Raw genomic sequence first — 139966 nt, 5'->3', positions numbered from 1 at the left:
CAGAAACATGAAAGCAAGAAATAAATTATTTACAGGCCGATAGTACATTGAAATTGGAAGGGAAGCCCATCCAACCTTCTGTCCAACAGAATGCACAATGCTGAGTTGTCAACCACTCTTCTCAGTGTTTCTAGGTGAACTCATTGAAATGATACATCACTTGGTGTAAGGTCCATACATTTTCCTGTTGCACCATGTTTTATGAATGTGATGCATTATCTGGCATTTTGAAATAAACTGGACAGTTTACAGGTTTATATGGATGACCACCCAATGTAAGTCATTGTGCTTTTCTATCTTCTCTTTTTTACTGCTCTTTGACTACCTGGCACAGTTACCTGGGCTATTGGTTTTTCTTTCTCTGCCCCAATATCCTTCTTAATCTTTTCTATGATATTATAATAATAACTAAGATTTATTTCATACAAGCTTTTAGTATGTACCATCTCATTTCTCCCAACAATCCAATGAGGCAAGTACTATGATTATCCCCATACTCCTGAGGAAACTGAGGCACAGAGAAGTTAGATAATTTACCCACAGCTAGTGAAGAGCAGACCTACGACTTGAACACATTTTTTTTTCTGACTCCAGGGCCTCAGTTCGTGTGTGTGTGTGTGTGTGTGTGTGTGTGTGTGTGTGTGTGTGTGTAGGTCAACCTGTTGTGTAGCCTAACAGTTTATGTTTTTTTCAGGGCCTCAGTTCTTAACCACTATATTCTGAAAAAGAGAAAAGATGTCCCTGATACCGAATAGCTGGTCTGGTGCTATCAGCTGGGCCTTGGTGTTGCTGGGAGCTGGCCTGGCACAGCTAGGCCTCCGTGCCTCCTATTGAACATAAACAGTTTCTGAGAACGTCAGCACCAGAAAAGGTCACTCCATGACCGTGATGGATCAGGACAAAAATAAGAGTCCTCTATAATCATGTCCGAACACAGACAAAAACATGTGCCTTATTGCAGCCTCCAAATGGGATACACAAACTGAAAATAGCAAACTAATATGAGCGGCCGTTACTTTACTTCTTTACCAGATACAGCTTTAGTCTCACTCTAGTCTTCCCTCTTTCTACATAAGATTTATTAAGCTACCCAGTCATAGAATTACCCCTGCTTCTGACAGCATCTAGTTTTAGAGCAAAGTTCCCCAAATCATATAACACAAACCCAAATCTTAATATAAGTCCCTTGTAACACCCTCTTGCTAAGATGCCTCTCGGTTCCTCATAGTGTGCATGCTCCCTGGCTGCAGTGAGCAGTGTGCTCAGCTTGCTCAGCCACAGGTGCGTTCCTGGTGCCCTTTGGCTGAGCATTGACAGCTGGACTGTCCTACACTGTACTGTGAGGTGAAAAGCATACTGCTTAGGCATTTCTTGCTAGTCAGAGAAATGGAACTGCCCTCCTATCTCCAGCCATAGGATTGTCACCCCAGAGCTGGCAGGTTTCCTTTCCTTTTCTAGATTCTATATAGAGTTTGCTAAAAGCAACCTAATCAAAAGATTGTGAAAAGAAACAAATGCTGGAATAATTACATCATTTTGCAAGAAAAAAGAACTTCAAACTGTCAACCCATCCCTTGTGCCACATGCAGAACTACTCAAAATGGATCATAAATCTAAATGTAAAATTATAAAGCTTTTAGAAGAATTCATAGGAGAAAATCTTTGTAATCACATTCCTTAGATCCAATACCTAAAGCACTATCCATAAAAGAAAATATTTATTAAAAACACTCTTTGGATGACACTTAAGAAAATGAAAGGATAAGCAATAGGCTAGGAGAAGATATTGGCAAAATACATATCTGATGAATACATATTCTGTGTTTAAAAGATACAAAGAACTACAACTCAACAAGACAAACCCAATTTTTTAAAACATTGACATAAGAACAATAATCAGACTATATGGATGGCACAAGAAATGATGGTCAGCATCATTAGTCTTTAGGGAAATACATATCAAAACCACAATGCTGTATCAATACTTGGTTAAAATAGAAATAATTGAAAGTGCTGTTGAGGTTGTGGAGCAACGAGAACTCCCAAACATTGTTGATGGAGATGCAGAATGGTGGAAACACTTGAGAAAACAGTTTGGCAGCTTCTTATAAAATTAGACATGCACTTACTACATGACCCAGCAACCCTACTTCTAGATAGTTACCCAAGAAAAATGAAAACCTACACACAAAAACCTGGGCACACATTTTATAATAGCCCGAAACTGGAGACAATCTAAGTGCCCTTTAATGGGTGAATGGACAACAAATAAGTTTGTTTTTGTTTTACAAAGAAGAACTACTTGGTTCATAATGGAGTAACTTAAAACTGAAGTTGAAAGTCACTGCTCACTGCTGATCAGCCACAGATGAAGATGAAGCATCTCCGGAGCTATCGGAACTATGGGGAAATATAGTAGGATTTCAAACACTGATTTACAGGTTTTCAGGGCCATGTTCGTTGCACAAATGTGGTTCCTGACCCTGTACTGCAAAGGTAAGGATCATCTGAAAACAGAAAGCCAACAGTGCTCAAGTGTGGTGAGCAATTAGGCAAAAACATAAAAGCAAGTTGAGTATCTTCAAACTCCAGTTGGGTTGCTGAGACTACCATGAAGTGCTGACCTTCAGGAGCAGGAGTGGCTGCTCTCGGTTAGACTTAGGGAGGGGCATGAACTAGAATGATTCTTTAATCCTCACCTGAGGATATTTTTTCCATTTCGTTTCAGAGAGAGTGGAAGGGGCAGAGAGAGAGAAACATCGATGTGAGAGAGAAACAGCAATGTGAGAGAGAGACATCGATTGGTTGCCTCCTGCACGCGCCCCAGCTGGGGCCGGGGATCGAGCCTGCAGCTGAGAGGTACGTGCCCTTGGTGGGAATCAAACCCGGGACTCTTCAGTCCTCGGGCCGACTTTCTGACCACTGAGCCAAAACAGCTAAGGCTAAACTAGAATGATTTAAAATGTGCAGATGCATTTTGTAACCTCATGTTTAGAGATCTAGCAGAGATACAGTTGCATTAATTTGAGATTAATTTCACAGTTCATGCTACTAGTTCTGCTATTAGAAGTCACCAGGAATCTCTGCCACAGTGAACAAAGTTCTCTCTGGCCTGGAAACAAACATCCACCCTGGGCCTCACCCCCAGTGCTCAGAAGGCCTGCTTTTGGTGGGCTTCCCGATTTCCCTTTTCTCAGGTGGCAGAGGAGGCCAGAGTCTTCATTCCGCTCGCACGCTCCAGGCTCCTTGTAAGAAGCCCTTGGAGAAGACTGCGTGGGACCCAGAAACCTTCCAGTTTCACAGAATTCAGTCTCGTAGTTCCCTGGTTGAGCATAAAACTTGGCCAGACTGCCGCAGAGCTGTTCTCAAGGGTCTCGATGAGCCGGCTTTACCTACCAACTCTCCCAGTGTCGGTAGCTACTGTTGTCGTGGTTTTCCTGGGGTTTCTTGACGTTGAGACTCTTCCAAGGTAACTTCCTAAGGGAGTAAAACTTCTGGGTCAGGCGTTTCGTATCTGGCATGTCTTTGGAGTCAGCCAGTTGCACTTTCAGATCTTTCCTAGAATCGTCTTTGCTCTGTGTATACCTAGTCAGGGGCTGCCTCTCACCAGCCTCCCCCAGCATCTCTTCCTCCTGCTCAGCCACAGTGAATTGAAAAGAAGGGACCCCATCTAGCTTACCCCCATTTTTTAGTTCAAGTTCCTCTTTGGCATTGGTTCTGTTTTCATCTCTGAATTCTCTCTAAGTTTCCTACCCTGGACCTGGGACACAGAGTCAGCAATTGATGATTCTTATTGTTTCTGTCAATTGCTAAATTTGCTCCCCTCTTTTTTTCAGCCATTGATTTACCTGACTTATTTCTCCCTGTGACTTAGAATTTTCTCATGTGCACACTGGAGGTGATGTTCTCTCTTTCCAATAGTTTCAAAAAGGAGGGACTTCGATTATGAAAGGTAAACCATTAACCAATTTTAATAAAATTTGTGGTTGGGTTGAAATAATGTGGGTGCTTTAATAGACTGCCGCTGTATTGTGATCTTAGTGAAGAACCGTTTTATAGTAGGAAATTGGTTTACTGAAAGGGATCATTTTCTCGTAAGAAAGAGAAACCCACTTGAGCTATAGTCAAAAAGGAGGTGGAATTGAAAAGATGGTTATATAGACATCTCGTGGAAGGCAAGGGCACTGAGTGCAGCCAGAGCTCATGAGGAGCTATAGCCGTGAACTGGTGGACTCCCTGGCCAAAGAACTACACTCTGCTTTTCTCACTCTCACCCCCTAGCTTCTCTTCTGAGAACTTCCTTAGTCCCACTTTCATTATCTTCCCACATCCCTTACCAGACCAGCCTCAAACCAGCTTTCTTACCACAACCATTAGTACCCAAGGCTATATGCCTGGGGGGAAACAATAGAAGCACCCCAGTTTGAATCTGCTCTCTACCCCTGGTTCTACCCTGCAGAGTGAGAACACTGAATATCCTGTAGTCTGATTCTCTACACGCCCTGCTCTTCCTGTGGGCTATTTGGCTTTGCCTAGTTCCTCTCAATAGTCTTCCTCATTGCTTGCGGTTCCTATAGCCTTTGTTTCTTGTAGTCAGGAGAATCTAACCAAAACGTCGGGCATTTGTTATACACCAGCCATATGTTTAGCACTAGAAGATAACATAAGGAGTCTCCACTCTTGATAAGAACAAGACGTATGCACAGTAAGTGTTTATAAATCATTAAATGATAACACAAACAAATGCCAGAATGAGTGGCCAGAAGAAGAGGAGTGAGTGAGTGAGTGAGTGAGTGCAGAAAAGAAAGATATGGGTGTGGACTGCAGAGAGCTCCTAGGACAGAGAGGTAGGACGTTATCTTTTAATGAGCACTAAGTGCCTGCCTTTATAAGGGCTTGTGCTGGATACTTATAAACAGGCAGAGCAGAATGATTACTATTTTCCACCACATCCAGGTTAGATGTTAGACCCATGCAGGGGACTAGGAATAAACCTAAACTGCTTTCCCTTGGGGCAAAGCACCCAAAAAGGTGGAGCTTTACAAAATTAGAGCAGAGCAGCCGGAAGTTGCACCACAGGGTCTTTATCGTCACTACAGTAGTTGACTGAGCATGTTTACCATGAGATGGGAGACTCACTGAGTTAACGTTTCCCACGCGACCCCAGAACACAATATGGTTTGTCTGGGATTTGTGTGGACTCCAGAAAGAGAGCCTCTCAGTTTGGCTGGTGTTGGGAACAACGGGCCCGCCCGAGGGGTATGGCCCCTCCTGTATACGTGAAGGAAAAGTGTGAGGGCATCTGGCACCCCGAATCAAGTCCTCAGTAACCAGGGTAACCAAGTGAAACATATCAAACCATATGAAAAGGCGCCTGAGTTCAGGGAGGGGACAGCTGTTTTAGGCCACTTTTTGATACTGTCCTTTGCACTCACTGTGAAGGAGAGGGCAATAGCCACAAATCCTTCACCAAAGTGTGAAGGAGCCACATGCATCTCTCCTAGATCTAAATCTGGTTACCAGACTGCTGACCTACTTTCCTTCCTTGCTTTGAGGCCACATCCTTCCATGGGGTCTAATCATTCATTGGCCAAGAGATTAATTAGCTTTTCAGAGCCTCCTGTGCTAGTTAATAGTCCCAAAATAGACCACTAGTCCCACTGCCCATTGCTCCTTAGGAGGACAGATTACAGGAGTGACAAACTTTGAGCGAGATGTATTTGTCAGTGTCTTTATGCTTCCAGAAGATGTGACCCCAACCTCCTGGACTCAGTTGGTCTCTGGCAGGTTGCCTTATCCAGGCCCCTCCCCTCCTTCCCTCAAGACTCCTGGAGCCTTGAGTGGGTTGAACCTGAGCGTCAGGCTGGTGTGACGGGGAAGGATGACGTGGTGAGTCAAAGTCCAGGTGCTGTAACCAGACGTGGATTTTAATCAGGACTCGACGGCTTTGGTCTTCTTGTCTGGGCTGCTTTTCTCTGATCTCTAAAATGTGGACTAATAATAGCCCTCACCTCCTAAGACTGTGGTGATGATCTAGTTACATAACGTGTGAAACTGCTCACCCACAGACTAAGTGCTCAGTACATGGTAGCTGTCTGCATGCGATAGACCATTAAGGGCACAACACCCCCTCCCCTTAAGCTGTTGAAACCTGGGAGTGAACTGGATCTGTTGGAACTGCCAGCTCCACAGGGGCTGAGGACCATGGATGTCTTTCATCAAATTGTTGATCAATGTAAAATCTGAAATTTGCCCACGATGTCCAAACGTGTAAAACAGCGCTCTGTTTTCTACAGCTTGCCTTGATGCTCCCATTCCCTTCGGTGGCAGGGGAAAATCACAGGGTTGCCAGTTATTAATGAAAACTCAGTCTCTTTCCATCAAAAAGCCTTTTTAGATTCAATTTAGCCTCTTTAGGGATAAATGCTTAGTCTTCAGGGTGGTCTTCCCCGCCTTTCCCTCCCCAAGAGGCTGCTCGTTGGCACGGCCTCCTGGCTGTGCAGAGAGGCGGCTGCTGTGAGAGGCCCTGGGGCTCTGCCCAGGGTCCTCCCTGGTGTTTCAGGCTCTGTCCCAATCTCGTTTCTGGTGCCTTCTCACCCATCTAAACATTGAGTCCCATGGCTCGTGCTTCAGAAATCTTAATTGAAAGTGACTCCCTAGATTAACTTCAATCACTCGTCTAGCTCTAGTATAACGGCTTACAACATTATATATGTGCTGGTTACTCCTAAATTTGTCTCTCTAGTCCAGACCTCTTCCTGGAGCTCAAAAAGGGAAACAAAATTCCCCTGAGGACAAAGAAACCCAACAGAAAAATGACCCAAAGCAAAAGAAAAGGGTCACCCAACATCCCAGTGCAAACTTTTATAAACTCGGTGCTTCAGTTGAGTCCAAGAAGGAAAAACACACAGCAGAAGTAAAAGAGCTCAGGAAAGACCTGCCGCAGCACTGATGACTGCGTGATGGGAGGCGAGAGGCCAAGCGGGGAGAAAGAAAACCATTTCAGAAAATAATGATGACGTTAGAGGAAGGACCGGGAAGACTGACCATGACTGAAGCACAGTCCTGGGCGGAGATTAGAACTGAGGAGAGAAAAAGTGAAACAGGGTAACAGAAAGATATAAAAAGGATTATAGAGAAAATAGCAAATAGTGGGAGACAGGCAAAATAATTCAGTCTGCTAAGAAGAAAAGCAAAACAGTGGGACATACAAATATTGGTAAGCAAGAATTTTAATTTATGTTTTTCCTGAAAAAAAGTTAAAAGCCTACATTTGGAATGTTACATCATAATCTAGGGGAAATTTGCTCAATAATGGTCAACACAATATCCTACTAAAATAATTGGGCTGTAAAAGATAAAGAATATAACTTCAAGAAGAAAACATAGGAGAAAATCTTCATGACTTTGGGTTAGACAAAATATCCTTAGATAAAACACCAAAAGCACATTCCAGAAGGGATAAAATTGATAAACTAGACTTAATCAAAATTTAAAACATTTGCACCTCATAAAAACCACCAATAAAATGAAAAGACAAACCACAGACAGAAAATATTTGCAAGTCATGTATCTGATCAAGGACTTCTTCAGAATATAGAAAAGACAATAAGAAGACAACCCCATTTAAAAATGAACAAATTAATAAACATTTCACCATAGAAGCTATAGGAATGACTAATAAACCCCTGAAAAGATGCTCAAAACTAGTAGTCATTAGGGAAACGTAAATCAAAGGTCACAATGAGATACCCCTTCATATCCACTAGAATGCCATAATTAAAATAGGCCATCACAAGTGCTGGTGAAGATGTGGGGAAAACAGGACCCTCGGACACTGCTGGTGGGGGTGGGAAACGGTGCAGCCACTTTGGAAAACAGTTTGGCAGTTTCTTAAAAAGGTGAACATACACTGACCAGAGGACCCAGCAATTCCACTCCTAGGTATCTGCCCGAGAGAAATGAAGGCGCATATCTATACGAAGACTCGTATGCAAACGCTCATAATAGCCTAACTGTAGAAACAGCCAAAATGTTCATCAACTGGTACACAACATATAGCACGCTCAACTCTCACTCTTCATGGATTCTGCATTTGCAGGTTTGCCTGCTTGCTAAAGCTTATTTGTAGCCTCAGAATCAAGACAAGGATTTACTGGTCATCCTCAGACATGCGTACGTGCAGAGTGGCAGAAAGGTGAGTCATCCACAAACGTGTTCCCAGCAGAGGTCAAACAAGGCCACGCTTTGTCTTCTTATTTCAGCTCTCTTACTGTACTCAAGTGTCCTTTTGCAGTCTAGTGCCATGTTTTTCACATTTTGTGCTTTATGTTGGTAATTTTCTTTAAACTAGCATCCAGGCCTAGGGCTGAAATGCTGTCCAGTGTTGCTGACTAAGCATGAGGAGGTAATGAGCCCCCTGGAGAAAACGCCCGTGTTAGATAAGCTTCATTCCGGCACTCATTACGGTGCTGTTGGACAGGAGCTCAGTGTTAATGAATCAACAATACATATTAAATAAGATGAAATGAAACAACCACACAATGGGAAAATGGGCAAAGTACAAGCACAGAGCTCCCAGAGAAAGGGAGAAAGAAAGGAAGGAGGCAGATGCCTCTTAAACGTGAGACGATGCTGACCTTCACTCGCACTGGTGAGAAGCGCAGGCGTAAACTATACCGAGATAAACTATACCTTCTCCTCTGTCAGCCTGGCAAAGCTCCTGTGCTCAGCAGCACCTTCTCTTGGAGAGGCTTGTGGAAATAGACGCTGTCTTGCCCTGTGCTGATGGAATGCCAAGTGACAAACTCTTCCGAAGGGCAATTTGGCAACTTCTAGCATAGTTACAAGCACATTTACCCTTTGACTCAGCAATCCCACTCTGGGGAATTTATCCTAATTTGACCCACTTGTAAACGGATGAAATGATGAATGTAGGTTATTCATCACAGCATTATTTCAATAGGGAAGTGACTTAACAACTTATGGTCCATCCACACAACGGAATACTATGCACTTGTTAACAATGCACAAACTCTATGGATCCATTTGGAAAGATCTCCAAGATACATTGTTGGGATTTTTATTGTTTTGTTTCATTAGATTTAATGTTGACTTTGGACTTACACAGAGTTTATCATTTATATATAATTTAAACTTTCTTTTGAGTTCTTTTTAAAAATATATATATTTTTATTGATTTTTAGAGAGAGAGAAAGAGAAACATCAGTTGGCTGCTTCCTGCATTCCCCCTACTGGGGATGGAGCCCGAACCCCAGGCCTGTGCCCTGACCAGGTATCGAACCTCAATCTCCTGGATCATAGGTCGATGCTCAAGCGCTGAGCCACACTGGCCAGGCAAAATTTCTACAAAGATATTAAGTTTTTCTAATCTGAAGCAAGGAAAGCAAGGTAGAATATACCTGCTGGGGCCCTGGGCTCAGAAAGGACTGGCCCTGAGTTTTGCCTCTGCTACTTACCACCTGTGTGACCTGGAGCAAGTTATTACCTCACTATCAGTTTCCTCACCTGTTAAATGAGGCTAGTTAAGGAACCTCAGCACGAGGTGACGGAGAGGATTGAAGTGGGAGGGTACAGGTGGCACCCAGTACCGATGCTTCGGCTATTATTATTACTTTGCGGGGAAATGCCACTTTCTCTTGACACTGTAATGAGTTTCTACTGAAAATGTGTGTATAAATTCATCAGGTTGTAGTTAATATTTAAATGCTAAACTTAGCTTTGCTTAAAATTTAAAATAATATAATGAATCACCAACAGGTGGCAGCATATCACAGTTTCTTCACAACATTAGCCGGGCCCCAGTGTCCTCGCTGGGCAACTTGTTAGAATGTTTTCAAAGGAAGGAAGAAACTTTAGAGTTTATCTAATTTGATTCCTTCTATTTACATGTATGGAAACCTGGAGATTAAGTAAAAACAAAGAGCACAATCTGTTTTCCAAGAAGTGGGGAGAGCCCTCTCTGTGTACATCACACTGAATTCGGGTTGTTTCCACAGGATCCCTTTTAGCTAGTCAAGTAAACTGAGACTATGTGGCAGAAAACAGGTCCTAGTTCTCAAATGGAAATATCAGCTTGGAGAATAAAGAATAAATTTCTTATTCATACAAAGTAAATGGTTGATGAACCTCAAGATATGGAGATTCCCCTCCCTCACCGTTTTTAAAATTTTTTTTTTTTACTATTTTCCAGTTGATGGAGGCATCACCCTTTGTTCTATCACTAGATCCCCACAGCCAGGAGCAATGCTGTCATTTCTACTTACAGACTGGGAAATGGAGGCTCAGAGAAGAAAGTACCCTATGGGCAGGGAAAGCAACTTCAAATCCGGGCCACTTGTTCATTCTTTTGTTCATTCATTGAACACCAGCATTTATTAAGTTCCCAGTATGTGCCAGTCTACGCCGGCTGCTGGGGATGCCTAGGATAATGGGAACACAGCTCCCTCAGGCCTTGGTGTCTGTTCTTGCAGGGCTAGTGTCTGAACTGCATGGCACCAAGTTCCTGCCTCTTTTCCCCACGCAGGCCCTGCACACACAGTGGGTACCCAGCAAGTATCTGTTACATTGAGCACATCCCCAAAGGCCCGAGGCCACTGAATTGCAAGAAGGGTTTTTACTATCAGTCAAATGTCAAAGGCTCAGAACTACTTTATTAAATAGCTAAGGATTTTGTTGACATATTTATACTCTCTCCTGCTTCAGAAAGCAGTTAGGGGCTGCAGGATGTTTGCGAATCCAATGAAGTCTTTGTGTTTTGATTTATACCTCCCAGACCTCTTTCCAAATACCCAGGAAAAGCTGGATCCGCACGGCCCCCGCTGCACTGCTAGATGGCAGTAGCGGCACATGCTGTTCCCAGACTTGGGCCCGTCTCACATGTAGAGGGGACGGGCCTTCAGGGGTAGCTGGTCCATCCCTCCCCATGTTACAGACCCGGAAGGAGGTCCCCCAAAGGGAAAGACACCCAAGGCCAGGTAGCTTAGTTGGCCAAACAATCTAAATGGGCAGAATTGTGTACAGGTTGCTGGCTTCGGTGATTTAATTGTTACAGGAAATTTTCCTGATGGATTTATTGAAAAATTATTTTAAATGTTTGGTGTAAATCCCCTCCCCGCCAAAGCAGCAGTACAAAAGAACGGGAATGAGGTTAAAAGTAAATCTGCCTCCTACCCCGACCCCTTATTTCCTCCACCAGGTGTCCTCCCCCGCTGTCCTCCCCAGATATCCTCCCCAGATGTCCTCCCCAGATATCCTCCCCAGATGTCCTCCCCCCAGATGTCCTCCCCAGATGTCCTCCCCCCAGATGTCCTCCCCCCAGATGTCCTCCCCAGGTGTCCTCCCCAGGTGTCTTCCCCCAGGTGTCCTCCCCACGTGTCCTCCCCAGAAGTCCCACTGCTACCGAGCTCTTCATTAATTATCCGGAGATCTACTTAATTAAACACATACATAGATGAGTTAGGATATTATTAATGCACCACAGCCCTGTGTGTGTGTGTGTGTGTGTGTGTGATCAGATGGATATAATGTGTGCACAGAGAATAAAATAATACGAACAAAAGTAGCAAAGCAGCGGACCTTAGGAAAAGGTCTCCTTCATTCTCCCAACCTCCCCTCTGGGGGGAAAAAAGTCCATGAAGTGGTTTCCAAACTCTGGAGTGGCTTTATTTTTACCACTTCTCTGTTGATTTAACAGATTAAAACTCTGCCAGCGGCACCTAGAGTGTCAATCTGGGTAAATCCTGCCTTCTGAAGCTCTCCCTGCTGTAATTAAATTACTGTAAATACAATTAGAAGGCCCCTCTAGGTGGTCTGTGTGACACCAGCCCCTGAGGAATTGTCTTAAGATATTTGAACCAAAAGTAAAGAGCAAAGTGGCGGAATCCCCTTAATCTCTGGGGGCTGATCCTTTGAGGATTTCTGGCCATGAAATAACAGGCAGTGGGTTTTAGCACAAGCGGCACTTTCAGGAGATTTTTCCCTCAACTATCACTGGCCTTTGGGGTCAGCATGGGGGCCCCTCCACCCAACCCTTTCCCAGCCTCCACCAGTGATTCGCGAACTCTGCTTCCCATCTGGAAGAGGGGAGCCTGCGGAGTTGGTACTTTGCATCCAGCACCTTTTGCATAGTGTGGGGAGCTGTTGCTATGTGGTCCACGTGTGTTGCTCAACAAGCTTAAACTTTGCATAGCCCGTGCTAAACTAATTTGCGTCAATTTGTCTACATCATGCCAACAATCGTTGTGAGAGTCTTGAATAGAGCGGACACGGCGCTGATAAAGGCCCGCGCGCAGATGCCGCCAGCCGCCCGGCCTCGCCACCCTCGTTCCTCGCCATGGTTTCTTCATATCCTAGTGACAATGTTAGTTTTTCCACCCTGGGGCTAAAACTTTTTTTTTTTGCTTAAACAATGGGCAGCCCTATACAACTGGCACTCCAACAGACTTTTTTTTTTTTTTTTTTTAAGACATGGCTGTGGCTGAATTCTAGCCCCAGTGTTTCCTAACCACTTTTTTTTTTGGCACGTTTTAGAGAAAGCAAGTGGAATTAAGATTTTTTAGGAAGAATTTGTGCAGCTCTGACCAGGTGCTTTCCTTCTTATCTGTCATTGTGTTGAACTAAAATATTAAGCTTAAAAAGTGATCAATTTTTAGGGAAAGATATATTTTTGGTAAATAAGAAAATACCATTTAGGACTAAAAACGGGAGAAGCAATACAAGACAACCATTTGTGCTATAAGAACTATAGGAAGTAGTCTTACATTTAGAAGAAACTTCCGTCTTTTTACAAAGCCAGATCTGGAAGCATACAGATCTGGTCAGTTCGGGGAATGCACCAGAGACCCCAGGGGAGCTCAGTGAGTCTCCCACTTAGTCCATGGTTTGTCATTTTGTCATGCTTCTCCCTGCATCACCCCGTTAATGATCTAAAAACTACCCTGAGGAAATGGGTAAATGTCCAAATGTTTGCAGGTAAGTACTGTGAGCACATGTCTGGGGAGGAAGAACTGACAATGATTTATTCAACAAGTGATTGCTGAGTGCCTGTTTTGTGCCAGGCTCCTTCTAGGCACCAGGTACAAGGACACAGTCCTTGCCATTGTGGCCCCTAGGAGACAGACACCAAACAACAGACCAGCAATTATGTATCATAACAGGCAATGGGAATGCCAGGTAGTGGGAGGTGCTGAGAAGAAAAATTAAGGGGAGAAGGTAGTCAGAGCTACTTTAGATGCAAAGAAAAGAGAAATGTCACTGAGGAAATGACATTTGAACAGGAACTTAAAGGAGGGAAGGAACAAGCCTAAGAATGTCAGGGTCCAGGCAGAGGGAACAGAGGGAGCCAAGTCCCTGAGGTAGGAATGGCTTTGGGTGTTCATGGCTAGTGCAGCTAGAGAATGGAGGCCTCGGGGGACAAATGGAGGCCCACCGACCATGTCTAAATAGTTAAAACTTAGAACATATTTAACTGATTTATATCTTGACAAGCATACCTTCTGGACAACCTGGAAGGCAGCCTTTGAACGTAGAATTCTTGGATTCCCCAGAACGTAGAGGAGTCAGCTCCTAGCCCGCAGCCTGTCCCTCTGTCCTCCCACTCTGGCCTCCAGCCTGCACGTGTGTGGACACCCAATCTGCATGTCAAACTCCAATCATACTCCCATCCCTCAATTTTTTTTTTTAAAGGCCTAAGGAAGAGGCCTGCACAGGCCCTATAGGTGAATTTGAAATATGCTGAAGTCCAGAGTACCCAGGTGAGCATGTCTCCTTGACCCTGTGGACTCTGCCCATGATGTGTGACACAGTCAGAGTGGAGCCCTCTAAGGAGAGGGGACAGAGCATAAGCACCCCCTGCCTGGGTATAAAGATGAAATTTTGGAAAGCCAGGTGAAGCGGGGCCTTGGAGACCCTGCTAAGGAATGTAGGTAGACCTGATTTCCTAAGCAGTAGGAAAGCTTGTTGGGTGTAAAGCAGAGCTTTATAGTAATAAAACAAGACATGGCAGGAGTAGGACCATTTTGAGACAAAGGTCAAATTGCCCAAAATTCTAAAAGATATCACTTACTAGCTATGGAGCCTTGAGTGATTCTATGCAATCTCTCTGCACCTCAGTTTCCCCACCTGTCAAACAGGTGGATTAAACAAGATTAACAATCTCAATAGTCTCTTCTGCCAGGACACCAGTTTTTCTTGTCTCTAAAGTAAGTGGGTTGGACAGGATCAGGGATTCTCAACATGGGCTCCAATGCGGGGTCTTGCCCCCTCCCCTGCCTCAGACCAGCTAAATCAGGGTCTCATTTTAAAAATTTCCTCCAGGTGATCCTAACTGTAGCCAGGGTTGAGACTCCCTGCACCTGATGGTACTCTCCAGGGTCCCTCCCCCACCGCCACCCAAATTCTTCCATCTACGTAAAGAGCACTTTGGGCAGTATCATCAGTCTCCCGGCTTCTCATTGCTGGGACTCCGGACCTCCCTGAGACTCGGCGGTTCAAACAAGCAGGGTTTTGTCAGAAGAGGACCTGGCTCCGAGGGAGGTGCTGGCCATGGGGTCACCTGCATTTGTACAGAGTGGCCGGCGGAAGCTGAGGTTTGAAGCCGGGGCAGGTAGGTGCTGCTCCTGAGAACTGGGCCCCCGCGGAGCGGCCGAGGGTGGGACTTCACATAGGGGAGGCCACTTCCCAAGCAGCGAGCATGTTCTGACGTTTCCGGGCATCTCTTTGGCCCTGCGGGGCACCTGTGGCCTTGGGCTTCTTGGCAGGTGGGGAGGAGCGCAGAGAATGGGGCTTTTCTCGAGCTGTTCCCCAGAACAACATCTCTTGACATCTCGGCCTGTGAAAGCCTTGCTGGGGAGGCAGGAAAGGGAGTTTGTGTTCAAGTGCCACTTTGCAGCCCTACGTCCGGAGCTTAGCATGTTCTGGGCGCTGTGAATGAGACTGGCTGACGCTTTGTATCAAATGTAAAGTGGCCTCTTTTCACGCGGCTGGCACTGGAAGCCGATGACCACTCGGGCAGGATCCAGAGCTCTCCGGGAGCTTGGCAGGGCCGAGCAGGGGCCCTGAATTGCGGCTCTGTGGGCAGCAGGGACAATGCCGCCTGCACTGAGAAGTTGTCACTGCAGAGCTGGATTCTCAAGCTGGGGAGGGAGGAAGCTCTGTTAGGGACGTGAGCTGCCTTTGCCACCTGCCACCCCTCCTGGAGCCCAGGTCTCAAGGGCAAGGAACACAGATTCCACACCAGACTCTGGCACATGCGGTCCCAGTTCTGGAGATTGGATACCAAAGTCCAGAATGTCCAGGACAGTCCCAAGATTTACAGGAACAGCAGGAGAGAAGACTGAGGCAAGGACAGCCCTTGAAATCTGAGGTTCAAAGTAATAAGGGCCACTTTTTTTGATGAATGAAGCAGAAGTTTTATTTCCCAGCTCTTCAAAGATTCTTACAAACAAAGTATCCTTGTAAAAGTGTCCCAAATTAAATCAGAGGCATGTCATCAAAATAAGACATTTGTGGCTATAAGAATTCTTTTAGGTTGTAACATTTTCACATTTTGTTTTTAACAAATAGCATTGGGAGCATTGCAGACTCCTGAAATGGCTCCCTGCACTCCAATGTTCTATCGTTCACATTTTAAACATTTTCTAAAGGTCTGAAATAATATATTTTTTAAAAGTACAACCACAATAGCCCTGGCTGGGTGGCTCATTTGGTTGGAGCATTGTCCATTGTCCCATACAACAAAAGGTTGCAGGTTTGATTCCCAGTCAGGGCACATATCCAGGTTGCCGGTTCGACTCTCTGTCCAGCCTTCTTCACCTAAATTTCCTCTCCCTCTGGCCTAGGGGTTCTCACCTGGAGCGCGGGAGCCATTTCAGGAGCCTGCAACGCCCCCGATGCTGTTTGTCAAATCCTGTGCACGTGCGCCTTTTCCTGGGGAGTGGCTCCTATGTCCTCTTAGGATTCCGATTGTGATCTGTGGCCCAGAAAAGGCTAGAAGCCACTGGACTGGCTTAAACAAACAGTGGACAGCCGCACCCCAGGTCTTGGACAAGGTCCTGGAAAGTGCAGGGTTGCGGCGGCAATCCACTGAACCCGTACAATACAGAGTTCGCTCGTTTGTGTTTAGTTCCTCAGGCAATTTTCATCACGTACATGGACAGAACCCTGGGAGGAGACGCCTGCCTCAGCCACCACCTCACAAGCCCCGCCCTCTCGCCTAAGGGCCCGCCCACCTGCCACCGGGCCCCGCCCTCTTTTTATCAGGCCCCGCCCCTCGCTCAAAGCCCCGCCCACGCCCGCTCCTCAGCCAGGCTGGACGCACCTCACTAGGCCCGTCCGCCACCTTGGAGGGTTTCTGGACAGCAGAGCCCCGGGGCGTAAGGAAGCCTGAGCTCCGTCGTCCAAGGGCGGTCAACAGGTAGGCGCTGTCCGGCCCCTGCTGTTTGACGGGTCCTTTCGCGAGGGAACGGCCTGGGCGACTGCCTGCCCGTCGCCTTTCATGGGCCGGGATTCAGTCACGCTCTCCGCCCTGCAGGGGTTGAACCCGGGGCAGTAACGCGGGGTCAGAGGTTTCGTGGGGAGACACATTCCCGGCGGTCCCGGACCCCCAGACCTTCCCAGACTACTTGCGCCGAGCCGGGCCTTCCCCGGGCCGAGGGTGGCCGAGGGGGCCAGGCCCGAGGCGGGGAGGGCGGCGCTGTGTGCTCCGGGGCCCGCGGGCACGTGTCCTCCGCCGCAAGCTGGGGGCGGGGCCTGGCGGGAGGGGGCGGGGCTGTGCGGAGGGGCGGGGCCTCGTGGCCGGCAGGCGGGGCTCCAGCGGAGGGGGCGGGGCCTGGGCCCAGGGCTCGTGGGCCCCCCAGGGAAGCTGTGGGGCAGAACCTTGCCGAACCGAACCGACCTTCCCTGCGCCCTGGCCCTGAGAATTCTCTGGTGGGCAAAATGCTGACGGCCCAGCGTGGGAGACGGACAGTAATACACACTCACAAATGCACAATCGTGTAATTACAAGTTGTGGGAAGTGTTGTGAAAGGAGAATACAGGGGACTGTGTGAGTCTCCCGGGCGGACCGCCCTCCGGAAGCTTCCTGGTCAGATGTAGACCCGAATCCTGGCACTGCCACTTGGGAGCTGGGTGTCCTGAGCAAGGTGGGTGGGCAGGCTGGGTCAGGAATGAGGCTTGACCCAAGCCTTGTGCAGACTGGCTCTCCAGGACTTCCAAGGGTCGTGCAGAAAGACGGGAGCCTTGGCAGCTCCTTGGAATATGTGTTTATATTGTTTATACAGCTCCATTCTCTGCCCCCTCTGCTATGGCCTGAATGTTTGTGTTGCCCCAAATTCATATGTTGAAATCCTAATGTCCAACGTGATTGTATTCCAGGGAGGGCATGTGGGAGCTGATTAGGTCGCGAGGGCAGCAACACTCTCAAGAGGGTTAGCACTTTTATAGAAGAGGCCAGAGACAGCACCCTGTCCCTTCTGCCATGCGAGGGTACACCAAGGAGTCTGCAACCCCAAAAAGGGTCCTCACCCATCCACACTGGCACCCGATTCCCGGATATCCAGCCTCCAGAACTGTGAGAAATAAGTTTCTGTTGTTTATAAGCCACCCAGTCTATGGTATTTTGTTACAGCAGCCTGAACAGACTAAGACGCTCTCCTTGGAGGAACTTCTCTGACCTTGTCTAGAGCCTAAATTGGATTAAAATACTGGCGGAATGATCCCACAGCACCCTGTGCTTCATTACAAAGTACACGTTGCACAGCCTTGTGATTTCTCGCGGGCCTTTCTCAAGCTCCAGGCTTCTTGAATCATGGATTGTGTTTCAGTCATTTCTCTTTCTTTTTTATTTTCCCTTCTTATTGAATTCATTGGGGTGACACTGATTAACAAAATTATACAGGTTTCAGGTGCACAATACCACAACACGTCCTCTGTACTCTGTATCGTGTGTCCATCACCCCAAGTCAAGTTTCCTTCCATCACCATTTATCCCCCCCGCCTCCCGTCTCTCCCCTCACCCTCTGGCAATCACCACATTGTTGTCCGAGTCCATGAGTTTTTTCTCTCCTTTTTTTCTTTCTTGCTCAATCCCTCCACCCCCTCCCACTCAGCCCCTCCAACCCCCACCCCCACCCCAGCTGTCACCTGCTCTCTATGAGTCTGTCTGTATTTTGCTTATCAGTCATCAGTCATCTCTCTCTCTGACCTCCAGCAGCAGCAGCAGCGTCTTTATTATCGTCTTTATTATCGTCAGCATCGCCACCGCCGTCATCATAGCAAACCCTTAGGCAGGGCTCTCAGTGTGCTCTGCTCTATTCTGACTCCTTTACGTATAATCACTTAATTTCAGTCTTCATCCTGTGGCTCATTGTAGCAACTCAACAAAAGTGTTGACTGAATAACTGAGTAAGCGCAGTGGAAGGAGAAAGTCACTGATTTTTTTCTAGGATCTCTTGGGAAGCTTCGCAGGGGGAGGTGACTTTGAGGTGGATTTTGAAAGCTGAGTTCACCAAGCAGAGAAGTGAGGATTCATCATTCAGGAATAGCTTGGGCAGGTACAAAGGAACATCAGGGAAAGGGGATTAGGTGAGAGTGCCTGGGTATTGGGTGCAGGGGCCGAGGGCAGGGGTAGAGAAATAGGACTGGAGTAACGCTTACATGGATCTGAATAACTTTAGGCATACTTGTTACGAAAGAAGGGTTTTTTGTTTTGTTTTGTTTTGTTTTTTAATTTGCCATGAGCATCAGATGTCCAAAGCAGTGGCCTCTAAAGAAGGTCATCACTTGCGTGTCTTCCAGGTATGAGCTAAGTTACCTTCAGGAGGTGTGAGAGGAAAATACTGGAATTTCTGTTTTCATTTTTATCTCACCATTTAAACATTTCTAATTTGGTATAATGTTTAGAACAGTACTGTCCAGTAGAACTTTTGGGATGATGGAACTTTTTTATATCAATACTTGAAATGTAGCCAGTACAGCTGAGGGACTGTTTTTTTCTTAAATTTAAATTAAGTTTAAATAACCACATGTGGCTAGTGACCACACTATTGGATAACACAAGTTTAGACTGTCCACTTATACTGTAGTTTATGTATAGAAATGAATACACATATGAAAAATTATGTATATGCAGCTCAGGTTGTTACTGATGACATAGGCAATTAAAAATGTTTGCAGACCACTGGTCCACAGACCAAAATTCAAGTATAGAGCTGGAACAAAGTACTGAGAAATTGAAGAGGTGGGGTAGCCCTGGGGGATTGGTCAGAGATGTTTTAGAATTTTAAAAATCTCAAGATTGGAAGGGACCTTACAGGCCCTTAGTTTCCTTGAAGAAAGTAAGCTGTGGGTCGAGAGAGGAGAGACTGAACCTCACAGCCTAAGTCTTACTTCTGCAGACCAGCCTTTCTTTGCAACCTCCTACCCCTTACCGGTTATTGTCTCCCTAACACTTTCCCAATTTGTGATGACATGATTGTTTATTTTCAGGTGATTTGGGGCAAGTTCCCAAACCCCTCTGGACCTCAGTTCCATCATCTATAAAGTAAGGGGAGTGGACTTTCAGACTTCAACATCCTCTGGTCTCCTTTCATTTAATCAGTATTTGTTGAAAACTTGTGCCAGACACTAAACACTAGGAATAAATAGGGAACAGGCAATGGTGTCCTCTTTCTAGTAACCTCTGTAAACTACAACAGGGTTTTAGCAGCATTGTTGACTCATCGATTCCTAAAATGAGCCTCCCCTTCTGCATTTTTCTTCTCACTTCATCTTCTCAAACTTTTATTTTTGCATTGTCAAGATTGATACATTTAAGTTCTATTTAGTAATGATACTTAAGCCTTCCCGTACTTTGTCTTTTCATTGATTCTAAACATTGACAACCAATAGCTATTCTTCATCACAGAGTCAAGTTTTTGCCTTAGATTATTATTTTTTAAAAATCCTCACCTGAGGACATGCTTAGAGAAAGGAAGGGATAGAGAGAGAAAGAAACGTCAATATGAGAGAGAAACATCGATCGGCTGCCTTCCATATGTGTCCTGACCAGGGATTGAACCGGCAACCAAGGTATGTGCCCTGACCGGGAATTAAACCACAACCTTTCGGGGCACAGGACGGTGCTCAGCCAACTGAGCCACTCCAGCCAGGAAGGCTACTTTCTTTGGTGCTTTGCTTTTTACTTCGTACAGTTTCCAGTTGCTGTTCTTCTTTGTTGTTCCCCATGGCAGGCATGGCTGAATCCGGGGGCAGAACCCCTGTGCAGGTTATACGGGAGACGGGGTTTATTATACGGGCTACGCCACATTGCTATGTCTAGGTCCGTCCCCACCAGGTGTGAGAAAACCACCCCTCTCACCCCACATTTCCCTCAGATTCCTAGGCTCGTGCCTTCTCGAAGACTCAGAGCCTTGCCACTCAGTGTGGTGGGCAGACTGGCCTCCCAGGCCACCAGCCCCAGTGAGTCGGCATCTGCCTTTTCGCCAGGTTCCCAGGATGTCTTTTCAAGTTTGAGAAGCACTGGTCCGGGCCACCCTGCGGAGCCTGCTGTTTTCCTCCTGGCCTGTTTCAGCTCATTGCCAAGCAATCTCCTGTCACCAAAGCCCCTTAAATTGCTAACTTTACCCCCGAGGCCCTTCAGAACCAATACCCTCAATGCCTGAGGCGGCACTGTAGTTGTTAACAATAATATTGATAACAAGAATAGATACTGCTTATTGATCACTAACTATGTGCCTGCTATTCTGCTGAGCACTTTATATGCATTGTCTCATTTCATGCTCACAAGCCTCTGTTGCAGGAGTATTAAAAACCGAAGTTCAAGGAGAAGTCACTTGCCCAAAGCCACACTGCAAGTGGCTGATGCAGGGAGTCAAATCCAAGCTTGTAGACTCCAGAGTCTGTATTTTTAAGACCTGGAGAGAACATACATATGGGCAAGGGCACATCTCATTAATGTGGGTGCCCTGAGCCCTTCTCACCTCCCTACCGGGCTCTAACCTCCCGAGCGCCCTTTCTACCCTGCCTTCTCCCCGTACAGATCTGTTGCCTGTTCGTATTTCCTAAAAATGCAGTAAGATGACAGGATTGTTTCCTTTGTCATAGAGCTGCTGAGTCACCACCTTGGACTTCTGGCTTTTGTGAGATAATATATTTCCTTCTCTTGAAGCCAGATTGAGTGGAGGTTTCTGTTCCTGGCAAACTTGTGGATACAACTGTCTTTAAAGTTGGTGCCCACTGACATCTGAAGGGAGCATGTGGGCCAGAAAACTCAGCTCCTCCTGCCTGGAGGCTTCCCCCACGGTCTCCTGTGAAGGGGAGCTGTCTGTCCACTCACCCAGGCAAACCGAGGGGTGTGTAAGGAGTGTGTGCTGCAGAGAAGGCCGCTCCTGGAGGTGAATCCTGCCTCACCACCTCCTTGAACCTTAGGTTCTGTCTCTGTAATATGGGGGCCAAGCATCCCGCTTGCCTCCAGGGCCTTGGTGAGATTCAAATGAGATGAGGAAAGGGAAGTTTTCAGAAGCAGTCGGGGCGCAGAGGCTCCTCCTGAGAGCTGGTCAGGGCCAGAGCTGGGACTGCATCTGGTCTCAGCCCCTCAATGCAGTGTTTTCTCTGTCACAACACAGGCTCACACTGACTGGTCATCTTAGGCTCTTCTGCGTTTTCCCCAAATGCAGGGCCCAAGGGGCTGGAGGCAGCAGTGTGTCAGTTTCCTGGGCATTTCTGTCCACGGGACCGCCCCACCCCCTACCTGGCGGGGCTCCCTCCGGCCCAGCTTTGCCAGGCCTGGCCTGTGAGGCACATTGGCGGGGATGTGGCTTTGTTGTGTCTCTGGGCTGCACCCCCCCCCGCCCCCCGCCCCCCAGGGCCACTTTTGCTCATTTCTCTCGGGAGCTGCCTAGCTGCAGAGAAAGGCCTTTGGAACCCTCCTCTTTTCAGCCGGCCTTTATTGAATTCCACCTCCATTTCTTTCCCTTTCCAAATAGGAACATCATTTATCTTGGACTTGAAGTTGCGGAGGTCTCTAAGAGCTTTCTCCTTTCCCAGCTGCATTTGTTGACAGGCAGTCAATCTGTTTCTTGCCTCCACCCTGCTCCCCCCGCACCACCCCCCAAGCAGGCCATAAAGTGTCCACAGCTGTGCCCTTTATTACCCTTCCTTTTCTATGCCCACAAGGGGGACGAGCTGAAATATAGCACAGCCATTACCACTGACAAAAAGGGACAATTTTAAAACAGTTTTGCTTTTCATCAGAGAAGCCGATAACACAAAAGAAAGTGCATCATTTTATTGTAAATGCTTTTTAAATATGGGTCACTCGGCCATCGTCAGCTCCAAAGGACGGAAAAGTTCCAAGCGTGAAAACAGCCGTAGGGATATCTAGCTTTTCCCCTTGGCCTTTTAAATTATGCTAATTGACACCAAGGAGAACAGGGAGGGGTATCTCCCACCACCCCATCCCCTCCATGTCCAGCTCCCTCCTCTCCTGACAGTGAAGAGCATGTGAAATAAGTTGGCCAGGTCAGAACGGGGGCCTGCGGGCTGGTGGGGTCCTCTCCCTGTTGCTTCTGTTGCAGAAGTATTGAGACTAGGCGGCTTGTGGTCTGGTCTTTCAGAATGGGGTGATTTCCTCAACCCCGGGGGGGAGGAAACTCTTGCTGTGTTTGCAAGAGTTGGCCAGGGCTGCCTGAGGCTCCCTGTGTGCCCGGGTGGCTCGGCCTGACCAGATGCAGGGCGAGAGTGCAGAGGGCCCGAGGGGTGAGTGGAGGCAGGGATGGCCCAGGGGAGTGGTCAGTCTTTCAGGAGTGGAGCCCTCTCAGCATCTTAAAGGTACGATATTGAGGTGATAGTTGCTAGGGTGATGATAGAGTAGGAATGAAACCCACATGTTCAGGGAAGATGGCCCACAGAGATGATGTCCCCTTACTGCCCCCTTCTCTTGCGATCAGAACCTGGCTGGGGGGGGGCAGGTGAGGATTGAGCTTTCGTGTCCTGGCTTTGCCCAGTACTAGCTCTGTTAACACAGCCGTCTGAGCCACAGGGCCTGTCTGTGAACTGAGGGCAATGCTGGGAAAACTCCTACTGCAGCGCTGCTGGGATCAGGAAGAGCCCAGGGCAGGGTATGTGGGCTACACCAATGGCTAGTTTGCCCTGATATTCATACTCGAAACTGGACATGAAATGGTATCAGAGGGATGCTCAGAAAGGTCCCTGAGATGAGATGCAAAATAGCAGAGACATCTCGGTCAGGCTGCTGCGCCCAGGAAGGCTCCCTTTGGTGGGCGGAGGGTATGGCTGACGACCTGCCTCTGTGTCTGAGGCCAGCTGGACTGCTCACCAGGCAGCCTAACCATTAGGCTTCCACTGCCCATCTGTCAGTCAATCAGGAATAACAACAGTGGCCATGCCTTCCGGTGGCTGTGAGGATAGTGAGACTAATCATACAAAGCCCTTAGTGTCACAGAGTAAATACTTGCTACATTTAATTATTCGTATTATTCCTGAGAACTTGGAGGTGAGACATGGAGGCTGCTTGAGGATGACTTTCCTTCCCTCCCTTCCTTCTGGCCTGCTTGCCAGACGCTTGGGAGAGAGTCAGGGTTTAGCACAGGTTTCTTTTTCTTTTCTTTTTTTTTTTATTTTTTAAATTTATCTTTATTGTTGAGAGTATTACAGGTATCCCATTTCCCCCCCCGCAATTGACCCCCTCCACTTTGCTCCCACCCCCTTCCCAGGCCTTCACCCCGTTAACTGTGTCCATGGGTTATGCATATAACTTCTTTGGTTAATCTCTTCCCACCCTCCACCTCCTTCCCTCTTTCCTCTGAAATATGATCGTCTGTTGCATGCGTCAGTGTCTCTGGATCTATTTAGTTCATCAGATTCTTTTGTTCATTAGCTTCTTCTTAAAGAAGACCCTTCAACTTTTCCTGTAGTGCTGGTCTGGTGCTGATGAACTCCTTTAGCTTTTCCTTGTCTGAGAAGCTCTTTATCTGACCTTCAATTGTAAATGATAGCTTTGCTGGGTAGAGCAATCTTGGTTGTAGTTCCATGTTTTTCATCACTTTGAATATTTCTTGCCACTCCCTTCTGGCCTGCAAAGTTTCTGTTGAGAAATCAGCTGACAATCGTATGGGTGCTCCCTTGTAGGTAACTAATTGCTTTTCTCTTGCTGCTTTTAAGATTCTCTCTTTGTCTTTAACCTTTGGCATTTTAATTATGATGTGTCTTGCTGTGGGCCTCTTTGGGTTCCTCTTCTTTGGGACTCTCCATGGTTCCTGGACTTTTAAGTTGATTTCTTTCTCCAGGTAGGGGAAGTTTCCTGTAATTATTTTTCCAAATAGGTTTTCAATTCCTTGGTCTCTTTCTTCCCCTCCTGGCACCCCAATAATACAAATGTTGGGCCTCTTGAAGTTGTCCCAGAGGCTCCTTATACTATCTTCACACATTGTTTGCGGGTAGTTTTTATCGCGCGCTCTACCACCAGTCAATGTAAAACGTATAAATATGTTTCCAGCATACAATGTGTTCATATTTCTGGGTTCTTTTTTCTTTTTGCTCTTCTGGTTGGGTGTTTTTTGTTTCCTCATGTTCCAAATTGCTGATTTTATTGTCAGTGTCCTATCTCTACTGTTGATTCCATGTAAATTATTATTCATTTCAGTTCCTGTAGCCTTCATTTCAAATTGGTACTTTATTATGTTATCGATTTTCTCAGTTATTTCCCTAACAGTCTGCTTAAACATCCTTATAAACAAAATTCCGAACTCTCTGTTAGCTTGCTTGGATCTATTTCATTTAGTTCCTCTTCTAGAGATTTCTTCTGTTCTTTCCTTTGTGACATGTTTCTTTGCCTCCACATTTTGGTTGCTTCCTGGTGTTTGTTTCTATGTATTAGGTAGAGCTGCTATGTCTCCTGGAATTGGTAGATTGGCTTTGTGTAGTAGGTGTCCTGTAGGGTCCAGTGGCTCAGCCTCCCGTCACCTGAGCTGGGCCTTCTAGGTGCTCTCCTGTGTGGGCTGTGTGCACTGTCCTATTGTAGTTGAGCCTTGGTTGCTGTTGGCATCCCTGGGAGGAACTGACCCCCAGGCCAATCAGCTGTGAGGACCAGCTGCAACTACAGCCAAGAGCTGCTGTGCTGGAGACACCCCTATGGAGCAGAATTTACTTCAGCGGGGCTTTGGTGTTCACCAAGTGTGCCCCTTGAGTGTGTCACTCGTGGATGTGGTAGGGTTGTAATCCAGCGTGGTCGAATCTGAGCACCAGGTGCACTGTCTCTGGGGCCTCCCGGGAGGTGCAAAGTCAGCCTGTGCCAGTGCCTTGCCCAGGGCCCCCCAGCATGAGCTACACAGCAAACTGTAGTTGGCTGCACTTGTGCTGGGCTTGGAGGTGCCCAGGAGAGGCCAAGCTATGAGCCAATGCAGCTGCCGCTAGTGCCAGGCCTGGGGCCACTTATCAAGCCCTCTGGGGCCTGCTGCTGCTTGTTTGAGAGATTTTAGTAAAGTCCTAAGCATGAGGTTCCAGCGTCCCCTTGCACAGAAAAGCCCCTGGAAATGGCCTGGATGAGCTGCAGGTGGGGAGGGGCGGGGCCTCCGGGAATCACGGGGCGGGGCCAAAGGTGTGAGTCAGGTGCTGGCGATTCAAATATGGCGCCCGCCTGCCGGCTGTGTGTGGGGAGGACTCGCCAAAGGAGCCATGGCCTCCGCCAGCCCTTCTGCCTGGGAGGAAGCTGCCCTCCAGCTCTCGCCCCGACTCCAGGCAGGTCAGTTCCTCCCCGAGTGTCCCAGGTCCTTTCAGGCTGCTGCCCGGCGCTGGGCTCAGAGGGAGCGTCCGAGTGAGTCCGTGCCGGGCCCTTTAGAGGAGCTGCTGGGGCTCCCGCAGCCTCCGCGACCCTCAGGGACAGTCCCCGCTGGTTTCCTGGCTTTGGAGCCCTGGGCTGGGGGCCTGCTGTGGGGCTGGGACCCCTCACTCCTTCAGGAAACCTCCACCGCCGAGATTCCCTCCTGGGCGTCAATGGCGGCACCAGGGGTGAGCCCGCGGCACGTCTCCGATTCAGCCCCGATCCGCCCGCATCTGCGCCCCTCCTCCTGGTCTCGGTGCTTCTTCAGCTCCCTGGTTGTGGGGCGTCTGTGCAGCCAGATCTCAGGAGGTGCTGAGTGACGGTGGTTCTGTGTTTTAGTTGTGATTTTGATGTGGTTGCGGGAGGCGCGGGTGCCACTGTTCCCTGCACCGCCATCTTGTTTCTCGCCCCAATGTTCTAGCGCAGGTTTCTTAAGAACCGGCTGTAAATCATTCATTAGACAGTGTGGGGACGCAAAACATGACCTTGGGGCCGCGCAGACAGGCATGAAATTCCTCGTCTGCCGATCCCAGCTTTGTGACTGTGGACAAACTACTTCATCTTTCGGAGTCTCAATGTTCTCACCAGCCAAAGGCGTAAGAATCCTTACCTTTGGATGTGAGTATTGAGATGATGTCTGTGGTGGTTACATCTGTCTTCCTTCCTGTCTCGTGTTTTGCCCTGGAGAAAGCGACCACGCACAGTGAAATAGGCCCCCGGTCCGGCGACAGTCATGAGAAGGAAGGCCGGACTTCATTAAAACATACGGGAGGGTCTCTAGGGTTGGACTGGAAGATTCTCCAGGAGAGAGAGTTGTGGCCGAAGCCCTTACACCGCTGTCCTGAGTTTCACCATCACCTTTCGATCCCCCGTTACCGCTTTGCTTGATGATGATGATGGCGAGACCGAGCTGTGATACCGCTTTTTATAATAAATATGTACATTTCATCTTTGTCCCCACTTCTTGCACAGGGCTCCCCAAACCTGTGGGATTTCCTGAGTGATGAAAGTGAGGGTGTCTTCTGCTACGTTACTGAGCTTTTGTTTGAGCCAGTTCTGAGGAGGGAGCAGCCTTCCTCCTTCCCAGGGGAGGCCCATGCCCAGCTCAGGTGTCACTTGTGAACCCTCGTTATCCAGGCCTGAAGCCCTCCCGGCGTCCTGCACGTCGGAACGGGCTTTGGTTACCGACTCTCCCGCTGCGGGCGCTCTGTGGACAGGGACTCTTACTGGTGTGTGTGTCTCCAAGCATCTCGAACAGTGCCTGGTACATAGTAGATGCCTGATAAACGTTTCCTGGACATACTCACGTGGCTGGGGGTGCTCGTGAGTGTGGGCCCCTCTGAGGCTGGCTCCTGAGTGGGACTCTGTATTGCAGAGGTGGACATGGAGGGGGAGGAAATGAATTAAAAGTATTTTCCCAATTCTGTTGATCCCATTTCCATCCCTTCTGAATTTTTTTCTCCCAAATAAATGAAGACTATTACATTTTTCTCTGATTGTGAAAGCAACACATAGCATAGAATTTAAAGCAGGTTGGAGTTCAGATTCTGCTACCTACTGGCTTTGGGCCTTGCACATAGTACTTAACGTCTTGACATCTTAGGTTCCTCATCTGAAAAGTGGGGGTTATTATAATAAGATGGTTGTGAAGATAAATTCAGAAAGTGCCCGTACAGTGCTCAGCACATAAACAAGCACAGCTGTAACCGCTATGTTCAGTGCAGGAAAGGTAAGTGTCTGAGACCTGGATGCAGCCGGAGCCTGTGGCCCAGCGTCTCCGCTGTGCTCCACTGAGAGGGAAACAAGTCTGACTGCAGAAGCCTCGGAGGAGGGTTTGGCTTTTCTCTTCAGGACAGGCTTCTCCATCAGGGCTCACTGAACCAGAGCTCAGAAAATGACTGGAGTGACCCTTTGTCCTCTCCCCGGGAGATGCTACGTGACTGACACTTCTAGGTGCACAGGGAAGTTGATTCACTGTGTGCAGTGCATGGTTTGGGACACGGTTTTACTCTCCCCCCTGCCCCTTTTAAGAAAGGCTGCTCTGCTTCTTGAAGACTCTGTGTGGGCGCTCAGCTTAATACATCAAAGCCACACCCTCCCCTTCCCTCTCTGGAAGCCTCTTCCTTTCCGCGAATCTTCTCGCTTGCGGCCACTGTTAAAACCTCTCCCTCCCGCACCCAGGGTTTGCTCCTAGAGCACCATTCATTTGTTCCCTCTCCTCGCCACGTGCCCAATGTTCTGACAGGTGTCACCTTGCTGTTCTTGAAAGAGCAACCCAAGTCTCGCCATCCTTGTGCGCCGCCTTCCACCCCTGGAATTACAGCGAAGACAATCACTGCCCGTAACTAGACCACACAGCAGTAAACATGATCGATACCTTGTCTTTTTTTCACATGCAGACTTTTTCCAGTCACCTGGATCTCTTGCTATTTTCAATTGCCTCTCCTTGACAAAAACCACAGAATTATCCCAGCACTTAATCTGTCATGACTTGTGCTACGGAAGCTTCTGCAGACTGGCACTGTCTGGCAAAGCAAACCTCCTCCTGGTGCCATTCCTGTTTCCTGGTGCTCTGCGAGCTGCCAGGCTTCTGCTGCCTCCCAGGAAGATAGCAGGCACCTTTCTTGTTTTTTGGGGGGTGTGTGTCATGATGTCTTGTCAGTAAGGAAGCACACGAGTAGGCAATGCACAGTGTTTCCCGCAGTTCACATAATGGAATATCATATAGCCATTACTTTTGAAGAATATTTATTGACATGGGAAAATGCTCACAATATGTTAAGGAAGAAAGCAGGATACAAATCTGTAAATACAGCATGATCCCAATCTTGTAGTAAAATAAATTATAGATGCATAGAAAAAACACAGGACAGAAATACACTAAAACATTAACCGTGATTTATCTCAGGGTGGTGGGACTTGGGGTGAATAATTTTTTATTATTTTCTGCGTTTTTCAGACTTTCCACGATGAACATATATTACTTTTATAATCGGGGTTGGGGTAAGGAAGTCAATACAGGTAACACCCAGTACCGGGAGGTGGCAAGACTGACGTGGTAGTCAGGGGATACTCAGTACTTGTACCTTGCCAGCCGGTGTCCTTGTTTATAAAGAGGGATAGTCTGTCCTGCCTGCCTCCCAGGACCCCTGGCCGTGTAAAAGGGTCTCAAGCGTCTGCTGATTGTTACTCTAAAGCAGCAGCTCAAGTGCCTTGTTAGGACACATAGCTCCATACCCGTTCAAGGTCAGGGGGACATGGACATGGGCCTGTAGAGTGCAGCTGGCCATGTGTCCTGCTGTCCCCACCGTAGGCCAGTGGGGTGTCTGTGGAGCCTGCAGTCCCACTCTGACCTAGACTCCAGGTCCTTGCTGGCGATGCTCTAACTGAGCAAACCTCCCACTCACATCTCAACGCCAGGTCACCTCCCCACTGAAAGGCTCCTGACTCTGGTTCTGCTGAAATAGTTATTGCTTCAAGTGGCCTGAGAGTTCCAGCACTGAGCCGCAGGAGGCACGGTGTGGACCCGGGTGGGCAGGGTGGTGAAGGGCAGGGAGCGGGCCTTCTGGAGATGATCTCTGACATAGATGATGCCGTGAGGTTACACGACGTAACCTCCATAGAAGACCCAGCGTGTGGCAAGCATGCAGCAGGGGTCAGTTCTCTCCACGTGCGGGGTGAAGTCGCTCTCAACCTCCCCCCGCAAATTCTTTCTTCAAAGCCAAAGCTTAGCCCCCTTGCAGGGAACTGAAAACGAAACAGAACTCAGTGACCGCAGAAGAGCCGCTCCTTCAACCAGCTGTTCAAACCCTAACCCTGCGCAAGGCTGGCGGCCGCTCTCATCACACGCCTCCAGTTAGGAGCCCGGCCCCCATGCCAAAGCTACCAGATTGTAGAAATCACAAAAATACTTTCAAAATGCACTTGTAGAACAAAGTAACAAAAATACTTAAATTCTTCTTTTCTAAGCTTTTTTCACTTAAAATTATGAATTGCCAAGTTTCATTTTATTTCCTGTTGCTAAAACGAGTCACCAACAACTTCTACTCCCAAATAATTTGGATGAAAATCCTAAAATGTATTGCATTCTTCCTGTTGTTGTTTTTTTTATAGTGTTCTGGATTTTTTTTTTTTTAAAGGAACTCAGGGTCATCATTGTGAGAATTTGTCTATAGGCCAGACTGTCATATGGATACTTTCTAGGTCAACTAGAGCGTTGTTCAGGAAATCGACTCCTCAGATTTGTGACACCTCGAGTAGCTTTTCCACATTGCCGCCTCCCTGTCCAGCTCCCGGTCTGCCTGCACTGCTTTCAGTGGCCTGCCTTCCATCTAGCGCTCCTTCTCTATGACTTTTCTATGGGCCAAAATACCAGATAACTAAACATGTTAGAAATGTATGCAAATTTCAGTAAAGAGGCAAAAAGTGAGATTCCTGAGGCTCTCTCCTGTAAGCTGCAAGAAGTTTCTGACATCTCTTTTGGTGGCTCAAAGGCATTTAAAAGCTCAATTCCTGATTTGTTGTTTTGCCAGAGAAGTGAATTCTGGGTAACTGGCATTTTCATGTGCACCCCAGGTTCCTGCCAGTGGGAAGGCTACCATGGTGAGATAATAGATGCAAAAGCCTTTAGAGAAGCATGAACTGTGACACAGTACTGTTCATCCCGTGGAGCTGTAAAGAAACACACACAAATGGCTAAATTGAATCAACCCCAATGTTTTATTTAAAGTTTTAAAGGCAGTGGTTAAGCACATTACCTATGTGTATATATGTATGTATACAAACATACATACATACATACATATATAAAAGGAAACCAACCCCTTTTCAACTTTAGCCACTGATTAACTAGGCTCACTGATTCATTTTCTACTTCTTCATATGACCAATTTTTAAAGTAAAAATAAACAGCCTTGATCAGTTTAACAGTAACTATTTGTGTTTCTGTTTTTTTTTTTAAATAAATAAGGTTACCGTTAAACTGATCATATGGTAGAAAGGTAGGACACACACACACCAGCACACACACAACCCCCGATTTAAAATGTGTGACGTCTGAATGACCTATATGTACAAAAGGGTGCTGCTGACCCCCCAGCCCCAGCAGAGGCCACAGAAGAGCTCCATACCCAGGAGTCCCCATTCCCTCTGTGGGGCTGGAGGACCAGATTCCTGGCACCCCAAGTTAGACCTCAGAATGCATGCTCCCCATGCAAGGATACAGATGGGGGTTCAGTTCTATGGTACTAGTGTTCAGGTACGTGAGGGAATAAATAGGCATTTGTAGCTGCCTCAGAACTAAACCATCATTTATAACTCTTTATAGGGAGAGATGTATTCTGAAGTTCTAGGTAAGCGACATACAAACTTTTAGTGCAGTCAGTTTGCAAGTCCGGGGCTGTGTGTGTGTGTGTGTGTGCGCGCGCGCGCATTTCTATAGATTTATACAAAATTGAAACGAAGAGTGGGCTAGGGTTATGGAGCAGCTGCTTGGCTTCCATGTAGTCAGTCTGATCTAACAAGTCACTTGCCTCAGCCCTTATTTAGCAGCTCGTTCTGCTTCCCATGTGCCTGCGTCTGCTGGAGAGATTCAGGTGGGGCAGTTGCCCAAGTGAGAGGAAGGACGCGGCTAAATCTTCTGCTAGGAATCTTGGCAAACGGACCTGCCAGATTCAGCCAGGGCTGCGTTACAGAATGGAGTCCTTCAGTTCTGTCCCGATGAAATGGCGTTGCTTCCTGCTGCCAGCCCCTGCACCTTCATTTAACTGCAGCTCTGCACGGATGCCTCAGTATCGCAAAAACACAGGATCACCTCTTAGATACGCTGGATTCTCGATGAGTAAACCAGTTAATGTGTTTCTAGCCAAAGCAAGGGCATAAATGTTTGAGAGAAAAGATTCCCCTGGAGCTACAGAGAAAAGATGCCGATAAAAGCAATATTGAGTTCAGCAGGTGACGCTTTAGTCGGTGTCGGAGCTGGTCTCCTCGATGACAGAGTACTGGCTGAGCGCTTCCTCCAAAGGCGTTATTGTCCCATCGGGTTTCAGTCCCATTGGTTTAAGCAACTCCTCTCTGGAGAAAGAGATAAAAGAAAGAAAAAAAAAGTATTCACCAGCATCACATACACACCCTCCCTCCCACCCCAATCCACAGCCTTTTAAAAAGAAAAGACTTTAAAAACCAAAGTATTTTTCCTCAAGCTCTGTGGGTAACAGGAAAGAGGAAAGGGGCACGGAAGGAAAAAGAGGGAGACAAAAGGCTTCATTCACACAGGCCAAACCCACTAAGCCATGAACAGGATGCAGTGAAGTCTAAATGGCTCAGGACAAGGAGCCAGCCTCTTCTGTTTCTAATAATTAACTTTTTTTCCTTTTGTGGATTCGTTTAGTGAAGGTGAAGCTGTCAAAACTTCACCTGTCTCCGTGGGCCAGGCATACAATTAGATGGCTGGTTTGATGCACGTGGATTTCACTCGGTGAATAAGTTTGTCGACTTGGGTTTGCCTCTCCAGTGACAGAGGGACTCACCGATCCACTGCACCAGCCGCCTTCCCCAACTGTCTCCCTCCCTTTTCTTTCCTTCTCTCTCTCTCTCTCTCTCCTTTTGTGAAAACACCATTGCTTTTGTTTGTGGCAGGTTAATTATGGGACTGACGGCCTTTTTAATCTCTTCAAAGCTCCCCAACTGCCCCTTTCCAGCTAATCCAATTATATCTACTCTGCAAGTTGCAGCCTCACCTAAAGATGATTAATTATTGATTAAGCCAATCAAAAAGCATTAGGAAAGATTTATTTAATCTTCTCATAGGCTCTTATTTATGACATGGAGATTATGGCAAATGGACCTGTTGTGTTGCTGACTTTCCTCCTACCCCCAAGGCCAGCAGTGCACTTTGAGTGGAGCCTGGACTGGCACATGAGCTACTTAGAACGTGTTTCTCACGGAAACGGGCATCACCCCCTGAAACCATGTCGACAACCAGAGGCCACCTGGCAATAGCTGTCATGTTGGTGGGATCTGGAGTGAAGGCAAATAACAGAACCTCCTCTCCTGCCCCCTTGCTGTTGTCCCCTCAGGCCAGCACGAAGACTGGCTCCCTCCTGGGAGCCCTGGCCACATGACAGCTGATGGTGCTCTAGTGCAGTGAAACACCTTGGTGGGTGAGGACAGCTCAGTGGTCACTGGGAAGCCAACAGCAGCCTAATCAGGCAGCTCTGGCTAGCACTGGAAGGCTACTTCTGAGTCTGAAAATCAGTAATGTGGATGGCTGATGGGCTAAGCTGAGGCTCCTGAATATTATGAAGTAGGAAACATGTTTCCTGGTCCAAGAAGTGGGGTCAAAATCACAGAACTTAAAGTTGAAGGGGCCTTAGAGATCATTTAGTCCAACCCCTCCTTCAAGAAGAGACTGAGTGACTTGCCCAAGGTCACATATCTAGTGGCCAAGTTGGACCTGGGACACAGGACCCAGTTCAGTGCTCTCCGCAGCACACGCACCTGGGCTACCTGCTCTAACTGCACTGGAGGAGCACACAGCACTCAGCTGTTCAATAACTGTGCCAGGAACTACGCCACATACGGGGGAGACAGAAGACTGGGCTCAGCTGCTGCCCTTGAGGAGGTGAAATATACACATAAAAAGTAACTTAGAACATAACGGGGTAAAATGCTGTAAGAGAACCAGACAAGAGCTGTGGCGGCTCATGGAGCACACAGCCTATGCTGCCGGGGAGGTGGGGATGGCACCAAAGAGGTGTCTGTGCCCGGCAGCAGGGGTAAGAGTGTTTCAGGCGCAGCAGGCCGTGTTAAGGCTCCACATGGTCCCATCTACTTGTGTGATTTTGTAGAGCTTATTGAACGGTGTGAGGTTCTTTTCTGTCTGCTCTCTGCAGCTGTGAAAGGCTCCAGTGTTTGGGGAGTGGCGAGGGTCCCTGAAGGAGTGGCAGGAGGCGAGGCTGCAGGAGTAAGGCTGGAGGGTAGTTTGGGATCTAGCAGTCAAGTGTCCTAAGTGCAAAGTGAGGAGCTCGGGTTTTACTGTCAAAATGCCCAATCAGGCCTGTCTTGGGGGAGCTGTCTCTGCGGCAGTGCGGGGGACACACTGAGTAGGGAATACTGTGGCAGAGATAAGTCATCAGGATGTCACTGTGACCATGTGTGAGAGGACACAGGCTGTACTATGGCCATGCTGTGCGAAGAAAGGCTATGTTTCCGAGGTAGACCTGTGATCCATTGGAAAGGTGGGGGGCTGGCTGGTGAGGTAGTAAGGAGTTGAGTGTCCCCGTGCTTCCAGCTCAGCTGACCATGTGATGGTCACTCCATTCACTGTAGCAAGAACACAGTGGATGGAGGCCTGCTGGGGAGATGCTGACATCTTTACAACATGAAGAGCTTGAGGGCCTTGCATGACAACCAGGTACAAGTGTCTTGTGGGGTGCTAGAAATGCTTCGTTTCCATGAAAACGTCTCTCCAGCACAGACACACATTATGCATGTCTGTAGTTCTACAGCACAGTTTCCTAACCATGGGCTGGAGGACTCTGCTATTGCACACTACTGACTAGTAACTTACACAAAAGGAAAGGGGGACAATCTGCTGGGAATGAAACACTGAGGTGTAAGAAAGTTCAGAGGCCTGAGGAGGCTGGTGGACCTGAGGGTACAGAAAGGTGGGGTGGGGCAGGTGGAAGTAGGTGAGACTAGAGAAATTCTACTACGATAGCGATTAACTGCTGGTGGACACAACATCACCCCTAACACTGCTGATGCTATTGCGTTTCTATGCTGCTGGGCTGGCTCCCAGCTGGAGAGAGCCGCTGGCTTTCTCGTTCAGGTCCAGGAGGAACATGTTCTAGTCAAGTCCATTGGTTTCCTCCCTACTCCTTACCCGTTTACAACGGAAATAATGAAGAACAATTCACAAGTTTTATGGCCAATAATTCACCCACAGGACAAAGGGCCCCGCATTTTAATTCCCCTTGTGAACTAGTCTTCCAGGCATTCCTTTTCCAGGCCCTTTGTCTCACCCCTCCGCTAATATGGAAGCCTCTGAGGGTATGAATTACTCTCTTTTCCACATGGCTCCACGTGACGCTTGGACTTCCTGACACTTCTGTGGCAGAGGTGTCAGTGGTAACTGGCCACGTACTAATGCATTTGCACAAATGAATTACGGCAGCAACATGATGTAGCAGAACAAAAAGATCTGGCGCCAGGAGGTCTGTCTGAAGTCCTGGCTCTTCCACTTACCAGCTGTGTGATCGTGGGCAAGTCTCTGAGTCTGTTTCCCCATCTGCGAAATGGGAACGATGATGATACTACTCTAGCGACTTCCTAGTGGTGATGTGAGGAGTAGCAGTAATAGTACTAGTAGTGGTAGTGGCAATAATCACAACAATGCAGATGAAAGACTCCTATGAACTGTACAGGGGTCCTGAATGTTCGTTATTACTGTGGTGTAATGAAAGGCACATAGAAGTCTGAGTCAGAGAGCCCTAGGTTCTAATCCTGGATTTACCCTCACCAGCAGTAAGACCTTGAACTCCCTGAACTCTCACTTCCTTATGTGTAGAACTGGGACTGGAATACCCCCTCACTGAGCTGTCACAAGAGCAAAAGGTCATTATACATCTAAAGTGCGAAGTGCAATGGCTGGACTATCATTGGAACCCACAAGTTGCATTTCCTGTCACGTGCCTACGGAAGGTCTCCCCAAGCTCACTAGGGGACTCTGGGAATTAAGTGGGGGAAGAAATGCAGAAGCAAATAAAAGACATGGTCCCTGTCCTCAAGCTTTTAGTTCAGAAGATAAAACACACACACATTAAACAATAGTGAAGAATTACAGAACAGCAGCTCAACAAGCTCGAGAGGATTAACAGGCAGAGCCCTGCTTTCCCTAGAATGACATCCATGTACCCTACTGCAACTGGAATCTGCTCAGAGGAGACTTTTTGTCCTGTCTGCAAGCAGAAAGAGAGGTTCACTTACAGATATGTGACTGTTTTCTCTTATAGACCCCAGGCTGACTTTTCAAGTCTCCATCTTAATGTTTCTGAATTCTTTATCATACAACTAACAGCCCACAAATAGCAAAGTGAAATCTTTGCTATAGAGACTCACTCCTAAAATGTCTGATAAATGACCTGGTTATATTAGACTGTTTCACTTTGTCAACTCTGTTGTATCTAGATCAGCAAGATGTGGACAGAGAATGGGAGGCATTAATGAAGACCACAGAAATGTTGCTCCACCAGTCATATGTACGCGTGGGAGGGACACAGGAGACGGGAGGCTGCTCACAGGCTCCTTGCAGGAGATGGACGCAGGGCCAGACCATAATGGCAGTGATGCACATGGACTCATGGGGAGAAAGGCATCCCAAAGCAGAAGAATTAGTCAAGCAAAGGCACAGAAGCAAGAGTTAGTTGTGTGCAGGGACTGGCAAACAGGCTGGCTTGGCTGAAGTAAAGGAAAAAAAAAGCTCAAAACAGATATGGGGTGTGAAAGAGAATCTCAAAGGAGACTTCGAAATCCTAGGCTGGCAAGTCTGGACTACAGTACGGAGGTATTTTTGCCTTCTCATTCAAGGGCCCCACATTTAAGAATATTTTTATTGAAAATAATTCTCATTACAAAGTTTGGAAGCTATGAAACAGTATCACTGACATACTAAAAAGAAAGTGTTGCAGGCTTTAATTTTCACATCCCTAGTGTCTAGCACAGTGCCTTGCAGATAGCAGATCCTCAATAAGTGTTGATGAACTAACTTAGTTGCAGTTGGTATCATCTTTCATTTACACAGAAAGGAACAGTATGGTGTTCTATGGGCCTCCTAAAAAACAGAGCACGACCAAGAGAAAAGCTAGATCTTTGGGTAAAAGACTCACTTGCACCATCAAGATCCACAGAGCTAGGAGAGGCATTGTTAGCATCCTACAGGAAATTCTTTCCAGGGGTTTCTCGTTCTCTACTAGACTGGGAGCAACTTGAGGGCAGAGTCCATGTCTTACCTGGCTGTGACCTGAGTTTCTAGTGTAAGATGGAGAACACAGTTGGTGCTCAGTACACGTTTACTGAGAGAATATAATACATGGGTCATAGCATAAATGGAGAGTGGTAGAGAACCATTTGTCAGGCATCATTCTCATATTATTTTAACTGTAATTATTTCCCCGATGAGGCATTGTGACGTCCAGCAGAAGTCCAGCCCCCTTTGCACCGTACAGCCTGGAGCCCCCAACCACTAAATGGTGTAGGTTCAGCTTTTTCTATATGGGGCATTAGGGGGTCTAGATTCTAATTTCAGGTCTCCCACTAACTTGCTGGGTGTCCTTGGGCAAGTCATTTCCTTATCTGGGCTTAAGTCTCCCCATCTATAAAACGAAGGGGTTGGACAAGATGATCCCTAAGACTCTATTCTACTTCTAAGAGTCTAAAGTATTAGGCTACTAAATAATTTTGATCTACTTAAAAAATGGCTAGGTTTTTAATACTGCTAAGCCTTTGTTTTTAATTAATATAATCTAAGCCTAAGAGTCAAACACAGCATCCTACCTAATTGTCGCTGACATACACCAAGACCAGAAATCCTTTCTGCAAAACTTTCGCAGATGGTTAGAATGATTAACAAGTAAATCAAAGCAATGGCAAAGGTCACGTGGAAGGGTCTAAATTCAGTCATGGCCCCCAATAAATAGGCCATTTCATGAAGAGTTACTGGTCCTAAGTGATGAAGGTCCCATCTAAGGGTGTCAGATATATGTACATCATGGTTAAACAGAGATATTGTATATTGAAATGTGCATCAGGATTAAGATAGTCACATAGCAACAACTCCTTCATACTTACCTTCAATGCTATACACAGGCCTTAACACAAGTTAAGACTGCCCTCGTTATCATCAAAAAGTACAGTGATGTCTACTGGATAAAGAGCCCATTCTAGGCACTGTGACAGTATCATGGCGGGCTTCTCATCTGATCAGGCATCTGGCCAGGGAAGAGATAAGCCTCCAAGAATGTTCAACTGGAACGAAACATCATTTAGAAATTTGATCTTACTAAACGATAAGGAACCATAATCTATAAGGGTTTGGCCAGGCACGAGGACACAGACAAAGCACGTCCAAGAAAGGAAACCTTATTTTGCCCCAGCCTAGCCCTTGGGACTGCTCACGGAAACCAAAAAAATACTTTTTTCTTAAAGATTTAGGGGTGGGAGATTATGGGATTTACACCATATTTTAAATTTTCTGGTATGTTTCTTTTTTTCCAGATATATTTTAGCATTTTCCTGAGCCACCATTCCCTGCAAGTGTGGTCCTCTGGGATGCCTGGGCTTATATAACTTCTGAGAACCTTAGAGAAGGTTCCACTTTTCAGGGCTTCTGGTACCTATGTAACTCTTTCCCCCAGAAGTTACAGTGCAGTATTGGGGTTCAGGTGCTAATATACCCAATAGCACATTATAGAAGAGGCCAGATGTGTATGTGTATAAAACACCTTACTTGACCTGGAAGCAAAAGAATACTCTTGCCCACAGCACGTTGTTGTGCAATACAAACAAAGCATTCAATTCAAGTGTACTTGTTGAAAAACAGGACACAATCAAGCAGTTGGTAAAATGCATTCTTGTTTCCCACTTGCAGATCTCCCGAGAGTCCCTTCGAATTTACCTATACGAGTTTCAGCTTCCCGCTTGCCACTTAGCTTGGTAACGACTCAAAAATCATTCCCTTGTTTTCAAGGGCTCTTCTTTCTTGTCTGCTCTGTGTACTACAGGGCAGTATTGACACATGGAATTAATGACAGGGTCTGTAATGAAACAACAGTCATGCAAACACCGGTCTGCTCTTTTGATAAAACAGCACGTTAGAGACCTATTCACCTCCCTCTAATTGAGTACTGCATAATAGTTCCGATCCTTTTATGTAACATATTTTGTTCTATGATTAGAAAGGAAGAAAAGGGGGAACCTATGAGGCATTGCTTCCTTCAATCACCCCCTGATTAATTTTCTGTTTTTAATGAGGGTGGCTGTTATTTAGGCAGGTTCTGTTACATACTTGTTTTGTTGACTTCTGTACAATGTATAACAAAACCCAGGATGGGATAATTGGGAACCATTTCTTTGGCACAGGGATTCCTGCTCTTAATGCAAGGTTGGCTTGGAAAAAAGAACCCTGACATTTTAAATTAGCCATTTCATATTTAATTCCTTTTCACATTTGAAAGATAGGATGAGAAACTGGTATATAAATAAAGCCTTTTAATTAACACAGAGCTTTTCCAAAAATGCCTGCAAGAATGAAGCCTGTGATAGCCTGGAGAAAGTAGTTCTGTAATCTTTGCTCTAATTCCAAGTCTGAAAGTGCATCTTATTTCAAGATTTCAGCATCACTAGAATAGCCCATTATTCACTGAAGTACAATGGATTTTCCCAATAGTTGTGATATGCTCATAGTGATTTTTAACCCCTCTCCCCTTTTCTTCTCATAGAAATAACATTACCACCTTTGGCTCTGGTTAACATATTCAGTTACATGCTGTGAAAATGTCCTTTGGACCCTGATCCTTCACCTCCCCTTACGTCTTTCGTCTAATGGCTTCCTAGTACTGACTGGTTATACTGATTTCTCACTAAGTCACTAACCCAGTAGGTGGGAGGTATATGGTGGCTTTTCCACAGCAAATTCAGGCTGCCTCTTTCATGCTTTGGGATTGGGTACATTCGGGAAGGTTAAACATGTAGCATAAAAATACCATTCCCCAGACAAATGGATATGGCGTACTGTCCACCACGTCCTTCCATTTTGTGAAGGCAGTTGGGAGGGGCCTAAACAGTCACAAAGGGAAGCCTTTTTAAAGTTTAGTTTTCTTAATGTGATCATACTAAATAAAAGAATTTTTACAATACTTATAATCACTCTTTTCAAAACTCTGACTTTAACTTAAAAAAGAGGCCTTATAGTAGCATAGAATCACAGCAATTTTACTGGTTTCTTCTATATAAAGCTGTTTTTTTTGTGTCTTTTTAACATAGGCTATTTATTTAGCTCTGATCTGATATTTGAAAAGAGCTCAAACCAGTTATAGAATGAATGAAAGAGCAGCATACACGTCCTCCAGATCTTAATTCTCAGGTAAATATGCTTACTATCTGTCTTTATGCTTTGCACTTGTTTAAAATTTAGAATGTCTTATTAAAAATAATCAGACTGATAAATTTTGAAGAGGTGTTGGTAATTTTCAAAATAACATATGATCTGGAGTCTGAAGACTGAGAATTGAGTCCTGGCTGTGCATTAACGGGATGCCCGATCTTGGGTCAGTCATGTAATCACTGGTCCCATCTACTCTTCAGTAAAACACCTCTTTCCCTATCTAAGTCACAGGGCTGTTTTAATGACCAATGGAGATAATGTATAGGGAAGCACTTTTTAAAAACTTTAAAGCACTATAGAAATTATTAGTCTTTTATTATTGTTCTCAATACTGTTAGAAGATCACATGCAAAGCTTCTAGAAGTTTGCTACCCACCTCACATTAAACAGCAAGGTTAAAATACAGAGACCGAGGTTAGGGATATTGCTGGGGAATAAAATTCAGTTTTTTCCTTAAGTAAAGGTGTTCTTTATTATTTCCTGGTAATTTCTTTAAAGAATTTTTCTATCTTATTGTCCAAATTAGCGAAATAAATATTAATAAGAAGTCAGCATGACAACTGACACTGTTGACTAAAGCAGTAGAAAGAGAAGTTCTTACATGTCTTTCCCAGGTAGAAAGGCTGAAAAGTCAAACAAAGAAGGTAACTATGGGAGCAAACAGCCAGTGGGGGTTACTCTTATTTGATGTTTCTCTAATAGCCAGAAGCTATTTCAGCTAGTGCTTAAGAGTTAGAGGGCAATGACTACTGGCCAGCCATACAGAGGTAGCATGATACCTTCCTCAAGGGCTGTCTAGCCAAAGGGCAGTCCCTCTATAACCTAATAATATACAATATCAAGTTTCTCAAATTAATCCTCACCTGCCACTTTAAAGGTACATTAATTTAACTAGATCCAAGTTCCCTTAATTTAACTTCCATGCAGCCTTACAGTGTATGTTAATGATGTGAAATAGCGCTATCTAATGGAAATATAATGTAAGCTACAAAATGTAAGCCACATACGTAATCTTAAATGTTCTAGTAGCCACACTGAAAAAGTAAGAAAAGACAGGTAAGTTACTTTTAGTATATTTTGTTTAACCCAATGTATCAAAAATATTATTTCAATGTAAAATCTATATTAAACAGTTGAGATATTTTAATTCTTTTTGTACTGAGTCTTTGAAAGTCTGAGTACGTAACACTTAAAGGATATCCCACTTCAGACTAACCACTTCTCAAGTGCTCAATGGTCATATACGGCTGGTGGTTACCATATTGGACAGAGGAGAGCTAAAGGATTTTCTGATGTAAACAATTAAGATCTTTATACTTTAGTTCCTACAATGGCTCTCACAATGCTCCAAAGATTGGACCACATTTCTGAAATGTATCTGAAAAACATTTCCTTGACTAACTTCAAAAAGATGGGTGTAATCACAGTTGTTATTCTTGTAAGCAGAGCAAAGTAACTTATTTATAAGGAAAAAACTGTATATTACTTTTCAGTCATAAGTCACCTGTCTCAGCTTTAGTAAGTTTAAAAATAATCTTTGTATTAAAAGGAACTATTCCATATTTAATACCTGCATTTATTAAGAAAGCCATGTCCCAGAAACTACACAGTGACTGGCAATAAATAAATAAATGAGTGAATAAATGGATAAATAAGGAGTAGATAAGAGAAGGAAGAAATGGGAAAACTATTATTTATTTATATAAATAAATTTTAGAGGATTTTGATAGAATATATATGCAAAAAGGCAATGTACCTTGTTAAACAGTGATGGGGTATGGGTGGAGTATAAGATTAATAAGTACTGGTTCCAACTAAGGAACTAAAGGGGATTAGAAAAGTCAAAACAAACTTGAAATATTATTTCCCTTGGTTAGTTTAAGCTTAAGCCAATCAAGCCTCTCTCTCCTTTTCTGGAGGAGGCTGCATTATTATATACGAGTTGTGTGCTGTAACTAAGGTGAATGCAATTGTATTAGCCACACTGGACTTGCTTAACCACACACAATCCCCATTCTAATCTCCTGCTTAAATTGCAGGGGCTTATTTTTTTCCAGTTCAGAGAAAGATAGATGAGGTGGAGAGGCAGGCAAGTTTCATCCCCTTTTCCACCTCTGCTCCGACATTAAAACTGTCAAATGAAGCTTTTTATAATCTCATGCCTCAAGTCTTAATGCTTATGTTTCATAAATATTATAATTATCTTTCTATATTAAAGGAATTATGTACCCTGATATTTAAATTAGCCAGTCATGGGCCAAAGAACCTTTATGGAATTCTTTTCTAACCCTGAATTTTATGGCATTTGGCCAAGAAATGGAACTGCCAAAAGTATACTTAAAGTCTTAAACCATATAGGCTATTTTATAGAGCAGAAAACTGATCTTCAGATTTGGGGATCAGCTGTGTTATTTTCTCACACACTGGGGAAACCACAGGGTACAAGGCACTGTATAGCTAGACATGATGGGATTAATAGGGCTCAGATTATTCTCACACTCTTAAGACCTCCAGGTCCACTGCCAATCCCCTTACCTACATCTGTCACAAATAATCCTTATACTTAAAAACAAACAAACAAACCACTTGAAATACTACTAAGTCAGTTGGTATTTGATGGGAATAAAATGTTTGAGCACTAATCTCTCCAGTGTCCTTGGAAATCTAGGTGAGGTAAAGCTGCTAAGAGGTGAGCTCCTTGAGGCAGTGGCTACGTCCAGCATGGAGGCAAAACGAAAATGTAATTTAAGTTTCCGCATTGGTGGTCTTACAGTTGTGGTAGTGAGTGTCATTTGTGCCCTACACCAGGCTCAGTAATAGTATCTGGCATGACCAACCTTAGTCATCACTTTGGTAAGTGCATTGGCACGGGCCACTGTTGCTAACCACCATCCTGGTGCAGGTCCTTCACATCTGCTCTCCTATGGATGGAAAAAAGGAAGTGTCTAGTGTCCATTCATTGGCCACATCACCTCCAACCCTATCCTTTACTCAATGCCTTTCACTTCAGGCCCAGGAGAAAATGATTTCATTTCTGAGAAGGAAAGTTAATCAGACAAAGCTCGGGATACTTTTAGCGCGATAAAGACCTGGTGGGATGCAGGACATCCTTAGGGGACAGCTGAGGGGACTAACCAGCAGCACAACGCTGAAGAGGATGATCAGGAAGTGCTCTGGCGACACTGACTATCAGACAGACACAGCAGCACAGCAGACAGAGCAAAGGTCTTGAGTTCTGGAAAATGAAGTTCCTAATCTCACTTTATTATGGAGCTAGAAAGAGAATGTATGTGAAGTGTTTTGTAAACTGTTAAAGGAAGTGGATTATCACTAGACATTAGTTTGGAAATGTTTGGGGCAATTCTTTGGGCCTTGCTTCCCCCAATGATAAATCTGGTAATAAATTATTAATCAAATAATGATAAAACAACTTGAGCTCTTTAGAAGCTATAGTATGTGAATACCAAAGATTTATCTTAAGAAGAGTAAGTTTCCCTCCACCTGGAATGAATGGTCATTCCTCCATTTGTCTATTAAATAACCTCTTACACATCAAGGATGAGCACAAATGCTACCTTCCCTGTGAAACAGTCCCTGATTCATCCAGACAGAATGAACTGCTCCTTTTCCTGGGTGCTGATGGTTCAACACAGACCTTATTTTGTTGTTATTTTCTTTTACACCTTGTATTCTAGAATAGATAGATGACAGTCATTCCCTTCACTAGAATGTGAGTTTTCCAGAGGCAGAGACTGTCATGTTCACAATCTCCCTCAACCTTCTTAGCACAGTGCCTTGCACAGAGTAGCTGCTTAATTAATGTTCCCTGAATTGTACTGCATTCAGTCTATTTTGGCTTTATGGCTTCTTGTTTACCTCAAAAAAACCAAAACCAACAACAGTGAAAAGAGAGAAGAAACTTAAGACAGACATGTAAGACGCATAAAGAATGGCTTCATTCTTTGCATTCCTGCTTTGGAATGCTCACTGCTGATCTCCACGCAGCTTTGTCACTGATTGTTATTAGTGAGAGCAAATGTTAGAAAGCACACACAGGCAAACAATGTAAAAGACCCACCACACATCATGCAGAGTCGGTAACTTAGGACTATTCTCAAAGTTGCCTTTAGCTTCAACTTTCACAGCAAAATCAGTACCATCCAAGCCAACACAAGACATATTTGCTCTGCTTTATAGGTGCAAAAATCAGTGTCACCTTCAGGTTGAGGTGGCATCTACCTGGGTATCTTCTTTGAGGCAGAATTTAAATTAAGTAGAAGCTTGGTATTTCAGACCTGATGTTTGTGTATTTATTTGTTGGCAGCTTCTAGAAAACATGGATTTCCCTAAGATTACAAGGAGAAGGACCTGGCACTGTTGCTGTTACAGGGATGTCTCATGAAATGGTCTTGTCTCTTTCAGTAAGTGCCTGAATTATACTGTATTGTCTCAGGTAGTTCTATCCCTCATCTCCTACTTTCCTAGTTTGGAGTTTACTCATCCTGGATCTATCGCCCAGTTGACTAGCATCTGTGTTATATTTTAAGAACCTCATATTATTGAAATAATGTACGAAGATGGTATTTATGTGATTGACTGGTTTGCTGTCCTAACATACTAATATGCTCCACTCAGGTCTTGTTAACACTTCCTGCTCCAACCAGAGGGACTCTTGGCTCTCATTCTAACTGCTATATCACTGTGTTTCATCAGGTCCTTTTGGAAACAGCTAAGCACAAATCCTATTTTTATATATTCATTCTAAACTTGTTATTCTGCCTCTTACAGGTTTGCCATGTCAGTATCGTAGCTTTGACTGTGATTCCTTCAGGGAAGGAACATGTCCGTTCTATCAAAAGTATGGAGATTGTCATCTGCAAATAGATGACAATGTCTTTTGAAGTTGTGAGCACTGTCAGTTGGCTGTAAATTCTAACCCTGGGAAAGGATGAGAGTTTAAAAAGACTAGCTGGAAGTAACTAAGTTCTAGTCATGCTAGCTTTGTAGATGATGTAACCATGTACTTCTAAATAACTTCTACCACACTGCCAGCCTCATCTGAAAGAAGCTCAGACTCTGCAGTGTCTAAATATCCATCCACACTTGTCACACTGCCCATGTTTTCAAACATTTCCACTCTGAGCCTCCTGCTGTGCTCTTAGCCTCTGCTTTTTTCTTTATTTCACCTTTCCCTTTAATGGTTGGCTTTCCTATTCCAGTTGCTACTTCTCTTGACTGAGGGACACTAGCCTTTACATAGTTGTGAAAAAGGAGATGAACAGAAGAAATTCACCTTTAAGTGACAGCTGCCACCAACACACAGAAGCACTCACTCAAGATGGCTTAAAGGAGACAGTGACTCAATGTATGACTGGAAAATAGAGCAATTCAGACAAGTGTGAAAGGAATTAATATTTTCTAATAACTCCTCCAAGATGACTAGCTGCTGATTAGTATACATTTGATTTAATTATTTTCAAAACTATTTTTGGAGGGGAAGGAGGTGTGGAGCAAGAAGGGAAGGGGAGATTGTTTTTAGAAACCCTTGTTAACACAAGCACCTGCTTTTAGAAAAGCCTGCATCTGAGTTATTCCTTTTCACTTTTTCCTGTTGGGTGCATGACAGTTTAGAATTCTTGGTTTCAGCAGCAACCCAAAAAGACAGAATTGCAAACTTGCACATCAAAAAAGAAAAAAAAAAGCATCATGATTTGAAACAAAAACCAAAACAGACTAAAACAAAAAATACAAGAAGCAGCAAAATCACTGAACCTAACTCAGCATCCTTTTGAAGACAGGGAGGTTAGTTGGTTAAATGTCACAGTGACCTAGCAGTGACTGTCCCAGCTTTGAGAGACTGACTGTTTAGAGTGCACATCCAGAGCGGCACAAGTAGGAGACCGCAGGAGCTAACTGCTGCAGCCGGGGCCACCTTGTGCCAGTCAGCATGGATTTCCAGAGCTGCTGTTCTATGGTAACTCTCAGCGAGAGAGACAAAGAAATAGAACATTTGTAGAAACCAAGCAAAATATGGATGGGAATACAATACCTGGAAAGTTTATCAAGCATGTTGACAAGTTTCATGGCTTCATATTCTTTTTGTTCTTCTGTCATTTCATCTATAAGGTTTGGCATTGGTTCCTCTAAATGACCAGTGATAAGATTAATGCTACAAAAAGAAAAAAAAGTTATGCTGTATGTTTTAAAATTATGCTCTTTCTATACTTTGCTGGTCCAAGTTGTAAGTTATAATAAGAAAGAGTATAATTGCCAAAAAACTGGCAATAGTAGCAATTTTATGGTATAGAACTGCTATAGGGATTTAAAAAAATTTACTTTCCTAGTAATTTGCTTTGGGAAACAGGTATTAACTATTGTTTTTGAAAAAGCAAAACTAACTTGCCAACTTAAAAAAAAAAAAAGGCACAGCTGCTTTTTAAAATTATGAAATTTGATTGGTGGGGTTAGGGTAAATATCCCTGGATGCACAGCGTATTCATTAATTATAAGGGGACAAATGATTTCAGAGAGGAAGAAATTCATTTTGTGATACAGCATAAAACAAATATATAAAAAAAAAATTGGAAAAATGATGACAGAGAGGCTAGAATCTAAAAATGAAAGCATGCCAATTTATAATCTCAGGAAATTAGTCCATTAGTGAGACCACAGAAGGCAATGAGTGTTTAAATAATAAAAGATAAAGCAGAAGAACAATTTTAATTAGACCTGATCTGACCTAGATAAAAAAGGAATGAAATCTAGCCTACAAGAGACAGGTATACCATCTGACTTTCTGGAAATAGATTTAATAAAGTACTTAGAATGAATACATTCCATAAACTCTGTATGAAGTTCTAAAACCAAATAAGCTTTCCTCTTAGATAAAAGTCACACTTTTTTTTTTTTTTTTTTTACACAGTGAAATAGAAGATAATTCTTCCAATGCTGCTAAATATCTGTAAATTAAACGTGTTTCTGGAGAAAAGGGCAAGTAATTATAGCATTTTGTACCAGCTAAGTACAGATGGTCTGTGTTTAATGATCAAATGAAATATCCTCGCAAACAGCAAATTGCTAATAAATTGCTTTGTAGGGCCTACAAACACAAATGCATTCAGGCGCCAGGCCTTCAGGATAAGCAGGTGAGTGAACTGGTCAGTATAAACAATGTGGAGTGCTGGGACTGGAGTAAACTGGAGACTAGAATGCTAGTCTAAACAGAAAAACAAAATTACGTGGGCCAAAACAAAGACATTGTGATCAATTAGGTTCTCTGTTGGCGAGTTTTAGACTCTTATTTGGGCAAGTTTACTTTCTTTACTGACCTGGGCTTTTCTCATTTGGAGTAAGGGATAGGCCACTAGTTACTATTATCTATTACCAGAAGATTTCCTTTTCTTTTGCTGAATTTCTCGGAGGCTACCCGACATATAGATTCTTGTAAAAGGACTCAGCACTCACCATCCTCAAAAACATGATCTAACACATGTGTTTTGCAATTCCTACATAAGACCTATGTCTAGAGCCATGGTTAAAAAACCTTTTTTCTGTCATAGTAGTGGAAACTATCCCCTGCTTCTTATTTAACAAATGAAATCCTGTGTACAGGGCCGACATACAAAACATAAAAGTTGGAACTGCTCAGGCAGAAGGAACAGGAATGGCCAAGAGCTTCCTCCATTTGTCTGCACTCTTAAGGTAGCCCCTAAGGCGCTTTCAGGAACTCTGGCACTCAGGGTAAGCAGTGTGAAACCCACAGGCTTGCCAATGATTTTTAGCATTGGCTGTACATGAGAAATCACTTGGGAAACTTTAAAGAAAAGGCATGGGCCTCACCTCAGACCAATATATACACACACACACATATATACGTGTGTGTGTGTGTGTGTATGTATATATATGTATAAAGTTTTCTAGGTAATTCTGATCCGCAGTGAGGTAGGAACCACTGGGCTAGAGTAGAGTGCCTACTTCAGACACTCATTGTGTGCTACTATTTCTTCTTTTTTCAGGTGCTCGTAAAAGAAGAGAGAAAGGCCTCTAGTTAGTGGCCATTAACAAGAACGCTGAATGGGGTCATCATATTTCCCAAAAGTGAAGAACAAAGAGGACCTAGACAAGGCTTCTGAGAATGACAGAGTTCTTAAGAGGTATCCAGATGCCACACTGAAAATGTAATTCCACCACCCATCTATTATTTGCTTAGGCACATAACAGTGAGACAAGTTTTCACTGGTTTCTCTACTGCTGCCTGCTAAATCAGAAAAACAACTAGTCTTATAAATAATAAGTAAAAATGTGTATTATAGGTACATACCACTTTCCAAGCAAACAGAGGAAGTCAGGTCTTTGAACAAAGTATAAGGGAAGGCAGTAGGTGTATTAACTATATATGCTCATTTTGTCTCGTAAGTGAAGGATTCTCTCCTACGGTCCGTGGAGGGTGATTTTAGCCTATGCTAATATTACACAGCCATCACGTGCCTCAGGGGAAGATGTGTCAGGAGAACGCGCTGGTAAGCTCTGTGGTACTGTGGGCACCACAGCACACAAATGCCAGGACATGTTTCTTTGGATCGGGGCACATTTGATGCTTTTCTTGGTTCTTTTAAGGGTTTAATGAAAATGATGTCTGTTTTCCATAAGCTGACCTCAAGTCCTCTGCTGCTAAAATAATTTAATGGCTTGCTCTGAAATTAGTACTGAAATCACAAAATCCTTGGCTCACTGAACATAAAAAAAGCAGTAGCCAGAAATTCCTTTTTTTGGAGTAGGAACTTACCATCCTTTACTCATGTAGTAAAACATTCCAACCCCCCAGTCACTCCAGGGATCCAGGTTTCAGTTTTTCCTTTACAAAAACAAGCTCCCCCCCATACTCAGAACAATGTAAACAATACCACAGAAAACACAAGCTGGGGCGCTGAACTATGCCACTCTTTTAAGGGGAAAATGCCAATGCTGGGGGAAGGAGGCAGACTGGGGCACTGTCTCCTCTCTTGCTCCCTACTTCAAACCAGTCACACGAAGTTTCCTTACCCAGGGAAGAAGAGAAAACAAATAAGAATCACCACAGCAATGATGTCAGTTTCCATAAAGTAGGTTATTTTCAGTTGAGTAAACACTTGCCACCTTTATAACCTCAAACAGCATAGTATAAGACTTAGCTTTCCAGGATTCAGTATCTTAACCCTATGAAATTCTGGGGTTAGTTTTATTTTGTTCCAAGATGCTGAGTTTTAAGACGCTTTAAGTACACTAACTGTGGTGGATGTTTTATTGGGTAATTTTATATTTATCATTATTTTCTCCACCTTGTTTCTATTCCCTTCCCAGCACTCCAGTCCTATGATTATATTTGTCTTTCAGTTAGATGACAAGAAGTATCTAAACTCTTATCTGTGGTATTTACTTGAGAATTTTGTATTATATAAGGCCATTATATGAACTGAGAACAGCTATGGGCCCGGAGACCAAAGGATTAGGACATACTAAAAAGGTATGAGCGAATGAACATATGCATAGAAGCTGAAATATATTTCAAGACTTCTGTTCTTTCTTCAAACTGTTGTTACATTTGGCCATCAGCACTAGGTCACCTAACAAAAAAGAGCCATTAAAAGTTCCCTGAACTATATGAAAGTTAACGGTGTGAAATCAAGGAAGCCTTTGCCTGGTATGAAGGGGACCACACCACTCAACTCCATCAGTCCGGTGCCATGTGAGAATGTTATCAGAACCATCACTTTCCTAAAAGGAGCTGAAAATCCAATTTTTCACATGAAATATCTGAATTCTAAATGCTGGAAAGTAATTATTTTAAGCAGTACTATGTAAAATAAAAAAATAAAACCCCAAAACCCAAATAATCAATGCAACATGGGGAAGTCAAGTAGAACCTACTTGTGGGCTAAATGTAACCTATGCGCTTACAATCTGCAACCTCTAGGAAAGAAATCAGGGTTTTAGGAAAAGGCATTTGTGAAACAGACTAGAAAAGAAGGGGATAGGTGGGGTGGGAAAGGAGACATTATCTGCAAATGAATCTAGAAAAGCCTTTCCAGGAAAAACTCCCCAGAATATTTGTTCCCCACAAAACAACAAAAGAGCAGAGTGGAACTTTACCATATCCTGATTTTCTTGAATTTCATTCCTTGCTCCCACTCCCCAACTACAAATTGATCTTGATGAGGACAGTAACCTCAATCATTTGGTATCCCAATGCTGAGAGAGGCTTACTCAGAAGATTTAGTCAACAACTCAAAACAATTAACAAAAATTTACTGAGTGCCTACTGTGTGCCAGGTACTACTCTGGGGACATCTCAATGAACAAAAACAGACCCCCTGCACCCCAAAGAAATCTCTTCTCTCCTGGTGCTTATCTTCCAATGGGGAAAACAGGCTTTATATGTAGATTGTATGGGTGTTATAAGTGCTATAACAAAAGAGCAATGTGAGGTAAGTGCAAAGTGGAGGGGTGATGGTAGGAGTGCTGCAGTTTTTAATAAGGGGACAGAACAGGCTTCACTAAGATGATGATATCTGAGTAAAAACTTGGAAAAGGTGAGACAGTAAGATAGTCAATGGTATGGTAGTTCTTCAAAAAATTAAACACAGAACTACCATCTGACCCAGCAATTCTGCTTCTGGATATACACTCAAAAAAAGTGAAAGCAGAGACTTGAACAGCACTATTTACAACAGCTGAAAGGCAGAAACCACTCAAGTGTCCATTGACGGAAGAACGGATAAACAAAATGTACATACAATGGAATGTCATTCAGCTTTAAGGAGGAAGGAAATCTGGCACATGCTACAACACGGATGAATCTTAAAAACATTATTCTAAGTAAAATTAGCCAGTCCACAAAAGGAGACAAATACTATCTATGATTTCACCTATATGTGGTTCTTAAAATGGTGAATTTTATATTATGTATACTTTACCTCCCAAATAAGAAGGCAAAGTGAAGAGCACATTAAAACTTGCTTTGCCTACCTCAAAAAACAACAAAACATAAGCTCTGGAGTCAGGCCACCTGACCCACTCATGAACTATGTGTCCCACACAAGTATTTGACATCACTGAGCTTTAGTATCCTCGTCTGTAAAATGAGGAGAACCCTATCCAAAAGGGTTGCTATGAAGATTAAATGAGATAATATCAGTACAGTTTTTAGAACAGTACCTGGCACATATTAGACACTCAATAAATACCAGCTATCATTATTAGCATAAGTGAGCCACTTGCTAAGGAATAAGCAAGCCAGAAGGCCTTGGATGATGCAGTGAGCTCACTCTATTCAGTTAAATTGTCACCCAGGAGTGGTCTGTACAATATTCATTAACTAAAGAAGCCATGCAACAATTAGATATTTTGAGCAGTTTCCTATAGATAAATTTAGATAGAAGATATGTGGAAGAGACATCAATAAATGGTGACTGAGGCTGAAAATGTCTCAAGTAGTTTCGGAATTACCATAAAAATGGAACAGTGATTCCACATTAAACAAGATGGTAAATTATGAAGCATCTTAATCCAAGTTTCTGCATTCCATTAGCAGTGCAAAGAACTAGGGTGTATGATGTCACTCTTTTACTTGTTTATCAATTATTTACTAAGTGTCTGTCGTGTAGCAACCATACAAATATACATACTGAATACATATACATATGTATATAAATACCATATTTCATCTAAGCAATTTTAAAAAACCCAAAATGTCTTTTTAAATTATATTGCTTTCTAAGTGTTTCCTATGTTGGGCTTTTTGGATTAAGACTGATATCCTTGATTACAAAGGATATAGAAACTATGGTCGTAAATCTATAGGAAATGAAACCTGGAGCAACACTGTACTTTATCTAACACACCTGACCTCTTGCTGGCCATTTACCCAAATTATAATACAAAAATAAAAATAGAGAACTCAATTTTGAAAGTACAAAACTGGTATAGTTGCAAATATCACAAAGGCTGGTAAACTTACGGAACCAGTGTACATGGCAGAAGTGGCAATTTTATTTTCAATTCTGACCTTTTAGAGATCTGAATTTAGATTGTTTCATGATGGCTTACAGTAAATAAATTCCAGTTCCTAGAAATGCCAGTTAAATCCTATCATACACAAACATAACATCACAGCCCAAACTAGGCAAAGGGAAAATCTTCAAGTCCTGGTTTCTGGCTCATTTACTTAAACACAAAGATCTTCCATTTGGATAGCTCCAATATATGGAGACAGTAATAATGGGACCTGACTTAAAGCAGCATAACAAACCTTGACAAATAAAAGAAAAAAAGTCTTTTGTCTTGTGCTAAAGAAACTATCAATACAGCTGCTGCCACAGCTACTGCTGAGAGAAATATAGTCAAGAAGGCAATACCCAAGTAGCTTAGTATAATGTTAAGCTTCTGAATGTGATTTGAACTAGTGGGGGGGTATTAAGGTTGTAATGATGTATCTTAAAGTTCTTCCCACTCTGGCCATCCCCTCCTTCTGCCCCTAAAGACACTTCTTTGGACCCCTAGGCTCCTAGATATCTAACCTGAAAGCCATTTGTCTAAAATGAGCCAAATGTCATTCAATACACATCTTTTGATTGATGTTTAGAATGATGTATACAACATATCAGTCAGTTATACTACATAAACAGTTCAGGGGCCTCTATGCTCAGAGGCACAAAAGAAACAGGTATAAAAATTAGAATTTAGAAATTTGATTTCTCTTTGCTACAATAGCAAAGTTTATCTGAAAACTTTTAACAAACATGGCTAGACATATACCAAAAACTTGTGTGGCATGTAACTTGATTCTATGAGTATATTCTATCTAAGTGTGCTAATTACAGAAAGTCATTTCCAGTCCATTAAATACATTTATTTTGACACAAAAAGGACTGTTGTGATATTAACTGTCTCCCATAGCCTGAATGTAAGCCCCATACAATTCTTGGTTTCAGATTCCACTAAAGGATTATAGGTTACCTTGGTGCATTAATCAAAATCCACTTACATTTTTTACAATGGGACAAGGGCCAACTGGAGGAAGGGTAATTTCTCTGCTTCTGCCAATAACTAGCAACTCTTGTGAATAAATGCATCATAAGAAACACTGACCCTGATCCTGGGAACACTGACCGGTAAAGGATAACCAGGGGGTAGGGGAGTAAGCAATCCTTTCAGACACTGATTTTATAAGCTCTGCTAGATTGGTAAAAAGTTTTTATAATAATTTTTAGGGAAAAGGTCCTTTGAGTTCTGTGGATCATTCCCTAGAGCACAAAGGATTGTCTTGCTTGCAAAGTACTTTATTCACCACTACTTCCTAAAGGACCATTTAAATAAGTATTTTGAGTTAATAAATTAAACATCCCACTACCCTGTTTCACCTGAAAGTAGGGAAGATATAAGAAAAAAATAACAGATGGGAAACATATTTATACTTGTGATGAGTAATGTTTCAGAAACACAAGGTTTCACAATGGTGACTATTCTGATCATAACTACACCATTCCTATAAACAGCATAGGCCAGGTCCAAAGGCTAAAAGGATTAGAAATCTAAGGCCCAAGTATAGAATCTTATGACAGAAAGCCAAGACAATAACAATATCAAACATCATGGTCCTTGATTTAAACAAATAGTGCTCTCCTGAAATCTAGCATGTCTCTTTCCCATACCGTTGGGACAGACCCAGTGTTCTTGTGTTTTCTCTGAGCTCTTTCTTGTTAGAAGAGCATTCTGGTGCTTGCTAGATACATGACCATTACCATTGCAGAAGTCATCTACCAAACAAAAGCAACAATACACATTGAGTTGCAGCAATATAGACCATCCTCAGGTAAGTACTCAAGAGCTGTCTAAGTTGATTGTGTCTATATCCCTGGGGCACAAAGGAAGCCTAATGCAATTTCTATGTTCATTTAATATGAGACTTCTCCCCTGTTATATTTTAAAGTCTCAAATGGAGAGATAAAATATTAAACTGATATGGAAATACAGTTTATGGAATGGAAAAAACAAGAGTGAGCAAGACTAATTTATAATTAAATTATATATAATTAGGGAAAGACTGAAATATTCCTCTATCTTGTCTACATATACTTGATAGCGATGCCCAGTTTATAACATCTAAATGGTGGCAGTCTTGAGAACTTACTACTTAGAGTCACTGCTAGCATTTTTCCCCCAAAGCCTTTTTTTCTGGGATATACTCTAAGATCTTGCTGAGACTGATAGCACTGGCGATGCTAAAAGTAATGCTACCTATTGAGACTTAATTTGCCAAGAATACAGGCAATTTAATTCCTATCTAATTAGGGAATGATCTTTTTTTTTTACCTTCTGACAACCCATTACTTTCATGCCAACAGGGCAGGATCTATATGAAAAAAAGGGGGGGCTAATTTTGCAGATAATGATTTTTCTATCTTTGATCAACTACTACATGACCCACATCACACTCCAGAAGATTATCAGTAGAAAACATAGCATGTCAACATCTTTGATGCCAAAAGGCAGTCGCTCTTTTAACATTCAGGAATGGAAACCATAAAACTGAGCTCAAACAACTCCTAATAAGTGGAAACTTAAGAAATTCACCTGGGATGGGGGTTGAGAGGCAGGTGAAGAGGATGGGAGGAGCAGAGGGAAGGAGCTGGTTTGGGACAGAAAGGAATGAGTGTCTGATTTGTAAGCACTGACTCAGGGAAGACTTGACAGTCTCGGGTTTGCCTATTCACTGCACTAATGCATCTGCTCAGAGGTAATTTCCTTAGTGTTTGAGTAAAATTTACTGTGCAGCCGAAGTTCTTTCCTTTTGCTAGTCATGTGCCTTGCTGCTTTGCTGACTCACAGAGGCTCTTCTGTAAGAGGAAAGAGCAGAATGCACGGAATCTACACTTAGCTTTCTCAGAAAGACTCAAACATCAAAGAGCCAACTGAGGTGCACGATCTTGGTTGTACCTTCCAAGATCTCAACCTATGGAAAGAAAAGCAAAAAGGAAACAACAATACTTTCAAAGTGTACGATGGTGCACACATAAAGCACCATCTCTCTTTAAGTCTTGGGACAGGATAATGAGCATTTTGTTTTCTTGCAATTGTTACCCTTCCTCAATCACTTGAAGTCACTCTAAGTCATGCGCTATGAAACCGCTTCTAAAAACACTATTAAATGGAAAGCTTCCAAATCCACAAAAGAAAAGAAATACTTGGAAAATGAGAGGCCAAGGACGCGAAGGGCGAGTAGGGCAGGGGGGCGCGGGCAGCGTGGGGGCAGCGGCACGGCACCTGGGCTTCGCGCTCCTGTACTCCTCGGTGTCCGTGTCTTCGTCCTCCGAGTACCAGGTGTCTCCTCTCCCGCCGGCCAAGAGGCCCCTGGCCGCCAGCAGCCCCGCGGCATTCCCGTAGCCAGTGTACTTCAGCAGGCTGTCCACTGCGAAAACAGAACAGGTTTTCAGACAGGAGCCCCTGGGTGCGCACCAGCATCGTGCCCCCTCGCCCGCACGGGGAAGCTGCGGGTACGGGCCGTGGCAGCAAGTCTCCAAGTGTGGCCGTGGGGATGCTGAACCACCTACCATTTCTCCTACATGCTCTGAGGACCAAGTCTTTTTCCAAGTTTCTGAAATTCAAACGGAGCTGATCTGAATATACTTTGTGGCAGGAGTGGGGCTTCTGTTACCACCAGGTCATTGGTAAGGGTGGTGTTTTAAGTGTGTGTTCACAAATCTTATTTCTTTATCCAGTTTTAGAGAAATGATGATTAGAAACTGGAGCTGATAAAGGCCAGATTGGGATTTTACCAATAGAGCACATCACATAAAAATTTTCTCATACACTTTGTAGGAATTGGAGGGAAAGAAAATAAGAAAACTTAAGGATATTAGCAAATAGAATGGGCTAAGTTACTGCTTTCTAAAAAAAGTCAGCAACAACATAAACGAAAGCACACGGAATCCACTGAGAAGCGGGGCTAGATTTCAATAATGAACACTTACTAGCTGGTTGACCCTGGGTACATTATTTTGCAGCTCTGTACTCCAATTTTCTAATCTGGACAATTGGAATATCATCTACCTCACAGGTCAATATAAGCAAAGTGCTTAAAAAAGTCTCTGGCACAAAACTTTTTCCTGGTCATATTAGGTAAAATGACCATTGATGATTTTTCAACGTACTTTAACACAAACACACAAATAAGCCAGCCCCAATAAAGCATCTGGTGCCAGTCCCCTGTAAGCATTACCTTGCTTGTCACCAGTGTAAGGTGATTACCTCTAAGAGAAGCAGACACATAAAATTTTTGTAGGGAAACCCTGAACTGTAGGAGTTTTTCTATGTGTGTATGATTTTTAAGTACCTTTAAGGAAGATACTAAGCAATCACTAGCAGCTTTATTTAGGAGCACTTTTTTTTCTTCAGGGTACAATTTGAAGGTGAACACTAAAATAGTCAATGAAAAGATAAAAATTGGCAAAATTTACTTAAAGCTTTCAATAAAATGGCCACCTAAAAACAACTGTAAACATAACACTAACTTTTTTGTTTATACTCGCCCGAGGATATTTTTCTTCCCATAGCTTTTCAGGGAGATGGGGGAGGGGGGAGAGAGAGAGAGAGAGAAACATCAATATGAAAGAGGCACACTGATTGGTTGCCTCCTGCATGTACCCCGACTGAGGCCAGGAAGAGCCTGCAACCGAGGTATGTGCCCTTGGCCCCAACTGAAGCCAGGGCCCGTCAGTCTGTGGGCCAGCACTCTAACCATTGAGCAACCATGCCAGGGCAAAACAACACTATTTTATCCACAAGTAAAGCCTTAGTAAAATCTACATCTGAAATACATTGTAATTCAGATACCTAGATCACTTACCTTGAAAAAAGACAAAGTAAAACTGGAGAAGATTTAGAGGAGGGCAATTAAAATGACTGGGAGCTAGAAAGGGACAGTGGACAGGGAACTAGGTGGGTAAGGATAGAGGACGAATGTGAGAAGGGTATGAAATTAGGAGGGCGTGGATAGGATGAACAGTCCAGGATGGAGTTGTGCACTATATTTTCAGATACTTCAACTACAGGGTACCTCCCTTGACAGTGAAAATAAAAGGAAGTCCTGCTTTCAAAGAATATAGCAAGCTGGTGAAATTTGTGCAAAAAGGAACATGGATTAATAATATAAGTAGATTAAATAAAGTTTGCACTCTTAAGTTTCCATTTGCTACCTTAAAACCTATAGATAAAACCCTTGGTAATAATTCTCAGTGGGTGCTCAAGAAAATCACATTAGAATTTAATGAGAGATGCTGGTGGTATAATTTGAAAGCCCTCTAATAAATCTGATACGCGCTCTCTTACATTCAGTACCTCCACAGGATGAAGTGGTTTAGATAAATTAATGAATTGTTAATGGAAAAGTGATTATCTAGTGTATACAGGTATTTTTAACATTCATGGAATCAGACATGACCTTAATGACACAAGTCACTGAGGCCAAAGGACCATAGATCTGAAGCCACATGGCACTGATACTCTCATTGTAAGCATTTTTGACAGGGCTTGCTTGCTTATTTATTTATTCATTCATTTATTTATTTTTAACAAATAAGGATGGTTAGTGGTCTAGAAAAGAAATATTCATTGAAATTGTGAAAGTCTAAGTTGAGATGACATGAATAAACGGTTTAAATGAATGCCCCTAAAAACAGTAACAATAAAAAGGACTCCAAACGTAAATAGCCACCTGCAATGGCTAAAGATTAAGAATTCAGTTTATCAAAGTCCAAAATAGGTTACAAAGAAGTCTACAGAACACTAAATAACCTGCTTTCTTATGTAGAATGTGCTTCTGAAAGCTAGTTAATAGGAAAACTCCCTAGCACGCTTATGAAAACACGACTTACTGCTCATTCACTGGAACAAACATCACGTGCCAACTCTGACAGCTTCAGCCACCGAGACCAGTTAAGATGCAGCTTGCCTTCAAGTAGATGAGGCTACAGCCAATAGTTTTAAAATCAAATGAACTTTTGTTGATAGCATAAAGTACTTGAAATGGGGGTTGGGGTTGGAAGACAGATTGACTACAAACTCCTCACAGTAAGAAGCATTTTCCTTGTGAAGTTCTGACTGACATTATGTATTTTCAGTCCTTGGTTGGGAATCTGCATGTGTGAAGGGCTGACTTAAGTTACACACTGATTTTCAACGGCATCAGTGGTCAGCACTCCTAACCCCCACGCTACTGAAGGGTCAACTATATTTGGTGGAGTGTTTCTAGCTGCTTTTTAGTCTATTTTCAAATATGCCGTAAGCATCCTATTTGATATTGGGAGAAGTAGTAAAAAGGAAAATGGGCTGAAGGCGGATGGTAAGGTGCACTGCTAAGGCAAAGAAAAGATATCCTGGTGGTCCTTAAAAGGAAAAGCAGCACATAGATATATGTGTTCTTTGTCATGGTAACCAAATAGCATTCAGTCAGAAAGTTGCAAGAAATGCTTCACCATTATTTCATCAGGATGCTAGAGGGCACTATGAACAGAGGAAAGCAAATCACAGTACACCACAAAGTCAGAACACACTGGTAGTCATGGTACACTGCTTACGCAAACGTGGGTTTATCACACTCCTTTCCTTTCCAATACTGCAGCTTCTAGAAACTCTGTACTTGCGGAACTCTAACCACTCTCCCTATTTCCAGTCTCCCATCCCTCCGTACAACTGCCTGCTGTATCTTCGTAAAGCAAAAATATGACATTACCACCTTCCTGGGTGAAACTTCTAATTTCTCCCCTAAAGGTGGAAGCTCAAGTTCTAAAGCAGGTCAAATGGGTTCTTCATTTTCTGGCCTCCGCTTTCACTTCCAAACTCGTCTCCTAACTACTCCTACACACTGTGGACCCCTCACACCCGATGTAGCTTCTTTTCTGGATGTATCAAGACGGTTTCCCATTTCTCTCTCCTCTTCATGAAGACTTTCTTTGACCTTCTCTGCGTCACCCAGCCATTCCCTCTTCCAGGGGAGGCCAAAGAATCCGCACACTCCTCATGCTGCTTACCACAGTGCCCTGAAACGATCCCTTTATGCGGAGAAATCCACAAGACAATGTACAGGGTGGGGTGAAAGTAGGTTTGTAGTTGTTCTTATGGAAAATAATACAATAATTAATAAGAATACAAGAATAAACTGTTTCACATACAACTGTAAATCTCCTTTTGCCCACCCTGTACTCTCCCCAGTAGATGCATAGAGAGCACAAACATTTGCTCTTTCTTTAAACCCTTATGGGGCACCTACTATTTGTAAGTCCTTTGTTAAATACTAGGGATCCAAAGATGAAGACGACACGATCTCTAACCTAAAGAAACTAATGTCTAGGATGAAAGTTCAACAAACAAAAAAGAGTTAAAACATTAGCAAATGCAGAAAGTATTAAAAACAGAGATAAGTGAAAATGATACAAGGCACAGAATGATTAACGCTGCCTTGGATGATCAGAGATGTCTTCACAGAGATGATGCTTAACCTGATCTTCAGGGATAAATAAAGCTCACCATGCTAACAAAGATGGGGAAAGGTATTCCATGCAAAAGGAACAGCATCTACTAAGTCATGAGGATATGGCAAGAATTGGTGCAATATAACCAGGCAAGAATAAAGAACTTGGTATGATTAAGAATAGTCTATGGAGGTAACATGGGAGGGAAAATTTGGATTTTACCATGCAGGTGACAAGGAGTCATTAAAACTTTTACAAGAGGGAATGAGAAAACTGTATTTGTATTTTTAGAACAATCCCTCTGTTAGCCATGTGAAAGACAAAATGAAGAAAACCTGACCGGACAGAGAGAGAGAGATGACTACTTTAATAGTTTATTAAGTGATACTTAGATTTGGAAATGCCCAGCAAATAGGTTGAAGCAGAAGTCAAGGGAGAGGATGCGATCACTCAGGGAGCAATGTAAAGTGAGACCAGGGGCCAGAAGAGAACTCTAAAGAACAGTGGCAATTAAATGTGGACAAAGATAGGAGTTAGCAAACAAGACTGAAAAGGAGACAGAGAGGTAGGTGAAGGAAATCCAGGTGTGTGGTAGCACGGAAACAGAGTGGTCAAATGTCAACTGTTATGAGAGATACAGTAAGACAAGGGCTGAATAATACCTACCGTATAATTTGTTAGTCAACTTGTGACCTGATCGAGAGCGTTTTCAATGAACTCGGGAGGTAGGGAATGGTAGTGCAAAGCCTGGCTGGCAGCAAGTTGAAGCCCGAGTGGGTAGTACAGTACTGATAAGAAAAGCAAGTTAATTTTTCAAGATGCTGAGATGTGAAGGACAGTGACATGAAGACACATATAGGTTGAGGAAAACATAGGCAGAGTTAAAAAACAAAATAGAGGGTAACAACTGATGGAGCAAGCCATCTGAGAAGACAGGAAGAGAAAAGATCATAGGGAAGGAGGACTGCTTGGCTCTGAGATAGACACCTATTCTTCTGAGAAAGGAGGCAAAAGTAAGTTTACAAAGGTGTGGGGTATGGGCTGAGGGATTTCAAGCTTTATTTATCTCTGCAATTCAGCCCCTACCACAATGCACATATTAGGAAGTAATGAATGTGTTAAAAGGGGGGAATACCCCACAAAGTCAGAAGTTTTAAAAATTATTTTCTTTTATTAAACCATATTAAGGCCTAACTTGAGGCCCCCCCTTAGAAAGTACACAATTTGCAGAGCAGGTAATAAAAGTTTAGTTTTGTCAGGGCTCCACAAAACAAGTTTGTAGCATGAGCATAAGCTAACTTGTGGGCCACTATCAGTTGGAGATACAGTTTAGCCTGGCACAGATGGGTATTGAAGACACTTGGATAGTTCTTTCTGTGCCAAGTCTTCCATAAAATTTGCCCTTTGTATCTCACCCCATTTCAATTCTCTTTCTTAATCTAGTCTGTGTTCCTAACCCAATTTGACAGCTGCCTGTTGTCTCTACTTAGTTGTCTGACTTTTGAGCCTTGATCATGGTACCCTCACTTTCAAACAGCTTTGAATATCCTTAAAAGGGAAGTTCAGTCACTTATATAAGTTATTTGAAATTTATTTCATTTTGATACAGTCTGCCTCCAAACCCAACCCCAATTCCAAAATCTGATAACTTTTTTAAGTTGAATGTGGAATACAAACTCTGTGCACCACCCCTCAAAGATTTTAAAATTAGAATTAGTTGACAGAATTTAAAAACTGGCAGATTTTATGTAAAAATCCAGATCCTGGCATCTCTTGGAAAATCTGTAAGATTTGGTAACACTGGCTACAAGTTTCTTCATGGTAATAATAAGTTGGAGCCCAACACAGCAGCAATGTCCTCTTTCCAGCCCCCCCCAGTCCCCTTGCTCCCCAGTCCCAATCTACTATCTCCCCAACAGTGAGCTAAAGTGTCAGTTTTCATTTGTCATCTTACATCCAGTCCATTTGACTTACTTTATTACCAGCCTGGTACTTGCAGACATTTGTGTTATAACCCTTGATAAGAAAGTAAATAATATGAAGGATGGCAGAGACCTTATTTTTCTTGCATACATACCTCTGTATTCCCAAGGTCTAGCTCAAAAAATATTTGTTAAATGAGTAAATTTTTATTTCAGAAGAATAAATCTACTTAACTTAAAATCAAATTGGAAGGAAAAGCAGATGAGTATATATGAGTTGTTAAAGGTCAAATGAAAAAGATAAAATTTTGCTAATATGGGTTGGCTTTGGGCTCAAAGTCAGGACCATATAGAAACACAAATGTTGGGTCCAAGGGGGAAAAAAGCAAATCATTTCAAATGAAAAACAATTAACAAACTCCTTTATAAATACATATACTATATTTGCTAAGCATAATTCACTAAGTCATTAGTAAGGTGACTGTAATTAGATATATAATGATAGAGGAAATAAACTTTATTTTCCCTCATTTAATAACTTTTTTAAAAGTAAAACAAAAAATGCATACTCATTGTAGGAAAAAATTTAGAGAACAGAAAATTTAAAAAAATGTTAATAGTCATCCTACTACTTAGAGGTAACAATGGATAATATTTTGGTGTATATTTTGATAAAGCTTTTTTAATGAATAGATACATATGTATGTGGTTTAGATTTATGCATGTTTCTATATATATAATTATACTTAAAAAAACCCCAGTTTCTTTCTGGTTTCAGAAAAATCATTTTAATTCAGCCAGTATTTGCAGAATATATGCAAGACACTATACCTGTCACCTAATTCCAACATGCGATTATCAATTTTTTTCAAAGTCATGAAAAAATTGAGCTGTTGAGAAGAGCAGATGTTAAATAGCTAGTCTATAACAGTTGAAGATAATTCTCGTGAGAGGAAATATGGCAGAACTGAGTGAGAGGACTCAAATGGGGGCTTCAGCCCTAAGCAACTACGTAACCTTGGACAAGTTACTGAAAGGCTTTCAAATGCCAGGGTGCCTCCTTTATGACACTGAAAAAATAATATTTATATTAGGGTGTCCTTATGAAAATTAAATGGGATTATGGCATAGAACATTCGGGACATGATACCTCTACACAGCTATGGTCATTGTTATGATACTGATCAAATTATGTTGCTAATATACCATCTTAATCGGAACTGAAGTGGTTGGGTCAATGGATACAACTCAATAGCAAAACACTGAATACAGTTGGCCCTTGAACAACATAGGTTTGAACTGTGCGTGTGTATGGGTCCATTTATATGCAGATATTTTTCAATACATACAGTACTATAAATATATTTTCTCTTTCTCATGATTTTCTTAATATTTTCTTTTCTTTAGTTTACTTTACTGTAGGAATATAGTACATATATGTACCACAAGATCTCACTTATATGTGGGATGTAATAAACAAAATAAACTGATAAACAAAATGGATCCAGAGACATAGAAGCATGGAACAGACTGAGGGATCTCAGAGGGAAGGTGGTGATGGGGGAGTGGGTAGGGAGAGATTAATCAAAGAACTTATATGTTTATAAGCATAACCCTGGACACAGAAATTGGTTTGGGGAAGGCCTGGGGGTGAGGTAGATGCGGGGTGGAGGGGATCAATGGGGGTAAAAAGGTGACATCTATAATATTTTCAACAATAAAAATAAAGAAACTTTAAAATAAATAAGTGCAAAAAAAGAGAATATAGTATATAATACATATACAAAATATATAAATATATGCTAATTGACTGCTTATGTTCCTGTCAACAGTAAGGTATTAGTAGTTAGGTTTTTGGGGAGTCAAGAGTTATATGTGGGTTTTCAACTGTGTGGAGGGTCGGAACCCCTAAACCCCCATGTTGTTCAGGGGGCAAAGGACCTGAATAGGCATTTTCCCACGGAAGACATAGAAATGGCCAATAGCACATGAAAAGGTGCTCAACATCTCTATCAGGGAAATGCGTATCAAAGCCACAACAAGAGATCACCTCACATCTGTTAGGATGGCTTTTATCAAAAAGACAAGAGTGTTGGCAAGGATGTGGCGAAAAGGGATGTGGTAGGAAAGTAAGTTGGTGCAGCCACTATGGAAGACAGCATGGAGGTTTCTCAAAAAAATAAAAACAGAATTATCATATGATCTAGCAATCTAATTACTGGGTATATTCCCAAAGGAAATGAAATCAGTATCCCCAAGAGATATCTGCATTCCCATGTTATTGCAGCATTATATGCAATAGCCAAGATATGGAATGAGCTAAGTGTCCACTGATAGATGAATGGATAAAGGAGATGTGGTAACTATATATATGTATAAAATGTAACATTATTCAGCTTTGAAAAAGAAGGAAATCCTGCTATTTGTTACAAAATGGATAAACCTAGAGAACATTATGTGAAGTAAATAAGCCAGATACCGTATGATCTCACTTATACGTGGAATCTTAAAAACCAAACAAACAAAAAACTCATAGAACCAGAGTACAATGGTGGTTACCAGGGGGTTGGTAGTGGGTATGGGAAATGGGGAGATGCTGGGTCAAAGAGTACAAGCCTTCAGTTATAACATGAGTAAGTTCTGGGAATTAATATACAGCATGGTGACTATAATTAAGACTGTAATGTACACTTGAAATGTGCTCAGAGAGTAAACCTTAACTGTTCTTACCACACACACAGACAGACACACATACAAACGCTAACTATGTGAGGTAGTGGATATATTAACCTGGCTGTGGTAGTAAATTCACAATGTATTTATGTATCAAGTCATCATGTTGTATACTTCAAATATATACAATTTTATTTTTGTTAATTATACCTTGATAAAGCTGGGGTAAAAAAAAAAAAATTTCCACTGACTTAAGATTTTGAGAGAAGTAAGTGAAGTTTTCTACCTCCAAATTCTCTATCTCACAAAACTGAGGTACTATACAGGAGTGGAATATAAAATCTGCTTAGATGTGACTTTTATACTAGTATATTTATGAACCAGGAGATGAAGAAACAGGTAAGGATATGAGAATAACAGTCAAAGTGCCCTGTTTGGAGAACTGCCTTCTGCGGAGGAAATACCCCATACAATTTTAGGAAACATAAAATTGTCAGATATATCTCAGAAGACAATCACTTTATATATACTTATAAAATAGTATTTATTACATTGTAGTATAGTTATTTTATGTAGTTGAGATTTTCAATCTTTTCATCTCATGGCACATATAAACTAATTACTAAAATTCTATGGCACACCAAAAACTACACTTCTTGCTGATCTGATTCATTCATACCAGATAGCCATTGTTGTGTTGGCTGTTGTAATTTTTTTATTTGACAATCTAAGGGAAAAGAAGTCAGTGCCCTGACTAAATAGTCAGGTCAGGGATTGTATGTTTTAAAAATTCTTGTGTGCCACGGCACACCAGTTGAAAATTGCTGATCTAGTATATTATATAGCTTACATTCCATAACAATTTATTGACTAATAACAGTGAAGAAGCCAAAGCTCCTATAGCTTTAATTCCAAAAGGAGTTAAAAAGGGGAACTAACTCAGGCCTTTGTCCGGTTATCAAAATTGTAGCACCTGAATTAGTTAAGCAGATTTTTCATAATGGATCTGGGCCCTGACTCATCAAGATTAAGAAGTCTGGTTTAAGGATATAGAAGGCAGAGTGTAAATGTGAGTGTGTTTGGTAGTGTATCTGCACTTCTCAATGAATTCAGAAGTATACAGAAAATGTTTTTAAATTATTACTTTTAATATCTCCTTAGGCCTCTAACAGAGCTGATGGAGAGTAACCTCTGCAAAGAGTAGAATTATATGGCTACTATTATCAGAAAGATTTCTCAAACTCCCTCAGAAAAATTAAAAAGTAGAGGGCAAGTAGAGTTTAACATACCTCTCTCCTTGCAAAGGACAAAAAGGAATTCAGCAGCAATTTGTTTGACTCCAAGGTCAACATGTGTCATGAGGCGCACCAGCTTATTTCTCACAGTTGAGCCAACTTCAGGTCGATTTGTCACATCCCTCAATGGTGGTAAAACCTAATGGTACAAATGCAAAAACCATCATCAATCATGGGTGCTAGAGCAAGCGAGAATGGCACCATGAAACTGGTCAGTCTTGTAATGTCTACTGAGCTCAGTTTTGTAAGCATAGAAAAAACATTTTAAAAATAAATAGGCTTGTTTCCAAATAAAATAAAACTAAACAATGACAACAACAAAAACAAACTTCAAGTTCATGCCTGTAATGAAATTTTGTTTGAAGAGAAACATCTCTTCACTGTACCAGCACGACGTATTCAAATCCATTTCTGAGTTTTACTCATCACAGCACCTGAAATGCCTCTGCTTGCCTGTATCAAAATTCATTTTAAAGTCTGGGTCAAGTTTCTCTTTCTTCCATGGAAGCTTCATTATTGCCCTGACTCATATTGATTTTTCCCTTCTTTTAATTCCTGCAGCATTTTCTATTTATAAAAAAAATCTGTACTCAATATTTTCTAGTTGTTTAAATTTATAATAAAAATGGTTCATAATTATAACTTCCTATGTGCTAGTTGCTATAATAGAGTCCTCCAGACTTTTATAGGCCTCTCAAATTTTGCAAGTCCTAAACATCTCTTTATGCTACCGGCAAAGCTGTTCCTTCTATAGTTTTCTATCTCACTAGCAAGTCCGTTCTTCCAACTGTTTAGTACAAAAACCTTGGGAATATCCTTGACTCCTCTCTTTCACACCCACATCAAATCCATCAGCAAATTATTTCAGCCCTACCTTCAAATATATCCACAATCCAACCACTTCTCACTCCCTTGTCTAGTATTATCAAATCTGAGCTATCAATACTTCTTGCCTGGACTATTGCCACAGCCTCCTAAGTGTCCCTGCTTCTATCCTGGTCCTTCTATGATTTATTCTCTACATAGCAGCCAGGATTCTTTGAAAGTCAGAATATGTCACTCTTCTTCTCAAAGTCCTCCAGTTCCCATGGCTTCTTGCCTCACTCCTAGTAAAAGACAAGGTCCTTACAACTCCTTTAGGTTTCACGTAATCCAGCTTCCCGTTCCTTTCCTGATTTTTTTCTACTACTTGCTTACACTGCTACAGCCACACAAACCTCCACGGAAGTCCTTAAACACACCAAGCACTTTCCTGCTCGTGGTCTTTGTATTGGCTCCTCCCTCTGTCCAGAAACTTTTTCTAGAAATCTGCATCATGGTTTATTCCACTTCCTCAGATCTCTGTTCAAATGTCACTTACAGGAAGATGTTTCTTGACCACCTACCTAACTAACCTTTAGCAATCTTTTTAACCCCTCCCTTTAATTTTCCTCATAGCATTTATCACCACCTGACACCGTATATATTTCTTTACTGCCTGTCTTTTCCCACAAGAGTAAGTGGGCATGAGAGCAGAAATTTCTTCCTGTTTTGCTTACTGTTCTCAGTGCCTGGCATATTTTATGCAATATTTCCTGATTGAAGAAAAAATAAATTAATTCAAATAACTTTAGGCACTATGTTAACAAATGAGGACAGACACAAAGTCAAGTAATAATTTACTGTGCAGGACCCTTCATGTGTATATTATTTTATTCAATCCATTCAATTTATTTTCTTCCTTCCCTCACTTTCTGTATTAAGTGCCTACCATGTATCAGGAGGTACATGAGGCAATGGAAATATAACTGTGAAGAAAAATGGAAACTAAGTCTCAGAAAATTGAGTAATTACTTAAAGGGCTTCCAGAATCCTTATTTTAACATCTCTGGAAGGGTACAACACAGTACTCTTTGTGCTCTATAGCCACAAAGTAATTGCACAATAAATTCTTACTATTTGATTCAGCCAACCATACTGAGTTTACCTCCTATCAGGAGAAGAATGAGATATGTAACCAGTGACTTCACATAGTGTGTGCCTATAGTTCCAGAGTACAGAATCTATTAACCAAGGTTATCATACAAAAATTGTGTTAGCTATATTTTGGGCTCCTTAAAGCAAGTTTTTTAAGTGAAATTTTGTTGTTTTTATCACTCCCAGACACACTGCATAGGTATATGGACCCTTTCTATTAGCTTCCAAATACTACCCTCCAACAATTTTTCTTTTTTTGGACAAATCTTGCGCAGCCTTTCTGTCAAACCCACAGCATCCTCATCATTTCTATAAGCGTCTCCCGACTAACCCAGCCTGGGTCAGTGATTTCTACCATCTGCTGCGGTCTTTCTACCTGCCCAAACACAGAATGCTTGAGACCAATTTCCTTTGGGTGTGCATGAGTAGGATTTAATCAGGTATTAACTATAGGGCATAACAATTAATTAGGCATGGCTCCATTTACACTATTATCAAAGCTAATCATCTGTTACTTTAAGTTCTGCCTTTCTTGACTACCACCCTCCTCAGAATGAAAGTGGATTTTTATATTGTGCCTTGTATCTTTAGTTATCTTTAACTTGTCATGGTTCATCTCTTTACGTAAACTGTAGTGTTTCTTTGAGAACAAGGAGTGGGTCTCATAATCTTTTGTATCTACATGTGTGACCCAAGGCCTTCATATAAAGAAGCTGTTTCACAAATAGATTTTTTTGGCTGTCTTGGTTAGAGATAGCAAAATCTAAAGTTTAGTTGTACCTGGATCTCCTATGTGAAAAAGCTACAATGTATGAAACTTAAAGCATTTTCATTTATTCTTCTTCAAGTCCTCCCTGTCATGGTAGAATGTCTTAACATAGACATGGTAGAACGTCTCAACTTGGAAATGACCTTACTTCATTAGGTAACTAGTTTATTTTGCTTAAATGATTATTTATGCTTTCATGATACCCCTCTCTTCCTCCAATAGACTGTAAATTCCTCAAAGACAGACTCCCTACTTTCTAATCTCTCCTCATCAGCAATATCTATTAATGTGCTCTACACAAAGTACAGTGCTTACTAAGTCTTGACTATAAACAGAGGGGGAAAATTAACCTGGTTCATTTATTAGGAGAAAGTCTATATGGCAATAAATGAACCAGGAAGTTAAGAGTGGTACCATGTACTGGAATGTGTAAAGAAAAAGAAGAAACATGGTGGAGGGGAAAGGAAATCAAGAGATTAGTTTGGGATATGTTAAACTTAAGGTACTAACTACCCATCCTATGAGAGGAGATGAGTAGGCAGTCCGGTATTTAAGTCTGGAGCTTAGGGGATAGGTTAGGGTTGGAGACAGAAATCTGAGAGTCATCAGTATTTAGAGGGTTTTTAAAACCATGACTGCTGAACGAGATCAAGGTGAGTAAAAAGACGACAGGGTGAGTATAGAAAACTCTGAGGAACGCTGCGTAAAGAAGAGCAGAGAAATGGGGAGGCAGCCTGAGAAGTGGGGTTAAGAGGGGTTTTTTTTCTTTTTCTTGTATAATGGAAGATGTGTTTAGGTGCAGACAGAAATGATTGAGTACATTAAAAAATATTAATGTAAGAAGAAAGAGAAGGAGCGAATGCAGGAGCAGTTCTTGGGAAGGTGAGAGGGAGAGGGACCCGGGATGAAAGCACAGAGGCTGGCCACAGGAGGAAGCAGGGTCAATCCAACCACTGTGATGGACGGACAGACAAAGATGTACAAACGCGGTGATGGCATGATGACTTCTTACCATGACCTCCCACTCCACCAGCCTACTTCAAACATTCATCAGTTCCCTCTGAGCTGGTCTCCTCACGTCTACCTACTTCTCTAGTCTATCCCACATACAGCAGTCAGTTATCTGTAAATATAATGAAGTCACCTTACTCCCTTACTCCAAATGGTCCAATGCTTTCCCATTTCACTTAAAAAGAACTAAAAGTCCTTTTAGGGGAAAAAAACCCGGGGGGAAAAAGAAAAGTCCTATACAATCTTGTGTTATTTAGTTCCTGCTTGCCTCTCTCACTTCGTGCACCACTCTCCCTTTGCACACTGTTATCTAGCCTCTTGCTTTTTCTTAAGCATCCCAAAGCATCCTCTCCTCTCAGGGGCTTTGAACTTCTTCTCTCTGGCACATTCCTCTTCCAGAATATTCTCAGGGATCCTTTTCTTACCCAGATGTCCTTTCCTCAGGGAGGCCCTCCCTTATTCCTCCCCTAAGTTTCCCCTTCCCTGCTGTACACATCCTATCTTCAGAACACTTACCACTACTTGCCATTATATATTTGTTTACTTTTTGTCCCCCCACTAGAAGGTAAACTCTACAAGGCCAATACTTCACCTGTATTTCAATGCTTAGAACAATGCTTAGAGCACAGCATATAGATTTCAATAAATATTTGTTGAATAAATGACAAAAAATACACAGGATCACTTATTTCTGGATGAGGAAGATTTCAAAGATTAAAACAAAACAAACTTTTCTGAGTTTCTGACTTTCTGGGAAAAAAACATTATGAAAGAATTTGACTCATTAATTCTATGCTTTAAAAAAAACATGGAAGATTAACTTTTAAGGTGTAATATGCATTAAACGGTTACCTGATCTTTGAGATATTTTCTGATGTTTCGATGGGCCCGGGAACATTCTGTTAATAAGCTGAGAACTGGAGTTAGGCCCTCTCTATAGCTGCTTCCCTATAAAGAAAACCATACATGCTATATTAGTTTAGTTTCTAACAGTATTACTTTCCTTCATATAACTGAGTATGTTAATACTCCTTTTTGAGGGGGGAACATTTTATGTTACCCAAGCATTAAAAGCTCTTTAAAAGAATTATTTTCCTAAAACTATTTTCATTTCATCAGTTATCTTCATGTTTACTAGGCTTACTTTTATCCTTCCTGAATTTTGCTACTTTTTGTAAGGTCCTCACTGGCTTAACCAATGGGCTTAAAAATAGGCAAAGGTTTTGATGACCCACCCAAATGTTGCCTTTCAGTATAGCTACCTGACAAAGCAAGTGACAGATGAGAGAAAATAAACAACTCACAACTAATGGAAAGTTGGTGATTTTTCTTTTAAAGATGTCTTTTAGATATTACGGAAAGCATTTATGATTAAATTTTCTGGGAGGGTGTGATTTTTATTTCTAGGATTTACAAAATACATACATAGAAAAGTAATTTTTCCTTTGTTTTCAGGCACTAGTCATAATTTTGGTATAGCAGCAACACAATTTTCAGTTTTAAACAAATTAAGTTCACTTGGTTTCAGCAATTTATCATGTATTATAATAAAGTGCTTCCCAGAATACAAATAATTATAATTATACAAGATGTCAACTATTTTAAAAGGCTTAGATTTAAAAATCCTGTTCTGTGATGTATGTATGGCACTTTTACATTCTTTATGAGCATTTTCCCAAGGCCTCAGTTTTATCAGCCTTACCTTGTCTATTCTCTTCTCCATAAAACTGAGTAAAACATGAATGGCCTCCATATTCATACCATTGTATACCATGGTATTGTTTTTCAAAACTGTTTCTTTCTCAGCTGTTTTATCACTGGGCAGTTCATCTAGAGTCGTTGCCTCTTGGGCTGTTTCTTCATGGGTTAATGGACAAATGAGAACATCCAAACAAGAGACTGGAACATTGCTTAAAAGGTTGACTGCATTGCTGAAAAGCAATTTAAAAATACAATATTTTAATTTGGTTGAATAGTCCTTTAAAATGCAAACATAATAAGAAGTTCAGAAGTGACTTTTAGGAGTCAATTAAAATTTTTCTTTTTCAAAATGAGTCTTTAATATTACTTGGCATTTACTGACTAAGAGATGGAAAATAAAGAGAACTATTTCAAAAACACATAAGACAAATTAGAAAGATGTTAAATGGACACACACAATCACATGATGTCATGTCACTTTCTGAAATGCTAAAATAGGAATTAGTAAGCTTTAACGCAAGCTCTTTTAATTTTATTACAACACAGTGCTAGCTTTGCATTTTTTCCTTGGGGTTTTAAATCCTTTTGTGGATCCACTGGTGTTTTATTATTTCTTAGAGTACAACATAAAGCATTTGAAAAGCACTGTATATAAGCAGCTTATCACAAAGGCAACAACATTAAAAGACAAATACTGTAAGATTAGGTTTTGTTCTTTCTAGATGTAAAAAATACAATTTTTAGATCATCCTGTTTTTTGTAAGACATTTGCAGAAAATGGGTAATGGTGCTTTTTCTTGCTCTGTCATCACCAGGTCTCTTTAAAAAAGGCCAATGCAGCAATTTTCGATCTCTATCCCACAGCCCTTTCTGCTGCATGTTAACGAATACGCAGCCTGGAATGCACACCAGCAGGGGGAACTCGAGCCTTATAGTTTTGGTATTCCCTAAAAATCCTGCACTGTAGCTCAGTGTATGAGATTCAAATGACACTAATGATTTAAAAAATTAGACATGTTCTCAATGAACATATTTTCCTTCATGCATGATTTCATGTTCTTTCATCTAAAAGGAGAATTGGTGTTCTGTCCTAACTGGATCTTACAAGCCTGTGCTTGAGCACTTCCTGATGAACAATGGAAAGACAGGCATTACATTTCCTAGTGACAGAAGCAGATCTAAAAATAACCACATCCTGACTAAAAATAAACTGTTGCAAATGCAATTTAAAAGTCTAACCACTTAGAAACCAAATTCAGAGCTGAATCTACCTGATGCTGTCTTAATTTAGACCACAGTAGTTCCTTTTAATTTAGACTATAGTGACACTCTCAAGAATAAAACAAAATAAACAACAAAATGGAAATAAAATATAAGTTCAGTCCTTTTTTTCTCTCCTTGACCCTGAAGTGTGGCTCCATTTCCCCCAAAATGAGTATTTCTTTTCTTTCTTTTTATATACGGAAAAATTCATAAAAAATCAAACTTTAAAAACTAGACAATACAGAGCAATGAGTGGTAATGTAAAGGTGTCAAAGAAATCTGAACCAAGAACAAAAATCATTTAACAAGTCCTATGAATGAGTGGTTCCCAGTAAAATACAAGTTATTTGGTGTCCCCACTAAAAATCTACAACTGCTGCTGCTATTACTACTGTTAAACATAAGTCTCTAATTTTGGTTATTTGTAAATAATCACAAGTGGTTGAAATAAAATGCTTTTCCCAAAAACTTAAAAATTTTTTTTGCAAACATCTGGAGTTCCTTAACTATAGTTAAAAATGTTTCGCTTCTGACTTAAACATTTGGAAACTGTTATTAAATATCATACATTCTCTCTAATTAAAATAAACAAAAGAACTATACTTTAGAATTACTTTCTAAAACTGTACAAGCCATTCTGAAATGTTAAGATTTTTTTTGACACATAAGGCAATAGGCTCCAGAGTCCATCAACAGTATAATTCGCTCAATCTACTGTAGAGACCACACTGAAAAGTTTAAGGTGATGCATGTCATTACAAAGGAACGTTTCCCTTTAAACTCATTTAAAATAAGCAGGTTCCAGGAATTCGGTAAATTTAAGAAACCAAATGTAGAGTCTGATTCAACAAATATTTGGAGGTTTTAGGCTTTTCAAGAAAAGTTCCCATTTTCTCATTTCTTATTAAACAACTGGGTTCCCAAACAACTACAAAATTAATTTTCTGGCTCACTGTGTTTGAGCTATTCTTTTTAAGTAAGGAAGGCCAGCTTTTTGAGCTCTGTCACTTCTCTGACAGTTTTATTTGTGGTGGAAGAGTGTATGAAATTCTCCAGCTACCAGGAAGTCAGTGACTATGCACAGATCCACACAATAGTGTTTGCATTCCTACTCCAGGGGGTAGAAATACTGTGTATATTACTCTCCCCTTTTCAGCTTCCTCGAGATCATTAATCACTGGGACATGACATCCTCCCCCTCGTGCTCCCAGCCCCCTCCTGATATGCAGATTTAAAAGCAAGGACTATTTAGAGCTCCTTAATGTCCTGATTAAAGCCTTGTTAGCTGTATGAGAGGGAAGGCAATCTAAAATCCAGTCCTGTATCAATTGCTGGAACCAAACATAATTTAATACTAAGTGATATTAAGGAGCATACTAACAGTACGTGTAGACTTACAGCTGTTACATCTTCCTGGTCAATTGTATCTTCTTTATGTTTGGGGCTCACATCTTTTTTCATGGCTGGAAAATCTACTTAAATGAACCTTAAGATTTCCCAAAGATTTTCAGGTGTAAATACCTAAGATTACTTTCATCTCACTCAGTTCAGTAATTATTTACTAATTACTTATGCTAGGCATTGCTTCAGGCAGGTATTATGAAGAAAACAGACACAAATCCCTGCTCTTATGGAACTCATTTTTCAGCATGGAGAGAACAGTTTATGAAAAGTAAACAAAATAGATATGTTAACTGAATAAAAGGTGATTAAGTGGTCTGGGAGGAAAATCCAGGAGGGTAAGACAGCCAAGACATATGGGTTATAATTTTGAGTAGGGTGGTTAGGGCAGACTTCACTGAGATGGTGTCATTTAAGCAAAGATTTAAAGGAAGTTAGGAAATCAGCCATGTGCCCTCTGGGAAAAGAGCTTTCCAGGAAGAAGAGCAAGAGCAGTGCATATCTCAATTGCAAAAAAGTTGGTGTGGTCAAACCACCATGCACAGGAAGAGGAGTAGTAGGGCAGAAGATCATACAGATAACAGAGGGGCCAGATTGGTCTTGCAGGCTTTTACAACTTTAGTTTTTATTCTGAGTGAAGTGGGGAACCACTACAGGGGTTTGCACAGTACTATAACATGTTAAAAGGGCCACTCTGGCTCCTGTGTTGAGAACAGGTGGAAGGACATCACAGCTGAGGAGTGTTACACAGTTAGGGTGTTACTGTAGTAATTCAGGTGAGTGAGCAGGGGAGTAACAGTGAAGTGGTTAGATCTGGATGCGTTCTGAAGGATTTCCTGACAGGCTAATGCAGAGTAAGAATCTGAGGTTCTAGCTTTAGGAAACAGAAAGCTGGAGTTACCATAAACTGAAACGGGAAACAGCATAGGAGAAGCAGCTTTTTAGGGGAGGGTTAAGAGTTTAAGTTCGAATATATTAAATTTGGGAGGTCTACTAGACTTCCTAGTGGAGATGTTGGTAGGAAGTTAGCTGTAAGAGCCTGGAGTTCAGGGAGAGAGATCTGGATTAGAGATATAGACTGAGGAATCATCAGCATGTAGATGGTATTTAAAGACAGAAGGTTGGATTGGATCAGTAAGGGAGTGAGTGTGAACTGAAAAACTATGAGGGCTGAACCTGGGGCACTCTATCATCTGAGGTAGGAGGAAAACCAAGATAGTATGGCATCCTGAAAAGAAGTAAGACTGGAGTCACATGTGACAAATAATGTAGACAGATTAAGATGACAACTGAGAAATGTCCACTGGATTTAGCAACAGAGAAGTCACTAGTGACCTCAGTAATAGCCATTCTCGTGCAATAGTGGAACTAAAGCCTGAGTAGACTGGATTCAAGAGAGGATAACAGAAGAATGAGCTGACACCTAGAGGAGTTTTATGCAAACGGCAAGAGAAGACTGGAACAGCGGCAGACAGAGAAGTGTCAAGAAAACTTGGATAAGTTATGGCTAGAAAGAGGCCCGAATGCTGCTCTCAGCAAAGCGTAACTTTGAGACCCATGCTGGCCTGGTGACTGCTCTCTTTTTCTGATTTCTCCTGTCTGGCACATTCTCATTCTTTAAGACTAGATCAAACCTCACTTCATTCTCAACAAATATTTACTATGCCTTGTGCTTGGTAATAAATATACAAAAATAAATAAAATATACTCCTTTTCCTAAGAGAAGGCAGCATAGCATAATTTGTAGAGTAATGGGCTGAATTCTAGGTTGCTCTTAGTAAAAGTGTGCTTTGCACAAATTACGAGGCCTCTTCTAGGCCTTGGCGTCCTTATCTCTAATGTAAAGAGAAATACATTTATCCAACCAGGTTGATGTGAGGATTAAATGAAAAAAGGCACGTAAAGCACTCTGCTTGGCACACAGTAAATGGCAACTATCAAGGAGCTTTTGAACAGAAGGCATACTGCACTATAGGAGGGAATAGCAAAATCTGGAAGAATGCGGGAATATGGTATCTGTGGGGAACTGAAAACAGGTCCCTATGTTTAAGGCAAAGGACAGGGCCTTAAATGAGGGACCTTAGTAGGCCATCAGAGCAGAAAAGCATGTATGTGAAGGGCGGGGAGATTACTAAGGGACTGCCATGTGAGATATGTTAGGCCACATGGGTTACTGAGGACATTACACCAGAGAGCTGTGCTGGCAAAGGAGCAGGTGCAAAAGCCAGGGAAACAGGCTTCCCAGATGAAACTGCAGATCAGTAATAAATGCAGTGACAAAAGAAATTGCTCTTCACTGTAAAGACAGAGGGGGGCCAAGAGAGGATTCTAAGCAGAGATTTGCTTTTTGAAAAACAACTCTGTGTAGTGAAGAGGAGGAGCCAAGCTGACAGGTTAGGCCGCACTTCCCACAGTGCTGGGCAGCCTGAGTCTAGAGGCGCAGAAAGAAGGTAGTCTGACAGATCTGGACTCAGCTGCTTGAAGGGCAGCAGGTTGAAACGATGAACCAATGCTTTAGAACAAATTGGGAAGGAGGTAAATCCATCCAGGAGCTACAGGAGAAAAAGGAATCCAGGGAACCAGAGGCCTGGGTGAGGAGGGACAGGTTCAGTGTGAACGGGGAAGAGTTCCCTCATCATGAGAGACCACAGTGAGTCTGTCCCTTGAATTCTATTAGCAATTACTAGTTGGATAATTAATTCACTGGGACGCTACTCAAAAATGATCTTGTGGTATCTCTTCTATCCTTGTCTTGAGCTGTTATTTAACTTTTCATAATATTTATGCCTTGTCTCCCCATTTAGACTGTATGTTCCTCCAGGGTATGCACTGTGGAATCCAGTCCTTCAAGGACCTAGTATGGTGCTCAGCTATAGTTCAGAAAAGATCTGTTCACCTAGATAACTGTTATTCGCAGTGAAAATCAGGTTAAAGAACTAAGAACTTTAATGCCAACAACAACAAAAATAAACCTCCTTTCCCTGATCTTTCCAAAGTAAACTCCTTTTTCTGTTCATGTCTGACACAACAATCATCAAAACAATTTCACTTTTAAAAAAAGTTTTTTAGAAAGAGAAATTGGCGCCCTCCTGCATGCACCTGGACTGGGAATCAAACCCACAACCTGGGTATATGCCCTGAACGGGAACAGAAACCGCCACCTTCTGGTGTACAGTACGATGCCCCAACCAACTGGGACACACTGGCCAGGGCATGCACTTATTTACTTATGAGCCTGTTTTACTCCCTAGTTGGGGAGCCCTGGAGAACACAGATTGTACTATATTCATCTTTGTTGCGCTGGACCTCAACATAGTGCCTAACATGTAGTAAGTGCTCAGTTAATAAATATAAGCCAAAATGAAATCATCTAGTTTTCAAACATTATTAAGTCTGTCACATGTAAGTTATTAAGCTTAGCTAATGCTATAGTGCTAATCATTTTGCAATATATAAGGATATCAAATCGACATGCTGTACACCTTAAACTTACACAATATTACATATCAACTGTATCTTAATAAAGCCAGGGGAAAAAGGCATTATGCTTACATTGTAATGAGGTATTATTAGGTACTAAATTGTTCCCTTCAATATATGAGATAAAATGAATTGGTCTAAAAGAAACAACAAAAACAGCTTTGTAGATGGAATTAGACTGAAATTAGAAATTAGATTGAGAGGCTAAATGATATTAAATCAGATCTGGTCCTTTCCCCTTTTTTTTTCTCCTCTCCAGTGTACAGGCCATCTCATCTCTCCAAAACAAAACCACAACCTCATCCACATGCAACTCTTTTTGGCTAAGTGTTAATACATAAGCTTATTGATTATGGACAAGAAGGCTAAGAATACTTTCAGGCAGATAGTAGAGATGAACTGAATTAGGCTGTCCTTTGATGTAGCAAAGATGGATCATACCAACAATTTACTTGTTACTGTAAGTATAGACAAAAGTAAATGAAATATAACATAGATTTTAAAAACTAAGATACTGATTAGTGGAAATAAAGGTCAAGTCAGCTGTCATTGTGAGCTAACTCATTTTATGTCCATGTTCATGTCCTCTTGATTTCTCTTGGGGGGAAAGAGCACTGTCTTACAGAGACAACATCAGAAAAAGCTGCTGCCAAGGCCATCTTCCTACTCACTTGTCTCCTGGAGCACCTTTATAGGCTCCTGATGTGCACTTATCATAGAACATGCACGGCTTCTCTACGCAATCCCACGATAAACAAAGAAACAGGTTCCAAACAAAATATCAAAATCAAGAATTTTAAAAGAAATTTAGGGGGGAGAAACAAGATGGCGGCGTAGGTAGTAGCTGCACCTGCCGCCTCCCGCAACCACATCAAAATTACAACTAAAATACAGAACCACCATCACTCAGAGCCTCCTGAGATCTGGCTGAACAGGAGCCCAACAACCAGGGAGCTGAAGAAGCACCAAGACCGGTAGGAGGGGCGGAGACGCGGGCGGATCGGGGCTGAATCATGTAGACACGGCCGCAGGCCGACATCTGGTGCCGCGGTTGAAACCCGGGAGGGCATCTCGGCGGCGGAGGTTTCCCGGAGGAGGGAGGGGTCCCAGCCCCACAGCAGGCCCCCAGCCCAGGGCTCCAGGGCCGGGAAGAGACGTCCCCACAACTCCGGGCTGTGAAACCAGCGGGGACTGTCCCTGAGGGTCGCGGAGGCTGCGGGAGCCCCAGCAGCTCCTCTTAAGGGCCCGGCGCGGACTCACTCGGACGCTCCCTCTGAGCCCAGCGCCGGGCAGCAGCCTGAAAGGACCCGGGACACTCGGGGAGGAACTGACCTGCCTGGAGTCGGGACGAGAGCTGGAGGGCGGCTTCCTCCCAGGCAGAAGGGCTGGCAGAGGCCTTTGCTCCTTTGGCAAGTCCTCAGGCACACAGCCGGCGGGCAGGTGCCATATTTGAATCGCCAGCACCTGACTCATATCTTTGGCCCCGCCCCATGATTCCCGGAGGCCCCGCCCTCCCCACCTGCAGCTCATCCAGGCCATTTCCAGGGGCTTTTCTGTGCAAGTGGCCTCTCGAGCCTCAGGCTTAGGACTTTCCTAAAATCTCTCAAACAAGCAGCAGCGGGCCCCATACCACTTGATAAGTAGCCCCAGGCCTGGCACTAGTGGCAACCTACATTGGCTCATAGCTTGGCCTCTCCTGGACACCTCCAAGCCCAGCACAAGGAGCAGCCAACTACGGTTTGCTGTGTAGCTCATGCTGGGTGGCCCTGAGCAAGGCACTGGCACAGGCTGACTTTGCACCTCCCGGGAGGCCCCAGAGACAGTGCACCTGGTGCTCAGACTCGACCACGCTGGATTACAACCCTACCACATCCACGAGTGACACTCAAGGGGCGCACTGGTGAACACCAAAGCCCCGCTGAAGTAAATCCTACCTGGGGAAAGAAATAGACTTACAAGTCCAGGAAGCACAGAGGGTCCCAAACAAAAGGAACCCAAAGGGGCCACAGCAAGACACATCATAATTAAAATGCCAAAGGTTAAAGACAAAGAGAGAATCTTAAAAGCAGCAAGAGAAAAGCAGTTAGTTACCTACAAGGGAGCCCCCATACGACTGTCAGCTGATTTCTCAACAGAAACCTTGCAGGCCAGAAGGGAGTGGCAAGAAATATTCAAAGTGATGAAAAACATGGAACTACAACCAAGATTGCTCTACCCAGCAAAGCTATCATTTACAATTGAAGGTCAGATAAAGAGCTTCTCAGACAAGGAAAAGCTAAAGGAGTTCATCACCACCAGACCAGCAATACAGGAAAAGTTGAAGGGTCTTCTTTAAGAAGCTAATGAACAAAAGAATCTGATGAACTAAATAGATCCAGAGACATTGACGCATGCAACAGACGATCATATTTCAGAGGAAAGAGGGAAGGGGGGTGGAGGGTGGGAAGAGATTAACCAAAGAAGTTATATGCATAACCCATGGACACAGTTAATAACGGGGTGAAGGCCTGGGAAGGGGGTGGGAGCGAAGTGTAGGGGATCAACTGGGGGGAAAAATGGGATACCTGTAATACTCTCAACAATAAAGATAAATTTAAGAAGTAAAATAAAATAAAATAAAAGATATTTAGAACTAAATATTGGATCTAAAAGCCAATGTGCTTATTATAATAATAGTAATAGAAGTAGCAGTGTCTTGGTGATGGGAGAAACAGCTCCCCCAGTAACTTAGAGCTTACTCAGTGCCAAGGACGAGTGCTTTATTAATTTCCCATGTAATCATTATTGTAACCCTTTGTGTGTGATCATAATGCATAACCATGCACTATACATACAGTCCAGGCTTACCTATTTCATTATATTTTTCCTTAAAACAAATCAGTATGTTAAAAAAAAAAACCCTTAGAAAAGAACTATAAAATTGAATGAGATGTTACTTTAAAACAGTCTGATTTTTTTTCTTAAACTTATGTCTTGTACACATACACATAAAATGTTTTCAGGGTCACTATAAATTAGTAGAATTTAGTAGATATTACAATTCTAGTAAGGTTCCTAAAAACAGCCATGAGGTTCATACAGTTTTCTCTTATTAACTGTATTAGCCTAGATTCATTACTGCTTGAATGATACTAATCACTTTAATTCTGATTAAGGGATATGGAGGGCTACTCCAGACAAATTGTCAAGTCAGCAGCAACCTCAATCTTCTAGGAAAGCCTCTGAGAATTCTATACTCGTAAATCCTGTCTTTGGCTCTGGGGCAGGGGTGGGGAACATCCAACCCTCTTGGGCAGGCGATGCACCACTCTCCTCCTACTCCCCCTCGAAATCATTTGGTCTGGCCTTGGCAAGGCAACTGCAGGCTGGACTTGAAATTCAATAAATCTAGGAGCTTTATTCATAGCTAATTTGTAAGTTGATAATTTTGTATGGCCCTCGAATGATGTTATAAATATCCAAATGGCCCCTTGGCAGAAAAAAGGTTCCCCACCCCTGCTCTAGGGAAAACCCTTTTTATTTGCAGTGTAGTAATAGTTTGTCAAAGCAACTTTTTAGATAAAAGCAAATTTGAAGAAAAATATCTTTAAAATTTATTTAAGAAAAGTAATATTTAAAGCAAATACCAGAAAGGAAAATAAAGAAATCTGATAATTTTTTTAAATCTGATTTTTAAAATCAATATAGTTTTGCTCTATTTTGATGGATACCAAGTGCTTTGTTAAAATATTAAAGTCATTCTTCAGAAAAATCCTTTAGCAATGTTTTTGTGACTAGTGTAACAATTACTTTAAATACACTTTGTATTGAATGTTCTCTAACTTGTGATATCTGATTTTAAAAAAAATAAAAATCAATTTACTCCTGGGCTTGGTATCTAGATTTCTAGTGGCTCTTGATTAGGAAAAAAATTATGGTAAAACAAAATGCTCAATAAAATCTTTTTAGAGGATATGATTTATTGCAGTCATCTGATTATTTTTTAAAGGCACAGTATCAAGAAAATTAAAGGTGCTTTTAATCTGCAGCTGCATAAAACTATTACACTTTTTAACTGTGACAAAAACACAATCTTCTGAAGACTTGCAGGGTAGAGTACATAAAGATAACCTACCAACAAACTCATTACAATATCAAATAATAAACTGCCAATCATACCAAAAATAATATGAATTTGTTTGAAAAATAACAAGAGTATGTTTAACTTTATATTCTGGTTGTGTTTCTATAGTTTTATTTAAACCATATTTTGGAAAACAGAATATTATAAGTGTTCAAAAGGCCATTTCTACTATTAAGAACACAACTTTTAAATTTATTTGTAAAGCAGAGGTAATGCCGTTACATTTTCGCAGATTTAATTTTTTTGAATTGTTTAAACTGCCACTTGTAGCCCGGCCAGGCAAGGCTCAGTGGTTGAGTGTCGACCTAGGATCCAGGCGATCAGGGTTCAATTCCCGGTCAGGGCACATGCCCGGGCTGCAGGCTTGATCCCCAGTTGGGGGCATGCAGGAGGCAGCCGACCAATGACTCTCTCATCACTGATGTTTCTCTCTCTCTCTCCCTCTCCTTTCCTCTCTCTGAAATCAATAAAGATATATTAAAAAAATTATTAAAAAAAGCCACTTGTATTATTATAAAGTACCATGAGAAGTTTTATGTTAATGTGAGAAGTCTTGTTACTGCAAATCTGATCTCAAATGGAAAGTAAGAAAACTAGAAAAATGCACTAATACTTACTCCGTTGTTCTCAGAGAATGATAAATTTTAACAGTAATCCATTAATATTCTAACAGGCAAGTCATAAAACATTCTTTATATTATATTAACTGTTATTTATATATTAATACTTGAGACTGCGATCCAATTCTTGTAAGTTTATAAAATTTAACACTGCTAAAGATATATTTTTTGGTAACTACAATGAAATTAGTGACCATATTAGTTAAGTGTAGTAATTAAAAGCAGGATTCAAATCCAAGCTCTTTCACTTATTAGGGCTATATATGATCTTGGGGAAATTGCTTGATCTTTTTATGTCTCAGTTTCACCATCTATTGAAAGGGGAAAATAGTAGTACCTACCTCATAAGGCTGGTGTGATGATTAAAAGGAGTTAATCTTTATTAAGAACTTAACATAATGCCACACACACTATTTAATAACTGTGTACTATTATTATAGTTGTTCTGGGTTTTCTTGTTGAATGCAACAAATTCCAAATTCTCTTCTCTTGTTGGGGCTTAATTTATAAGTCAAAGGGGACAGAATGAAAATTTCTCATCAGAGCATAATAATGATTTCTAACCTACCAGTTACCTGACTTACTAAGATATTTTCACTTTCTTGTGCTTATAACAATTAAAATTAGATGCATAAAAATAGTAAGAACTGAGAGGTTACCTACCTGTGCAGCTCTTCTGTTTTGTCTTCAGTTGGACCTGCGATTAGTAAACAATGGCGAAGGACAGCTGCCATGACACGGAACTGATGAGAATCACTCTATGGCAAATAAAAAAGAGCGGAGGAAAAATAGATTGAATGCCTTAATGAAGGAGTCTGCTACATCACTACATCCCTGGGAGTCATCTTATGGCCCACTGCCCTTCAAAACAGTCCTTCTTATCCCATACATGGAGAGGTCATAGTCACTGCCTCACATCTACAGCTACAGCCACTTCCAGAAATGGCTGAAACCAGAAGTTGCTGATTTAGCCGCTCCCTTAGGACATGTCAGGCAAAGACAGACATAATCAGCATCCATGTATTACCTGCTCTGTTTTACCTTAAGATAAATTCAACTAGGGATCTTTTCCATTTCTAGAAAGTCTAGATTCTTTCGTTTGATAGTATACTGTTCTGGTTTAGTAGTCACTGAAAAAGTTCATATAGATTGTAATGCTATCAGATATTTTAGGAATGGGCTGTACATCCTTACTAAAAATGTCTCATCTCTTAACTTTCAAAGTAATGGATTAAAACCTATAATTTGTCAACTTCATTTTAATGAATCTTGTTAATCTCCTAGTTCCTCCAAATCTTATATAATCTAACAAACAATAGGGCATACTTTCATTACTCATAATGCAGATGACAATATTTTAAACATAACACCATCATGGGTAGGTTTGAAAGAGATGAAGGCCTCAGTGGCATAATAGAAAAAGCACTGCACTTGGAGCACTGCACTTGCAGGTTGTGACCTTAAGACAAATTGCATAGATTCTCTGAGCCAAAGTTTCCCTATGTGCATCTCCACAAACAGGAGGTTGTTAGGGTTTAAATGAAAGAAGATGCTATACATGAAAGTGCTCAGTACTTTCTATGAAACATTTGAAGGTGAGGAGCAAGAATGAGGGAGAAAGGAAACAAAGAGTGAGACTGATGGAGCTGAAACACGTGATAATGAAATAACTGTGTGTTGGGGGAAGGGTAAAGGAGAAGAGGGGCCAGTGGGATGCCAGAGACAGAAGGCGGGCAGGGTTGGAATGAATGCTGTCCCTTTCACCATCCACCTTCAAATGCTTGAATGAAAATTCTCTAATATGTAAATATACTTATTTACCCCAAACTACACAAAGCACACTGAAATGCATGCAAAACTCATCCATTACTTAACTCTCAATCATATTTTCTTTGGTTTTGAAAATTAACTGGGAATGTACTTCCTTTTAAGCTAGATTTTCCTTTATTTTAGATATCATAATTCTCCTCTTCTCATTCTGATGTTGACAGGCCTCTTGAAAAATTATCCACTTTGGTCTTTCCATTATTTGCAATGGTGAACCCCAAATCCTACTTCCTTCTATTCCATTTCCTCCTGTCCCAATTTTCATAACACCAATTCCCAAGCTGTACCCTGTATTTGCAATGTCTTTTTTTTTTTTTTTTTAATCATAAATCCACTAAACCCTATTTCTCTTCTCAAAACAACTACTGAAACCCCTGACTGTTGCCTCCATGGCATAAGATTCCTTTTCACCCTCTGGGTCTAAGCTAAAATATCTTCTCAGAGAAGCCTCTTCTTTGACCACCTTATCTAAGGAGATCCTTTCCTTCATTATTATTCTCTACCACTACATCTTGTTAGGATTTCTGTCATGAAATCATGATTTGTTTATATACTTGCACATACATGGTCTTCTCCAGTAACCTATTACCTTCACAAGTTTAGAGGGCATGTATATAATAGGTGTTCAATTATTTTTAAAAATTTATTGATTTTTAGAGAGAGAGGGATGAGAAGAGACAGGGAGAGAAACATCGATTCAGTGTTCCACTTATTTATGCATTCATTGGCTGATTTTTGTAGGTGCCCTGACTAGAGATAAAAACCCACAACTTTGGTGTATGGGGTCGATGTTCTAACCAATGGAGCTACTCAGCCAGGGCTCAATCATTTTTAATGTAAATGGTAAAACAAACAAAATGTCCAAATTGTAAGTGTACAGCTAGATCAACTCTCACAAAATGAGCACATCCATATATAATAAGCACAAAAATGATGCAATGCCAAGATTAATAACCTCAGAATTCCCTCTTGGCCGCTTCTAAGGATATTCCCCCACTACTCATGGGTAATTCTAACCTCTAGTATCACAGGTCAGTAGTTTCTGTTGTCACTGAACTTTATATGAATGGAATCATAAAATATAGACTCCTTTTTATCTGATTGTGAAATTCATGCTGTTGTGTGTAGGTACAGTTTGTTCAGTTTCACTGCTTGAGAGCAGTGCTATTCGCAGTGCAGTTTGTGAACCACTGCTTGCCCACACCATTTGCCACTGATCTGCAATGCCACGAGTACAGAAGGTGCCCCATGCGAGCATTTAGAAACTGTCGAGCAGTTTGACATTGTGTGTAATATATTATACAAGAGTTTCATTCTGACAGCTAGTGGGGAAATCTGGTTCTTTACCAGTTAGGTTAAGAAAGCACTGCTGTATACAATGAATACATTACAATTTACCTCTCCATCCTACTCTTTTTTTGCTGTTGTAATCCTCACCCAAGGATATTTTTTCCATTGATTTTTAGAGAGAGTGGAAGGGAGGAAGAGGAGCTGAGAGAGACAGAAACATCTATATGAGAGAGAGACATCGATTGGTTGCCTCTCGCATGTGACCCGACAGGAGCCAGGGACTGAACCTGCAACCCAGGTATAGTGCCCTTGACTGGGAATCAAACCAGAGACCCTTAGGTTCTCAGGCCAGCACTCTAACTAGTGAGCTACACCAGCCACTAGCCTACTCTTGATGAACACTTGGATTATTTCCAGTTTTGGGTTATATTGAAGAGTGCTGCTATGCACATATTTCTTTACGTATCATTTGATATGCTGGGTCACAGGGCATATACGTATGTGAAGCTTTAGAAGGTACTGACTGCCAAACAGTATTTCAAAGTATTTAAACCAATTTATACTCCCACCAGTTTTTAACGGCTATGCCAATACTTGGTATTGTCAACCTGTTAAATTTTAGTCATTCTTGTGTGCAGTAGTCTCATGGTTTTATTATGCATTTTCCTGATGACTAATAAAGTTGAACACCTTTTCATATGTCTATTGGCCATCTAGATAGCTCTGTAGTAAAGGGCCAGTTCAACCCTTTTGCCTATTTTTTTTTTTTAAATATATCTTTATTGATTTCAGAGAGGAAGGGAGAGGGGGAGAGAGAGAGAGAAACATTAATGATGAGAGAGTCATTGATCGGCTTCAGCCTGCAACCCGGGCATGTGCCCTGACCGGGAATCGAACCCTGATTGCCTGGATCCTAGGTGGACACTCAACCGCTGAGTCACGCCCGGCTGGGCTGCCTATTTTTCTGTTGGGTTGACTGACTATTTGTATCGATTTGTAGGACTTTTTAATGTATTCTGGATAAAGTCCTTTATTGCATATATGTGTTGCAAATATCTTCTCCCACTTGGTGGCCTGCTTTTTTACTTTCTTCTCTTGATAAACTCATATTAATGAAGACCAATTTGTCAAATTTTCCTCTATGGTTTGATCTTTATTTTGTCCTGATCTAGAAATCTTTGCCTATTTAAGAAATACTTGACTTATTTAAGATACAGTCATGAAGATAATTTTCTGTTTTCTTCTTGGAGCTTTATTATTTTCCCTTTTATATTCAGTTCTCTTATCCATCTCAAATTAGTTTTTTTGTGTATGGTACAAGGTAGAAACTCAAATTTGTTTTTTTCCATATAGCCACACAATTGATCCACTGCAATTTTTAAAAAAGCCCACCTTTCCCCCACTGTACTTCAATGTTACCTATATCATAAACCAGTTGACTATATATGTGTAGGTTTATTTCTAGATTCTTTATTCTATTCCATTAGTCTAGGTCTCAACAAATATTTGTTGAGTTAGTGCTATTATTTAAGAAGTATTATTTAACAAAGGTTAGAGTGGACACTATTTCCTACTGTTGGCTATCTTGCTGTGTGATTTTCCATAAATAATTTAAACTCTCTGATCTTTAGTGTCCTCATTTCTCAAATGGGGTTAAGGCTATCTCATAAGGATGACAGAACGATTAAAAAGAATTACTCCTTATAAAACGCTGTACAACCCAGTTTATACAACTGTCATTTACTTGCTTCATGATCTTAGTTTTGATATCTTTAGGGCATCAATATTCTCTCCTCTGAAATCATACTATCTCCAAAGGCTGTGAAGGAAAAGAAGTCTCTAAGGAGAAAGGGAAGAGAAAGTAAGCAGGTTTGTTGTGATAGTGAATATGAAAATGAGATGACAAAACTCAGGAAATTCTTTGGGATCTCTTTATATAGCCTTTATTTCTTAATTACAGATTCTACTGTACTTTTCCTTTTTTTTTCCTCCAGTGCAAACTATAGATTTCACTTTTGTTTGGTAAAGGTATCAATTTCCTAACACCTTTTCATTCAAAGCTTTAACTGACCTAATCAATGCCTAAGAGAAAGTCTGAAGGGAGACTAGTTCATACCAATGAGTCCTAATCTGGTTTTGTTATCTCAGGGTAGTTCTAATTACTTTGATAAGATTTAGGAAACTTGTCCTATAGAAATTCAATTTCAAGTCTATAAAAAGTGAAACAGCCCAGGCCAGTTTGGCTCAGCGGTTAGAGGGTCGGCCCGAAGACCAAAGGCTCGAGGTCAAAGGCATGTATGTGGGTTGCAGGTTTGATCTGAGGCTCTGGTCCAGGCGCATGTGGGAGGCAATTGATCAATGTGTTTCTCTCAGATCAATGTCTGTCTGTCTGTCTGACTCTCCCCCTTCTTCCTCCCTTCCACTCTCTCTAAAAATCAATGGAAAAAATATCCTCAAATAAGGATTAACAAAAAAATAAAAATGAAAGTGAAACACACATACAGACACAGACATGTGGGTGCAAATGCATGTAAACATTCTTATCTGGAAATATTTCGGGTAGCTTTTCATCCTATGTTTTACCCTGGCCCTACTGCTTACTTCTATCATAATTATTTGTCTACTAAATTGTGTATGTTCAAAGATCTCTGTCTCCTTACAGGCAAAAATTACTTTACCTCTTTTGTATTTATCATGGTACTGGGCATAAAGTAATAAATGCTTTTTTGAATTAACTTACAAAAGGAAATATAAATGTTATAAAATAAAGAGCAGTAATTCCAAAAAGACTAGAAATCTGCTCGTATAAACAATGTCATTAAATTTTTTAGGCTTCTAGAAATTCTTTTACTAGCTTTAAACATTTAAAAGGTTTAATAAACTTTCCTCCCTTCCTGTCAACATCAGGCGATTTCTCATATACAGATATCAAACTATATCACATTTTATTTTTCATTAAGAAAACATTTACTGAACACTACTTTGTGCTAGGTATGATGCCTAGTGCAAAGGCTATGCCAGTGAGGTTAGACATACTCCCAAAGATCTAGAACATATGGCATTTGAAGCAACTGTGCATTGCTGAGGTGATTCTTTTTTATTTTCAAACCTATAGAAAATATAGAGAATAGTAAATAATGTAACAAATAGTTGTATATCCACCTATGTTATATGTCTGATTTTCCTATTAGACTGCTAATTTTGTGAGGGCACTGACGCTTTATCTTGCATCTTGTGTGTCTAACACAGAACCTGGCACATACTGGGCAATAAATGTTTGTTGAAAAAATGATTCAGCAAAAAACATGGCACAGCTTGAAGGTTTATTTTTACTTAATTAACATCATGTCCTTTTTCTTATATTTCCTTCAAATCCTCTAAAATAATCATGGAACTAAACTCTTCTGTTACAATGTGTGACAGTCCCAATTACCTTCTACGGATACTCACTGCTTTGTTTCACTCAAAAAGCATCCTTTGACTACTCAGTACTCGAACTACTTCTCTGTTTGCACTTGGTTATCTGGCTCTACTGTGGCTGTTGGTCCTTGTATTGTCTCACTGTATTGCACTGACACCTGGGAAGTACTATAGAAGGGAATGTGTGCTAAGTAAGTGATCTCTACAATAACATGCTTTCCTCCATCAACAGAGAAGTGTAACAAAGGGTTAAAGGAGAAGAAAGACAAGACCTTTTAAATTCACTTTTCTAGAACTGACTTCAGGTCCTGCTATGGAAATCGTCTGACCTTCTTAAACACATTACTTTTAGGAAGGGAGAGAAAAAGGGAGGGAGGGAGAAAAATAAGACTGACACCACATGTGGAAATGAGGCCAGCTACATTTCCTACTGAATGGAAAGAAATCCCCAAATTAATCTGTAGAAGGAATTTAACACTGAAGCATGAACCTAAAAATGAACAAATGGCACTAATTTGCTAAGCCTCAAGAAAAACCTAGTCATTAATTTTCTGTTTATGGTGAATTGTAAATGAACAGTCATAAAAATAACTACTAAAACGGTTAAAACCAAAACCAAACATCTGTATTTTCTGTAATGGTTGAACTGTAAAATAGGTAATTGTTTTAAAAAATGAAATGCCCGGGGTTTGGAATGATATAAACTTGCACTATTCTTCTGAAAGTCAATTTGGCAATGCATATTAATAAACCTTAAAGTTTTGAAAAACCCTTTGACCCAACAATTCTAGGAATTTATCTACAAAGTTTTTACAGTAAGAAATTCACTATATTACTATTTGAAATAGCAAACAATTGCAAATAGTTTAAATGCCTACACGTAGGGTATTCGCTAAAGGAGAATAAGGGGCTTAATAAGATCTTCATGAGGACTTATCAACCTATAACAAATAGGAGAAGAAAGCAGTTATACAAATTCTTTTTGGTTGCACAACTTTTTATCCAAGAAAGGAAATCTAGTTCCACGTAACAGCAAGAGCAATAGCAACAATCAAATGTGCTCTATTAAAAAAAAAAAAAAAGTTTTTATTGATTTTAGAGAGAGAGGAAGGAAGAGCGAGAGACAGAGAGAAACACTGACTGGATGCCTCCTGCATGGCCCCAACTGGGGACCAAGCCCAAAACCCAGGCACGTGCCCTGACTGGGAATCGAACTGGTGACCTTCTGGTGCATGGGATGAGGCTCAACCACTGAGCCATATAGGCCAGAGCTCAAATGTGCTCTTTTTAAAGTAAAGCTCAGGAACCTGGAGCACTGCTCACTCATCCCCAGGGGCTACTCCTAGGAACTTTATGGCTTCAAGGAACACATTTTGAAAAGCATTACTCTATGAGAACATTTGCTGTGAAAAAAAGATCAAGATTATAAAATCACTCTTTCTGTAAAAAAATGTATACATATGTTAATATTTATATATTATACAATGGAGAATGGTTAAAAACATATACATCAAAATGCAACTAGTGCTTATCTTTGAGTGGTAGGTAATGTGTATTTGCTTATTGCTTGTATGCCCTTTTCCCCATGGATCTTCTATAATTAGCATGTATTATTTTTGTAAAAAGAAAAATAATATTATTTTTAAAGTTATATTTTAAAGTTGGATTTCTTCCGTACAATAAGATTTCTATATCCCTTTACTTCAATTGGCATTTTAAAGTATTAACAATTCTTTAGATACTTGCTCAACTGGAGAAAGATGAGTTTCATTTGACAATCAAGGAGATACTAAAACTCAGGTAAATGGACTCTTACTGGCAAGTTTCTCTGCATCCTTATTATAGATTTTCTTTCTTTTTATTTTATTTTATAGATTTTCCCTATGTTGTGGGTGCCTCACTAAACAACATTCTATGCTGATTTCATCCCCCATTTAGCTGAATCATTCTGTCTTCAGATCTCAGGAGAGATTTTCAAGTGACTGTACTAAGTACTCTCAATCATTGCATTGTTTCTCTCCTACACAATTTAAATTATAATTTGTTTATTTATTTATTACTTGTTTCACCAAAACTGGAGTTTCATGAAGGCAGAGAGTACATCTGTGATTGCCAATGCATTACATAACACCCAGCATAAAACCTAGCAATTGTCCATAAATATTTGTTGATGGACTGAATGATTGACTGTGTTAAAATTTGAATCTGGAGATTCAAGTGGTTTAAAATAAACTTTCCCACACTCTTGCCTAAATGGGTTGGCAAGATACTATTTTCAATATTGTTTAAATTTCTGATAACTATATAATAGCCCAGAGTCACATTAACCGGGTACATTTTATAATGGCTGTATCATCTGATCCACAACTCACAGGAGGCACTAGGTCTGCTGAGATGGCCTGCTGTAGGGCTACTGATCCTCTCTCAGATACCTCTGGAGAATAAACATTCTATAACACAGAATGAGTATCTGCCCCTTCAACATTTTCTAAAGCTTCTTCCAGCCCCACTCATGAGGGCTAATTTCAACTTACTGATATATATTACATGTTGTCCATACATATATTGATATATAGCCATTGAATTATAAACCTTTTTGTCAAGAATCTGAACAGTGTAAGCTACTATTTTAGACACAATTTAAATAACAGGGGCTCCAACAATGGCAAACCAACAGTCTCAGAAGAGCTCTTGCAACTAAATGGAAAACTTAAAAACACCAAAACAAACAGTGTAAGAAAAATAACCATAGAAGGTACCAAATAAGCACAGAGACATAACATTTTAAATACTTCCAAATATTTGGTTTCAAAGCATAAATGGAGCATGTGGGCTTTCCACATCTTTTTCTGCCAAGTCCCAGGAAAAACTGACCATACTACGGTCATCTAAAATAGCTGTTAGGACTGATCTTCAAATATTTGGTTTCAAAATATAGACCTATTTGCACTTTAAAACTCAGATGCCTGCATACTCCCACTATAGCACTGCACTGAGATAATCCTTTCAAAGTAAGTTGCTCTCTAAAAAAGAGATCTCTATTCATGGTGAGAACTGCTTCAAATGGACACAGCAAAATGTTAACTTAAGTCCTAAAGTCAACTGTCAGAAAAGATCATTGACACCAAAATGCTATTCTTTCTTTTTTCTTTTTTTTTAAAGGCAGAGGCTTAATTTCACCAGTTATTTAAGGTTAAGTAGAGAAGGTAAATGTGAAATGTTAAGATTCTAGAAACAAGGAGTAAAAGTTTACATCCACTTCACTTAAAATTGTTGACTTCCTTAAACTAAGTTTCTTGTTTAGCATATTGTTCTTGTGGGTACTCAGATATAAACTATCAAATCTGCCTCACTTTGGGTTGCTGGACAGTCCAAGCCACAGAAAAGGATCTTAGTCTAGAAATAAGTCAAGTGGTTTAAAATAACCGTTCCCATACTCTCATGTAATTATGCTTGTTTTCTAGGATTGTACAAGCATGGGTATCTAGTTTTAGTCCTACACTTCTGTTATCTAACACTGTAAAGTGACACTCTAGGAGACTAGGATGATACTCGATACAGCATCTTTTATCTTCTGAGCAGACATTAATTCTGATTGATCAATTTCAACTGGTTTGATTTGTCTTAACTTTTAAGACAGCCACTGAAAATGCCTAAACCTTCATGAATCACACTGTTTTGTTTCCCTTAAATCTTATAATTTAAACCTTGTTCCTGAAAGAGGCACTCTACTCTTAAAAAGAAAAAAAAAAGACACGTGATAGTACAACTCAGAAAAGGAACTATATCTGGCATCTTACAAACAGTAGTCCATCTTTATCCTATTCTTCTGATAAGTGTTACACAAATGGAAAGAGTAAGACTTAAAATGGTTAAGAAATTAATCCTGAGTCATACAACTGTAATGGGGGAATTTGAAATTTTTCCATTTCCAGACTTAGCATTCCTCCCTTGCAGGCAGCTCTACGGATGCCCCAGACCAATTAAATTCCACAGTAAACAATACCCTTCTTAACCTTACCTCTTTATGCACCTTCCAACTGTCTACTGTCACATTGAAGAGAGCTTTGAGGGCCTCAATGGCACAGTCTGTCTCCTGAGGTGAGAGAGGAGGTCCATTATGGTCTATGGCCGACTCATACTCATCGGTCCACTTGATGCTAAAGGCACTTTCCAAGATCTGGGTTAGCAGCGGTAGTCCCTGGAGCTCGTAGCGCAATTGTGACCTGATGTCGGTGTGCAAAAGTGACAGGACAAAGAGCAAGCGCAAGTCAAAGCACTTAATGTCATTGATAAACTTTCGGTCCTTGCACTTTCTCAGGAGGTTACAGAGCTTTGCAGCAAGGTTAAGTTCCAGGCTGAGCTGCTGTGCCATCTGACTGTTGAACACTATGTTACACAGACATTTTAATGACTCCACAATAACTGGGAACTCTGACACCTTCTCCAAAGAATCATCTGACTCATTCAGCTTCGCTAGTCGCAGCAGTATCTGCATGTTTTCCTTGGTTGTTACAGGAACTAAAACCTTTTTGTCTCTGGAGAGAATGCGGAGAACTTCCAGGCAGGACACTTGACATGTTGTTGGGATGTCCTTTATAAGAACTTTAAATATGCCTTCACAGAGTTTCTGAAAAACAAGATTGAGAATGCAAAAATCATTATTTGGCTTAAAATAGAATGCTTTTCTACTAATATATTTAATAGCAGTTCAAGATCTGGCTAAAAAGATTATTATTTTTAAATCACAAAATGTTAGAACTGAGAGAGACCTTATTTTGGTACACTTCTTTCACTTTACAGATACGGAAATTAAGGACTAGAGAGGTTAAGTTGCTTGTACTGGGCCAGAGTGAATTAGTGGGGTAGTAAGAGCTAGAGTATGGGTTTCCTCACTTCCAGTCATTATTCTTGCTATAAAATCACTTATCCTCTTTTAAATGAACTAGTCTCAAATTTCCCAAGTAGCTTTGTTCTCAATGGATTTTTAACTTCAGACTGCACATAATATCAGGATGGAAGGCAATCAGTCTGAATCATAGCTGTTCTGTTTCCAGAAGTAAAGATTAATGTCTAGAGATTTGGTGCACAACTGCTCACAAGTTCTCATAAAAAGACTTTAAAAAGTATGCATTTCTGCCAAATTTTAGTGGTGATATTTCTTCTGAATTTATAGTTCTGTCAGTAGTTCCATGTTTTATGAACCTTAGAACTCTCTTTAGCTAACATGTAATAACATTTAATCATTGAGTGACACCCCAAAGGTGATCTTCTGCAGACAAAACTGCTAAAAATTATTCTAAGTTGGGGTCCAAAGAGGTCTTAGCTAGCATATGTGATGCCTTTGAACCAGTCACAAAAAGTTGCCCCTCTCCATGCCAAATAACTGCAAAAGAGTGTTCCTAGTTGGTGGACAAATTTTTTAAAAAGCCCCTTCCTCTAGCAGCCCTGTGCCAGCACACATGGCTCAGGAAGCTCAGAGTGTAGGAAAGGTCTTAGTTCTCTGTTCTCGGTGCAGAGCACAGATTACACACATATGCAGTAGGCCTGGTTCCAAATCTGCTACTACTATATCAGAAACAGTTCTTTTAAGATGAACCCAGAATGTACTCTCTCTTGAATTTTTTGAAAAATAGTTATTTCTATCATTGCCAAATTTAAGAACCACTGATTATTCTCCCAAAATTCAAAATATCCTCCATAAACCGCAGGTCTGGGTCTCTCGCTTATGCCTTATATATGTGGAGCAAGCAGGCATAACCATTCCACTACTAACCATTTCTGTACCTGTTACATTTTATAAAAACAACAGCAACAACAACTATGACCAATATAAGATTTTACAAAGTTTCTATTAACCTATTATTAGACTTTAACTCTTAAAAAAAGGCTCTCTGTGGGTCCAGAATTATGATTTTGGCAGGAATCCCAGGCTATGTGCACCTTCTCAGCAGATCTTAGTCATACAGCTATGGAAATGAAGCCAATTAGAAACGTTCTGTAAATGGAGGTAGGAAGGAAATTAACCTGACAAGCTAAAAAATTGTAACAATATCAACTCTATCCCTACCATACCTGATAACTAGAAGCGTCTTTCATTTAATGTTTTAATATCGTTAAATCATTTTAAAAAATGAATGCGGTTTTGGGGTAGGGTAAAGTATAATGTGCCCATTATTAAAAATATATAAAAAAGGAAAAATTTTCTCCCATCTTTCACATCCAAAAACCGCCCCCCCCCCCAATTCTCACACAACTTCTTATGTTATATTCCTGGGGGTGGGTTCTGATAACCTTTGCTCCTACATAATTTTACTCAAGAGGGAAATCATCTACATTCATATTTAAGAAATATAATATTATAAAATACTATATATGTGAATCTGGAGTTCTACATACCCTTCTTTCTAAACCAAAACAACAATCTAGAGGGAATATGGCTCCTTTCTTCCTCTGCCTTCAGACTCAAGAAAGAAAAGAAGCAAAGCATGAGTATAAACTGGAATAGCCACGGCTATAAACAAATGGACTGTGAAACTCTGGGACATAAGGCAGCTACAGGAAAGAGATTAGAGGTGCCTACAAAATTTATAGTTAAAAACTGCCTCATCTGTGGGCTTACAGCAAATTGACTAGCAACCAAAGGCAAGAATTCTAGTTTTAAAGCAGTTTTTAATCAATCTAGTTTTAAAGCAAAGTTTTCTTAAACATGTAACTTCTCATTACAGACTTGAGTCATGTGATGACTGTTAGGTAGCTTTTTGCTATAATGTCTCTTGAAAAGTAATACCACTTCTTGGACAATGACACTACCCCCATTTTTGGTATTACAACTTTTTTAAAAAAAACCACAGACATACTCAAAATATTTAATAGACATTCACTGCTTTATTCAGTACAACCATTTCTATTCAGAGAATATTATAAAGGACAAATTAATAAATCATGTACCACATTTGGATGAATCAGAAAAGCTGGCTTCGTATATGTACACCAAGCAAGAGGATTGAAGAGGTAGTATTTTTTACAATTGCTCCATCTGTTGAGTATGCACACTGCTTGTTTTAAAGGCTTCTGTATTTTGCCCTAACAGTATTTTTCTGCGCTATGACTATTTTTTTTCATTGATTTTACTCTCCTTAAAACATGCCTTGCTCTCTTGAAAAGCTTTCTATAGCTCATTGTTGCTCACAGAATTGAACTGTAATGAGCACAGCGTCTTCTTTCCTACTGCGGTCTGTCATAATCCCCAGCCCTTCCTTTTCCAGGTGCTTCAAACTGACTCCCAGTGCCCTAACCATATGTCCTGAGTTGTTTCCCCTGCTGTTCCTTCAGCATGGCATGCCCTGGCACCGTGTCTGCTGGTTAGAACCCCATTCTTTTTCTAAGGCTTAGTTTGAGGTCTGAGGGGTCTACAGACCTCCTCAGCCACTCCCTCCTTTGTTTTCCTTCTGTCTGTGCCTGCAACAGCACTTAGTTTTTGCCTTTTTATAGAATGAGCTGTTGGGGGCATCTCACTCCTTCTCAAGACCCCTTGAGAACAGAGGCTGTTTCATTGGCATCCCAGTGGCTGGTCCAGGTGTGCTATAACTATTTTTAAGTGCAAGAAAACCACAAACTCCCAAAGTTACCTGCCTTGAAGTTTACCACCTGACTCTCCAGCACTTTCCAAAGAATGACTTCTTTGTATTCCTCCTTCACCAGCCACCACTCACTATCAAGTCTTCTTTTGTTTGTAAGTACAACAGACCATCATTACATTTTAGGTAAAAACATTTTTATTTACTTTCGAAGTATTCATTTCTACAAACTTGTTTTCTTTGTTCAGTTGATATATTTTTAATCTAAAAATTATTTTGGTATTGCAGATAATCATGAAACATACTTTTTTCCATTAAAATAAATAAAAATATTTTCTGATATTGGTAACTTTTCACTTAGAGGTCAGGTTTTCAGGAATGAACTAAAGTCATAAACCAAAGGTTAGGTATGCTTACAAAGTATAATTACTAAAAAATCAAAGAGTCTGAGAAAGGCCCTTTAAAGATGCACATAAGCATAGTAAGCCATAGCTATTGCCATAAAGTTAGAGTGTAAGACCCATTAGCCTAGACTCAAGAGTAAGATCCCAAACTGTTCCTCAATGCTAATACCAGGTATAAAAAAGATTTAGCAGTTTGCTCCTGAACTGAATCTCTAGAGTATACTACAGCAGAGGTGGTCAAACTTCAGCATGCACCATAATCACCTAAAGGGATTGGTAAAACCCAGATTGTTGCAGCTCATCCCGTTTCTGATTCAGTAGATCTGGAGTGAGGCTCCAGAACTGGAATTTTTAACAAGTTCCCAGTTGATGCTGCTGCTGCAAGTTCAGGAGCCACACTCTGAGAACCACTGAACTACAGTTAACAATGGGCTGATGGAACTTGGCTGTTAGGGGGTTGTGGTAAACTGGGAGCAACTGACTGGATAAGCATAGGAAAGTGGGCAGAGTGGAAAGCAATTAGCACAAATACTTTAACTTCTCCTTGACTGTCCTGTGCTGAAGAGGTTCATGGGTGGCAGGAATAGAAATGAAATGTCACTGTGTGGTCACATTACCTTTCTTAAATGTTAAAAACTACTATAAGTATTATGCATATTACTTGTTTAAGGTCAGGGATCCTGGGCATGAAACTGGTTCAATTTACCATGGACTCTAGGACCAGAACAGTGTTGTAATTAAGAGCAGGGGTTCTGGATTTAAATAGCTTGTGTTCAAACCTTGGCTCTTCTATCATCTTCTAACAGTGTGACCTTGGCAAGTTGCTTAGCATCTCTGGGTCTCATTTACTGTACGAATTAAATGACATTACACATGTGTGGCACTTAGAATAGTGCCAGGCATGTGATAAGTACTGGTTATCTTTTATACATTACTGTAAGATAAAATCTCAACATCCTCATGCTAGCAATTAGGATCCTCCAACCTGCTTTTTGAGTCTTCTCTTTCATAGTATTCACCTATTAAACCCTTCTCTTTAGCTATATTCCTTTCCAAATTATCTTGTGCTCTTTTATTTTCTAACTGCCTCCCCTCTACATGCATCAGTCCTTCTCCCTCTTTGACTATTTAAGTTTTAACCATTCCCCAAAGCTAAGCTTAAAATTCATTTTTGATATCAAGTTTTCCCTAACCACTTCACTCCTCAACATTTTTTTCTCTCCAAGGAAAACCCAAACCACAATTTGTAGCAATCATTTGGTACTCAGCACATTCTTCCTGTTGGTTTTTTCTTTCTTTAAAAAAAAAAAAAAAAAGTCTTTATTGATTTCAGAGAGAGGAATTGGGGGGGGGAGAGAGAGAGAGAGAGAGAAACATCAATGATGAGAGAGTCACTGATCAGCTGCCTCCTGCATGCCCCCCACTGGGGATCAAGCCCAAAACCCGAGCATGTGCCTTGACAGGGAATTGAACCACAATCACCTGGATCATAGGTCGACGCTCAACTGCTGAGCCATGCCGGCTGAGCTCTTTTTCTTTCTTTTTTTTTTTTTTTAAATTCACATCCAAGGATATTTTTTCCATTGCTTTTTCAGAGAGAGTGGGGGGAGGGGGGGAGAGAGAGAGACACACACACAATAATGTGAGAGAGACACATCGATTGGTTGTCTCCTGCACGCGCCCCAACCAGGGCTGGGGATTGGGCCTTCAACCCAGGCTGGAATCAAACCTGGGACCCTTCAGTCTTCAGGCCAACGCTCTAACCACCGAGCCAAATTGGCTACAAAAATCTTTTATGTATGTTCCTCAATCTAAGAAATGTTTATTGAACACTTGCTACAGGATTCTTTAAATAATTGCCTGAAGACACTTAGCTAAGAAGCCAAGGACTCAATCCAGATCATCTGACTCCGGTGTGATTTCCACTGTAAGTTAATGATCATACCATAACTGTCTTTCACTTATTAACTGATCTCGAGCCTGTTGCTTTATTAGGCCTCTTTCTTCATCTACACCATGCATTAAGACTCCCTAGGGCGACTTTCCAGATCCAGAATGGTAGGCTTTTCACTATGAATCTTCACTAGGATTAGATTTGGTTTTGCTATGAAACAAACCAACCATAGTATGAAGCATATGTGAACATTCAAATGATCTATCATGACTTACATATGTACTGTTTTAAAAGGTGATTTACAAAAATATTAAAAATCAAAAGTTAAGTTTTATACATTTAAAAAAATGTCTTTGCTTAAAAGACAGCTATCACAGTCCACTACACTCTGGCAACCCAAAAGAAGTTAGAAAACACTTTTGAAACAAATGCCGCTCTAAATTTCTGCAAATTCATGCTAGTTCATGAACTGTCTGTTACTAGAGACAGGTACATGAGTTGAGGAAGGTATAAATAACCGAGAGTATACATTTAGAAACCTTTATAGTAATTTAACGTTGCTGTGACATCCAAGGATGTGATTATTATTTCTTTTAATAATTCCTTTTTATTGTATTTTTAAAAAGTACTGGTCTACTACAAATTAGGGGGAAATAAACAACAAAAAAGAAACAAAAACTTGGTCCTTTGTCACAAATAGTTTGAGAAGCACTGTTCTAGAGAATGCATTTGATCCTATATGTTTTCTTCGATTGTATAACCAAGGTAGTAAAACTAACTCAGATCTCAGAGTAATGAGAAAATAATATAAAACCTCATAAATATGCTTATCTAAGACTTAGTTTGTTAGGCATTGTGATGAAAACTGGTAGTTGTACCAAAATCCATTCTCTTCTTATATAGTATCAGAACTGCGACTGCCTAGCTACACCATGTTCCTCAGCTGTCCTCCATGGCCATGACTGAGTTCTTGCCAATCATATGTGTGTGGAAACATTGTATGTTGTTTTCAGGTTTGGGTCATCAAGACAGTAGGCATGTCTTCTCCACTTTCTTGTCTCCTTCTGCAGCCCAGAACTTGGAAATGGCAGCCCAATATAGGTTAGGACAATGCTCAGATGGTGAAGAAACTAGGCAACTGAATAAATTTATGAGGCAGAGCCACCTACCTGCTGGGTTGATCACCTCAGAAATGATACTTGAAAAAGTAATAAACACCTATATTCCTTAAATCCCTTCTATCCTGGGGTCCATTTGTTGCAACAACTTAGATATCAATTTAAATAGAATGCACCTTTGAAATACGGTGTCCCATCAATGCCCTCTACAGAACATCTTGTATCATCATTCCATAAGTTAAAAAAGTTATATTTCATCTGAATGACTAAGCAACCACTCTCTAAATCTAACACCAAGAGTAGATCAACTTGGCCTGGCTGGTTAGCATATTCATTTGTTCATCTAGTCACCTGTTCATTAAGAATTCAACAAGTGTCTATTTAATAAATCCAAGGCAGTGTCCTTGGTACTACAGAGACAATGGTGAACTTCCAAGGAACTTAAAATTGAGTGGGACAGAATTACAAAGAAACACAAGCTATGGATTAATGTGCTAAGTGCTCTGATAAATTTAAACCAGAGTCTCTCAGCCTCAGTACCACAGTACTGACATTCTGGACTAGCTAATTTTTTTTAAAATATATCTTTATTGATTTCAGAGAGAGGAAGGGAGAGGAAGAGAGAGAGCTAGAAACATCAATGATGAGAGTCCTCATTGATCGGCTGCCTCCTGCACGTCCCCGGCCTGGGGATCGAGCCCGCAACCCTGCATGTGCCCTGACCAGGAATCGAACCGTGATCTCTAGGATCCTAGGTCTATGCTGGACTAGATAATTTTTGTTTTAAGAGACTGTTCTGTGTACTATAGGATATTTACTAGCATCCCTGGTCTCTACCCACTAGATGCCAGTAACACCCTACCACCACCACCACCACCACCACCACCACCACCACCACCACCACCACCTAGTCATGGAAATCGATGTCTCCAGAAACTGTCAAATGTGTTCTGGGGAGAAAAATTGCCTCCAACTAGAACCACTGACTTATGCACTTAATCCAATCTTATGGAATAGAAATGGACCAATTTAGGGAAAAACTTCCTAAGGAAGTGACATCTAAGATGATACCAGAAACGTACGCTTAATTTCCATTTGACCATTTAACAAATACTTGTCTACTATATTCAATACATTGTGCTACATGACAGGTATACATCAGTGAACAAAATAGGTATGATTCTGTTGTGTTATAGGGGTGATAGTCTAATGGGGAAGACAGATAATAAACATAATTAAAATGTTATTAATGTTATGAGGGAAATGAACAGGATGCTATGATAGAAAATAACTGCAGAAAGGATCAACTTTAACTAGAGTGAAGCCAAGTTCTGATGGTGAGAAGCTGCTAGATGTGCAAAGAGTAGAAGAAACAGCAATACAAGCGGAGCCTGTTGTGTTTAAGGTCCTGAAAGCCAGTGTGAGTGATGTTAATGGCAGAGTTCTGTGAGATATAAGCTGGGGTCAGATCATGTAAAGTTTTACAGGTCATGATAAGGAGACTAGACTTTAAATGCTATGAAAAGTCACTAAAAAAGTTTAAGGAAAGGAAAAATACAACCCAATTAAAATTTTGAAAATTCACACTGGCTACTGTGTGCAAATGAATTGAGGGGAACAAAAGCAGCCTCGACATAGCAGAAGCAGTGGAGAGGGAAAGAGGTAGATGGACTTGATATGTAGTTTTGAGGAAAAATTGAAAGTACTTGCTATATGTCGGGGAGAGGGAGGTTTCTGGCTTAAGCAGTGTAGGGCCATTTATGGAGAAGAGGATGACTGGAGGAAGAACAGATTTTGGGGAAAATTCTGTATGACACATTAAGTTTGTGATGCCTAGAGAGGTGTCAAGTGGGAAGCTGAATGTATGTAGCTGGAGCCCCAAGTGGCCATCAGCACTATGCCTGGTGATATGTGAGCATAGGCATTCTGAGCTGTAAGGATGGATGAGATCACTTAGAGAAAAATATACAGAAGGAAGACTATGAGCCCTGAAAAATGCCACCATGTAGAGGCTGGGGGAGGAGAAGCTGATAAAGGAGATTAAGAGATATCAGCCAGAGAAGCAAGAGGAAATCTAGGAGTGCCATGTTTCCGAAGACAAGACAGGAAATGTATTTTATGGAGGGACTAGTAACTGTTTCAGAAGATCAAGTACCATAAGGATTTGGCAATGATAGATCACCAATGACCTTAGTAAAAGCAGTTTCCTAAGAGTATTAATTTGGGAGGTGACAAAGTGGAAAGAAAAATAAATACTTTTCAAGATATATGGCTATAATAGAAGCAGAGAAATAGGATGGTAACAAGAGGGAATGAGGTCAAGAAAGGTCTTTTTCTTTTTAAAGAGAAGATATACTAAGCCATGTCTATATGCTGAAGGGAATAAAGAGTCTGGAATTAATCCAGAGGGAAATAGGGACCTTACTGCAAAGTATAAAGCAGAGGAATGACATCAGACTTGCACTTTGGAAATATGGGAATATGGGGAATGGATAAGGGACAGAACAGAGACAGTTAAGAAGGTGAGAAGTGACAGACGTCGAAAATAAGGCAGAGAAGTGGCGAGAGAAGAGATTTTAAGGAAGTGGAACTGACTGGATGACTGGAGGAATGACTGGTGTCCAGGGTAGAGAAGAAAGGAGCAAGGAATCTCTCGAGCTGCTAACTCGGACAACTTGGTTGGTATCATTCATTCATTCATGAGAGGGGACTCATTTCCTAAAGTCGGCAGCAAAGAGAAAATGTTCTCGTCTGGCAGACATTTCTCTGTCTCACAGTGGACACCTCAAAAAAAATGCACCCAAACTCATTAACTAGGAAGGGGCCAGATTCCCCCATAACATGCTTCCAAAACTCACTCAACTACTTGTGTCACAATATCCTTGATCCAGGCAGAAAAACCTAACTCTCTACTACCTATGTGAACCTATGTGCTTTTCTCATGTTATTTCCTGTACTTAGAATATCTTCTCAAACCCCAACCTTCCCAAATCATTTCTATCTTCAAAGCAAATGTTATCTTCTTTGCCATCTCCCAGCAGGGAGATGACAGTACTAAATCCAGAGTACTTGATCTCTATCGCTTTTATAGCACTTAATACCTCTGGCCTGGAATTACACTTATGGAGACTTCTCAGCTCTCTCATCAGCTTTGGCAGGGGCAGGATTTGTCTAATATATTTCTTTTTCTTCCACAGGTACTAAGATGCAGTCAAATATGCTGAATAAATACTTACACACATACATACTAAGTGTGACATCTTTGAAGCACTGCATGCTAGAGTACTATGTCCTGACATTCATTAGGTGATTAAAGCCGAGTTTAATTCCCAGGCCCTACTTATTTAGTTGAAGGACTTTGAACAAACTGGTCAACTTCTTTAATTTCCTAATCTGTAAAATGGGTATCATAGTAACTACTTCACAGGGTTCTTGGGGGAATTAAATGAGATAATGTGTATGTGCTGCCCTAGAAGAATATAAATAATAAATGTTATTTAACATTATAACTACATTGCATGTGCCATATATACTATTATCATATACTTCAGTAAGAGGCTACATAGTATAATAGAGTACATGAGCTGCAGCCAGACAGACTTCATTTTGCTATTTTTTTACCTGTGAAATCTGGGCAAGTTACTTGGTTTTCCTGAGCTTTGCTTTCATTATATGTAAAATGGAGATAATATCTCTGTATTACAGTGTTTTATTAAATGAGATGATGATACACAGTAATAACTAAAATTATACATTTCTAAGAACAAGACCTATAATTATAGATCTCAGCCAATAGCAGTATCTTGAAGGAAGCTGTTTCTATGATGGAAAGAACAAGCCTATATATAGACTTGACATCTAGTTTTCTCTCCAACATCAGTGCTTATCAAAACAATTTAATGAGCTGAAGGTTTTCAACTATTTACTGTTAGTTGGTAAAATTCAGGTGAAGATTCACAGATTAATTTAGAAAAATGGGCCATTAACTGAGAAATCAAATCAAGTGAAACAGTGAACAGAGACAAGGACATTGCAAAAGACAAGGACTAATGTCTGTTTTATTCATAAGAAACAGGAAAATGCAATAACTTTCCAGTTCAAGCTGGAAGGAGGGGGAGGGTTCACAGAGCGCACAGGCACTGAGTTCAACTTGGCAGTAACCCCACTGTAACTACATGACAGAAAAGAGCTTAAGAGCCAAACAAAACGAGTATAATTTCCAGAATCAGGATGTTAAGAGTTAGCTGGGGCTACAGTGACTACTTAATATTAGTGAGCACTAGCAGTGCAAAAGGTTCTATGAAAGAACGGGGTTCATGGGAGAATAAGTCTGGGAAACTTATAAGGTTTATTAAAATATTAAAGATTCTTGGATATACTATGGAAAAAAAGATACCTAATAACATACTCAGGGGATATCTCTTTTATTTTACAGATATGAAAACTGACTGCCAGAGAGGCTAAGTGATCTGCTTAAGGTAGCACAGAAAGCTACAATGGGAAAGGGGACTCAGATTCTTATCTGACTCAGTCCTACTCTCTTTTCATTCTATTGGGATCTGGTGATATATAAGGAGTAAAGCAAAATGGGTGTTTCAACATTAAAAGCAATTCTGGGTTAAGCTAGGCCTGTGAAAGGAATTAATGAAAACTGATTTTTTTCCTTCTTAAGTACACAGACTAAAGTCATTACACATGCTTCTACTTACTTTTTTAAATGTTTCTGTTCTTCTATCGTAGCGGTAGTGAAATACTTATCCTTACAGTCTGCCAGTCTTTCCCTGTCCTTTTTTGCCCATTATGTCTACAATGTTAGCCACATTCTTGACTTAGGCTCTCATTCCATCGACAGTACTCCTATAGCGATGGGATGGGACTCCGATCTCAAAATAGACTGTGTATATTCAACTGGGAGATGTGGCATAGAGCCAGGGATGCTTAAAGTTCCAAGACAATCTGGGTGCATCTTCTTTAACCTCTATTTTACGAAAAGATTTATTGGGGGTGGGGTGGGGAAGAGTTTCTACATGAAAATAAACAAATGCATTGCAAATCACAATATAAAAAATCACATAAATTTTTAAGATAAAAAACCAGGTATCTAAGGAATTTTATAGTTAAAGCAGGATCCCTTGGATGATGCCTCCCTGGACTCTCAAGGTTATGCCTACACTGTCCTCTGATGGATGTCACTGGAAATATATTCCACAGGAATCTAATTTTAGTTCTTAACTGAAGCTGAAGGTCAGCCACCTACATCTGATAGTTCTAAACTTTTGCCCTCTGTATACAGCACACGTGAGTGCGTGAGTGTGTGTGTGTAAGCACAAAACGAAGACAGAGAGAGGGGTATTAAATTCTAAAATAAGCTTACTATAATTAACAGTTGGAACAATGTTGTCAGTCCCATAAGACCTATTTTAAAAATTGTATGTTACAAAAATATTAAATAGTTAATGACTTACTGCCAGAATTCTAAAATGTGCTTTTAATAAAAGAGAGAATTCTAGAGGTCAAACTTGGAATTTCTTTATAAAAAGTTAAAGAGATTTTCTAAATGAATACTCATGCAGCTCAGTTCAGTTATATTTAGTTTAATATTATATCTTATACTTCAGGGTTTTTCCTACTTGTAGTATGGCAGACAATGGTAATTCTCACTTTTTATTTAATGGATACTGTCCTTGTGAAAGAGGTTTTAGGTCATTTCCTAAATTTCATCTCTAGCTTCCCTTCTTGCACATGTACATCTTTCAGTAATACAGTCCTCCTGGCCATGTTCTCTATCATGGTGATCTTGCTAAAAAGACTGAAAAGCCAGTCCAGAGTAACAACAATTGTATAAGTTTCACTTAAGTTTCTTTGCTAATTAGTAATCCTGAGAAAGGCATATTGCATCATCAAGACTTCATTAATAGATGGGAAATACAGATCCTGGCCAGGTAGCTCAGTTGGTTAGAGCATCATCCCAATACGCCAAGGTTGCAGGCTCAAATCTGGTCAGGGCACATTCAAGAATCAACCAATGAATGCATAAATAAGTGGAACAATAAACTGAGCTTCCTCCCTCCCTCCATTAAAAAAAAAAAAAAGGACGGGAAGATGGGAAACACAGATTAGGTGTAAATGAAAGCTTACAAAACCAATCATTTGCCTTTCCTTTCTTGACTGAGGGCAGAAATAGGAATGTCAAAACTTTTTATTTTTCTTCAAATATAGTACCAGTCAACTCTGGTTCTCTTATTACTTAAGTAGGAGTCTTTATTTTTCAGAAAGCCCTTTTCTCCACTATCTATGCAAAACATATTTAAGTATTTTAAAAAAATATATGGGCAAATACAGAAGCACCATCATTTGTTGCATATTAGAATTTACCAAATAATAAAACATCTCACTTAATCTTTAGTGAATTCTTAATACAAGCTATAGTTTGACTATGTAGTATATTAACAAGGCTGAAAGATAGATGCCCTGTCACAACATATACCTCAAATCTTAGTGGTTGATATAGATCCTGGTCCCATTGATTTCTATAGACCTTTGCTTTTCTGTCTTTTTCAGTGTATTAAAGAGTTTCTATATACAGTCTCTTTGGAATTTCCTTACTTTGTCTCCAATGCCATCTACCACCCAACACTTAACTATTCACACTGAACTAGTTACTCTCTCTCTGAATCCCTTGTTCTTAGCTTTAGTAGTCCAGGCATGTAATAACTGACTGTAAACTGACGCTATGAACTGAATGTCTGTGTTCCCCCTACATTCATACTAATGTGATATTTGGAGATGGGGCTTTTGGAAGGTAATTTTGGAGTTCATGAAGGTGGGGCCCTAGACTGATGGGATTAACGCCTTTGTAAGAAGAGACATCAGAGAGCTGGCTCACTCACTCTCTCTCCACTCCCCTCTCTATAACAAAAAGATCATGTGAGCACATAGTGAAATGACAGCCACCCACAAGCTAAGAGAAGAAGCCTCAAAATGAACCTTGCCAAAACCCTAATTTTGGACTTCCCAGTCTCCAGGACTGTGAAGAGTAAATTTCTGTTGTTTAAGCTACCCAGTCTATGGTATTTTGTTACAATAGTCTGAGCAGTCTAAGATAGTCAGGAACAGAAACAAGAGGGAAGGTAAGTTGTCTCAATGAGAGAGTTCTAAGACTTTATCGGTTTTCAAAGACATGACACCACACTAGTGGTCACAGTAGAAAGGGACAGAAACAGATTATCTGGGTTCTTTCCAGTCCCTGGTTCTACTATTTTCTAAACTTTGATCTAGACTGATTTACTTAATCTATTTGAAGCTAAATTTTCTCATGTATAAGATAGGTTACTGTAATTATTTAATATAGATAGCATCTGAGAGAACATTATTGTAGGGTTTGTTACTTATTGGGAAACAGTACAATTGAAGCAAAGAAAGCAGCTGGGTTTGAACACAAGCTTTGCCCGTTATGACGGTATGATCTTGGGTGTTTCTTGAAAACACTTGTGCCTCAGTTCCTCATCTCTAAAAATAGGGGTAGCATCTAGAGCTTATAAACATTAAATGAGATGATATATTAAAAACTCTAGCATAGTGCTTGGTGTAGAGAGGCTAATGCACATATTATAAAGATGGCCAAACAGATCAAGAAACATTAACAGGCATACTCTACACAGGGTCAGTATGGCTAGGAAGTTTTTATCTATATTTGCCTTTTAAAGGCAAAGCCACTTGAGAAGGCGAAGTACTGATGTTATAAATATAACATTGCAATTTTATATTGATTTTATGGATTCTATAGTGTCTATTTAGAATCTACAGTGTCCATTATTGAGCAACTGTGGACAAAGCCTCGATACAGGGGCTATGTACAAAACTCAAAATACTCCCACTTTAAAATTCAAGTACATGCAAATTTTTCAAGAGAAATAAATTCTAACCAAGTGACAAGAAGTCTATTTTGGGTTAAGAGCACATAACTCAAGTTATTTATAATATCAGAGATTGAACATATGTTAAATGACTAAGAAATGTAAATGTATAGCAATTTAAACTGTATATTAAAAGACTGAAGGAATAAACTATTGGGGATTTAGCCAGAGAAAGCTTTTTGATAAATGTTGAGTGTTGGGCAATAAGTGTGGGGGGGTGGGGGGTGACAGAGACAGAGTGGCAGAAATGAAGTAGGCAGATAAGTCAAATGGAAGAAAAAGGCAGAGGCAGAGAGGGATATGGGCAAAGTAGAATGATCAACCACAACAGATTTCAAGTTCATATAAAGTAAAAGCTTTCTAACAATTAAAGCTATTCCACGGCAGAGCAGCTGCTGTGAGCTTCCCATTACTGAAGTCTTCAGAGTGTGAGATACCTTAGAAAGTACTGTGCACTGGACTGGCGTGGCTCAGCAGCTGAGCATCGACCTATGATCGAGATTAAGGTTCGACTCCTGGTCAGGACACATGCCCGAGTTGTGGGCTTGATCCCCAGTAGGGGGTGTGCAGGAGGCAGCCAATTAATGACTGTAGTCATTGATTTATCTCTTTCTTCCTTTCCCTTCCTCTCTCTGAAATCAATAAAAACATAAAAATAAAAAACAAAAAAAAAAGAACCACTATGCTGGAAGATATTCTGGGTCCCTTTACACTGTGAGTTCCCTGAGGAAGAACCCTGCAAAGATGATCACTGAAGACAGAAAAGGAGACAGAGGACCTGATTTGAATCCCACCTCTTCTACTCACTGTGACTTTGGGCAAGTCAGCCTCACAGTTTTTCATTAGTAAATGTGGAAATTTGGAACAATGGGAATGTCTGATCTGCCAAGAACTCTCTCAGGTCCCTAAGATCTTGTTTTTAATTAGTCAAAGATGTACAAATTCTTCACTTTCCTTAGTGTGTAATCAAACTTTGTAAGGAAGGAAAGCACTAACTGCTGAGAAAAAGAAACTTTACATTTTTGGCCAAAAAATAATCTGAGGAATCTAAAAAGAAAAAAAAGTCTTCAGTATGTCAAACTCCTGTATGTCAAGTACTTTACTGCTTATGGGGAGAGCTGACACAAGATACCCTCACTAGTTATCCTGTCCAGTCACTTACATTGCAAAGCCTGCTCTTCTGTTTCCTGTCAATGCTGATAATTAGTTCAATGTGAAAGCTCTGTTTATGTTCCACATCAAGTCTCAAATTTTGGATGCCCAAAATCAGAAAATGAATAGAATAGATTCGTATGCTATACAACAGGTCAATTCAATTATTAATGAATGACAGTATGGTGTAGCACACTGGCTGTAGAGTCAGACTGCATAGGCTTGAATCCTGGCCTCCTACCACACTAGTTTAGGCAAGTACAGCAGCACCTTGAACTATGTCATTTTATTAAATACTAGTAGGTAACAGGGTGAACTTTATGATATGTGAATTATATCTTTATGATATGTGAAAGTTGATGAGATGTGATAGGAACTTAAGTATTATTTATAACAATTAACCTATGGTAAAACTGACGTCATTATACATCATTTTATTTAAAAGTCACAGACTCTATAGGTAATGTTAAGTAGGACTTACTGTAATTTCTGTGTGCCTTAGTTTCCTCATCTGTAAAATAACAGTACCTACTTTTATAGTCTTGTTGTGAGGATTAAATGTGTTAATATTCAGACAGTGCTTGGAATGAAGTGGGCATGTAGTGTATGTTACCTACTAGTATTTAATAACAACTGTATTGATATAATTCACATATCATAAAGTTCACCCTGTTAAAATATACAGATCATCGATTTTTAGTATATTCACCCTTGTACAAACACCTAATTTTAGAACCTTCTCATCACCCGCAAAAGAGATCCAGTATCTATTAGTAGTAACTCTCCAATTCCCTTCACCCTAGAGCCCCTGGGCAACCACTAAACTACTTCTGGACACTACAGATCTCCTATTTTAGATACTGCGTATGAGTAAAATCATGTATTACATGGTCTTTTGTCTGGCTTCCTTCACTTAGCATGTTTCCAAGGCTCGTACAAGCTGTAGCGCTTACCAGTTATTCTTTTTTATGGCTGAATAATATTCCATTGTATGGATATGACACCTTTTTAAATCCATTCACAAGTTAATGGCTATTTGGGATGTTTCCACCTTTTGGCTATTATAAACAATGCTGCTGTGTATAGTCAGGTACACGGTTTTTAAAAAGATTCTTTTAAATTGATTTTTAGAGAGAGGATGGGATGGGGGAGAGAGAGAAACATCAATGTGAAAGCAATACATTAATCAGCTGCCTCCTGCATGCACCCTACCGGAGATTGAGCCCACAACCCGGGCATGTGCCTCGACTGGGAATTGAACCGGTGCATGGGACAACGCCCAACCAAATGAGCCACAGTGGTCAAGGCTCAGGTACATGTTTTTGTGTGGTCCTGTATCTTCATTTCTTTGGGTAGATACTTAAGAGTGCAATTGCTGGGTCATATAGTAACTCTATTTAACCTTTTGAGAAACTGCCAGGCTATTTTTTCAAAGGGGCTGCACCATTTTACATTCCAACTAACAACATATGAGGGTCCTAACTTCTCCGCACCCTCATCAACACTTATTTTGACCTTTTTATTCTAACCATACCAGTGAGAAATGGTCTCTCATTATGGTTTTGAACGTGCATTTCCCTGATAATGAGGTCAAGTATATTTTCATGTTTATTGGTCATTTGTGTATCTTCTTTGGAAAAATGTCTATTCAGATCCTTTGCCCACTTTTAAAATGTGTTGTCTTTTTACTGAGTTCTTTATATATTCTAGATACAAGTCTCGTATCAGATACATGATTTGCAAATATTGTCTCCAATTCTGTGGGTTGTCTTTTCACTTTCTTGATAGGGGCCTTTGAAGCACAAAAGTCAACTTTGATGAAATCCAACTTATTTATTTTGCTGCTTGATCTTTTGTTGTCATAGCTAAGAATCCACTGCCAAGTATCAAGCAATGAAAACTTACCCCTACATTTTCTTCTAACAGTTTTGTGGCTTTGGCTCTACCAAATTTGGGTCTGATCCATTTTGAATTAATTTTTGTATATGATGTGAAGATTCAACTACAATCTTGATTCTTTCCCCACTGAATGGTTTTGTCACTCTTGTCAAAAATGAGTTGACCATAGACACGAGTTCACTTCCGGACTTTCAATACTATTCCTTTGATGTCTGTGTGTGTGTGTGTGTGTGTGTGTGTGTGTGTGTAAAACTTATATTTATATCTATCCCCATGACAGTACCACACTATCTTGATTATTGTTGCTTTATAGTAAGTTTTGAAATTGGGAATTCTGAGTCCTCCAAGTTTCTATTGAAGACTGTTTTGGCTGTTCCACATTCCATGCAATTCCATATGAATCTTAGAATTGGCTTGTCAATTTTGACAAAGAATCTATCCAGGATTCTAAAATCTTGGTAATACACTGAATCTGTAGATCAATGCAGGAAGTACAGCCATCTTAGCCATAGTAAGTCTTCCAATCCATGAACATAAGATATTTTCCCATTTATTTAGCTCTTTAACTTCTTTCAACAATGTTGTTTTTTAAAATCCTCACCTGAGGATATTTTTTCCATTGCTTTACAGAAAGAGTAGAAGGGAGGGAAAGAGGGAGGGAGGGAGGGAGGAACATTGACATGAGGAGACAAATCAACTGGCTGCCTCCTCCGCATGCACCCTGACATGGGCCGAGCCTGCAACCGAGGCATGTGACTTGGGCTGGAATCAAATCCGACCCTTCAGTCCATGGGCCAACGCTCTAACCACTGTGCCAAACCGGCTAAGGTGACAATGTTTTATAGTTCTCTACAAAACTGAATAACTTCCTTAGTTGTTGCTCTAGGACTTACTTAGTGTATACATCTTATCAGAATCAGCTGCAGATTTATATTAACTTAATTCCAGTGGTATATATAAATGTTACTTCTATATGATGCTATTTCTTTCCTCTCTTTTTGTGGCATTATTGTTATATATAAGTGTTTTGAACCAAACAATACATTATAATTATTACTTTATAATTCTGTCTTTTAGAGACGCTGGAGAAAAGAGAACAATTATATATACCTATAGCTTTTGTTATCTTAGCTTTCTTATTTATCATTTCTGGTTCTCTTGAGGTGTTCTTGAGGATTCAAGTTACTATCTGGAGTCACTTCCTTCATCCAATACAAGTTTGGTCTCAGCTACCTTTGTGATGTTTTGGGCAAACATACTACATTTCTATACATTACTGGCTCAATAAATTATATATATATTGTTTTATACAAAAGCTTTTAAAATTAGTTAAGAGGGGAAAAAAGCACTTATATTGTCTTTTACAATTACATAATTACCTCTCTTTGTGTGGATTCAAATTGCTATTTGGAGTCACTTGCTTTCAGTCTGAAAAACTTTTAGTATTTCGTATAAGGTTGGTCTTGAACAAATTCTTTCAGTTTTCCATTTATCTGGTCTCTTTATTCCCCCTGGTTTGTTAAGAGAACTCTGCTGGATATAAGATTCTTGGTTGAGGTTTTTTCTTTGAGCTCCTTGAGTATGTTATCCCACTGGCCTACATATCTGATGAGAAGTCAGCTGTGTATCTTAGTGAGGTACCTGTGTAAGTGGTGAGTCATTTTTCTCCTGCTGTTTCAGGATTTTCTCATCTTTGGCTTTCAGCATTTTTATTATGATGAATCTGTTTTCGGATTTCTTTGAGCATATCCTACTTGGATATTGCTGAGCTTCTTGGATGTGTAGGTTGTTTTCCAATAAATTTGGCAAGTTTTTAGCCATTATTTCTTCAAATATATTTTCTTCTCCTTTTTCTCTCTCCTCTCCTCTGGTACTCCCATGTACATGCTGGTACATTAAGGTTGGCCCATAATTCTCTAAGGCTTTCTTCATTTTTTAAAAATTATTTTTCCTCTGTTATTCACCTTGTATACTCTCTCTTGATCTATCTTCAAGTTTGCCTTTTCTTTCTTCCACCAGTTTGAACCGAGTGTTGAGCCCCTTTAGTGAATTTCTATTTCAGTTATTATACTTTTATTGCACTTTTTAATGCCAGAATTTCTATTTGGTTCTTTTTCTTTTTAATAATTTCTATCTTTGTACTGATAGTCCCCATTTGATGTGACATTTCATCAAACCTTGTATTACTTCTTTAATCATGGTTTCCTTTAGTTCTCTGACTATATTTATAGTGGCTACTTTGAACTCTTTGTCTGTTAAATCCAGTATCTGGTCGTTCTCACAAGCAGTTTCCATTGCCTGCTTTCCCCCCAGTGTACAGATTCTTTCCTGTTTCTTTGCATGCCTCTCTCATTTTTTGAAACCGGACATTTTAGATAACATACTGTAGAAACGATGGGTAATGCCCCTACCCTCCAAGACTTGCTATTGTTATTTGCTTATCTGCTCAGTGCCTGGCTGAATTATTTTAGTGAAGCTTATTCTCCCCATCCCTCTCTGCAAGGGGGCTTGCCCTTGGGTAAGCCCACAGTCATTCTGGGAGGACAGTGGCCTGGGCAGGCCCCTCCTCTTTGACTTTCTCTTTCTCTGACCACACCCTACTGTTCAGCTCTACTAACTCCCCAGCTGACTGATCTATTGTCTTCAGCAATATACTGAGGTATAAATTATTCTACAAACTTAAAGTCTACTAGAGCTTCTTTGAAGGGATAATTCCTGAGGTCAATATTTAAAATCTGTTCTAACCACAAGAGGGTTCCTCCCAGCTGTCTTTTCCCCTTTCTCTCTAGCAAACCAGGTAGTCTTCTGGCTACTTTATCTTCAATGAGTCTGTCAATCTCTTCCCAAATGCCTTTCACAACTTGCACCCTCAGTGATGAACTTCACACTTTTGTTGCAAATGAAGTTGATTCCTTTAGGGAGAGATTCCGAGCTGTTATAAGGTCTGTTTGCTCCTCTGGGCAAAACTTCTGATCCCTGGTTCTGATGCTTAGGCAGAGACAATGGTATATTTCTTCTCTCGGAGTAACAACTCCTTGAGAGAACAACTGGAGGGGGTAGGGGAACACCAGCTTGCCTCTCCCAGGGTGAAACCTATGTCCCACCAAGAGGGTCAAGGGCTACTGGGTCCCCACTATTCTCAACAGTACCATACTCAAGGTAGAGCCTCTGTCCCATGAATGGGAAGACTGGGTGAAAGGAAGAAGACCTCACCTCTCAGCTGCACTCATTCAAAATTTAGTCTCAGCAATAGGTAGCTGAGGCACGAAAGAAAATGCTGAGCTTACTCCTGTCCCTACTGGGAAGAAAGCCCTCCAACTTTGATGGAAGAGGGAGCTCTGTGTTCCTGGTTGTATCAGTTTGGAGGAGAGTTTCCATCTTGCTCAGCTAAGAGGGAGGAAGGGAGGAAGCAGGTCTCAGTTCAAATACCACAGACTTCCACTCTTCTTACTGACTTTTAGTAAATATTCTTGAGTGTTTCTTCAATGACTGTATGCTCTTAGGACTATTTCCAGAGATTTTTAAATGGTTGTTTTGAAAAATATTTTTACTAGTTGCACTGCGGAGCAGATCCATAGATCTGTCATGGCTAGAAGAGGAAGTTCTTGGTACGTTTTTTGTATGAGAAAATGGATCTGAAACTCTAAAGTACAAATCAGAAAAACTATTCTTATCATTCCCAAGCAGAAATCTTAAAAAGTGATCCAGCCCGGCCAGTGTGGCTCAGCGGCTGAGCATCAACCTACGATCCAGATTGTGATTCGATTCCCGGTCCAGGCACATGCCCAGGTTTTGGGCTCGATCCCCAGCAGGGGATGTGCAGGAGGCAGCCGAACAATGACTCAATCTCATCATTGATGTTTCTCTCTCTCTCCCCCTCTCCCTCTCTCTGAAATCAATAAAAACTTAAAAAAAAAAAAAAAAGAGATCCAAAGATCACTTATGGGCTGCCACATATGTGGCTTACTAAGTTAGAAGAGCTATTCTGTTCTTTCTCCCTACATTTATCCTTCAATGGCTTTGCAAAACATCTGAAATAAAAAATGGGAGTCTGAAATGAAGTTTAAATTGTTTTATTTTGAACTACTGTGAGGCATTCATCCTGGCCTATGATATAACGCATCCCTTCTAGTTAGGTTTTATGCCAGATCCCAGCTGCAGGAGAACTTTAAAAAGTGAAAGGTATAGGATGCTTTGGTAGAGTGTGTGTGTGTGTGTGTGTGTGTATTTGTGTGTGTGGATTTAAAAAATCAAGATATTGCAAATGATTATCTTAAAAAATTTTTTTTCTTCCTCACTGGAGGACATGCTGAGAGAGCAAGGGGGAGGGAGGGAGGGAGAGAGAGAGAGGGATGTGAGGAAGAAACACTGATCAGTTGCCTTCTGCATGTGCCCCAACTGGGGACTGAACCCACAACCCAGGTATGTGCCCTGACCAGGAATCTAACCAGCAACCTCTCATGCACAGGATGACACTCAACCACACCAACCAGGTGTGGGTTTTTTTTATGTTTTTTTTTAAGTGATTTAAAATTTTAGTCAAATTTGCAAGGCATACGAAGCTCATTTGTTTTAGTGAAAATCAGAGTTTAACAACAACTTCCAATGACTAAAATAAGTGTAAAAGGCTTTTAGAACCAACTTCCATGCCTCAAGTTATTCCTAAGCATGGATCCACACTATAGGATTAATGTTTCTATGTTGACACATTTTCCATGAGAGAATCTTACATGAAAATTTATCCATTCATTTTCTATCATCCACAATGGGAATCCTCAGTAGCTAAGAAAGTGCCAAACCAAACACCATAGGCAAATAGCCAACTTAGGAATCAAAGACTAATATAGGACCTGGAATACAGAAATTACTGAAAAAAGACTTGTGGACTACAGAGATCTCCACTAATATGCCAAGTCTGGGGGGATAAGTTAAAACAGAAGAAATATTTCAAATGGTAGCATGGAACTCTGCTGATATAAATTTATTTCATTCCATAAACTGACTGTAAGTAATACTATCTCTAAACATAATAATATATTTCTATGCTCCTCTAAAAGGAATGTGTAAGATAATCAAGAAGGCTCAATTTTAGAGAAAATAAATTTTTTTAAAAAGTACTGGTCTTTGCTTATGTCTCCAATCACACTATTATAAAAGAATATAATATATAACATACATGTTATATATTGTATCATACTTTATGTCATAATAATCTAATATAGCAGAAAAGTTTAAATTACAGACAAGGGAAAGGAAAATATCATCCACAGTAATAATATTCACATAGTTACCATTTAGTGAATTTCCTTGTAGTTATTTTTCTTTGTATAGTTTTTATTAGTCTTATATGGTTGTCATCATACTGTATGAATACTTTTGTATCCTACTTTTTCAGTAAACAACATTATGAGATGTACTTGAGATCCTACTGTATAGGATCTCAACACCAAACAATATGTACAAGTCAGAGGAATTGCGGTCTCCACTCAATCTCCAGGTTCCCTTCACTCACTGAACAGGTGCTTATATTGTAGGTGCCTATTTTGTGCCACATGCAGTACTGGGGGATGAAAATACAAAGAGAAGTAAGCAAGCACATTCTTGTCAAAGTATTTTCAACTCAGCAATTACTCTGACTGCACAGAAATATGGACTTATCTATGTCAGTTTGAAGATGATAAAATAAATGCTTGAAATTTGGCTATTTTTAACTTCATTTTTTTGAGGAAAATTACTATACACAAAGATTTATATCAGACAATAACTGAAATTTTCCACATTTTATCCAGTTGTATTCTCATCTTACAGGTGAAAGAGCTGCAATTCTTTTGCTCATTTTATGACAGGTATTTTTCAACATTTATTGCAATTATGTAGTACTTTATTGGTCTTGAGATCAGCTGTGTTTTAGAAACCAATATAAGAGCTTTTGTTTCTTCAAAATGTAAATTTTCAGATTATTCAAACCTCCCCCTATCCTACATATTTGCATAATATATTTGTTTATGTGCTGGTAGATAATCATAGACTACCAATTTAGGTAGAAAATGTAGAGCAAATGCTTCTGTAAGCACAGGTGCTTATATTCAAATCTATAATGATTCACATGTACCCAGAACTATTTGCATATATGCACAAAGAGCAGTTGTATCTGACTTTACCTGGAAAAATTTAAGCACTCCCAGTTGGTAATTTCCTTTGCTAGTTCTAATTTAAGTCTAGTTGTCTAAATGGTGTCTCAAGGTATGAAATAAGAGCTAAAACAAGGTATTGAGCCATAATTTCAAACCTTATGAAATACCCCTCAAGTGGTAATGAGTGGGAGCACTGACCAGTCAGTGAAGGAGCTGTACACAATAGTCAGAAAATCTGTTCTCTACCTGAGGCTCCACCACTTATGACTTAAGTGAGTGTTAGCAAGCTGTTATTAATGTGATCCTGTTTTCTTATCAATAAAATAGGGATGGTGACATTTTTGCCATACTTATACCATTAGTGCATTGCTATTACAAAGCAAATCTTTGTAAAAATGCAAAACACTACATGAGTGTTAGAAATTAGGTCTAGGGATCACTGATTTATAACTAATTCCTAAAAATCTCAGTATAATTTTTATTTTTTGAAAGGCTCTGTTCCCTTACATTTACTTCTAAGTTGTCAAAGGTTTTACATAAGAAAGGTGGTGTGCTTTTCAGAGACAGCACCTGTAGTTTATCGAAAGGGGTGCTGCAGTTACCAAGGAGCTCTGTACGAAGGCTCCAGAGACATGTTTAGGAAAGAGAAAAGGAGAACTAGGGTAGCAAAACAAAATGAATGGTAATTTGAGTTCCTCTTATTTACAGACTGGGTTTAATGTGGAGACATGCATACTATTCTACGTCTCTGCATTGAGAACGTAAAAAACTGTTAGGATACAGATCCTTTAGAGCAGTCCAACAGTTTTGATGTCAAACTGTTTTTAGGGCCTTAGGCATGAAAGAGTCACTAATGGTTTTAACCACTGGAGACTGAAGTGGTTTTGTTTGTCAATGTTTTTCCATTAATGACGATTACCTAGCTAGGTCCCTAATGACATTTGTTTATACAGAACTCTCAGGAAGCAGAAATCTGCACACTATAACTGAAAATAACACCAGTACAGTAGTTACCGTCTCCAAAGATCTAAAAGGCAGTAAACACAATACTTTGAAAGCGTTAGGCTTTTGCTACTATCCTATAGGAAATAAACATGCTTTATCAATAACTGTGTGGGAATTTTTTCCCCCTCAACTGAAACTTACATGAAGTAGGGGCACCTCTGTCTTAATATATTTACTTTGACCAGTAAAAGCACTACCAAAAATTCTAGTGCCAGATTCCGAAGGCACCATAAATCTATAGATGCGGATTCTCCCAACTAAACTAAGTTAATAGCAGCTGCCTTCCTAGCCTGAATACCTATTATGAGTACGCCAAAAATGTACTTGTTAACAACATGCTTCTTTTTTTCACTTACCCCTCTCCCCCATTAGTACATCAGAGTATTCCATGTCTCTCTCCCTCTCTCTTTACCACATCATAGTATTGGATTAAGTAGATATACCCTAGTTTCTTCAAATACTCCCTAATTGCTGGACATTTGGTTGTTTCCAACCTTTTGCTATTATGTGCAATGCTTCAATGAATAACTGTTTACTTGAGTTCATCTTATCCACAAAACAGATTTCTAAAAGTGGCACTGCTTGGTCGAAGGGCAAACTATACCTGTAATTTTGGGAGATGCTGCCAGTTTCTGCTCCACAGGAATTGTCCCATTTTGCACTCCCACCAAATGTGCAAGTACTTGTTTCCTGAACACCATCTATAAAAATACACATGTCTGGATCCCACTCCCCAAATTCTGACTCAGTAGAGAAAAGGTCAGGCCTGAGAAGGCCTCTCATTAAAAAGTTCCCCAAACAGCACATTCCTGGTTGAGAATCCCAGTTCTAAAAGGTATCCTAGTCTTACTTAACTGTTCAAATCCAAAAGAAAATCAGAGTTAAACCTTTAACTTCTGAAGTTTTATTCTCCATGTCATTCATTCAGTAATACTTTTTGAGTGCCTATGATGTGCTGGACATTCCAGGTGTCAAGGACATAAAGATAAATAACAGTTATCTGTCATCAGGGAGTTTGCAGGGTCTAATAAGAAGAGACAGAAATACATAATTGAGACAATGTATAAGCATAGTGTTGGAGATTTACATAGAATTTTATGGGAATACTGAAAGGGATAAGACTTCACCCTAACAGGAATGCCAGAGGTTGTTTCCTGAAGGATATGCTCGTGAAGCTCTGTAGGATTAACCAGGTGAAAAGGAGACGAGATACACACGAAGGAAATGGCATTCTGGGTAGAAAACAACATGTGCAAAGGTAGAAAATAAGAAACAGAAGGTATGTGTATATAACTGGAAACAGTTCATATTGCTAGAGCATAAAATACAAGGGAGAGAAGTAAGCTGCAAAGGTAAGCAGAGATCAGGTCACTAAGCATCTAGTATGTCACATTTAGAAGCTTGAACTTTATAGGCAAAAAATGTCACTCAGGTGTTTTAAAGGCTGGGAATGACACGATCAGATTGTTGTTCTAGATTTATGGACAATGGACTGGAAGGGCACATAACTGGAAAAAGAAAGAACGGTTAGGAAACTGGTGCAGTAATCCAGATGAAAGCTGGAAATAAGGCAGGGGTTAACGAGAGAATGGACTAAAGGAAACATAAGAGGTAAAATAAACAGAGCATAAACATTACCTGTTGGGGGTAGAGGTGAGTAGAAGGATGACTTCAAGGTATTATCAAACCACTACCAGGAAAGCACTAGGTTTAAGCTATTTTTCTAGCACCAGTGATAGGTTTACAATGATTCAGTCATGTTCTCTTACCTGGTCTTCGTAACTATGAAACCAGGGATAGATGTACGCAGCCCAGCAAAACACACAGATAAAACTGGTGAGCTTCTCCTTTTACATCATGCTCAAATCAACTAGGTAAAGCAACTATAGACAACCCAACAGGGAAACACACATGACATGGTCATAGCTCTGATGCAACTTCTCTTATACCTCCTCTATTGGTGAGTCTCTTGACTCCATTTTCCTCTATGCCCCTGAAGTGACCTAGACAATTGCTGACCACATAAATAACTGTCGGACAGGGAATGATGTGTGGCTAAGGGGCAGCAGCATTAACAGCTGTTTTCCCAAAACTGAACCCAAAACCAAGCTTTACAATATTAGAAAAACATTTTGGGCAGCCTGCAGTCCTGCCATTAAATGAACCCTCTCCATTGCTCTGATTTATCCAAGTGTAATGGTCATGTGGGGATGGAGCAGGAGTGAGTTGTGTGTACTAAACCTGGTACTTGCTTTCTGCTCTCAGAGTTCCTAAAAAACAAACTGGAAGGAAACCAAAAACTAAGTAACCTTCAGATGAAAACAAGTCCACTGTTTAGAAAGTCCATGAATGAAACACAAACACACACACACACACACACACACACACACACACACACTCTCTCTTACATAGCAACACTAAGGCTTACCTTTCTTTTATCTTCATCTGTTGGTTCAAATTTGAAAGTAGCCCTATGCTGAGGGAGGGAAAAAAGGGAAACAAAGTTATTTTAAATACACAGATTTTTAATTTTGGCTGTTTAAAAATATACAATGTCTCTGTAAAAATGTTGCCTTCCCATATCATATCTCACCATTATTAAAGTAAGAGAGATAGGCATTTAAGCAAGTAATTTTATGAAGTATAAAAAGACTACAGCAAAAATATATAACAAGGAGCACAGAGGACCAAGCCTCTAACTCTGCCCAGGGAAATCTGGAATGCTCTGTGTGCAGCATAGAGCATTTGAACTGGACCTTGGGGTATGAATAGAAGTTTGCCAGGAGGCAAATGGAAATCACTGCAGGAGTAGAAACAAAGGCTCAGATGTGTGAAATGATATATTTGTGAAATAGCATCTTTGGCAGAGTGAAACATAGGACACATGAGGGGAGTGAGGAAAGATGAGAATGGAAAAGTAGATTGGACAGATTTGGAAGGGCCTTTTAATGTTGCTGAGAAGTTTGTACTTTCTTTGTTATATGTAATAAGAAATCAGAGAATTATAGATAGGGAAAAGAATATTCAGAAAAAGTATTCTGTAAGAATGAAGGTTTAAATCATGGATCTATCATTTACTAGTTAGTTGAGTAAGTAACAAACTTTCCATAACTGAATTTCTCATGTGAAAAGAAGGGATACCTGGTTCAGAGCTGCTGTGAGGGTTAAAACAGCTACGGCATATAACTCACCACCTCAGTGCCTGGCACATGGTAAACAGTAAATATTAGGATTATAATGATGGTGAAACCAACAATATTGAGGGAAAAAATAACTAAAAGAGAAGAGTATCATGACTCCTAAAATGATTGGTGGCAACACTGTATTTTCCACTCCGTAGCTAAAATAGATGATGGGGTAAGCTGACTTGTCTACTGTCACAGAAAGAGTGACGGTGCCCAAAACTAGAGCACCAAATTCCTCATTCTCCTTTCCAAGTTTTAGTCAGAAGAACCAAGTACTTTTAAGAATCCTAAGCTTTTCTTTAAAAAGAAAATCTCCACTGAACATCTCTCTGCCTTTCCTTTGTATTTCTCTCACTGGCCATACTAACACACACTGGCAACCCACCAGGAGTTAAGTATGCTGAGTACTAAAGATATCTCTACAGGGGGTTCTGTATTGACAACTTTGTAGAAGAAGCAATTTTTGAAATTTAATGAGATGGAGAAGAAATGCTGACAGAGCAGCAGTTCTGAATGTAAGAAATGGTCAGAGGGAAGACTTAGAGGTAAGAGAGAAGGGCCACTGAGAAAACCTAAGACAGACTGCTTCACACACGGTACAAAACAATTAAAACAAATTATGTATGTCAAGTGGTAGGGGTTGGGTTTTAAAATGTATATCTGAACTGCAAGATAGGTAACAGGCATCCAGGGGAAGACTGAAAAAAGTGTGAACAGTAGAGCATGCTGGAATATTCTGAGCAGTAGCTTACAGGCCAGGTCAAAGCAGAGCAAGACTGAAGACGTAAAGCTCTTTGAGAAATGGTCATCAATAATCCAAGCATGATATTGCTGGCGGCAGTATAAACTGACACAAACTTTAAAAGGGAAAATAATTTGGAAACACATATTGGAAACCATAAAAATATTCATACCCTTTGACCCAGAACTTCTACTCCTAGAAATTTATCCTAATGAAATCATCCAGAATGAGAGAAAAATTATATATGTAAGCATATTCACTGCAGTGTTATCTAGTATTAAAGAAGAAAAAAAGAGACAAACTTGAATATCCAATAACATGAGACTGATGAAATAAATTGCTGTGCATCCGCCTAATGGAATGTTATATTGTTATTTTAAAAAGATGGCTAAAAAGCTCTGTAACAATATGGAAAATTACTTATGATGGCATCAAGTGGAGAAAGAAAAAAACATCAAATTATATTTCTATGTCTATGATGAAAGTATCTACATAAATACATGGATGCATTTGAACAAAGGCTTGAGTGTTAAAATGCAAATATAAAAGCAACTGTATAGGGATGGTGGAGTTTCTGATTTTTTTTTTTTTTTACAAAGCTCACTGTTGGTATATTATTTTTATAATTAAAAGGGAAATTTTAAAAATAAAAGATGAGCCCTGGCCAGTGTGGCTCAGTTTGGTGGAGCATCCTCTCATACACCAGAAGGTTGTGGGCTTGATCCCCGGTCAGGGCACATACCTAGATTCAGGGTTCGATCCCTGGTTGGGTGATGTACAGGAGGCAATCAATCGATGTTTCTCCCTCACATTGATCTCTCTCTCGCTCTCACGCTCTCTCTGTTCCCTCTCTAAAAAAAAAATCGATAAGCATATCCTGGGGTGAGATGAATGGCTGAATGAATGAACAGGAAAAGCAGAAGAGGAAGGGAGAAAGAACAAGTTGTAAACCTGAAGGCTGTAACATAGGCATTTATAGACTTGACGTTTAGTGAAAACCGACATTAGATAAAAGAGAGAAGCACCATGCATCAGGCTAAGCTTGTAAACTGAAGCTTAGTAAAGGTCCAATACAAATGAAAATAAATAATTGTACTTGGAAACCACGAAAGCTTCTTCTTTGCCATTATATGTGAATTCTATAAATTATCTGAAATAAATGAACCTAGTTGCCAATATAATGGATCTGGTAAACATTTTTCAGTATTTACAGAAAGGGCATAGAAAAAGAAATCTTTTTCAAAGACCCTCACTAAGTTATAAAAATAGATTTTTAACAGTTTCTATATAGAATTAATCTTTTAAGGTGATAATTTAGAATAGTACCAAGGACTAATTTTTTTGTTGCTTTTTAAATGCAAGGCTGATCCTGTCACAAAACCACAACATTAAAAAAGAAAGAAAACCTTTCAAAAGCCCTGTTTAAATAGCATGAGGGCTTAATTTAATTAGAAGATATACTGGTATGTAAAATAATAAAACTGAATTTTGATTATGCCAATCTATTAAGAAACTCAGCCCTCTAAGATTGTTTGGATCCAAAGATATTTAAGGCTGGCTTCTTTTATCCAACTTAGATCACCCCTATCACCCCTAACCTATTCAGTACCTCTAACCTTTATTCTACCCCCTTTCTACAGCTGAAAGGAAGGGGAAGGGGCACTACATTTCTGGTTGTAAATGCATTCTAGAACTGCTAGCCAAAGTCAACCACCTTACCTTCTTTATATGCTTAATCTCCAAATGAACAGGAGCAACAAGTTAAATATAAAGAGTTAAAACCATTGTTTAATTTAGAGACCTAGTAAGGTGGAACAGCTCAGTGAAACACCGGACTCACTAGGAAGACTAGCCCCTGTAGGCTCCAAAAAGCTCAGGCTCAGGAGTCAGACAGTAATGGGTTTGAGTTCAATCTTGCTGCTTACTAAAAGTGTGACTGTGGGCAAGTTACTCAACTTTTCTACCAGTCAGAACTTCCTTCTTTATGTATAGCACCTTGCACCTTAGCAGGTGACCACTATTGTCATCATTGCATGGCCTATGATGATGATGTGCCTGAATACTCAACTAGGAGTTATTTCATAGATTTCCAAACATACACTCAAATGGTAAGGATACAAAGGAATTAACCTAATTGGGGTGTCTGTGTGTTGCTGTGTTTCATGAATAGAGATTACTTCTAGAACTAAATGCCAGTAACTCAGATTATACAACCCATCTGGAAACAACAAGGTACAACAAAGGAACAGCCCACTAAAATGCTCCTCTGCAAAAATCTGTGGAATAAATTCAGAGTCAGAACTCAACCTCAAAGTGGAAAGCAAGTCCTCTTACATGGTACAGGACACTTATATGCTCTATTCAAATGTGGAGGCTGTATTTCTAGAACTGTCCCAATACTAGGTCCCTATCAATCAGGTTCTTCTAGCACATAAATGAAGACCTCACTTCTATCAGTGTGGTTTTCCTCTCTTCTGAGGCCAACTCTTGGAGACCTGCCTGCCTGTATCTTAAATAACTTTTACCTTTCATTTGGCCATAAACTTGCCGTACTTCTAATGTAGAATCCTGTTGGAGCCTGCTATGGAGTAACATACACCTAGGTGTCCTCTATAGCCACTAGGCCATCTCTCTAGTTATAATCATAGTTGATGACTCTAGGCCTGTTTCTTCACCTATTAATTGAGGGAGTTGGATGCAATTATCTTTGAGGTTCCCTCTGGTCTAAGTATCCTGTGACTCAAAGAATTATACTACTGTGCATCTTGGGGTCCTGGATCACCACTTTTTGTTGATAATCGTAATGATGACAACCAATCTCTCTATTAAATCTTTATCAGAATAGGTCCTAAAAGAGGAGAAGGAGATTGGACAGCCTAGACTAGCACAATACGTAGTTCATTCTATAACTGGAGTGGAGGTGATTAGGGTCCAATATTCGCCACAGGCAGCAGGGCACTGGCACTGAAAAACCTTTCTCTTCTGTGCTCAAAAACATAGAATAGGCAGGGTAAAGGCAACATGGCCTTGCAAAAAGAGCCCTGAAAATGAAACCTGAAGACTAGGTCTGCCATTTCTAGCCATGTGCCCTTGAGCCCGTAGATAGTCACTTTGTCTTTCTGATCCTCAATGTTCTATTTCCCCCAAAAGGGAATATTTTTATCTCCCTCCTAAGTTTTAATGTAAGAGGATTATGTGGGATGACATGTGAAAGTCCTTAAGATAATACATAGTACATAGTAGGCACTCAATAAATGTTAAAAGGTGAATTGAAAAGATGGAAGAACAACCACTCTTCCTATTTTTTAAAAATACTTTCCTCTGCTGAGTCAACCTGCATTATGCCCTTGAGAGGCAATTTTTTTTTTTTTTTTCTGAGATAAACAGATCTTCCCTCTCCCCATGATAACCAGGGTCAGTGAATGAAGCAAGAAGGTTTGGCAATTAGAGTCTCTGTAACACAGTAGAAATTAAATGTTACCTGGAACCAGACAGGTAAATGTTGCTCTAAATATGGTACAAGGTATTTTGCTACCCATTAGAAAGTGCAAGGGTCAAGATTAAAGAGAAAGAATGGAGTATATTCCCCAATTTCTTTTATGTCAAATATGTCAACTCAGTGGCACACATTTAATTCCTGCCTTTCTTTGTTCAAAAACTAAGTTGTGGGTTCCTTCTCAAAGTCAAGCACTATTCTAAGTGCTTTACACATATAACCCATTTAATCCTGACAACAAACCTAAGATATGGGCACTATTATTATCCCTGTTTGGCGTATGAATAAACTGAGGCACAGGAAAGTTAAGTAACTTGCCCTAGGCCACACAGATGGTATACTGAGATTCAAGAGTCCAGGCAGTCTGGCTAGAAAGCCTGTGCTTGGGCCACAGGATTTCTTGAGTACCTTTATCATTAGAACTGTAACTTAGTGAATGCCTCCAGGTGCATTGTGCTCAGTGTTTGGCATTATAATTCATTAATTTAAGCCTCAGAATAACTTAGGTGATATTATTCCTATTTTACAGATAAGGAAACTGAGACTCAGGCTTAAAATAACTTATCCATAGTCGTGAAACTAATGGCAGATCTGAAAAAAGGTTTATCTGACTCCAAATTCCACCTTCTCTCCACTACACTTGACTGCCTCCTTTTGCGGACTGGCTTTATTAAAGAAATAAGGTAACATAAAGAATATCCTCCCCCAAAACAATGAACCAATCATTCTCTCTCCATAGCATTCATTTCCCTCTTGGGTTAGACTCCTCAGTGCCCCATAACCACCTTTTATTCTGAACATTTTTGAATTCAATTTTTCCAGATAGGGAAAATGAAGCACACGGTATACAGCCATGTTTTCAGGATTTCAGACTCCACTCCTATCAAGCTGGACAATTTACTTCCATCTCCCCATTCTTATTGCTGGACCACAACAATCATATTTCCCCTTCCTGTCCATCTGCATCCAATGTCTCTTGCCTTGAGGGGCAAAGCCCCACCACTGAAATGAAATTTTCTCTGCACTCTGGACCTACTATAATCAGCATTAAACATGAGAACTCTTTTCTGAAGGAGCTGACTTGGTCTGGATCAAGTCAGAGCATTTTCAGGCTTGAAAGATGTTCAATCCTCCTGAACACTTCAGGAATATTACCTTTAAAAAATACATTTTGGCCCTGGATGGGTGGCTCAGTTGGTTGGAACGTCGTCCCATATACCAAAAAAGGTTGAGGGTTCGATTCTTCGTCAGGGCACATACCTAAGTTGTGGGTTTGATCCCTGGTCAGGGCATGTATGGGAGGCAACCAATAGATGTTTCTCTCACAATCAGTGTTTCTCTCTCTCTCTCCCCCTTCCTCTCACTCTAAAAAATCAATGAAAACATATCCTCAGGTGAGGATTAAAAAGATAATACACATTTAGCATTATAACTTTAAAGACATTCCCAATGTGAAAGGGGAGCTGGAGATGCCCAGAACTTAAGCTGACAGCACTTGGCCAGGAGTAGTAACCAATCTGGAGGGAGATCAAGCAAAGGAAGAGATAAATTGAAGGAAGCAAATCTGGAGTTCTAATTAGTTTAGACATGAACGGGAGGGAAAATGTTAAAGGAGGTGATGAGATCCAGCTAGAGGGTTTTCCTCCTCCCTTCCCTATGGAAGAAAGTTATTCTTTATTGCTAGATATCTGTCACATAGTAAGTGCTAAACAAATACTAAATGATTCAACACAATGGCAAGGTTTTGGTTGTTTCTTTTGAAAATCAGTTTGCAGCTGCCTCAAATCCTTTTTGGAAAGCAGTTATAAAGCAAGTAAAATGAATATAATCTCCACAATAGGTACACCTATGCATTGAATTTCTCCTAAATTAGGTAGATAGGCAACAGTAAAGCATGTCAAAAAGTGAAAGAGCTAAGACATGAAGAGAACTGAATCCATGCATGCTCCCAAAGAACGCAGTATAGTCCTGTAGAAAGAGTAGTCAAACAACCTAGATTTAAATCTCAGCCCTATCTTTCAATGGCTGTGTGGACTTGGGGCAACATTATCCGAAATTTCACCGTTTGTGGAATGGGGAATACCACCACTTTCCTCACGGGGTCGTTGGGAAGATTACTTGGGAATGAAGGTGCCTTACTTTTGGATCTGCACCCCAGGCAGAAATGGCACACTGGCAGTTCAGTACTACAAAGTGTACAAAGTGCAGTGGTGGGCACAGAGCAAACACAGAAGCGGAAATTACAAATGGGCAGCAAGCAAAAGGAAGAAAGATGTTACTTCTCAGGTGTGACCTGGTGTCGGGAGTGTTTTCACAGAGGGAGCCGTCAGTCATCTCTACAAGGCCGTCTTCTACATGGAAGAACAAAGGTGTGGTATGCTACCTTTTGAAGTTAGCATGTAAAATTGCTGTAAGGACAAGTAATGGAGAGCTAACGGGTTCAGGAGACAGATTCAGAGAAGTGCCTGGGATTTATAACAAGATACCTTTTTACTGCAGAGTTGCATAGTGGAAAGAAAAATGAATGTTCTGAAGACCTAGGCTGGAATCCCAGCTCACAACTACGACCTTGGAGGAGTTGCTTAACCAATCAAGAATCTCAATTGCAAAACGCAGATAAAACCTCTCAGGACTGATGTCAAGATGAAATGAGATAAGGGATGGGAAAGCTGTTAATGAGATACAGATAATAGGTATTATTAGGCGTTAGACTCTAGCCCACCCCCCCAGTATGTCCATGACCTTGGCGTGATTTCAGTTCTTTGGGCCTTGGTTTTCTCATCTATAAAATGGGGAGGAGAATACCACCTACCCTATAAACACTCTGAGAATCAAATTAAACCACACATGAGACCTCATGCCTTGCCATCTGTACAGTGCTATAGGTACGTAAAGAACTCCCATCGAGGCTGATACATTTGATGCATGTCAAGGGCTCGTGTCCAAGCAAATGTTTTTATGCCACACAGGTGAGGAAGTCTCGCGTGCATTTACGCATCCAAGAGTGGGGCACAGGGCACAGACGCACGTCTACGGATTCCGGGGGTGTGACTTGCGCGCTCGGGAGGAGGACCGCAGGACGGGCCGCTGGGCCGGAATCTGAGGAGTGGGCGCCGGAGTGGGGGCAGGGGGATACGGGATGCACGGACGGGAATGGCTGGGGGCACAAACACGCATGCCCAAGCCGGAAACATTTTCGGGGGAGAGCAATGCGCATCCCCGGAATGAGGGGGGTGGGGAGGGATGCGCGGTGCAAGCCCCGAGGGCGGCCCGGGGGTGCTACACCGCAAGCCCGGGGCCAGAGCTCTTTACCTTATCGCTGTAATCCCTCAGGACCCGCTCGATAGCCCCCGCCTCGCCGGCCCGGACGATGTACAGGGCGCGCTCCTCATCCATGGCCGCAGGTGCGGGGGAGCCGCGGCCGCTCCGCGCGCCCAAGCCGCTGCCTCCAGGTAAACGCCTCGCGCCCCCGCTCGCTCGCTCCTTCCCAGCTTCCTTCCTTCCCTCCTTCCCTCCCTCCCCTCCAGCCTCCAACCCGCCAGCCTCCGCCCGGGCAGGCCCGACGTCACCGCCCCTCAACTTTCACCCCGCGACGTCACCGGTCCCCCGGCAACCAGCGTCTCGCGGCCGCCCTACAAGGCCCAGGACTCTACGGAGGCCTGCCGAGCGGCCTGAGGGCTGGTCAGGCCTGACGTCCTGCTTGCTTTTCTGCCTCTCCCTCCCCCGAAGAAGAATCCAGCCTTTTCCGTGGGCTTTCACAGACAGAACCGTTCTCTCCTGGCCCTCCTCTATGAATCATTCTTCTCAGCTGACGAGAACGACCCGGCTCTTCCCCGCCTGTCTAAGCGACAGCAGCAAAAACGAACTACAATTCCCGGCGTGCAATAGGGTCATTCCACTATTCCATCTAATATACTGGAGTGCCGAATTGCATGCCGGGATTAGTAGTCATCCAGCGGGAAAGACTTCCCTCCAAAGGCGTGCTGGGAACTGTGGTCCTGCGAAGGCCGGAAATGGGAGTCCGGCGGCCCCTGAGGCCAGCGGCCAAGAAACCGTTAGGGGGTGGATCTGAGCGTCCGCCCTGCCTCCTTTTTGTTCCTTACGGAGCTGACTGTCCTGCTGGAGCCGTGGCTGGTTGGACTGGTTGCCGTTCGCGGAAACTGGCACTCTTTGGTGGGAACTGTGAAGCACCGGTTTAAAGCCCTCTTTTCTCGTTTAGCGGTTTCGGTCTCTCTCCAATTCTTTCCTTCCTCCCTTGTTTGCGGTCATGTAATGTGTTCAGCTACAGTAATGTGGGAAATTGCAGGTAATTATCTAGATGAAAGGGGACGCGGCGATTTTTTGGATACCTTTTTTAAAATCATTTTTTTAATTTTTCAGTGATTGACATACAATCCTGTATTAGTTCCAGGTGTGCACCCCAGTGATTCGACATTAATTACATAACCCGCGAGGTGATCGTCCCGACATACCTTGTGCCCATCTGACACCACGCATAATCGTTAGAGTATTGTTGGCTGCACTCCCTCTGCTGTTCTTCAGATCCCTAGGACTATCCTGTAACAACCAATCTGTACTTTTTAATTCCCGTCGCCTTTCCACCCATCCCCCCCCTCCTCTCCCATCTAGCACCCTCCAAAGTGGTGTCTGTCTCTTTGAGTCTGTTTCTGTTCGGCTTGCTTATTTTGCTTTTTAGATTCAACTGTTGATACGCGTTGATTGCCATTTTATTGGTCATATTTTTTATCTTTTTTTTTCTCCTCAAAAAAGAACCGGTAACATTTCGTGCAGTACTGGCTTGGTGGTGGTGAACTAACTCCTCCAACTTTTTCTTGCCTGGGAAGCGCTTTCTGTGTAGGCTCAGGTTTGCTAAGCGCAGGCTTTCTGTTGCTTTGGCTGTATCGCCTCAGTCAGTGTCTCACAAAGTCAGTCAGCAAATACTTGAGAACCGGCGCTGTGCCCGGCGCTGCTGCATGCAGCCCAGGGCCTGCGGTGTAGACACAGTGGGCCCCAAGTGAAGTCCCTGCCGGGATGGAGCTTCAACTCCAGTGCTTAACCTATGAGGAGGTGCTATTTTCACTTGAGGATGAGGGAACCTGGGTCTTGGAGAGGCCAATAAGTTAATTTACCCAAATTGCAGAATTTAGGAACTGAATTTGAACTCTGTGTTTCTCTTTCTCTCCCAGGCTCTTTGTTAGAGAGTGGGTGAATTCTCCAGGTGATTTCCAGTTTTCCATGCCTAGCAGCCTTGACCAGAAATCACCTGTCATGCCTCCCCTGCCCGCCTCTACCTCTTGAGCTGTGTGCTGAAGAGGAACTAGAGGGGACAAAAATGTATTCGCCCAATAATTGCCGAGTTTCTTCTATGTGTCAGATATTGTGCTAGGCTTTGGGAATTTGGAGATACAACCAAATATGGAACATGAGCTCATGGAGCTGTACGTCTTTCTGTGGATTATATTTTTCATGCAGCAAACATTTATTGAGCCTATTTGTTGAGCCAAGGCATTGGGGTAGGAGCTGTGTCTGTAATAAACTAAGTCAGAAAAGATTTTAGTCTATCTCGTGAGAGAGCACACTTTTTAGAAAGGTCATGCTATAATAAGCTATATTCCTTAGGTAATAGTAACATCTTGTAGTCGTTTTGAACAGTTTACAAAACATTTTAATATATACTATCTCAGTAGATCCTTGAGGAAGGTATTGTTCCCAGTTATAGATAAGAAACAGGCTCAGATGGGACTCAAACTAAGAGCTATAACATAACAGTATTTGGGTGCCTACTCTGTATCCAGTACTGTATTTTGTGCTTTTTGGGTAACCATATATTTATTTTTGGAGCAAGGGCTCCCGGACAGGATACTAACAAGCATAAAGTATCTGAGTAGAGCTGTGTCTTTCAAAGAGAGTCTTACACATGTGTTTGAAATGTCTATTTAACAGAAATAGGCTTATGTTTTTAGGCTCCAACCCTGTACTTTTAAAAAGAGATTTAAAAAATGCAAAACCACATGAATTAATGGCTTGGGAAATTGCACTTTAGTAATTTTAATTAAGCACTAATATTCTGATTTTATAAATCAAAAGGATCTTTGACTTTAATTCAAGTCATCCTTTGACCACTGACGAGACTCTGGTCCCAGAAAAATTAAGTGACTTGTCCAAAATCAATAGTTAAAAGCAGACTCTGGGACTAGAGCCTAGACTAGCTAAATCCTGGGTCACTACGTCACTTTACCTCCCTGAATATTTAGTTATGTGATACTTTCAGTGACTAGAGCCTCTAGTCCAGCACTAGCTCCAGTTCCTGTTGATTCTTGGGTGGCATGGTAAGAAGGAATTAGAATTTAGAGACTGGGTAATCAAAGCAGCAAATACTTAGTCACAAGCCATTGTTCGGAAAGATGGTAATATAATAATTCTATACATATATATCAATAGTGCTTTACCAGTCTCAAAATATCTCCACATAGATAATCTGATTTAATCCTTAAAATAGCTTAAAAAACACAAGGTCAATAGGACAGGCACTATCTTTCTTTTTACAGAGAAAAGGGAAGTTCAGGGTGTTGATCAGTTTGCTCATAAGCAATAAGTTGGCTAATAACTGGTATAGTTAAGGGCTAGAAGTGCTCTGGGTTCTGACAGGATAAAATGTTATGGACCTATAGGTCAGGGCCAGTGAACAAGCCTGAAGATAGATACTAGTCATTTATTTTGGACTTTGATATATATCCTGCTGTGGCACTTCCTCTGCCATGACAATGGGTAAGTTGGAATGTGCCAAATTGAAGGTCTTTAAGGAGTACCTGGTACTGACAGCTTTTAAAATCCAGATCTTCCACATGCGATAATTTTTACACCTTTTCTTTAGAAGCAGAAATTTAAAAACTGAACAGCTTAGTCTAGTCACTACAGCTCCAGAATTGGAATTCAGAAAATTCCACTAATTCAAGATATGACCTGTCACTCAACCTTTCTTAAGCCACAGTGTCCTCAGCTGTGAAATAAAGGAATTGAGTCAGATATTAATTTAGTTCTCTCTCAGTTCTAAAATTTTGTGATTCTAAGAACAACGAAACTATATTTGAACATGCTCATTCTTTAGAAAAATCTATTAAGAGTGAAGTTGTACAAATCAATAGGTGCAAATTAAATATCAGTATGATATATGCAAATCATTTCCTGGGCATACCTGCAAAGATTCTATTTCAGTTGATCTATGGTGAGGCCTGGGTACTGGTAGTTTTAAAAGCTTCTCAGTTGATCTGAGTGAGCAGCCAGGGTTGAGAACCAGTAGACCAATATTTTGATAGAGTATCAACCACTGAAGTAGTTTTTGATAGACTACCAAAATCAAGTGCATGTGACTCTTTAGTTTGAGAAATGAGAATGACCCAGCAAGATGAAAGTTATTTTAATATAGTTGAGAGTATGGGAAACATACTCTCAACTATATTAAACTCTCAACTATATTGTCCTTGTATTATTATTGTGTTATTTTCCGTATGAACAACTGTAAACCTACTTTTGCCCCATCCTGTATGTTGGATGGGCCAGGTACAGAAACTCACCAGGGCAGGAAGCCCTGGATGCCTAGCAAGGGGTGAAACTGGGAAGACAAGAACCTTGTCCCCAGAGTAACCTGTCCTCCCCCAGCATTTCGATGGTCATGTGGTTTAGACCCCCTGAGCGTTTCCTCCCTACAGATAACATCTAGGCCTCAGTCGTATTTCAGCTCCAGGCTCAGAAAAGCAGCAAAACCAGACAAGTGGTGCCTTGGCTGCCTCAGGACCAGATACATGGACTGATGACCCCCTGCCCTGGCACCCACCAATCAGTGGAGACCAGGACCCTGAAAGAGCACACCTGGAGAGCTGATGAATATTCTGAGACATTCCCCTTAGACCCCCCTAAGATTTCCACCACCAGGGAAGCAGACCAGCGCCATCTCTAATTCCTTCTTCCCTCCAAGGGTACCCCATGAGGCTTGCAACCAGGGGATCAATAGGCAGCGTCAGCTCGTTCTGGGCTAACCCCCTGAACCTGTCTCCAAGGCCCCCTTCTCTCTGACTTCTCAGTGCGTCAGAGCACCCCAGCCTAGGTGCTCCTGTTGCTTCTTGTAGGCTTTCCCTTGTCTCACTGTCCCAAGTGTATTTTTGCTGCCATCATGGACCCAATACCCTTTGACTCAGTGCTGCATAGTCCTTCCCTTTGTATATCCCCATCCCCCATCCCCTTTTCCTTAAATGAATTCAGTTTTTCTTTATTCACTGTCTGAGATGGCTATTTAGCCTGTCTGTGCACCTCCTACCTTAACCTTTCACTGTATATGGTAATCACTGGAGCACAGAATTATCTTAAGCACCATTAAAAAAAACCCAGTAGAAACAACTAATCCTGTTCTTTGGGGTATAAGAAACATCCAGGCAATCAGCAAATCTTTTCTAATTGAGCATAAGTAAAGCAAATCAAAGCAAGATAAACATTGATGGGAAGAAGAGTAATCAGAGGAGCCTTCTTGGAGGAGGTGAATTGTAAAGAGAGTAGTGGAGAGAACTTTAGAGGGTTTAACAAATAGGGGAAAATGCCATGAGAAAAGTTCAGGAGGCCAAAATTAACAAGACACTTATTGAGAAATTATACCAACTTGGTTGAACTTGAAAGCCAGCAATGGAGATTTCTTAAGAGGTCAGTTGGTCAGTGGAATAAGGAAAAGTTAAATCTGAGAGACATTTCGTAATCAGCGATGACTCTAAGACCAGCCAACCCAACGTCAACATGTTACATTCCTGAAAACACTATCTCACAATCCCATGTGACTTAAAGTTACATAGAACTGGGAAACAGGAGAGGGTCTGCTGCCGGAGGGTGTCAGATCCTTGTGCACATTATTTTAATTTCTCAGGATCTTATTTATAAAATTAGGGTTGGATTAAATAACTTCAGAGTTTAAAATAACGCCCCCTCAAGAATTTATGACTGCTCAGTCCAGCCTTTCAGCACCTTTATGAAGTTCTTCAGTAATATTTCCAGTATTCTAATTGCTAAAATTGAGCCCATGCTATTAGTCCCTGGCAAATGTACCTACAGTTGTTCAATATTGATTGACTGTCCACAGTGGGACTCTCAAACTAAGCACACAAAATGGGCTCTGCCCTTTAGGAGTTTTTATTTATCCAAGAGCTGGAATGTGGGTCAGACCTATTTGCATCTCGCTGGCTTGGAATCCCATCCAAACACCTCTTGGGAAAACCCAGCGCTTTGGGTGGCAGTGCTGTAATGTGGCGAAAGAACCTGGACTGGGAATTGGAAAACCTGGTTTTTAGTTGTGACTCACTGTGTGTCTCAGAAGCCGATCATTTGTCAAATTCCTTAAAACCCTTCTGGCAACCAGTTTGGTTTTTTTTTGGTTTTTTGTGTGTTTTGTTTTGTTTTTTGTATCTAACAGGAATACTTGAAAGCCAAAAGACTAGTTTAAATTTTAACTCTGTCTCTGGGTGTTCAGGAATAAGTCACTTGCCCTCTTTGGGTTGAGCATTGATTTTTTTTTCAGCTGTAATGAGCATAATAATACCTACTTTGCAGGATGTTGTAAGGGGTAAAAGAGAAGGCTGTCCAAGTGGCCAGCACAGCAGACCTGGCGTGGAGTGGCCACTCAAACGTCAGCTGAACTGGAATGAAAAACGCAGCCTCCCTCACAGTGCTGTTGTGAAGATTTGGGGATAAAAGTCATGTTATACCAAATGCGTAAGTTTTGTTGTTGGTGGTGTTTTTTTTAACAGGAGAGTAATTACAACACACTGCTTTGGTCTTTAAACCTTGGAGTTAATGTCCTCAACACTGACATGCTTTGACATAAGACAGGTTTGGGATAGTGACTGCTGTGTGTGTGTGTGTGTAAATAAAGAGACTAAAACAACACACACACCATATCAATGTCTTTGCAATTAAGCTTTTGAGATGACATGTCAGAGGAAGTATATTCTCACACCCCTTCTTCCCCCCACTTCCTTTTTAACTCCTTACACAGTAAAGCATTAATTTACTTACCAACATTTGATTAAACTCTTAAGGCCCCACCCTAGGAGGAGGTGGCAGTGGACAAAGGATTATTGCCATTCATCATCAACACGTTTTAGTCTTCCCCTTGGGTTGCCCGTGGAGGATTAGCATTTCCCTGAAAGGACTACGACAAAATAAATTGCATCTATGGCCAAAGAACTGCCAGCTCCTTTCAGCTGGGGGCACATACCGGGAGCTTTTCCCATATTAGTCAGCTTTATCTCAACTTTTGGGCACTGCCTACATCTGAATTTCATGGGTTTCAGGGTCAGTCAAAACAGAATTGTAGGGCTGTTGAGGTCAGAGGCCACCCCTGTCAAAGGGTAGTGACCTGAACAGCAAGAGGTAGCCAGTGCCCCCCACCCCCCACACCTCCCTTAAATGACTTCATTCTAGTGAATACTTGGCTCATTGCACCTCCCCTGCAGAGCTTTTTTTTTGACCTGGTAATAAAAATCCTCCTGTGACCTGTTTTTTTGTGTGTGTTTTTTTTTACATTATTATTGATTTCCTTTTGTTCCTGTTTCTCTATAGAATGACCAAATCTTGGTCCTTGATAATATATTGGTTTGTACGTACCCTGGGAAATGACAGAGGGAAAGCTGGTCTGCTGTTAACTTAGAGTAAGTGGAATGTCGCTGGGCGTGGGGGACCTGCCTTCATTCAGCACACCAAAATTTCCCAGAACTTGTGAAACTTCAACCCTAGTAGGTTCCGTGACCATGGTCAAGGTTGATTTAAAAGCTGCAAAGCTGCTTAGGAGAGAGGAATGGGGGTGGGGTGGGATGAAAACAAAAGTAGGAAGGAGGAGGAAGGCAGCGAGCTGGAGTAGGAGCAGCACAGGCTCTGGAACTGGGTAGTTTGGGTTTCAAACCCCAGCTCTCCCACTTGCTATGTGACTTTGGGCAAAGCACTAAACTGCTCAGAGCCTGCGCTTCTTCACCTGTAAACAGAAAGGATTGTACCACTGCCATAGCTGGGAGGTCGTGAGAAGCGGAGGTGGGTAGAGAAGGCTATTGGGAGGTGATGCCTCGGACGCGCCTGCCACATAGCGGCCCAAGGAATGGAGCCGCTATAGATTCACCCAGATCTATTTCAGAAAGGTACCACAGGTCACAGAGGGAGGCAAGGAAAGCATGTCGCATTCTCCTCATTTAAATACTGTCCTCGACCCTAGCCAGTTTGGCTCAGTGGTTGGAGGGCTGGCCTGCAGAGGGAAGAGTCTTGGGTTCAATTCCGGTCAAGGGCATGGACCTCAGTTGCAGGCACAATCCTCAGCCCCGGCTGACCCAGTCAGGGTGCGAGCAGGAGGCAACCAGTCGATACGTCTGAAAGGTTAAAGTTGGTGGTAGGCAGGCTAAAGAGCCATCTCAGACAGTGAATAAAGAAAAATTAAATATAATTAAAAGGGGCTATCCAAAGGGACGGGTTACAGAGCACTGAGCCAAAGGGTTTTGGGTCCATGATGGCAGCAAAAATATACTTAGGACAGTGAGACAAAGAAGAGCATATAAGCAGCAGCAGGAGGACCTAAGCTGGGCTGCTTTAGGGACCCTGTGGACTGGTATAGGGGGTTGGCCCGGGATGAGCTGCCACTGCCTATTGCTCCCCTGGTTGCAAGTCTCGTGGGGTCCCCTTGGAGGGAAGAAGGAAGGAGATGCGCTGCGTGCTCCCCTGGTTGGGAGCTCATGCTGGGTGCTTTGTCCTGAGCATATTTATCTCTTTCTTGCAGGTGGGAATCTTAGGGGAGGTCTCAAGGGAAGGTCTCAATAGAATATTCATCAGCTCTCCAGGTGTGCTCTTTCAGGGTCCTGGTTTCCACTGATTGGTGGGTGCCAGGGCAGGGGGTCATCAGTCCATGTATCTGGTCCTGAGGCAGCCAAGGCACCACTTGTCTGGTTTTGCTGCTTTTCTGAGCCTGGAGCTGAAATACGACTGAGGCCTAGATGTTATCTGTAGGGAGGAAACACTCAGGGGGTCTAAACCGCATGACCAGAGATATGCTGGGGGAGGACAAGTTACCCTGGGGACAAAGTTCTTGTTTTCCCAGTTTCACTCCTTGCTAGGCATCGGGGCTTCCTGCCCTGGTGAGTCTCCACATTCGGCTTTCTGTACCTGGGCCATCTAACAGTGTCTCTCTCACATCAGTGTTTCTTACCCCGCCTCCCCCCTTCCACTCTGAAAAGCAATGGAAAAAATATCCTCGGGTGAGGATTTAAAAAAAACAAAGACTGTCCGTGACTTTGGCTACCTTTCAGTTCTAAAGAAGACGTTTCACAGTTTATCCTGAGGGGTGTAGCATGGGCCAGGACATTTTGGATACCATTTCTGGTGGGGGCACAGTTTGAAGGTTCCTTGAGAATTCACTCTTCTAAATTCAGTGGCTTTCCCGTCTACTAGGAGACTATTGTACATACTAAGTATTAGCACTGCAGCTGCTTCTGAGGCTGCTTCTCTCCCCCCTGCTGTCACGGTCAGACCTCATTATTTTTCATAATAGTTCTCAAACAACTGGTTTTAGCTCTTGAGGTATTTATGATGACAAAGGGAGGAATAGAAGTAGGGAGCCCTCTTTCTCTCACCCACCACCTCTCTTCACCCACACCCCTTTCCTAGCAACAGCTCTTCTCTCAACTCTTGGGGCCCACGTCTTCCGTCCCACCTACACCAGCAGCAGCAAAACATGGGGTAAGAAGGCTGGGGCGGATTGAGGTGCAGGAGCAGGAACGGGGAAAGAGCTTCAGGGAGGAGGCTGATGAAGCACAAAAGGTTCTGACCTCCTCGGACGAAGAGGAAGCCACAAGGGCCGTGTCCAAGCTGGCTTAGTTTGGGAGGCTGCCAAGGAGCTGAAGCAGAGAAGGGCCAGGTTAGAAAGTGGGAGGGAGGCGGGCTGTCCTGAAGGGCCAGCAAACCAGTGCAGTCAGAGAAAGGTGTGTCTGTCAACAGTGCGGGGAAACTGTCAACAGTGCAGGCCAGCGATTTTCAACCCTTTTCATCTCATGGCACACACAGACTAATTACTAAAATTCTGCGACACACCAAAAAATATGTTTTTTGCCAATCTGACAAAAAAAAAGTATAATTTTGATGCATTTGCAATGTATGGCTCTTGTTGTGTTCGCTGTTGTCATTATTTTATTTGACAATATAAGGGAAGAGAGGTCAGTGGCCCTGACTAAGTAGTCAGGAATTGCATGTTTTAAAATCTCCTGCAGCCAACAGTTGGGAATTGCTGGCGTAGGTTACTGGGGATTGCGATTCTTCTGCACTCTGCAGACTGGAGCCCTGTAAGAAAGAAACCTGGGTGCACCATCAGGGACCAGTCATCTCCGGATCTTAGTGCTTTCAGGTACAAGGGGTGGCGTTTCTCAACTCTGGCTGCATGTTAGCATCTCCTGGGAGCTTTAAAAAACTGATGCCCTGGGGTCACTTCCAGGTCAGTTGTTTACTGTTGGTGGGACCTTATACATCAGTATTTTATAAAGTTCGCAGGGTAACTCTTAACGGGCGGCCAGGGTTGAGAACCACTTAAGCCCAATCCTATCTGGAGCAGGAGTGTCCCTTCTACAGCATCTTTGTTGGAACTAGGAGTTCATCTCAGCTCTACCTCACTTTAAAGGCACTAAGTATATCTACTTTTCCTTTTAAGCTTCCAGTGATGCTTTGCATTCTTCAGGCTTTGAATAAATCTGACTTTGCCTCAGGAGACCTACAGCAATCCTTCCCCACACCTTTCCCCTGTAATAATGAAGTATTTCTACTGTCCCCTTCCAGGATTTATTTACTTTTTTAATTTGCAATTCTGCCTTTAAGAGATGCAAGGAGTTGGGACAAATAGCCTGTTTTTGCTCTTCTCCAGATTCACTTGAGACATTTTAATTGATGTCACTTTAAAGCCAATATTAAAGACAAATCTGGAAAGATGGGAAAATTGCAACAGACTACTACCCAGATCTGTGCAGGAGAGGGTGGGGTTGGGCATGAAGAAGCAGGTGGAGTGTTGCTCAGTGGTGGTGCTGCAGGTATTGGGGCAGAGCTGATGGGCATGAACCTCAGTCTGTTTTTGAGCACCAGCTGGTGGAGCCGTCGCCTTCTCTCTTGTGGCTGGCAAGAGAATTCTCAGGAAGAATCACTGCCCAGCTGCCAGTCCCTTCTTTGTTTTCCTTAAGCCATCCACCCTCCTCACCCAGATCTGCGGGCCCGAGTCCATCAGCACACAGACTGTAATTGGGATGTCATAGTCATATAACATGCCTGCTTGAGGTCCAGAGTGGGGAGGTGACCCCCTCCAAGGTCACATGGTGGTGAAGCCAAGGCTTCCTTTCAGTTCTCTCTCCACGATTTCAGTCCCTCTCCCCCTTTAGGTTGGACTTACTCAATGGCACAGTTTTGATTGGTCTGTGACTGGGTTGCATTCTCAGAGGGGAGATTCCCTTTCTTTCCAGACCTGGGGTATATTAGAGGCCTCACAAAGGACACAGCAGGCTGGATGCCTAGGACGCCACAGGCCTGCAACGTGGGTGAGCCATCCTGGCTGCTGTTCACGACTCCAGCCAATTTCAAGCTGGCAGAGTCCTTTTCAGAAAGAGTCCTAAAGAGGGGAGTGTCCCTTTATTGCCAAGACTCCTCTGTTCTTTCTCTGACAAGTGACTGGCCCCACTCCCAGCCGCCAACCTTGCCCATTCCCATTCTGGTGACGGGGTAGGAACCATCAGAGAGGGAGAGAAGGTGCAATTGAGTCATGAGCTCACAGCAGCTGTTGTCTTTTCCTAGTCAAATCCTTGTCAGTTCTGAAGTTGAAGGTTGAGAATAATTGGGAACATAGGCAGTGTGCTCACCTCCCAAGAGATGGGTACCTTGTGCTCTGGAGAGAACACCCAGTGGCTCCCAGCTCTTGGCTGTGCTGTGAGGGGGAGGCATGCTCATCTCCCTCGCAAAGTTCTTGGAGTGACTGTTCTCTGGGATTCAGGTCCTTGTTGATTGTGGCTGTTTTTGCCTAAAGATTCGTGCATTTACTGAGCTTGTGGCTGTGACTCGTATATGGGTGTCGTTTATTATGTGCTGCTGCTACCTGGCTAGAGAATTTGGCAATTGCTTTATT

The 139966-nt window shown here is 41.3% G+C and overlaps 1 protein-coding gene across 9 annotated transcripts; it reads right to left on the bottom strand.

Annotated features, from left to right (window-relative positions):
- Positions 1–28589: 28589 nt before the first annotated feature.
- On the bottom strand, positions 28590–128326 carry RIC8B (RIC8 guanine nucleotide exchange factor B). 9 transcript variants are annotated; one of them, XR_013998308.1, is made up of 13 exons: positions 128113–128325; positions 119806–119853; positions 92297–92905; positions 82402–82496; positions 70853–71081; positions 70003–70098; positions 65409–65553; positions 55320–55464; positions 46069–46188; positions 42857–42940; positions 38532–38670; positions 37706–37882; positions 30555–31930 (listed from the first exon to the last, which is right to left on the bottom strand). XR_013998308.1 is itself a non-coding variant. In XM_081130334.1 (11 exons), the coding sequence occupies exons 1-10, from the start codon at positions 128194–128196 to the stop codon at positions 42901–42903; spliced, it is 1611 nt and encodes a 536-aa protein (XP_080986460.1). In that variant the 5' UTR covers positions 128197–128325; the 3' UTR covers positions 30555–31930; positions 42857–42900. The 9 variants fall into 9 exon arrangements, 4 of the variants coding, with proteins under 4 accessions (XP_080986462.1, XP_080986461.1, XP_080986460.1 ...); XR_013998309.1 differs by lacking the exon at positions 37706–37882; XR_013998310.1 differs by lacking the exon at positions 38532–38670.
- Positions 128327–139966: the final 11640 nt, after the last annotated feature.

The sequence above is a fragment of the Miniopterus schreibersii genome (genome assembly GCF_964146895.1).
Source record: "Miniopterus schreibersii genome assembly, chromosome: 2".
Lineage (NCBI taxonomy): Eukaryota > Metazoa > Chordata > Mammalia > Chiroptera > Miniopteridae > Miniopterus > Miniopterus schreibersii.
This window is presented reverse-complemented; position numbering and strand designations above follow the sequence as displayed.

What these genes read in the sequence shown, in the direction of transcription:
- RIC8B (XM_081130336.1), bottom strand. Translation starts at nt 128,196, where the DNA reads ATGGATGAGGAGCGCGCCCTGTACATCGTCCGGGCCGGCGAGGCGGGG. An exon ending in CAGATGAAGATAAAAGAAAG is followed by an intron (nt 92,906 to 119,805) that starts GTAAGCCTTAGT and finishes CTTGTTTTTCAG; the next exon opens with AAACTCTGTGAAGGCATATT. An exon ending in ATGCTTGATAAACTTTCCAG is followed by an intron (nt 31,931 to 46,068) that starts GTATTGTATTCC and finishes CTCTTTCTCCAG; the next exon opens with AGAGGAGTTGCTTAAACCAA.